Source organism: Xenopus laevis, chromosome 9_10S (genome assembly GCF_017654675.1).
Source record: "Xenopus laevis strain J_2021 chromosome 9_10S, Xenopus_laevis_v10.1, whole genome shotgun sequence".
In the NCBI taxonomy this organism is placed as follows: domain Eukaryota; kingdom Metazoa; phylum Chordata; class Amphibia; order Anura; family Pipidae; genus Xenopus; species Xenopus laevis.
This window is the reverse complement of record NC_054388.1, coordinates 41,758,579-41,902,757: the sequence shown is the minus strand read 5'-3', so window position 1 is coordinate 41,902,757 and position 144,179 is coordinate 41,758,579. Positions and strand designations below refer to the sequence as shown.

The following is a 144,179-nucleotide window of genomic DNA, read 5'->3' as shown; positions in this document are numbered from 1 at the left end:
GCGCCAAATCTGGGACTATATTAAGGAGCTCTGGGAATTCACCTGTGCCCAATTATAGGTTTTAGCTTGCTACTCCTGGGTGTGATCTTGTGAAATCCTTGTTATCCGTGTACCGACCTTTGCCTGAATTCCTCGACCTTGAACCTCTTCTGCCTGGAATGATCTTGTTGCCTGTTTGACCATTCTTTCGTCTCATCCTTATCTGTACCGCGAACTTGGACCTTGTTATCTCCTCCCTTGGTCCTCACTACCTCTGAGGCCTTTGGGCCTTACACTATTATTCTGAACACAACTGTATAAAGCATTATCATTGTTGCCTCACTCTAACCTTGTTCATCCTGGTCTATAGTCACTATCTTTCCTGACTATTGCTGTTTTAATCTGTCTTCACCTTGGCCTACTGTCACTCTCTATCTATAATGCAATCATCGTGGCCTGCTCCAATCATCTTGCCCTAATGATGGCATACAGCTTTACTGTCTTTATCTTGGCCTACTGTCACCATCTTGTCTGGCTCTTTCAATTTTGATTTCTATTGTCACCTTGTCCTACTGTCCTACTGTCTTCATATTGTCCTGCTGATGCTATCTTGCCCTAGAATTTTTTTTCTACCATGCCCAAAATGGTAATTCCTGTGGATATCCCATAATGACAGCTCTGTTTTTGTTGTTTAACTAAAACAGAAAAGCAAACATGAATGCTAATAAGCCAACAGGCATTAATCATTTCTCTGCAATTAATCTTACTCTGCAAACTATAGTCATTTAAAAGGTTTGCTTTAAACACAATGTATGTTATAATCATGGGAATTTAGTATGTCTCAGTAGGTTTGGTACATCTGGTTCAAAAATGGACAGTAACTGCCTTTGACTTTCTGTCCAGGAAACCTGAGCCCCTGGAAATATTCCTGGTTAGTGATGGGCGAATTTATTCGCCAGGCGCGAATTCGCGGCGAATTTGCGCGTTTCTCCACCAGCGAATAAATTCGCGAATCGCCCGCGAAAATTTGCGGCAAAAACTCGCCGGCGTCAAAATTTTTTTTTCGAAAAAACGGCCGCTGGCGTCGAAAAAACAGGCGCCGGCGTCAAAAACGGCCACCGGCGTCAAAAACGAGACGCTGGCGCCATTTTGTGAATTTTTCGCCGTTTCGCGAATTTCGCAAATTTTTCGGCGAAGCGAAACGGCGCAAATTCGCCCATCACTATTCCTGGTTTTTAAAACTGGCCAAATGCATACAGAAATGATTTATCAGTCTCTGTTCTCTATAGCTTATAGATATAAAAGCTGTGCTTCTAATAAATTAGATCTGTAATAATCATGCCCATTAAATGGAACATGCAAGACCCAGTGACTAAAGGCTCATTAACTAATGTATGTTTCTCAGCACCAAATTATTTTACCCACAATGCAGTGTTTGCAAACACAATTACAGTGTAATAGGGGATCCCACAAAATAGCATGCCCTCCAACTTGCATCTCATTTACCAATGCATTCATAAAATGATGGCTTTTCATATTCATTGGCAAAATAGTGTCCCTTTCAGTGCATTTGACACCAAAAAGGGGAGCTTGTGTGTACGACTCACTAGGTGAAAGTAAGTGTAAGAACAACTCCAAATGAAAACCTGCAAGTAACAACACAAAGCAGGTATTAATTTTAGAGCCTGCCCCAGTCCGTAGAAATATCACTAAATCTCTATTTGCCGCTGAAAATATTGTGCACTGCCTTATAAGCAGGGTTTTATTAGGAGTCGGTCCTGCCATAGGCGCAGCTGGGTGCCCATCCTATTTCCTTCCCACTCACTGCATGCTTAGTACAAGTTTTGGATATGCGCCAATTGGAAGTAAGGGGCTTATGCCCCTGAGGAAGCTGAATTAGTCAGCGAAACGCAATGGGCGGCATAGGTGGACGGTGGAAGCTTAGCTCCCACTTTGTCCCTACGTAGACAGGCAGTTTTTGCTGGCAAACTTGGAGCACAAATGGAAGGGTGGGAGTGGGTAGTATTTGCACTGTAACCAATGGTTAATATTACTACCGGCAAAGTGTGCTTGTTGGCTGATTAAGGCACCACCGTTTCCACCATTTGCTAGTAGTGATGGGCGAATTTGCGCCGCTTCGCTTTGCCGAAAAATTTTCGAATTTCGCGCGAAATTCGCGAAACGGCAAAAAATTCGCGAAACCGCGCCGGCGTCTCGTTTTTGACGCCGGCGCCCGGTTTTTCGACGCCGGCGCCCGTTTTTTGCGCCGGCGTCCGTTTTTTCGGAAAATTTTTTTTGACGCCGGCGAATTTTTGCCGCGAATTTTCGCTGGCGGCGAAACGAGCAAATTCGCCGCGAATTCGCGCCTGGCGAATAAATTCGCCCATCACTATTTGCTAGTTTTTAAGTGAATGTTTTTTAAGGATACTGATCCTGCACTGCGGCCAAATGGGCTTATAGCAGTGGGTCATTGTTTGTGGGCGCTTCTCTTTTTAGCTAATTTTCTATTAAAGGTTACGTTTTATATAAGGCACTTTCGTTAGCTTTACTATACAGGCGCCACACTGAACTAGTTTGCTTTGAAGTGAGTGTCTATAGACTAACAGTGTTTTGATTTCACTTCTTCTTCTTTTTTTTTCACAAGTAAGGGGCAGGGCCAGAACTAGTGGTAGGCAGAAGAGGCACGTGCCTAGGGCACAATGGTGGGGGTGGCTGGCAGGTACCTCTTCCTTAGCTTACCCCCTTTCCGAGCCCTTATCCCCTCACTGGCACTTATTGGATAACTCCAACCAGCCAGCGCCTGTCTGCAAAGTGCATGCATGGCTAAAAAGCGCATGCCCGCGTCTGCAAACATCATGTGCTCATCCGTATGCTCGTTCTCAAAGGAAGCCTGGCATGGCCTCATCCTCAGCTCTGTCACTGAATTTAGAGGCAAGTGTCCAGAGATGGCCTGGGAGAATTTTTTTAAACGCTTTCTTTTTCCACATACCACTATGGTTGCCAACTGGCCGGTATTTTACTGACCTGGCTGGTAAAAATGATGGTCGATCCAAATGTTATTAATAGGGAAAAAAGATAAATATATATGAAGGCCGCTATCTTTTTCCAGAAAAGGTGGCAACCCTACATACCAGTCATTGGCCATCCCCCTAAAGCTGCCGCTCCAGGGCTTCGGATGCCTACGTAATACATGACATATGGCCCTGCTTATAAACATCTCTGCCGAGACTAGCTAATAGAACATGGTAAAAGTAAGCAGCAGGTGCAATATATCTCAGTGCTTGTTTATCCCAGTTTTGCCTCATGAAAATTCTCCCTTGCACCCAAGAGAAGCAAAATATTGCAGTGAAACATCCAGGAAGATTTTTGTTGACAGGAGGCACTCAACCTTTGTCCCAGCAGAAACACATTAGGCATTTGTCCTAATCCCTGTTCTTACGCATTATCTGGAATCTGGATCATACAAAAAAATAAGATAAAATGTTCTGTGCTGTGTTTTAGCAGCTCTTTCATATTCAAGGTTTGTTTCAGTTCTACTGCAGTTTATTGGGGCCACCAGGTGCAGGGGCCAACCTTTAGCATCTTTAACTGCAGGAACTTTTGAATAAAACATCTCACAGTAAGGGCTGACTTGTGATTTAATCAACTACACTAGCTCTACAGCACATCTTAAAGGGCAACACTACTACTCTATTAATAGCAGTGCTGTTTGTACGTAAAAGAGCCTAGAATATTCTTGTAACTAAAGGAAAAAAAGGAAAAATTTACAGCTAGTTAGCTCTATCAATGAGGTCTGGCTTTTCCAGGATTAACAATACAATGTGAACAGGCATATATTTTGAGGGGTAGGGGCAGTAATACTCAAGGCTGGATTTCAGGAACCAGCACCAAGACAGTTTATTGCCTACAGATTAGCCACAATAGTGCAAGCTAGAATGCTATATTTATTCTGCAGAATGCTTTACCATACCTGAGTAAACAGCTCTAGACACTGTCTCTGTTTGTTTAGGATAGAAGCTGCCATTATAAGCTTGTGACATCACTTCTTGCCTGAGTCTCTCCCTGCTCACTTACAGCTCTGAGCTCAGATTACAGCAGGGACGGGAGGAGGGAGGGGGAGAGGAGCAAACTGAGCATGCTCAAGCCCTGCCCTGGAGGTTATGCTGAAAACAGGAAGTCTGATACAGAAGTTGATATGTACACAATAGAAGGAAAGAACTGTTGTGTTTATTTTGACAGAGGACTCAGAGCAGCATTACTTTGAGGGTTTACTGGTGTATTTATATAGACCTTTCTGATAAAGCTTACTTAGTTTTAGCCTTTCCTTCTCCTTTAACTTAGCCTACAGCCTTGTGCCCTAACAAGGTCACATAACTCCTCAGTGTCCGTCAACTAATACCAATAATAGTGCCACACATATATCAGACAGATATACATTATATCAATATATACTGTATATACAATAGAAAAGGAAGAAAGCACACTTTGGTTTTAAAAAACAATTAATTTCATGCTACAATAGGGAAAAGATAAAAAAAGAATTATTTTCACCATGAAGAGCAAACTCACTAGCAGCTGGCCTTAACAGTGACAGCTCCATATACAGAGTTTAAAAATGATAAAACATCCCTGAGAGACCAATAACAGGGGTGCAATATTGTTACAACTAAATATTAAAATGGACCCTCGAGACGGAAAAATGATGAAGGATATACGTTTGCTCAAAGTTCTCATCTGATCCTCTTTGCAATTCATTATGGGGCTGATCTTGTCACTATCCAAGTGGCTTTCCCAACAATGGAACACTGTGTTTACTAGTGTATCTGCATTATGCTTACAGTTATCAGTACAGAGCTGAGCTCGCCAATCCTCATGCCACTTCAGGAATCCAATGGCAACTACAACGTTCATTGAGTTACATCATTGACAGAGCTTTTCCCAATGTAACAGAGTGTAACAGATAAAATACATTCAATAATCTTTTGTGATGTCAGCTCAGCAATGCTCAATGCTCCTTGTTGCGGGAGAGATGAAAGGAAGCACCTGAAAATAACTTCAATATAGAAAAAATCATAATTTAGTGTTATGTCCTCTTTTGGGGTGAAATAAATTGAGGGATAAGCTTGTTTGTTTTTTTGCCCCTTGAAATGACAGATGTGCATACATTTAGAGAGGTGGGGCAATGGGTGAGAGTGAGGTTTATCAAGAACTATTGTATTAATTAACTCCTTGGGGGCAGGTTTAACTCAAGGGGGAGGAAAGAGTGTATTTTAACTTATGTTAATCAATATACAGTGAGAACTGCTGAGCAAGGGAAGCATGTGGTCTTGTGGGAGCTCAAAGGACATCAGAAGATCACTGGAAGAGTTGTAGAAGGTGACAGTGAGTTGGAAAGTGAATATATAAGACAAAACCAAAGGCAATGGAGTTGCAAACCGAAATTATTTATACTAAGGGACTGTTTGTTTCTGGAAAGCTGCTATAGTATACTTTTCAGACACAGGCCACATCAACAATGGACCCGAAAAGTAATTCCAAACATCTCTTGGAATTTCCAGCCTTGAAATCAGTGCCAGACATAGGATTTATTAAACTGAATGCTTAGGACGTGGGGTTTTCCAGATAAGGGATCCAATACCTGTACACTGAATCCTATTTATATGCTACCACTTTATAAATAGAACCCAAACAATATATTCTAAACCTTAAAAGAGAACCAAACCCCCTTGTACCAAAAGCCCCCCTAAACTTCCTGCCATTGACCCCTCTCCCTCCCCGGGATGTACATTATAAAAAAAAAACCCTGACCCTTAAATGCAGAGAAGCGCAGCGGAGCTTCTGGTCACCATCAAACAAATTATGTGTGCTTGCACCGGAGGGGGGTAACGGGCGAGCGCTAGGACTGCTTTAATGTTAATTCTTAACATCTTCCTTTTCTGCTCACTCAAGCTCCTTTTCTCACCATTTCCATGTAAATGAGATGGAATTGTTACTTCAATTGCATAAAAGTCTGCTGTCCAGTTAATTACTCCCAGTGCCTTTGCCTCATTTTTATTATTTATACAGAACCCAAAAATGTCATTATTTCACTGCTTTCTTCGCAGAGCCTACAGCAAAAAACCACTTGCTCATTTTTGCCAGAAAGCTGGAGTAAATGACGGTTTGTTTGTGTGTGCCGTCTGCTGTTTGGAAGCAATTCACGCAGGATCTATAATTAGTAGTGGGTGTAGATCAATAACAGATGCAATGTGTAGAGTAATTTGTGCTTCAAATACAGAAAAACAGCGAACAGGGTTTTCCTCCATGTTGTGCAGGGAAGTGGTTAGAGATGGAGAGAAATGGGCTCCACTATTTGGGGAAGAAAATACCCTTAACTCAGTTGTTGACCTATAACCAGCACCCAACTATAGGTGAAGTCAAGCTAAGTCTTAGTTACCCCTTGCTCAGAATAGAAAGGCAGAACAAAATAATACAGACCCAAATTAACCAGCCCCAGCTTTACAGCATGTTCTGTACCAAAAGTGAAATGGCACTAGAAGATTAATTTGGAACTATATTACCCAACATAAAATGGAATGCTTCACTATTTAGATCATAGAACCCTGTGGCCATGGGCAGTATGTGCTATTTATATAGTCGGGAATCAAGTCCCCAGTACAACATAGATGTGAATGATACCTCACTAAGAGCAAAGGTGTAACAGTTGGCACCCAAAACCCAGAACCGATGCCAAGCACCCTGGGCTCGGCTCGTGCTTCTGCCTGTAGCAGCCGCCTTTGGCCTCTGGAGGAGCCCTCAGCTACGCAGATGCCGCCAGGTCTTATAATGAGAAGTGCAAGGCAAGGGGGTCTGGGCAAGCAGAGGGGCACAACCAGATAGAAAAGTCTCTGGGCAGAAGGTTGCAGTACAAGGCGTGAAACAGAATCATATTCAAAACAGGCCGGGTCGGGGCAGGCTGAGTACAAACGTAATCAGGCAGGCAAAGGTCAAACCGGGTGATCAATCAGAAGGGATTTAGCAGAAGAGGTAGTTGGTATTCAGGCAAGAGTCAGGATACAAGAGTTCAGAATAGTCGATAGCCAGGCAGGGGTCAAAACAGGATACAGACCACAATACAAAATAGCTCAAAGCTCAAAACACGAGGTAACAAAACCTATAACGGCCAACCACTGAAAGCCCGAATGAGCCTTTAAAAGTTTACAATTTTGCGCTATTGCTTGCGCCTTTAATTTGCGAAGAGGCGCGTGCCCTAAGGAAGCGTCGCTGGCCCAGGACAGAAGCGGTGTGGCGGGCGTCCCCGCCGATGGCGCGGCGGGCGTCCCTGCTGCACCACTGGACCACCAGGGTGAGAAACTTTTATTACAAAAGGGATATTCTGTGCGACCAAATATTCCTGGCTCCTGCATGAACTGATTCAAATGCAATATGGTTCACAACAACTCTCCTCACCCCTAACCTGAAATTTTGCTTGAGTTTCAACTGAAAGCCAACAAGGATTGCTGGGATCAAAGACAAGCTTTGTCACTGTGATGGAATGCTCTGTTATAAAGATAGCTAGAATCTCAGTCATAAAGCAGGGCAGGACTACTGTTTAGAAAGGGTATCATATAGAACATATACTAAGGGGCCCCAACCTGAAGGCTACTTAGAAAGTGATTCGGGGTTACTGCTTTTTCGTGCCCTGGGTACCCCTTGAACCATAGTAAGGTGACTGTTGCCCCAATGTTTCTATATATCCATAACCTTGTTATGAGCTAAGGGGGTCCAGTCTAAAGGCCAGTTAGGGTGAGATTTGGGGTGAGTGCTTATTTGTGCCCTGGGTACCCCTGGAACTATAGCAGGGTGACTATTACCCCACTGTTTCTATATCTATTTCTATAACCTTGTTATGAGCTAAGGGAGCCTAATCTGATGGCAAGTTACAGTGAGATTTGGGATGAGTGATTATTTGTGCCCTGGGTACCCCTGGAACTATAGCAGGGTGAATGTTACCCCAATGTTTCTATATATCTGTAACCTTGTTATGAGCTAAGGGGACCCAGCCTGAAGGCCAGTTAGGGTGAGATTTGGGGTGAGTGCTTATTTGTGCCCTGGGTACCCCTGGAACTATAGCAGGGTGACTGTTACCCCAATGTTTCTATATATCTGTAACCTTGTTATGAGCTAAGGGGACCCAGCCTGAAGGCCAGTTAGGGTGAGATTTGGGGTGAGTGCTTATTTGTGCCCTGGGTACCTCTGGAACTATAGCAGGGTGACTGTTGCCCCGAATTTTTTCTTAATATATCTGTAACCTTGTTATGATCTAAGGGGACCGAGTTTGAGGGCCAGTAAGGGTGTTTGTTAAACACATCATAATTTAAAATGAAAAAGAAATAAACCCCAATTTAAAAAAAACAAGCTGAAAGAGATAATACTGAAAATCAGGGAGGAAAGGCCCACCACTAATATCATATATACAAAAGATTATGTTAATATTAATAACACATATTTATAGAACACCACCATTTTCCACAGCCCTGTACAATTACAACAGGACACTATTTCTCAACTTTGAATCAGAGAAACCTATTTTGTTATTTTCCAAATATCATGAACGGATCTCGGTACAAGGACAGATTATACCTATAAATCAGCATGAAGACATGAGCCCACTCCAACTGCTTAACTCCAAGCAGAGTATGTGAATTGAGCAGTCTTGCAAATACATGCGTTCAAGGCTCTCACTTGTCACCGTGTCTGTAGGAAATCTCAAGTGTGACAACAATTAAAAATACACTCTGCTTAACAGGATTAAAGTTTTAGGGGCAAATTTACTAAAGGTCGAAGTGGCTAAAGCTAGCGAAAATTCACCAGTGTGACGTCATTTTGCCACTTCGCCGATTTACTAACGGGTGCTGGCGTTAATTCGCTAGCGAAGTAGACATACTCTAGCACTACTTCGCACCCTAACGCCAGGCGCAGTTGCACTATGGCAAAACATAACTAGGCTAATTCACTAACTTGCGCATTTTACTGAACGTTACCTCTTGCGCCAGACTTGCCTTCGCCACCTCAGACCAGGCGAAGTGCAATAGAATAGGCTTTCTTCAAAAAAAGTTTAAATTTTTTCTAAGTCCCAAAAAACGCTGGCGTCTTATACTTTTTTAAGGGCGATAGGCTGAAAAAGATCGTAAATTTTTTTGGGGGTACCCTCCTTCCCTACTACATTTCCTAACATATGTCACATAAACTATACAGTGGGCACATGTATAGGGCAATATAACAACTCTATTTTATTTTATGAAGGTTTCCCAGGCTTGTGTAGTGTAATGTATTTGCTGCTACATATACGTCCATTGTACTTTAACTTGGCGCCGTATGCAAATTAGGCATCGCTAGCGTAACTTCGATTTGCTTGATGAATTAACGCTGTGCAACTTTGCTACCTTTTGCCTCCCTGAGCGCAACTTTGAATTTTAGTGAATTTGAGCATCCCTGGCGAAGTGCTGCAAAGCCGTCGCTATTGCATTTTCGGCCAATAGTGAATTTGCCCCTTAGATTCTGAAGTCAGAGGAGCCAGATAAAATGAAGAACATCTCTCTGTGAGGACAGTTTATACAACTTTGGTAAGCACCTAACTCCGTGTGCACAGAATATTGATAGATGCATTTTTAGCCAGTTACTGCATTGTCACAGAGCACATACTGAATATATGTAACATTTTACAGTAACCTTGGACTGATGCCCTGTTTAGTTGCCCGTAGATGTTACTGCTGCTGATTAGTTTGGGTAAATGTGTAATGTGCACCTCCGGAATAGACAGACACACAAAATAGCATTCCTTCTGCTGTGGAGTTATTGCTCATGTCTATTTATAGATGTTCAGAGTGTCTTTCTACTGAGATCTGTTCTCCCCATCTGGGATATTATCCATATCCTATAGTTTGATTCAGATTCAGGACTATGGCACACAGCATGAATCACTACTACACCTATACTTAGTCCAGCCCTGGACCCTGCAGCTGAATCTATTGGTCAACAGATTATAGCTTGGATATTAGCAGTGGCAGATTACTACAAGGTCTATCCTGATCACATAAAGGCAGGGCCGCCATTAGAAATCACGAGGCCCAGTACAACAACATTTTTGGGGCCACCTGGGCCCCACCCACCCTGGTTGCCCAAGCCCCACCCACCCTGGTTGCCCAAGCCCCACCCACCCTGGTTGCCCAAGCCCCACCCCAGACCCCGCCCACTCCACATCACAGTTAAAAAGACCACACAGACATCAGTGCTAAAAAAGTAACCCCCCACACACACGTTATAAAAAGCTATTGATGGTCAGGGCCCCCTTATAAGTTGAAAAAAAAAACATTGGCGCCAGGGCCGCCCATAAAAGTTTTTTTTTAAAAAAAGCATTGGTCCAGGGCCCCCCTTACAAGTAAAAAAAATTTGGGTCCAAACAAAATATTTTTTAAAAAAACTTTGGTGCTAGGTTCCCCCATACAAGTTAAAAAAAAATTGGGGACCCAAAAAATATTTTTAAAAAAAAACATTGGTGGCAGGGGCCTATAGAATATTAAAATAATGCATTGGTGGCCAGGGGATTTAAAAAAAAAAAAAACACAAATTGGTGTTCAGTAGAATTGAACTACTGGCTTCAGAACTTCACCTCCTTTCATGACTTCGGGTCTTTTCGCCGCTTCAGGACTTCGGCTCCGGCTATTTTCGTGACTTCGGGTCTTTTCGCCACTTCGGCACAAGCTGATGTGTAGCCATGAGGGCAGCCATTCAAGAACAGGATACACAGTAGATTACAGATCTGTTCTGAAGAATCCTGTTTGTATACTACAGAGCTTATCTGTTATCTGCTGTGTAACCTGTGCCTTTTCTCCTTTTTCAGCTTTGAATGGCTGCCCCAATCCAGTAACGTAACTAGAGGGGGGCGGGCTCTGGCGCGGAGCTGCCCCCCCAATAGGCCCAGAACCGCTCGGAATCAGCAGGGAACCGCCCAGAATTCATGGCACGCAAGCTGCCGGGGGGCCCTGGGGGGGTGCGGGCCCTGGAACAATCGCACCCCCTGCTCCCCCTGTAGTTACACCACTGGCCCCATGGCAACACAGCAGCTTGTTTATATAAACTATAGAAGTGTTTCTGAAGCAAACAGGTCAGTTTAATCAGTGCAGCACTACAGTACATTATTTTTTAATCAATTTAATACACTTTCATTTTTCAGTGTAACTGTTCCTTTAAAGGATAGTAATGCTAAAATATGTCTGATCTTTATTAACTAAGCATTTATAAAATAAAGCAAAAATAATTTTTGCATATAAACAGCCCTCTGAGCACGTTAAATGTCAGATAACGCCAGCTTCTAAATAAGGAATATTTTCCCTTCAAAGAGCACTTTCTTATTCATTATCATGGTAAAAAGATACTCGCAGAACAAAACAGACTTTGTCGCCACACAGAAATGGTATGAAATGATCACTCATTATCTGAGAAATGGAAATATGTACAATAGAGAACACACTTCAGTACAATGCTACAAACATACTGGAAATTGTTCCCATGATCCACTAATAAGATATTATATATAATAAAACCCTTTCTTCTCAACACAGAAAGATCTGAAAAGAGTAGCCTTATCTCTCTGCATATTTGTACTTATTATATACATAAGAACTGCCATTCTTCTTGTCTAACAAGTACATATCTAATCTCACAAAGTGTCCTCAACCTGCCAAATTATCCTGAAAAATAGAATAATGCTTATTTGTATTTACCGAGCGATAACCTTTCTAAGCTCTCAGGCACAAGAGTACCTTTGTCCAGGTCCGGACTGAGAATTAAAATAGGCCCTGGCATTTCAGGTACACAGAGTCCCAATCAGCCCACACAGAGGCCAAAACAGCCCCCACCAGCCCACTAAATACTGACTTTCTATGGGACCTTATAGCAGCCCCTCTGGCATTTGCCAGAACCCACAGATTGCCAGTCCGGCCCTGCCTTTGTCATTCTAAGTGAATAAAGTCATTCAGTACATTCATTGCTTTCTAGGGCCAGTTGAGATTAAAATGCTGGACCAAATCCATGGGGATCCATATAGAGTCTCTTTACAAACGGAAGCCTATAACCAATAGACTGTAGACCTGAGATATAGGCCAAAGTAAAAGACTCTGCTTAGAATACTTTCTGCCAGCAGAATACTAACAGTTAGCTTGGAGGTGCACTAGTCACGGTCCATTAGACGCTTTAAGATCATCCCGCGAATAATTGTCTTTCTACTCCATTCTAATTACACAGGTTTGTGTTTGCTACATGTATTCGATAATGAGCATTTTTCAGCTAATTAGCACCTTGTACTATTAGTTCAGTACTTTTCCATTCTGTATATCTTACCAGTTCGAGGTTTCGCTGTTCTGTCTGCATTTTCATCGATGAACACAAAGCGTTCCCCACCAAAATGTTGTGAGTAATCGGAGCGGTAAAGCAAGGATGTGTAGTCAAATGAACCGTAAGTCACCTGAGAGGCAGAGATGGGCAGGTCAAACCACTCAGCTTTGTTCAAATGAGTATATATCTGAACAAAGTTCAAGTACTTTTAGGAAGAACACTAGAAAGGGGCTAAAACGAATGGGGACAATCAGGGCCGCCATTAGAAATCACTGGGCCTCGTACAACAAAATTTTTGGGGCCCCCTGGGTAACCCCCCAAAACAGGCCCCACCCCAGATCCCACCCCCTTCACACCACAGTTAAAAGACCAAACAGACATCAGCGCTAAAAAAGTTAACCCCCCCACACACAAGTTATAAAAAGCTATTGATGGTCAGGGCCCCCCTACAAGTTAAAAAAAATAATTGGTGACCAGGGCCCCCCTATAAGTTAAAAAAAAAAACATTGGCGCCAGTCCCCCATAAAAGTTTTTTTTATAAAAACATTGGTGCCAGGGCCCACCTTACAAGTTAAAAAATTTGGGTCCCCAAAGAATATTTTTTTAAAAAAACCTTGGCGCCAGGGCCCCCTTACAAGTTAAAAAAAACCTTTTTTTAAAAAAAAACTTTGGCGCCAAGGCCCCCCCTTACAAGTTTAAAAAAAATTGGGGCCCCATAAAATATTTTTTTTAAAAATTGGCAGGGGCATATAGAGTATTAAAATAAAACATTGGTGGCCAGGGGATTAGTAGAACTTCAATTATAGCTGTTTTCATGACATTGGGTCTTTTTTTCCGCTTCAGGACTTCAGTTTCGGCTCCTTTCGTGACTTCGATTCTTTTCAGCGTCGCTCCTTTTGTGACTTCGGGTCTTTCCGTGGCTTCAGGACTTCGTCTTTTCGGCACTTCCGCATTCGGCTGTTCGGGACTTCGATCGAGTGGCACGGAGCTGTCAAGGGGGGCCCGGCTCTTCGAAAAGTGCATCACTGCCGGGCCCCCCTTCAAGCCCGGGACACTTGTCCCCCCCTGATGGCGGCCCTGGGGACAATGACCTCATTTAAAGGGATACAGTCATGGGAAAACATGTTTTTTTTTCAAAACGCATTAGTTAATAGTGCTGCTCCAGCAAAATTCTGCACTGAAATCCATTTCACAAAAGAGCAAACAGATTTTTTTATATTCAATTTTGAAATCTAATTTAATGGTATTTGGATTTAATCTAATTTGGATGAAACCTATGTCCATTTGCAATATCCCTCTTGTTAAGTGACTCTTACCCTTTTCCAGAATTTATTCAGGTAGAAACAATGATACTCCATTCATTCCATTACTGGTTTTTTTTTCTCCAATTGTCAGGCAAATGTTGAAGGGCATTGTCCTGACTAAGCAGCTGGTTGGAATATTTCCCCATTGTCCTCATCTCTATGGATTAAGAAATGCTGTGTAACTTTTTTTCAAACCAACCTCCCTGCTAGACCATGGAAAAAGAGAGCAGCCCAGGAAGCAAAAGAACAGAGAATCTGAATTCTTAAAGTACAACTAAAGTGATCATTTGCTTGATATACCACAGGGGTCCTCTTTGCTGGAAAAAGCACCAGTCTAAGGTACTTTTCTTGAATGCTACTTCATGGTGCATGAAAACAGCCCTCACCTGCAGCAACAGCTCCCTGGAGTGACAATGCATATAGTTCTTAGAAGAAAATAAATGTCTTACATTGAGCCACGAGGCTAACTATTTAATGTGAGGGAAGGTCAGACATCTGCTGCAGAATGAGGAAAGGTTGGCATGAAGTGGGATATTATCTTTGCAAGCCTGAAGTGCAAACTGACAGATGTGGGCACTTCAGTAAATGACGTGTGTATTAAGCCAGTGGAGGAGCGCACAGCACAGGCTGCAATAAGCAATGACTAATTCCTGCTTTTGGCAGGGATCCGTGATCTGGCAAATGGCAACATTCCAATCACCTGGAGCGGAAAAGATTTCGGCAATGCTTCAGCATACTCTTATAAATGTACAGCTGAATGCTGTGAAAGGTTACTTCCCTAGATGTGAGTAGAAGCCGTCGTATTGCCTACCAAGCTGAGTTTTTCTGCACTAAGACAGTTCAGCAATTCTCAGTAGCGTAACAAGAAGTCACTAAGCCACACAGCACAAATGTTAGGGTTCCCACAACTTCACTGCTTAAATATATTGAAATTGCACATTTGGAGGAACAGGTGCTACACACTAATGGCAGCAGCAGAAGCAGAGTGTGCTACCCTTATTTCTACACCCCTTGGTACCCTTAGTGATCAGTGGCGTTACTGCGTAACTACTGGGGGAGCAGGGGGTGCGATTGGGCTAGGGCTTGCAACCCTAAGGACTCCCCAGCAGCTCACGCGCCGTTTAAATTTAATACATATCATTATTATCAGTCCCCAGAGTAGCTTACCATCTACAGTTGGTAATCATTCACTATTGTCAGTAGGGCTGAACTAGGTTTAGGCAGCAGAGGCGCATCCCTAGAGCCCCATTACAAAAAATGTTTATTGTGATTTACTGCTGTTTAAATGTCCAAATCCAATGAACTATTAGTAACAGCCCTTTGTCTTTCCCTCTTTCTGTGTAAAGGTGACCACAGATGCACAAATATTACCAGTGTGTGTATGGCAGAAGACGTGCTGACCGATATTGGCAAAAGAATTGGATATTTATCAGCCAAGTTGCAAAGGCCCCAAACATCGGCCAGTGTTTAGTTCACTGCTGAATCGTCAGATACAGGTAGAATTATATTATTTCTACATATTTATCAGATGATTTAGCTATAAATGTCTGTATTGAAAACAAACGCAGGAAGATCGTAATGGAATAAAATGAAGCAAATTGTAACAATTCAGAATGCTCCTGGATTAGTGATGTGCAGGTCGAGAATTTCTCAACCTGCACTGACCCTAACCCGCCCGCTCCCTACCCGCATCCGACCTGGGCCCACTGCTCCCTTTTATTTATAGACCCCCGCCCGCCCCGCAGTGACGTCACAAAAGGGGCGGGGCAGGGCAGGCAGAAGTTTATAAATTCCAGCGCCGGAAGCCACGCATTTTATCCAGTGGTTAGCCCGAACTGGTCCGACCCACAGATCCCCCGGATCCCGTGGGCCTCGGGTCGGCCCACACACCACTATCCTGGATCACTGAGCTGCCAGACTGAGATTGATCCCGTGGGCCTCGGGTCGGCCCGCACACCACTATCCTGGATCACTGAGCTGCCAGACTGAGATTGATCCCGTGGGCCTCGGGTCGGCCCGCACACCACTATCCTGGATCACTGAGCTGCCAGACTGAGATTGGTGGTGTTTAAGCCTGGTAAATATCTGAAGCCCTGGAGCATGACTTGACGCCTTCCAATGCTTCCATGCCGACATGCTGGCACACTTGCGAATCAGTCTGTGGCACGGGCACAATATGTCAGTCAGTGACAGAAGCGTCACTAGAGGGGGGCGGGCCCTGGTGCATGACGCACAGTCGGGCCCCACCCTCCTCCGAACGGCCGCATTTGGCCGCATTTGTCAGCGGCGCGTGGTCAGCCGGGGGGCCCTGAAGGGGTGCGGGCCCTAGCCCGCTCGCACCCCCTGCTCCCCCATTAGTTCTGCCACTGGTCAGTGAGTCATTACAAAAGCATAGGTTGGGCAGAGAGGAGTGAACCTGCTGTGAGGGGATCAGCTGAAGAGACCTGTCTGCTCTTTCCTGCCAAGCTTTTAGCAGCTGTACCTGCCTTTTACTTCTGTCTATGAGGCTTGCTGGCACAGGTACAGATTTGGGGGCAATATTTATGGCTGGCACAGGCACAGGTACAAATGAAAAGTTTCATTAATGTGTTGTAAGGTTTGTTTATTTAAAAAAACTGTAATGGTAAGATGGGAAATGGACCCTTCTATACACTAAAGCTGGCCATACATATTCACATGAAACCCACATAAAACAAACTTTTTTGTGGTTGTTGGTACATGTAGCAATCTAGAGTCTATGCACCAGTGCATATGTACTTGCAGATGAGAAAGTGATTGAATGCTTCATCTGACATAGCCCTTAAATATCATATAGATGGGAAAGAAAGCTAAATTACCCAGTCACGAAATGTTGTTTCCCCTGAACTTCCATAAAGACAGTTATAGGAGTGTCTGTCTGGTACAGCTAACAGTGTAAGTCTCTCAGGGGCCATAAGAACTGATATGAGCTTTTATAGATATATGTGTAGGAGAGCAGTTGATCAGGGGAGACATTGCTGATGGGGCTAGCTGAGCAGATAGGGGCTTTAAGGGTGAGAAAAGAAACTGGTGAAAAAACAGAATGGTGCAGAAACATAGGGCACTCAGTGATCAGGCCTGAAATCAAAACAGGAATCTCCCTAAGACCAGGGAGAACACAGAGAAAGCAGCACAGTGCCATAAAGACTATGAATATATAAAAAGGTGCTACACAGTTCTTTAAATGTAAGAAGAATAAATGTAGAAAAGGCAGAAGTTGCACAGATAGAAAAGGAGGAGATCAGCTGAAAAGCCTGCAGTACAATTAGAACATAGTTTAACGGGTAATTATCATCATCAATGACATTCTCCCAAACCGGTGTGTGTGTGTTTAATCAATCTGTTTCACCAATAGGTTTTAATATACTTCCCCATAACATTTTTAACCCTTCAATTATTAAAGTGCCTCCTTATCATAAGATTTTTCCTGCTTCAGAAATGCAAGTCATGTTAATCAACAGTTGCACTTTCCAAATCCTGGACTTATCGTAGAATTAGTTTGTTAAGGTGGCCATACAGTGGCTGATTTTTTTTATCCCTTTATGTTTATTTGGTTTTACAATTTTACCAAGGAGCAATTTGAAATAAAAACTCTACAAAATACAATAACCGTCACCCAAAGGCGGATTGTTGGAGATCCATGAGTAATCTTCTGCAGAATGATTTGGGGTATTAAGAAAAAAAAGGTTGCTGATCCTGTAGCCATGAGTGAAATAAAGTCAGTTGAAAAGCAATAATATAACAAAATGAAAACATGAAAAAAAACGAAAAAAAAAAGGAAAAAGTCAGTAACATTAGCAAAAGCTTAACCAAAAAGAAAATTCTGTAGTATTTTCCATAGTCCACTCCATTGTAGCCTAGTCTTTGGAGGGGTTGTTTCCCCAGGTACAGCACCAAAGTTTTCCTATAATTATCAAATAAGTTCAAAACAGTCTTTTATCCTTGGGGGGGGGGGGGGGTGAGTGGCCCCTAAGGGACAGAGTATCCCAATTATACCAGATGTTATCAAATATTTCTATACCAATGTTTTTTTGTTTTTTTTTTACTTGTAGGGGGGGGGCGGCCACCAGTAGATTTTTTTTGACCAAGGGATTAAACCAAATGGCTCTTATTTGTAAATTAGAAATGCAAATTCTAAAACAAAGTGAAATTTAGGTTAGAGTAGGTACCTGCTTAAAGAGTCCACCTTGATGTGGTGCCAGGCTTAATAATCATTTGGCCAAAAATGTTTTTACTGTTTTAGCGCTCATGTCTGTTTGGCCTTTTAATGTGGGGTGTGTGAGGTCTGGGGTGGGTCCTGGGGCCAGCCTGGTGTGGGCTGGGTGCAGAATTAATTGGGCTGGATAGTTTTGTGTCATCTGCAAACACTGATACATTACTTACAACACCCTCCCCTAAGTCATTAATGAACAAGTTAAATAAAAGTGGACCCAATACTGAGCCCTGAGGGAGCCCACTAAGAACCTGACTCCAAGTAGAGAATGTACCATTAACAACCACCCTCTGTACCCGATCCTGTAGCCAGTTTCCTATTAGGGATGTAACGAACGTCGGAAAAAAAGTTCGCGAACATATTCGCGAACTTGCGCAAAAATGCGAGCGGTTCGCGAACGGTTCGCGAACCCCATAGACTTCAATGGGAAGGCGAACTTTAACATCTAGAAAAGACATTTCTGGCCAGAAAAATGATTTTAAAGTTGTTTAAAGGGTGCAACGACCTGGACAGTGGCATGCCAGAGGGGGATCAAGGGCAAAAATGTATCTGAAAAATCTGCCTGTGTGTGCTTGGAAGAGATAGTGTAGGGGGAGAGCTGTTAGTGATTTCAGGGACAGATGATAGTAAGCTTGCTGGCTAGTAATCTGCTTGATACTGCTCTGTATTGGAGGGACAGAAGTCTGCAGGGATTTGAGGGACATTTTAGCTTAGGTAGCTTTGCTGGCTAGTAATCTACTGTTCTCTTTAAACAACTGCCATACGTTGACCTTGTAGGCATTGTTTGCCCAGTTTTTTTGGACGCAGCCACTGAAGCACAGTTGCCAGAAAAAATATGCCATATAAATGCTGAAAATAGTAATTTTTCGCCATACGTTGACCTTGTAGACATTGTTTGCCCAGTTTTTTTGGACGCAGCCACTGAAGCACAGTTGCCAGAAAAATTATGCCATATAAATGCTGAAAATATAAATTTTTTTGGTTGCAGCCACTGAAGCACAGAGGCCAGAAAAATTATGCCATATAAATGCAGAAAATATGCATTTTTTTGGTCGCAGCCACTGAAGCACAGTTGCCAGAAAAATTATGCCATATAAATGCTGAAAATATAAATTTTTTTGGTTGCAGCCACTGAAGCACAGAGGCCAGAAAAATTATGCCATATAAATGCAGAAAATATGCATTTTTTTGGTCGCAGCCACTGAAGCACAGTTGCCAGAAAAAATATGCCATATAAATGCTGAAAATAGTCATTTTTTGCCATATACGTTGAGTCAACGTATGGCAAAAAATTACTATTTTCAGCATTTATATGGCATATTTTTTCTGGCCTCTGTGCTTCAGTGGCTGCGGCCAAAAAAACTGGGCAAACAATGCCTACAAGGTCAACGTATACACTACTACAGCGGTGGATACGGATTACGTAAAATATATGAATGCTGCTTGAAAAAAAGTAACTCAAGTGGTTTTTCTAGAGACGATAATATTATGGATATTTAGACAGAATGTGAACAAGGTCACACAGCTAGATGGCGGGTTGAAGAAAACAGTGTGCAAATAATGCCTACAAGGTCAACGTATACACTACTACAGCGGTGGATACGGATTACGTAAAATATATGAATGCTGCTTGAAAAAAAGTAACTCAAGTGGTTTTTCTAGAGACGGTAATATTATGGATATTTAGACAGAATGTGAACAAGGTCACACAGCTAGATGGCGGGTTGAAGAAAACAGTGTGCAAATAATGCCTACAGGGCAAATAATGCCTAAAAGGTCAACTTATACACTACTACAGCGGTAGTAAAATAAAAAAAAGTAAAATAAAAAAAAAATGAATATTAAAAAAAAAAAATTAAAGTTGGTGCTGCTGAACTACTAGGAGCAGCAGATTAGCACACCAGTCCCACTCCCCAACACTGCTAGACTAATAGCACTGGGCTCTTATAGTAGTAGTAGTAGTAGTAGTAAAACAACAAAAAAATAAATAAAAGCAGTCCTTACAAGGACTACTGTTATTGCAGCAGTCAGCAGATGAGATCAGAAGCAGGACAGCTGCCCACTGCAGCTACATACAGAGCACTGCAGTAGAAGGTAGATTACTAGCCAGCAAAGCTACCTAAGCTTAAATGTCCCTCAAACCCCTGCAGACTTCTGTCCCTCCAATAACAGAGCAGTATCAAAACGATTACTAGCCAGCAAACTTTCAACTGTCCCTGAAATCACTAACAGGCAGCAGCTCTCTCCCTACACTATCTCTTCAGCACACACAGGCAGAGTGAAAAAACGCTGCAGGGCTTCGGTTTTTATAGGGAAGGGGAGTGGTCCAGGGGAGAGCTTCCTGATTGGCTGCCATGTACCTGCTGGTCTGGGGTGAGAGGGCAAAAAAAAGCGCCAACAATGGCGAACCCAAAATGGCGAACGTCGCGCGACGTTCGCGAACTTCCGGCGAGCGCGAACACCCGAAGGTTCGCGCGAACAAGTTCGCCGGCGAACAGTTCGCGACATCTCTATTTCCTATTCATGTGCAAACGACTTCATTAAGCCCAGCAGACCTTAGTTTAGAAAGCAGTCGTTTGTGGGGCACAGTATCAAACGCTTTAGCAAAATCCAAACACATCACATCTACTGCCCCCCCACTGTCCAGCATCGTACTTACCTCATCATAAAAAGCAATCAAATTTGTCTGACATGACCTATCCTTCATAAAGCCATGCTGATTGTTGCTCATAATGCCATTCACTAGGACAAAATGTTGAATGTGATCCCTTAACAAGCCTTCAAATAATTTGCCCACCACAGATGTCAAACTTACTGGCTTATAATTGCCAGGCTGAGATCCCTTTTTAAATATTGGAAAAACATCAGCTTTTCTCTGATGCACCATACCAGATGAAAGTGAATCTGAGAAAATCAGAAATAGGGGTTGGTCTAAAATTTAACTAAGCTCGCTTAGCACTCGGGGGTGTATGCCATTAGGCCCTGGAGCCTGATACATTAATTTTTATTAAAGCTTTTTGAATCATATCCTGAGTCAGCCACTGACTAGACTGAGCTGAGCCATTAGTGCAGCTATAAAGTGAGCCTGGGAACTCAGACTCCTCTATTATATACACTGAAGAAAAGAACTGATATAACACATTTGCCTTTTCTGTATCTGCTACAACCATACTGGTAACATTGTTTAATGGAGCAACACTCTCAACCTGAATCTTTTTACTATTAATATATTTAGAAAACTTTTTAGGGTTAGTTTTCACCGCAATTAACTCTTGATTTTCTTTCTTTGCCATCCGGATTGCTGATTTACAACATTTATTACAGTGTTTATATTCATTAAATGCAGCTTCTGTCCCAACAGATTTATAGTTTTTTAATGCCTTTCTCTACTTTCCTATTAAAGGGATACCGTCAAGGGAAAAACATTTTTTTTCAAAATGAATCAGTTAATAGTGCTGCTCTAGCAGAATTCTGCACTGAAATCTGTTTCTCAAAAGAGCAAACAGATTTTTTTATATTCAATTTTGAAATTTGACATGGGGGCTAGACATATTGTCAATTTCCCAGCTGCCCCAAGTCATGTGACTTGTGCTCTGATAAACTTCAATCACTCTTTACTGCTGTACTGCAAGTTGGAGTGATATCACCCCCCTCCCTTTTCCCCCCCAGCAGCCAAACAAAAGAACAATGGGAAGGTAACCAGTAGTGATGGGCGAATTTGCGCCGTTTCGCTTCGTTGAAAAATTCGCGAATTTCGCGCGAAATTCGTGAAATGGTGAAGAATTCGCAAAACGGCACTGGCGTCTCCCGTTTTTGATGCCGGCGGCCGTTTTTCAATGACTTGCACATTTGCTATAAGTTCTGAGTCATTTGAGATCACTAGATCCAGAATAGCATTTTTCTGGTTGGCTCCTCAACAACCTGTGCCATAAAATTGTGATGCAACAAGTTTATAAACTTGTTCCCATTAACTGATCTGGCAGTACTGTTGCTCCAGTCAATATCTGGGCAATTAAAACCCCCCCATTATCATTACTTTACCCAAACCAGCAGCCTTTTCTATTTGCATCAGGAGCTTAGCCTCCTCCTTGTCACTTACATTAGGGGGGTCTATAGCATACGCCTGCAATTAATTTGCTGGACTCTTTATAATTGGTGAAGAACTCCAACCATAAGACTTCTGCCCCCTCATTTTCTAACATAACCTCCTTTATATTAGCTTTTAAATCCTGCCCAACAAACAGACATACCCCTCCTACTTTTCTATTGCCTGTGTCCCTCTGAAACAAAGTATAGCCACTGATATTTACTGCCCAGTGACTCATTCAGCCATGTTTCTGCCACACCAATCACATCATATTTTCTCTCCAGCACCAGCACCTCCAGCTCTCCCATTTTACCAGTCAGACTCCTTGCATTTGCAAACATACATTTAATACTTGTACCATATTGAACATATGACATGTGGTCCTCCCTATCCTTAACGGTACCCCCAGCCAAATCTCCTCCCCCATTTTCCCTTTCTTTGCCCACTATCTCATCTAACCTGTCTTCCACTGAATCTTTTACTGAATCCTCCCCCCCACACCTAGTTTAAAATCTCCTCCAACCATCTAGCCATCTTCTCTCCCAAAACAGCTGCACTATCATCATTGAGGTGCAGCCCATCCATAGCAAAGAGCCTGTAGCCGATTGAAAAATCAGCCCAGTTCTCCAAAAACCCAAAACCCTCCTCCCTACACCAATCTCTCAACCACTCATTAATCTCCCAATGCTCCCGCTGTCTCCTTAGCGTTGCTCGTGGCTCAGGTAATATCTCTGAGAAAATTACCTTGGAAGTCCTCACCCTCAACTTTACACCTAGTTTTTTAAAATCGTTCTTGAGGACTTCACCACCTCTTCTAACTTTGTCATTGGTACCTATGTGTACCAAGACCACTGGGTCTTCCCCAGCCCCTCCCAATAATCTGTCCACTCGTTCCACCACATGCCAAACCCTAGCACCAGACAAGCAGCCGACTGTTCGGCATGTAGGGGCCTTACGACAGATCACCCTATCTACCTTTCTAATAATTGAATCCCCTATAACTAAAACCTGATCCGATTCGGTCATCTTGCTTTCACCCAGGGATTGGTTGAATATCTGGTCATTTGGTAACTTTGCCAAAAGACCAGTGTATGACAGATTAATGCCAAGAAAATCACATACACATTAATGGTTCCCTCAACCTAAAAATTCCCCTTTGTAAATACAAATACTGCTGTTGTTGGTCTGGGACCCAAAACATGGATAAGGTATTTGAAACAAAAAAGAGAGAGAGAGCACAATTGTGTCGTTGCTCATTAAAAAAGCAATCTTAATGGCACTAAAACCCTGTTGGTTATTAAGAATAATGTTAGTTTTCCTTACTCCCCAAGGTACCCTGGTCCCTAACTCTCTGATGCATCTCAGGCTACAGACACTAATTAGATTGGCAGGTTGGCTAAAGCAGTTAATAAGTTATCACTGTTTTTTTATGTTCTCCCAGCTAAGTCTTTAGGCGCAGCCTTGATTGATCCTCTTATCTGATGGATCGTTGGGCAGAAATAGCTGAGAACATCAGGTGGTCTTTATTTATCTGATTTCTCAAAGCCTTGTTTTCCTGTGATCAGAGGCAAAAACACACCAACCTTGCCATCAAATGGGCACACGGGAGATGTTTGCCAAGGTTTCTGACCTCTTTCACAGGATAGATATTACGTTTCATCACCTCGGAACAAAGCTATTTATAAATATAACTGACACAAAGAATAAGGATGGTGACCATGCTGGGATTTGGCTGTGGTTACTCATTTTGAATTCAGAATGGGATTCATGCCTGAGTGGTTTTGATTGTTAGACTGAAGCTGCCCCCCCCATTACCCCCAACCTATAAGAAGTGAGATGCAGAGAAGGACATGATGGATTCCTGCAATTATGTGCATGGTATCACCTGGCCTTACTCAGAGAGTCATTGTGCTTGTTTAATTGATTGCTGAAGGTCAGTTTTATTTTGTGAAATCTATACAGAATCAGCACACATACAAAGGCCTAGAGCTAAAAAGGAAGCCAAGTTAATTTAGCATAATTGGAAAGGGCAATTTCCATGCAATACTAACTACCTAAATGATGCTTTTCACAACACTTTAAGCCCTACTTACTAAAACTTGACTCTTTCTTGCTGTATTAAAAAAAAGTCCCTTTCATTTACCAATAATTTTCCTCGAAAAGATCGGTGGGAGAAAAAGCAAACAAAATCAAGGGTCAATTCAAATCATGCAATTTATTTCAAATTGTCTGTCCGAAAACTCCGCTTAAGGGCAGGACTTCAAGGTCGATTTCGCAGCGATCCGACGCGCTGCGCAAAATCGCTGGCGTCGTGTCAGATGAGACGGAAACAAGGTAGGTGAATTCCTACCCTAAAACAATTAGTCATCCTGAAAACTCAAATTTATCAGCTTATTGAACGAAAAACAGCCCAAAACTATAGAGAATTCTGAAGGTAAAAAACATGTTCCAATTGTTACAGGGACCATCTGCCATTGATTTCAATTGGTTTGAGCTGGAGTATTTTCACATTAAAATTTTTAGCTATTTCAGAGCATAATAAATCTAGAAAAATTCTAGTTTTCCCCTTTAAAAACTCGACCAGAAAAATTCAAGGTTTTATAAATAAGCCTAACTGTGTATTTGTATAGAGGAACAATGATCTCGCTGAGCACTACAATTTGCATTAGTTATTTCCGCAGTCTGAACTCTACCAAACGGTTACCAGCTGCAGGTACATAGATCATGGTCAATCAATATTTCAAGATAAAAGACTCAGACTTGAGTGCAAATGCCTTATCTAGCATTACTTCCACAGGTGACCCTGGGGGTGAAATTCATGATGCACGGAATCAATTTCCCTGCAAATCTAAAATAATAAATGCTGCTACCATCGTTCTTGAGTGACACGTGTCACAGAAAGTGACATCTGTTCAACATTGGCTTGCAGCTTGAATACTGCACTGGGTCTGCTGAGGAGCAGGAATGTCTAATCAGAGGCCCTCATCTGCTGTCACCTTACATTTCTCAGTCAAGGCAATTCTGTATGTAGAAGTAATGTTTTAGATAAAGTGTTGAAAATGTCCTCTTTGGAAAAATTAAGCTTTTTAAGTCCATGTTCTCCCCAGTCCCTTTTTTGCCAGCCACATTGCCTTTCTCCCATCCAGCAACCCCACAGATGCAGTGTCAGATTTTTTCTCTCTGAATCCAGTAGGACTAGGCGAATTGTTTTCAGACGCACCCATCCGTATTGGCTTCTACAAAAACTGAACTAATAGGATGGAAAAGAAGCATTCGAATTATTATTGATATTTTTTCCTCTGCCTTCTCAGTTTTTTTCTTTGCCATTGAACACTCTAAGTGTCTGCAAAAGCTTATAAAATGCTGTAACTGCAACATAGTAAATATACGGTAGGAAAGCGGAAACCCTCAGTTTGGTTATTAATCCTATTGCGGGCTCATGATTCTTAAGTGATGTAAATAATGAGATTAGAATCTCAGCCATAAAGCAGGACAGGACTGCTGCTTACAGTGGGTATCATTATCTGTGTTACTGTGACAGAATGCTCTGTTATAAAGATAGCTAGAATCTCAGCCATAAAGCAGGGCAGGACTGCTGCTTACAATGGGTATCAGATAGGATCTGTGCCACTGTGACAGAATGCTCTCTTATAAAGAGTATCAGTATCTGTGTTACTGTGACAGAATGCTCTGTTTTAAAGATACCTAGAATGTCAGCCATAAAGCAGGACAGGACTGCTGCTTACAATGGGTATCAGTATCTGTGTCACTGTGACAGAATGCTCTGTTTTAAAGATAGCTAGAATCTCAGCCATAAAGCAGGGCAGGACTGCTGCTTGCAATGGGTATCAGCTTCACCTTCATACTGTACTTCATACTGTACTGTCTAAAGGAAATAATATGGTAGCACCCACTCATCTGTATAAATAATATTAAAATAAAAGAATGTTTTCTGCATACAGTCAGCCATACAGTAAGTTATACCATCTACTTTACCTTCTGTCCAAAACTAAACAAAAAATGTGGAATACAATCCGTACTAATAAGTAAGGTACATTTTTCCTCCGTAATGATCCTACCAGGAAACTGGGCTGTTGTTGAGCAGTATTTCCTGTGCTGCCATACTCTTTGCCCAAAACATTCCTCCAGCAGAGCCTGGCATGCCATTTTGCCAAGAAGAGTGAGTCATGAAGACACACACTGGTGTATGTTCTAAGGCCAAGCATCTGCTAAACCAGCTGCGGAAACAGAGAATCACCGCCTGCTCAACGTAGGAAATAGTATCTACGTTGGCAAGGAATCTGGAACTTTCAAAATATGAAAAACACAATTAAAGCAAAAGCTGATCTCATATATATATATATTTATTTTTTATTTTAGGAATATTAAGACTGAAATTGTATCCACCATATAAGGGGAACCAAATTCATCTGTACTCTTTTTAATATTGGTGTTGGTTCTTCAGCCATCTGGGGGCGCAGAACCTAATGACAAGTTGGAAACAGTAAAGCAAGTTGGAGACTGTAAGGCAGGTGAAGACTGTAGGACAAGATGGAGACGGCAGGCAATATTAGGTCAAGGTATAGACAGTAGGGCAAGATGGTTACAGTAAAACAAGTTGTTAGTAGTAGGACAAGATGGTGACAGTGGGCCAAAATTGTGGTAAGAGAGCAAAATGGTGCCAATAAGGCATGATGACAACTGCAATGTTACATCAAAGCTGAACACTATGCAGATCTCCCAAAATCTGTTTTGTTTCCATGCAATGTCACTGCTAAAGACATGTTGGCAGCCTGGCATTTGTACACTCTGGATTAAAAGGTTAGAGAGAGGGAAGGGGTTATTCAACTCACTTCTCTCTCTCTGCCATTCAGCATTCAGCCCCGTGAAAAGATTTTGATATCAGAAAGTTGAATAGCGACGACTCAGTGGTACAAGAAAGAAAAATAAGATGTTGCTCTCCAACCCACTTCATTTTCCCCGGAGGGCTGAATATTCAGAATGCACAAGAGTAAAAGAAATATATCCATCAGTGTTTATCATAGGGAAGGAGCTCTGCTGGGTTCACATCTGCACTGCGGCTCCCTTGGGGGGAGCTTTTTTAACAATAAGAGAGTGAATTTGATTGAGAGATGATATTTATTCAAAACCTGACTTGTTCTTCCTTGTATATACAGTACAAATAGAGATTGAGTGTTTTTGTCGGTTGCAGATTGCAGTGAGATATGGACACCAGACTAATGGAATTCTCTTTGGTTATTAAAGAAATGTGGGATATCGGAATATAAAACAGAGATCCTTACTAACATACAATGACGGGTATTACAGCATTTGCAGGAATTTATCAACAATGTTTGTGTTTTTTGACGGGGGAGCAGCTACATGCCTGATGCAATGAGGCTCACAGTCTGTTACTGGCAGGCACATTTTATGTAGCCTTAAAAAATGCACAGAGAGAGTCAAGCATTCCCTCATTATCCCATATGACCAACAGAAAGTGCACAGAGTGGGTCATTTGCGGAGTGTCGGCCCAATTATTTTGTCACAAACATGGCAAATATTGGCGACTGAAGCGTGGGTCACACAGACTTGATAGGATTTATTTGCTAGAGTACAAATGCACAGTGAGGAACAGGAAACAACTCTCTAAGTTTTTAAAGTACAAGTAAAACATAACTTGCTGGGAAAGGGCATTTGTAAGACACCCCCAATGAACACCATGGCATATTTTGTTTCCCTCTATGCTCGGTATTTTCCTTTCGTAGGCACCAGCATGTGATAGGGAAATTAGATTGTTAGCTCCTTTAGGGACTAATGACATTAACGGGCTCTGTAAAGCTTTATGTAATTTACAAATTATATTATACACCATTACAGGTGTGAATGGAACATTGTAAGTGTTTTATGAACAGTGCTCACCTCTGGCCTCCATTACTGCCAACACCTTGTGAAACATTCAAGCTCAAAGCACAGACAGAAATTTCAATTAGACTTCCCCATGGGAGCTCTCAAGAGCACAGAAGTGACTTGGCCTTTTTTCCCTACCTGCCTGGAAACTATGGATCTAATATTCTTTATTGAATAATACATTCCATTCTATCAAAGGGATGTATGTATTCCATCAGTGCTCTGCACACCCTACCTTTCCATTGTACCCTGCCACATGAACTCCAGTAGGGAAATCATAACACATGATAATATAGTCAGGTCACACTCTACCGCAAAAAATAGGTCAGCTCCTACTCATATATCTAAATATAAATATACATAGAAGGAAATGAAACAATATAGTTGCACACCCAAAATGTGTGGGAACTGATTATTACGGCTGAAATGGGAGGGGGACTATAAAATAAGACTGCATTTCAGAGAGCAGATACATTTTATAGATTAATTAGATATTCTTAGTTTAATTAAGTGCAAGTGCCTTCAGGACATAATTGCCCCGGTTTAATAATACACATTAAGGGGCAAATTCACTAAACGCTAGCGTATAGCATTTTCGTTTATTCGCCGATTCACTAACGGACACTGGAGTAAATTCGCTAGTGTTACTTCGCACCCTTACGCCTGGCGAATTTGCGCAACAGACGTAACTACGCAAATTCACTAACGTGTGGATTTTTCTGAACACTACCTTTTACGCCAGACTTCCTTTGCCACCTCAGACCAGGCGAAGTGCAATAGAGTAGATAGGGATTGCTTCAAAAAAAGTTAAAACATTTTCTAAGTCCCAAAAAACTTAATTTTTTATGGGTGATAGGCTGAAAAAGATCAAAAATTTTTTAGGGGCTACCCTCCTTCCCACCTACATTTCCTAACTCATGGCACCTTAACTATACAGTGGGCACATGTGTAGGGCAAAATAAACATTTTATTTGAAGGTTTCCCAGGCTTGTGTAGTGATGCTACATATACCTCCATTGTAACTTGAATTTGGCGCCGTATGCAAATTGAGCATCGCTAGCGTAACTTCGCTTTGCTTGTCGAATTAATGCTAGTGCAACTTCGCAACCTTACGCTTCCCCTGAGCGCAACTTCGGTTTTTAGTGAATTTGCGTAGCGCTAGCGAAAATACGCCTGGCGAAGTGCGGCGAAGCGGACGCTGGCGCAACTATGAATCTTAGTGAATTTGCTTCTAAATGTTCAGCCCACACACCAGTGCCTTAGTAGAGGAAGGGTATGTACTTACCGTGAAGTGTGCACAGTGCAGCTTTTTAAAACAGGCAAACAGTTCAGTATTGGTTGGAAGGTTTGGGAGGGGAAGCTTACTGTTCTCCCAATAATGGCACCACAATACAGAGATGATCTTGAATATCCACCAATGCATTTGTCTGTAGGGGTAACAGGGGTTGGGTGAGCTCTTTTAGTTTAGGAGAAATGTAATTCAACACAATACAATATACGTAATACAATATAATGCTGACACTACACGGTCATGTGACTCTCGTCCTATCAATATAGTGCTGACACTATACACAGGCATATAGTTCTTACCATATTAATTTGGGGCCAACGCTATATATATATATATATATATATATATATATATATATATATATATATATATATATATATATATATATATATATATATATATATATATATATATATGACTCTCGCCTTGTCTATGTGGGGGTGCCAGTATTCATCATGAGTTTTGGCTCCTGAGCTGCTCATGCGTGAGAACAAGGTGGGTTTGGTGAGGTGAAGAGAGGAGACGCTAATATTGAAGGTTCTTGCTGGATCTTCCTGTGTGGGTAAAAATGTGTAAAACAAGATGGGAGGGATTGGAATGCAACTTGGCATATGAAGGCTGAAGTAACCTCAGATTAACTCCAACATATTTGCAGGGCAGAGCAGTTTTACATATGGGTTGCTTATAAACTCATGTCCAAATTAATTCCCCCTGTCCAACCCTAATTAAACTATAACATTGAATTAAGAGTCCAGCCTCGATGTGCTAACTGCAGCTCAGACAAATATACAGACGCGTCACTCTTGTCACGATGAAAAAAAGCTTGGTCATTATACCTATTCCACACATTCTACACCAATGCACGCCTGTGATTGATCTGGCCAATTACAGACAACCACCCTGCACTCGCATGGATGGACACACTGAGACTGCAACGCTAATAAGATTCATTAAACAGGGCTTGGGCTTTTAAATGAATTTGTTTCTTCTAAGGAAATTACACAGTAAGAGTCAGTTTATTTCTTTAACATCTGAAAAGGCATTGGCAGACTCAATGAAAAAGTTATCAGTCTTTGTTGCTTTCAGGAGAAGCCAAAATACCACAAAGCCTTTTCCATATACAGTATAGTAGCTAGGGCTTAGCCTGTAATATTACATCTGATATGGAATGTAATTTAAAGGAACAGGTCAGTGTACAAATAAAAATACATAGTATGTGCAAAAAATGTTTCTAATATAGTTAGTGACTGGAGTGACTGGATGTCTAACATAATAGCCAAAACCCAACTTACTGCCTTTCAGCTCTCTAACTCTGTGTTAGTCAGTGACTTTAAGGGGGCCACATGGGACATAACTGTTCAGTAAATTTGCAATTGATCTTTAGCATGCAGCTCAGATTCAAAAGCAACAGTAATGGCCCATGTGGCCCCCCCCTCAAGTCTCTGATTGGTTACTGTCTGGTAACCAATCAGTGGAAACCAGAGAGCAGAAAAGCAGGAAGTAGTGTTCTGATCTGTTATGTTAGACATCTAGTCACCCAGCCTTTATATATTACACTAACTAATAGTGATGGGCAAATTTATTCGGCTAATTTGCGGCTAATTTCCAAGTTTCGTCGCAGGCAAATAAATTTGGCGAGTTTTCACAGGCATCAAAGTTTTCGAAGCTAGCGACAATTAAACGCACGCCCATTGACCTTGATGCAATTTGACAGAATAGGAGAGCGTCAAATTGTTGGTGGCGTCAATTTTGACTCCCACGAATTAACGCCGGCATCGCCTGTTCGCGGGACAAATTCGCCCACCACTACTAGCCAACTATATTGCAAACATGTTTTATTTTGCACAGCCTATATATTTACCCAGTGTTTATTTTTACACTTAACAATTCCTTTAACATCTGAAAAGGCATTAGCAGACTCAATGAAAAAGGTTATCAGTCTCTGGTGCTTTCAGGAGAAGTCTAAATACCACATAGCCTTTTCTATATATAGTAGCTAGGGCTTAGCCTGTAAAATTACATATGATAAGGAATGTAATTTAAAGGTCGATGGATGGGTGAACCTTTTAGGCCATTTTCATGCTGGATCCAGTGGAGCACCATGTGCCTCAGCCTTTAGCCTATCTGCTACCCTAATACTACTGGCTGAACGTTCCCTTTTGGACAGATACAGAGAGGTGAAAGCTGAACCTCAGCATCAAAACTCTTCCATGTCATTCAGTACTAGGAGCAGTGGCAGGCAGTGTCAGACTAGGATGTCTGGGGACCACTGGGGCTGCCACTAGTAGGGCCCAACACCCCAGCCATGGAGGCCACACACTCCCTGTCATACCCCCCTCTTCACCTTGCATTGGTTTGACCACCATTCTGTATGTTCTTATTACCGATAGAACGTAAAGTCTTCCTCAGACATAAAATCTTTAATTTTTTCTCCAAAGAACCTGCAAAAGTGAAAACAATAGTAATTCTCTGTTAAAGCAACATACACCTTGCAGTAATAATGTCGGTGGATCGGGGGTAGACATACCTCTTCCCTGACAGAGCACAGACATAAAGCAAGATGGTATAAGTAATGTTTTATGTCATGGCCACATAATATTTATCAACTGCACTATTAAATGATGAACACTATGGGGTGTTGTTACATTACTCTTCATGGAAAATTATCAGAATTACCTCAGATATAGAATAAGATAATAATTAGGAGGAAATATATGTAAAAAAAAAATACACAAACGTTTTCCATTTAATTCTGGTGCATTTCAGGGACCATGAATCACAAATATAAGCTATACCAATATGCTAGCCAAAAAACAACGCTAATTCTCTTATTTATACTTTTATAGTCCATGAGACCAGCAATGAAGTAAATATACCTTATGTATAAGTTGGGCTTTTATTACATTGACTCAAGCAAGAAACAGCAAACGTACCTGCGATATTAGTGTTTTAGGCTAAAAAGTACTGCATGAGACTTACTGTTTGTAATGAGAAAAATGAGTGATTTACCAGCATAGAATGTCATTTTGCAGGTTAACAGTACAATTTATCTTCCAGGACTCAGCAGAATGTATTCGTACCAAGTATAATGTAGCATAATTGGTAATAAATCACTTGAGTTCAAGGGAAACAAGTGTCCTTCGCTTTCAGGAAGCATGAAAACTGTGGGATGGACTAATAATGAGTTCTTGGGGTGCAAGAATTGGGGCCAGAGTCAATCAGTATGCCTGTCAGAAGATCAGGGACACCGCACAGAGAGGAAAGAGAGACCACTGCCAGCAGACAGAGTCAAGGAAAAAAAAAGACGAGGTGAAAACAGATTTCAAGGGAGTACCTATGGTGGCATTTTCGTTTTATGGCATCTCTCTGTACAAGCTGTGAGCAAACTTAGGGGCTGTTCTAGCAGAATTGTGCTTTGTACAGTAGAAATCCCATCTAGGTCAGTTTTATCTTTGTAAAACCTAGAAACAAGTTTAGGGAACAAAACTGCAGCTACTGTATATCTATATTATTCCTTTACCAGTTGTCTTTGATGTTGCAGACAGAGACTACAGAAAATACACCCTGCTGGCTTATAATGGTATTAAACAGCCTCTCCACATTACAACTCTAGAAGTTGGGGTCCGTAAATGAAATCAAATGCCACAGAGGAAGAGGGGCTCAATGGGGAGTTTCGGTAAGTTATTTCTTAATAAAGACTTTGTGATTTGAAAGTTTCATTTGTCTTAGTGAGGTTTTTTTTTCGATATATTCTATCTAATTTTTAAAAAACCTTTTTGATGTTGTTACTGGTCCTTTAAAGTTTGTAATGCTAACGGACCTCAAATATGGCAGCCCCCTCATACAGGAACATGGGCATCAGACAGGTAATGTAAAAGCATTGTGCAAACACATTATGGCAAAGTTATAAGTTGTTTTCAAAGCCAATATTATGATAGATGTAAAAAAGGGCTTCTCCGTATCTCTTGAAGTGCCCAATAGCACTTGCCCATGTGTGGGATAAGTTTATTCCTTTTCGAGACTTTTAGAACAGCAAATATCAACTGCCCTCTTCAGCTGAAACTGCCCAGATAATCTTTTTTTCCCTAAGCTTTATTCAGAAAAAATAATGTGCAAAGGATTGCAGGCTGTTTCCCCCCACAATACTTATAATGACATTTAAAAATAAAAAAGAATGTTGTGCTCCATTCTTCTTTTTTTCAAGTTGGGGAAATTAAATGATATTTTTAGGGCAGCATAAGCCTTGTGGAAAATAAAGAATCAAGGCGGCACTGGCAAAGGGTGCTGTGAGGCACAGAGAAATAGCGGGGCTGCGGAGCTACACAGCAGAATCTCTATTGGGAAAGGCAAGTAGCTCTGTGTTCGGCATTTGGAAATGGAAACATTTCCATTTACTATTCAGAAGGAGGAAGCTGGAAAATTAGAATAGACGGATTCACAGCTGGTTAAATCATCCAGCGCTCACCAGTTAGCCAATGGTTGGCCAAAATCTCAGCGAGGTAGGAGGGAACATTTTAATAGAAACATTAAAAAAATAAATGCTATTAAATATGCTTGTCTGTTCATAACCCTTTGTGGCTCTGAACCTTTGTGACTGATCAGATTTAGCTTCTTGAGGCCTTTGGCATAATAAATTAGAGAAGCACCCTTTAGTGCCCCAGCCTAAGTGTTACCCCAGGCAAATGCCCCTAAATCTTTACCTACCCCTCCATGCAGATTCTGTCCAGCGGAGTTCACGGGCGCTATCTTCTTCTCTTCAGTAATCTTCAGAATGAGACTGGTGGAGCAGCGCATGTGCAGTTGGAGCGATTTCCTGTTTCGCGCTGGTCTCATTATGATGACTACTGAAATGGCTGAAGATGGAGCCCGTGAACTCCGATGCCTGAAACTGCACCGAGGAGTAAGTAAAAAGTTAGGGGCATTTGCCCAGGGTAAGACTTAGGCTGGGAGGGAGGGTGGGGGTCTATGTAGGGTGGGGATTACGTTTTTTTTTAACTTTTGGGGTTGCTTCTCCTTTAAGGCACAATATAAGGTAAGCCATTTTGTTAGGTACTCCTACCCCCGAGAATTACTTTTAACCAGAACTATAGTGAGACTTTACGATAGTGTGCATGTGACAGCCCAGGAATCCCTGGGAAATTGGGACAAAATGGCAGTTCAATGGCCCTGTAAAAATAAGCAATTTTTCTCACTAGGGTGGTTCCTAAGAATTTGCCCCAGTGAATATGACTTACTTTGTCCGTCAAGTACAGTACTTGCACCCCTTTGTGATCCTGCCTCACACATCCACCCTTACAGTAGGTGCCACAATCAATATCATCATTTCATATTACCCCAAATATATTTGTAAGTTTCATAACTGATTGATATACCCTTCCCCGTTAAACCCCCTGCTAGTCACTGTAATGTTGATTAACATTCAACATTACTGTATGCACAAACCACACCTCCTGCCCAAAAGAGTAGCCCTGCAACCTGGGGGGTTAAAAATGTGCAGTAGGTATATTTTTTCTTTATTGGCACCCTGAAGCTGCCACATGAGCCAAGTGTCTTGGGTGCCTATATAGGAAAACAAATTCCTGCTGCTAGACTATATAATCCTTCCTTACTGCAGAAAACATGACATCTAAATCCTGTTATTTCTCTTTATGATCCCTTCTATTATCGCCTGCTTTCTAAGGAAAATCCTATTGCTCACACATGAATTTGTTTGCTGTTGTGAAGTCTGGTGACTGATATTATAAAGCCTGTATTAACGTCATTTAATTGTCAGAACTGTCCATAGTATAGTCTGCTCTGACTTTCATCTGTCTGCCGGAATTCGGAAAATCCTTATCACATCTGAACAGCAGTGCCGTGAGACCATCATGGAGCCTCAGCCAAGACACAAGAAAGGCATAGAAAGGCATCGCGTTATATCACAGTTGGAAAGTAAGGGTGGAAGTATAAGTTTTTCCATGGTGGATAATTCTATTGCAGACAAAAGAGCAGCATATTGGCATGCGCACCAGGCAGCTGTAAATGAATAAGAGGAGCTTTGTGATTGTCAGTTTAATTGTGGGCTTTCTCTCTATCGGATCAAAAAATGACACTAATGAAATATATTAGTAGAAGAGAAATGGTGCAGCAACACAACATGCCCCACTTTAATTTTCTCTGATGCAAAATACTCACTTCTCCATTGGACCCTCCAAGAGAGAGTCCTGCCTCAGCTAATCTGGTAGGGAGGAACATAATAATGACCCTGGCACTGGCTCTGGACACTTATTGTCACTTGAGTGCCTAACAAACTGACTTTTGACCGATTCTGTTATCAGAAAATCAATTTAGGTGCTCATTGGAAAAACAAGGTTTGTGCATTTGAGCTGCAATCGTGTACCCAGCCTCCTGGGGTGTTATAACAGAGTCTGACATGGCTCTTCCACATTTCCTCGGCATGCAAGCTGGCAAAAAAAAAAAAAAAAAAATCAGTATGCGTATCAGGTGTGCAGCTACGTTATAAAGTTGAAAAAATTTCCACACACAAGGACCCAAGAAAGGGCACAGCAAGAAAATATGATTTTAAGGGCATGTAAAGTCTAAAATAGAATTCGACTAGAAATGCTGTATTTTCTATACTTAATATAAACATGAACTTACTGCACCACAAGCCTAATCAAACAAATAATTTATGCATTCAAGGTTGGCTACAGGGGGTCAACATCTTGTAACTTTGTTAAACATCTTTGCAAGACTAAGACTGTGCACATGCTCAATGTGGTCTGGGCTGCTTAGGGATCATAAACAAAGCTGCTTGGGTTCTGCATGGCTGGGAAGTAAGGTGGGGGCTCCCCCTGCTGTTCATAAGTATGATTGTTTCCCTGCTCAGCAGTTAGGGACCGTTTGACAATTCCTATCCACAGCAGTAAATGAAGGGAGAACTTCACTGCATACAGTCAGGTTTCTTATAAAAACGGTACACATTTTTTAATTAAAGTATACCGGAGATAGGTTTCTTTTTCATTAAAGAAAGTAAAAATGGGATTTTATTTTTCTGCCTTTACATGCCCTTTAATTTCATTCGACATTCCCATGGACAGACTGGGGCTTATTGTTCCATTTATTTTATTGATTAGTTGGTATGCAGGCATATTACCCATACATATTAAAGGAATCCAAGGGGTTGGCTGAGGGGAGAGAGGGTGCAATGCAGGGCCAGGGAGGGATTTTAAGTTTATTAGCTTATATAAGAATCCCAATGAACACAATTAAACAAGCAGACCTTAATTATGAGAATTTGCGTGACTGGATTGCCACTCGAAATGTTGCATCGTGTTGCTGTTCTGCTATGCAAACAACTGCAAACATTAAAGGCGGTTTTAATGAAATTGGAGTGCTGTCAATGGATATATGTTCGTGTAATGTGGGGGAGCCCCTGTGAACAGGCTCGAGGACGTGCACCCAAAAGGAAAGTGGACTGAGAAAGTAAGTGCGGTTTAACTGGAACTGCTTATGTAAATAGAATATGCAGACACAACAGATACAGTTGTTAGAGAATTAGGGTACACTGTTCCTTGTGCACTTCCTCCTGTGTCAAAGCACAACCAATGAACAGGTATAGATTGGGGAGAAACACCAAAAATTAAAGTGTTTTAAAAGGATGACAATATAATGTACTGTTGTACTGGTAAAACAGGTGTGTTTGCTTTAGAAAGACTACGATAGTTTATATCAACAAGCTGCTGTGTAGCCATGGGGGCAGCCATTCAAGCACAGGATACACAGTAGATAACAGATATGTTCTGAAGAATCCCATTTCATAGTACAGAGCTTATCTTGCCTTTTCTTCTTTTTCAGCTTTGAATGGCTGCCCCCATGGCTACACAACAGCTTCTTTATATAAACTATAGTAGAGATTCTGCTGCAAACACACCAGTTGTACAAGTGCAGCGCAACAGTACATTATATTTTCATTACCTTAATACAATTGTATTTTTTGGTGTTACTGTTCCCTTACCAATAGGAGGTACAGGCCACGTGTGCCACTGATAATGTCTCTCCCAGGAAACTAATAGTAGGTATTCCTACACCCTCTCCAGGACTGCCACCTGAGGCACTCCGATTTGTCATTATTAGAATTTACTTCTCCGTAACATTAATGCTATAAATATGCAGTTCTTTATGCAAGATTTTAAGTGGGTGGATTTTACAGAAGGCCAATATTCCAATTTCCCAGATAAACGATAAGCCACATAACGGAGACAAGTTTTGGCTAGCAGCAGCAGTTAATTTCAATTTATAGGTAAACACAGGAGCATGGAGACAAGTAGAATGAGGAGAGACATAACTGAACACTTGCATAGGCTGTACAACAAGAAGCGGGATCCTCGCTGTCTATTTATAAAGTAATGCATCACAACTGCAAACATTCCCTGGGTTTCACAAGCTGATTGGTCCACAGAAGATACAATCTCTAAAAGCCTATTACCATTTCAGATGTTCTAGGTGAGAAATGTCTATAATCCTGCTCTCTTCTAGCACCAGGCACTGTACATGTCGATTATTTTTACTGTATATATTGGGTGCCCTGGAGTCTCTAGAGTTTTGAGACTACTCCACAGATCTGCCAGTTTGGGTTCCCAGAAGTTTTCCTATTATTCCTTCTTGCCCTACTGTTACTATCTTGTATTACCGCTACCATTTTGTCACCATGCCACCCTACTGTAGCCTACTTACCCTACTTTTGTTATCTTGTCCTAACACTGCCATCTTATCTTGTTGTAATCATCATGTCCTACTGTCTCCATTTTGCTCATTGTCCCCATCATGCCCTACTGCTGTCATATTGTCCAACTGTCACTACCTTGTCCTATTTTCTTTAAGATGCCATACTTTTACCATATTGCCCTAAGGTTCTGTCTTGCCCCGTGGCCTCTGAATTGACTTATGGTCTCTGTCTTGCCTTATATCTTCAACTTGCCAAACTTTTATCAGATTGCCCTACAATCTTCCACAAGTGGCTGCAGGTTTTTGCCAACAGGTGGCAAAGATCAAATAAGTGTGCTGAAATCTGAATATGCTAAAGAGGGTTCATTGTTCAAATAAATCTTTCTTGAAGGGTTTAGAATTCATCTGGGAAAAAAAGCAAATATACAAGGATTTTGTGCATTCCTGCACTCTTCCATGTTGGTCACATCCCCCAAATCTGCCCAGGTTGTGCACTCAATATATCAAAGAAACCTACAAATCTGTAAGTTCTGCTGGAAGTCTGTACAACAAATCGGCATCTGATAAATGCTATTTTTCCACTTTACAATTGAAAACTCTTGTCTGAGCAAATTTTCAGGCTGAAATGTGTTCGTCTTTTTTTACTTTGAAAAATCCTTTAATAATTACTATAGGAGAACACATTACATCCGGTGCCTGTTTGTTTCCAGCAGCTCAGCAAGTATAAAACACATCTCTGGACCTGTCAGTAACTTTAATGACTAATCAACAATTTGCTTCAATAGGGTTTATTTTTGTAAAACACACGTTCCAACAGTGCTACTCAGTGGTGTGAGATTTAATTACAATGTAATACGGGTATGGGAACTGTTATTCAGAATATTTGGGACCTGGGATTTTCCAGATATTGGATCTTTCTGTAATTTGGATCTTCATACCTTAAGTTTTTTTAGAAAATCATTTAAACATTAAATAAAACCAACAGCTGGTACTGTAGATCCAATATACATACCTGTATTTCAAGCACGGTGACAGAGGTAGGGGGTGCCGCTGAAGGTGGAACTGGACAGGGGCTGCTGAAAAAACCTAAATTCGTAATTTACGAAAATGTATGTTGTCCCTCCCACCCTTCTGCTTCTCATCTAACCGGGGCATTAGGCCATTCTGCCTAGTGTTGCATTAATATTGGCTCGATTCAGCGGTTTCCCATCAGCAGCTGCTAAATGAAAAAACAATTAAAGGCAATGGACTCCAGTTTATGGCACAAGTAAATAAAAGGTGACATCCAGATGTACCTGAACAGTTCCAAAGCCAAGTAGGCTGTATGAGACATGACTACCTGATAGCTGCCTGTCTTCAGCAGAACCAATTCTGAATGCCAGCAGTTATGTCCTTCTGCCATGCTATTATTTAAACATATTCCTGGCCTTGCAGCAATTCAGTACAGTGTTTGGTTCTGACCCTGGAAACAATGTAGCAGGGTCAGTTCTCCTCCAAGTCTTTACATTAGTTGGCTTCTGCTACAAAACTTCTTTATTGTCTCAGTGACTGGTCTCTGTTTCTAGTGCAGCCAACCGTATGGGCACTGTGTGATCTCTATGTACTTTCCCAAAAATGTTAAATACAAATCAATTCACAGGAACAAATAAGCCAAAACATAAAGATATATATTATAGTAGTGATTTTCTGTCAGGTGCAGTTTAAAGCTTTATCAGATGGCAAATGATTTTTCCTTTGTCGCAGTCATTTTCTGGAAGGCATACAAAGAGGGTCAAGACTGGGATTGACAAGCATGATGCTGGGGCCATGTTACTTTATAGAAATGTTGTTGGAGACCTGCCACAGCCAAAGTACAAAGAGACAGTTATCCAGGATGGTTTACTGGACTTCAACCTGCTCCTTGTGTCTTAAGGGGTGCAATTATTAGCATTGGAGGTGAACATCACCGTTGAGGTTGCCCATGTCAACCAATCAGCAATTAGATTTGAACAGTAACCTACAGCAACAGGTTAGGAAACAAAGGTCCAATATATGATCTAGAAACGTACCCCCCCCCCCAATGTATTTTATGGGCAGTATCAATTAATAACCAGCTATGGCTATGCCATCCCCAGTCAATTTGAGTTCATTAAAGTATCTGATGGGCACAGTGGTGACTCCTACTGCATACAGTCCTCTCCACATGACTCTGGAACCCCTCACATAACCTCATTTTTTCCAACTGAAAAACCATTAGATCCAAAGTAATGGGGCAAATTAGATATAAATGAGTTAAATTGCCATCCTGTCTATACTGTGTGTTGTCACTCTGCTGTATATTCAGGAATTCTGGGCAGCAACTAATAATTTCACCTCCAACCCTTTCACTGAAATAGAAGTTGGGCCCTGCACTGGTAACTTATTCTATTTTCCTGTCACTGACTATAAATAAAAGGGCATAACAAGTAAAGGTCACTGCTTCACTGATGCTGAGAAATTAAACACTGTGCCATGCACTCCACAAATATAGCCTCAGGCTGGACCACAATTCCATTGCCTTGGACCTCCCTAGGCAGGCGAGGCAGCCTGACAGTTTAGGAACCATTTAGATAAATACAAGAGTCCTCTGCACTCAACCCTCAAGGGTAAGGCATTTTTCAGTAGCAGTATGCACAAAATGTCTCTGTCTCAAATATATTGATAATGGGTCGAGAGCAGAGAACTCTTGTATTTGGCTATATGTATTTTGTGGTCACAGCCTCATTGCACCCCCGCCTAATGGTTTTAAAAATTAGTGGTGAGCACAACTTTCCCTTGGTTGTTATAGTTTAGGAACCATTACAGACAGGGTATTGTTTTATGCTCTACTGCCATCTTGTGCTGATCTTACTCACTTAAGCATAATAAGCACTCATACACCACTATAAGTCACCAGACACTGTGTTGGGCGGGAGGACATAGAAGATCCAATTAATGAACAATATTAATATATGCCAGCTAATTACAAACAATGTGAAGGGTCTTAGAATGGCTTTTCTGTTGGGTCCAGTAAACCCTGGTGGAATGCATGCCCAGCGAACTTGCAGCTTAAAACCATTATACCTTTTTCTTGTTTCCAGTGTTCTCAGTTCTCTCTCAGTTCCGGAAAATGAGATCCTCCTGTCACTGCCAACGGGGCAGATTTAAGCAAAAAACTTCTTTGCTGTTGGGGAAATTGAGTCTCCTGTAAAGAAAGTTACACCAAGATGTAGGATCAGCCTGTGGGACCAGTGCACTGGTCTGGAGACCCAAGATCGTGCAACCAAAAGGGATGATGATCAGCTGATGAAAAATATGAACAGAAGTTAAGATTTAGGGCCACCAAATTACTTGTACCTTGAAGTGTGTTTGTTGCATTTGCAAGCCAGGGTTACCCTCCCATATCACCCAACTATTTTTATTCCTCAAGATTCCAGGATATAATTAAGCAATGTATAATACCTGTCAACATTTTAGAGGGACAAAAAGATTTGCAGCAGGGATACATTTTTGACCTCGCCCTTTTTGTGGTCACACCCCCTAATTACCATGTTCATTTTACAAAATTTGGCAGGTTAAAGTTTAAACACATTTCTGTGGTTTTTCTGTGTTATCATAGTTTTGCTAATGAAGGTGAATTGCCCTTTAAGCTGCCAACCAGTTTCCCCAAAAGACCTGCTTATCTTAAATTGCTTTAATTGCTTCTTTATTTAGCTTAAATTGTTACAATTGATTCTTTGCTTATCTTAAATTGTTACAAGTGCATATTTGCTTATCTTAAATTGATTCTTGGCTTATCTTAAAATGTTACAAAAGTAACAATTTGCACAAAAGTTCACCTGCCACGTATTCTGGGCTCTCTGCCAAAAGCCAATTCATTTAGAAACATTGTATCTTTTTCTGGCTGTTCAGTGCAGCAGATCAAAGAAAAAGTCGAGACATTTTAGTAACAATCCGGGACTGCGGGCTGAACTGTCAAAATTGGGACTGTCCCATGGTTACCTTGACGTAGTATGGTGGCTTACCAATTTTATGATCATTACTTTGTAACTAAAAACCCCTGTTTTTGTAATACACTTGCATAGATACTAAATTGCTTATGAGACAGGGGGGCAGGGAATGTGCATTGATTAATTCCTTCCTCTTTCATTGTAGGCTTATAGTTAATTTGGCCAGATCAGTAGCACTTCCATTGTATTTAAATATTTTACATAGCCTTGGAGTGCTCCCAAAACCCCGCTTTTTGCATGCATCTGGACACAAGAGACATAAGAAGTCATTTATGTGGTTGAGGTCGAACTTTTTCCGCAGTCAGTGGCACGAAAAATCCCATTGAATAAAAGCACTTTGCACTTCCATATAGTTGCACTTATTAACAAGGGGGAACCCTGGAGCTAAAATTAACTCACCAGCCCCATTAGGAGCAACTCCCCCTGGCAACTGCAATTACGATGGAATCATGGGGGTGAAAGATTGTGCTCGAAATTGCAATTTGCTCACTGCTATTGCTGTAGTAAGTGACCCTTATAGTTAATCAGCACATGCATGAACAGCGAGCTTATAAACCAACAAACCTGACTTCTTAATAACCTTTTCTACTTTAACATTCAATCCTCTGTTTATAGGAAATTGGCTGCCTAATTAACACAACGAGGAGAATATGTATCAGTAACTTGTTAACGTGAAGCCCGGTGCTACGACTTGATTCAACATAAATAGACCTGCTTTTATCATATAGAGCCCATAAATGTGAATTTTGCTGCATGAGATTTCTCCTATGCCTCATAAATAAACACATAAAAAATACTGCCATGTTTCTACTTTATTCTAATAGGGGGGGTAATGACCATCATTTCATGAAAGGGACAAGAAGCTAATTCTAATCTATTTATTACTGCAATTCTGCCCAAACCAAGAATGTATTTTCTTTTTTAATGAAATGTCCAGAGATATAAGGGAAGGGGGGTTGGGAGAAAATTAAGAGACAGAGTTTCTTTCATCTTCTTTTCTTTTAAAGGCTACCGAATACTGAAATGTTTCAGCATTTGTACCAAAGACTTTTATTCTGATGATGAATTGTGTCATTTATATGTAAATCAGTCCCATTATAAACTTGCATTAATTATGTGTTGTGACTTTTATAAGGGAAAAGGGATATTTTTTTGGCAGTCGCATGTAATTTCTCCTTGAAAGGATTATTTCTAGAATACTCATTTTGGAGCGTAAAATAAGCAAACTTCCTTTCAAGGAGACATATAAGATAAATGAAACTCATCTAATTTTGTAGGCAATCATGTATAATATATGGTGTTGGTTTTACTTCTGGCAGTATATTAATTTTGTCTTCAAAAATTGCCCCTTTATTTGAGCTCCCCATAGATGTTCTCTGATCTCTGTCCGAGTTTCAAATGAGGGGTGGGCGTGTCCAAACAGTCCCTGTCAGAAGCACAGTAGGAGGGGAACAGCCAGTCACACAAGCAAAGATAGTCTTCAGTTCCCTATCAGGTCAGCTTAGCTGCTGATTGGTTCCTGTCCTACAGTGCAATGAGCTGAGTGCCGCCGGCTCCCCTCCACAGCCTGAGAATTCAGGGAACAGGAAAACAATGCAACTAGGAGAAAGGAGCATTCAGCATTAAAAAAAGCAAACATTTCCCCCACTGCTCTGTTTCATCTTTTACAGAAGCTGAAAGGTCTGTGTGTGTCATGGAGCAGAGCCAGGTGGCCCAGAAAAGACTACAAGGACTTAAGATGGCCATACATATGTAGATGTAAACTGCTGTTTAGGCCCCTTCAGACAGAGGCAGTGTATCTGCCCATGTATGGGCTCTATTGGAAAGTCAGGCAGGTACCTACAGAACAGATTTTAAAAATTCTTTTTGGGGCAAGAACTGCATTGGCACATTGATATTGTTCTTTTCTGATGGCATTTGGTGCTCTTTGTGATCAGCCTGTTATAGCCGAGCATATATGTGTGGCCATATCAGCCAGTGATCCTCTCATTTGGCAAACTTGCCAAACAAAGCAGATCTTCAGGTGTATGGCTGTTTTTTTTTTTATTCAGTCCTAGGCATGGTTACATACAACAGTTATGCAGCCTGTGCACCAATCTCTCGAAAATAATAAAATTTTAGGTTTTTTTGGTTTAGCCCATACCACAGGAGGATAAACGTAATTAGCCCTGTAATGGTGCACAAGATCCAACCAGCAACCATGAGGTAGGAACAATATCTTTTGGTCTATCTACTTATACAAGGTCTTTCAGAGAAGGCAGCACACGTGCCTGCCATTCAGTTGATTGTGAATGATCTAAAAGTATTCAAGCATCTTTCTGTCCTGCTCTCAGTAAGGCTTTTATGTACTTGGCAGCCACATGCAACGAGGCTTCACAAACAGGTTTCATAAATAATGCTTATGATATTTAACTCTTTTCATTTTCTTACTGCCTGTGTTTATACAGAGCAAGCACAGGAGAAGGTTAAAGGGTTACTAGCGCCAATTCCCCATTATTTACAATTAAAGGTAACGTATGTCATTTACATTTTGCCCTTTTTAATGAATCATTTGGCAGATGGTTTATAGTTAGGAATGTACCACCTTATTTCTTTTTGTACCTAGTCCAAGAATATCTAATTCATGGTCCCTCGTTGTTTGTTGGCAGCCTCATGTCCCACTGGCAGATAATTCCCGATACTTTGCAAAATGAGCTGCTGCCAATCTATCCATCTAGCACAGTAGGATGGAGGTGAATGTCCTGCCCTGGTACCTCCAGCTTAAAGGAGAAGGAAAGTCAAACTTAAGCTCTAATAGAGGAAGTAACGGAAAAACTATTCGCAATGTGAAAAGTTATGCCTTTGCGCAAAGTTTCCTTTAAGAAGCTGTGTGAAGATTTAAATGCTGTGCTGAAGAGCCCCCATTTTTGCGTCATAATCACATAACCCCTTGTTTCCATTTAAAACAATTTAATACTTTATTTTCTGCATACTGGGAATCCGATTGATGTGAAATCAGGAGTAAAATGGGTTGAGTCACATCATTTGTTAGGGGTTTTGTTGTATTTCAAAGTCAAAAAGCTTTATAAGTCTATAGCGTAACTTCTTGCAATAGTATGTGTAAGACGTTTTTTAATCAAGCCCTCTCTTCAGCATATGCACTTTAATTTGATGTCCCTCGTCTTTTTTTTTTTTTTTTCTTGTCAATTTTTGGATATAAATCCGCCACTATAAACTGGATCATTGGTCTTAACGATTTGCTCTGCATTATGTACAACTGGTTTATTTTTTTTTTTAAATTCTTTAATTTCCGGTATTTAGTTAGCATTCCATAAAGGACACCCTTGTGTTCATGTAATGAACTGGTGTTTTAGATGTTAAAATTTCTCTGCGGGTTGCAATATCTTATGTTTGAAGATGAATGTCTCTTTTATTTTAAACAACTGTGGAACATAAATATATTCATTTTAAGAAGCCATAAGGGAGACTCACATACATGCACAAATATCATTGGGTGCAGTATCTGATGAAGGCCTTAGAAGTGCTGGAACATGGTCACCGGAGTTTATATTACTGTTAAGTTTATGTATGATTTTTTTTTTGGTATGCTATCAAATAAAGATTTATATTTAAAATAAGACTGATACATTCAGTTAATGTTCCTTGTTTCTACAAGTTGTCAAATGGATGGCACAAAACATGGACTGATTTCTCTCACTGGTAACTATACACAATCTCATAATTTAAAGGGGCAATAGACCCCCTTGTTCAACATAAATTCAATAAATAAGGCTGGTGCCAAGCATACTTTTTGCCTATTGTTTTAATCTATGTTATCTATTGAGCTAAACAGGGAACTTGGGAGTTCCTCCATGTTTGGTAAATAGATAGTTAGGGGCTAATTTATCTAAAAAACAAGTTGGCATTTTATTCTCGTTTCCAGAAAAATTGCAGAGAAAGACAGATGCAGAAAAAAAGTATTTTTTAGACTTCGAATAATTTGTTTTTTATTAAAGTAAAAAAAAAAATCAGAAAAAACACTGCAAGTAAAAGCTGGTGAGGTTGTGTAGAAGTCAATGCTAATATTTTCCAACAACTTTATTTTTCCAGTTTATTAAAAATAAATATTTTTTCAGCCTTATTGAAAATAAGTGTTTTTTTTCACCCCAATTTTTTTCTTACATAAGCTAGCATTCCAGGAAAAAAAGTCACAAGTTTTTAAGGGATTTCTTTCCTGCAAGATCGTAATTTGATAAATCTGATCCTTAGATTACCAGTGTATAACCCTCTCCCTTCAACCTTTGTGGTCAGGCCACACAGGGCATTTTGGGGGAGATCTGGTCGCCTGCGACTAATCACCTCGTTTTTGCAGCGACCACTCTGCGCCGGCTTAAATAAAAAAAATCACACGCGGCGGTTCGTTTTCCAAAGTCGCCCGAAGTTGAAGTCGCCCGAAGTTGAAGTTGTGATTAGCGCCAGTGTTTTTTCATTTTAGCCGGCGCAGAGTCAGGGAAGGCGTTTGGGGAGATTGGTCGCCGCAAAAATGAGCCGATTAGTCGCCAGGCGACAAAATCTCCCCAAAACGCCCTGTGTGGACTTACCCTTGTTGTGCTTTGTTAGCAGGAGTCCATTATGCAGAGAGATTATCTGTACTCCAGGAATCATATCAGCCTTGCAGGAAACAAATATGGACACTTTTCCTGTTTAGCTCAAGATATAACAAAAAGCCAAGATTTTTTTGTGATTAAAACAATAGCCAACAAGTCTGTCCAGCACAAGCCCTATTCATTGCACTCATGTTAAACAAAGGAAAATGAAATTAAAGGGACAACAATGCGAGAAAAAAAAACCTTGCAAAGTAGCATTTTAAATGTTTTATTCATTGTATAAAAACAGAATATATTTCATTGCTACATTTTATATAAATAATATTTCAAGTAATGTAAAATGATGTAACAATCAACAGGCAGTTTGGTAACCCATAGCAACCAATACGCGGTATGGTTGCTCTTAGACTAGGACAGATTTTTCTCCTGTTGCTCAATATTACCCAAAGCCTTGGAAAAAGTGAATTATAAATACATATTTAAACAGTTTAAAAACATTAAAAAGGCACACACTGCAGTATACATTAGGATGATTTGGCCCTCAAAAATACTGAATCAGACAGCAGAAGCTGAGGATACACTACCCACATGGAAACACTGAATTAAGGCAAAGTGTAACAATCATAATGTTCCTATAAGTGGGAAAGAGAATTGCTAAGTGCACATTTCTTCTTTAGCATACAGTGCTAAGCCATGTGTGAGCTACAGTGTTACTCCTAGTCTTATACTCCAAGGCTAGATCTCCCAAGAACTGCATTATATATATATATATATATATATATATATATATATATATATATATATATATATATATATATATATATATATATATATATATATATATATATATATATATATATATCCAAATATAATAGATAATGAAGAAAGCAGGAAGTAAATTCCAACTTTCAGTACCATGGACTAAAGCCCTCCCAATGGGGAAGATGTGGAAAGCTGTCACACTTCTAGGATTGCAGCAACATTTTGCATTAATCCCTTCTACTGAAGGATAACCTGATTTAGCATGCATGAAGAAGAATAAATACCATTTGGGTTTTTAGAAGAGCCAGCATTAAATTCTGCTGGAACTGGTCCCTAGAGTCTCCCAGCCAAGCCAATTAATGGAAGGCTGTTATAATAAGGAACACTGCAAGTTTTGGTAAGGGACGATTGAAGAAGAGTATTGTTATTTGGAGTGCAAAGTTTCTCTCTGGCATAGAGTGCTAAGCCATCTGTGGACTACAGTGTGCCATCCTCAACTTCATTTTAAGTTCTTTTAATCTATTATTGTGTCACTGTGCATACACACAGACATATATATATATATATTACAATTTCCTTTATAGTACCAGAGTATAATAGGTAGTTCAGAAGGCAGGAATTGGATTCTAACTCTTAGTACCATGGACAGAATCTGCAAAGCTTTTCACACTTCCTGGGCTGCAGCAAAATGTTACATCCATTCCTCTTTTTGTGGCTTCTACAGGATTTAGTATACAAGAATAAGAACACTATTCTAAATAGCATTGGGTTTTAGAAAAGCCAGCACCCAATCCTTTTGTATCTGGCCCCAGAGTCAAGCAGTCAAGCCATTATAAAGACTGTGGCCAGCTCTGCTATTGACCTTATTGAATACCCTCTGTTCTTATTTTTTCGTCCTGAGTTTGTAGGATCCAGCCTGTAGCTAATAAATCTGCAAATGTGATCTACCCCTGGTCTGTATCATAAAAATACATGATTTTGTTCCACCAGAAAGCAAGGCACTAGACTACATAGACTTTGGGGGACTGCCGACTTCATATGCAGAAGTAAGCAGTCTTGCTTGGCATTTGGATCTATTCCAATTTGGCCTCCTGTGTGCTGGGTCAAATTGGATTCATCCAAATATTTGACCCTTGGATAGCGTCACAGCATTTCCAGTCACCCAGTCTTGTGACGTCATGAAAAGCAAAAGAATTTTCTAACTTGTAATGATCAATTGAATATCTTACGATGGAATAAGCTGTCTTTTGGTTAACCCCATTCTCAAAAATACACAGATCTGACAGCAAGTTTCTAAACTCCTGCAGCAGGCATGTATTGTTTGTCCAGGGCTCCATCACTTTCGCTGTCACTACTCTCTTCCACTGCTTGGGACTGGGACCCCACGAGGTCAAATTCCAAAAACTTTGTCAGTTCTTTAGCCACAGCTTCAACATCACTTAAAAATCGAAAAGAAAATATGAGCTAAAAAAATAGGAAATACTTGGTCTGTTGGGCAATTAGTTGCATGAAGTAAACATGACTAGAATGGAATTGATGCTACAGGGAATATTTGTTACTACACTCTATCAGTGCACAACCCCCAAGCTAAAGGTGGCCATACATGGGTCTCGTTGGATCGAAGACTGCATCAGTTCGTTGGTGTGGCCCTCGATCCGACCACCTATATTTTTAGCATTATGATACGATTGTTGGGCCCCTAGTCGATCGGATCAGCCTGATATCTCCCACCTCAAGGTAGGCATATCAGAGAGCAAAGTAGCCAAACAAGCGAATCTTTGCGTGTATGGCCACCTTTAGATTCAGCATCCCAGATCACACTGAACATGCTATGTGCCAATAACACACTAAAGATGTTCAAACAAGGTCCAAAATAGGGAGCAGCTGGGGGCAACTTTGATGGCCAGGATCAGTACTGTTATAGGGTTGCCGATTCTTTGGGCTGGCAGTTTCACAAATTTCACAGTCAGCACACTCACCTCCAAATTACTTTAATGCGATGCGCGTCCAACGGTTTCCAACCTCAATCCGTTCATCGAACCAAATATAGTAATAGACGGCACCAGTCAGCGGTTTGTTATCTTAAAATGCCTTTATTGGGACATAGGCTCTGACCCCAAACACCCGGGTGTTTGGGGTCAGAGCCTATGTCCCAATAAAGGCATTTTAAGATAACAAACCGCTGACTGGTGCCGTCTATTACTATATTTGATTCTTTGGGCTGGTACAATCAATTATGAACTACAGCATTTATAGTGACATTTTTAGGCTTTTTAAAGTATAATTAAACGATCATGCAGACTAAATGAACGTATATAATGCATTATGGACATTTTTTTTTATTACCGGCCCTTTAAGAGAATTAAGTCCTAAACCGACCCCATCCCATCCGCAATAATAGTTAGGTCTTTGTCTGGCACTACACCAAAATAAAAGGCATATCTGGAGTGACACTTAGAGGTAGACAACATTTTCCATTCTTCTTTGAACATTCACTCCTAAGAGGCACAGTTATGGGTCTGGGTGCGAATACTGCTCCAGAGGGAATGCTAGAATCACAATAGCTATGCATTTTGGCCATACAAGCATTAAGCTATTCTATTACCTTCTGGTCCCCAGCACAGCGCTTTGTGTCAATGGATGGGAGATTCCTGTCACAAAGCGCAGGACGATCACATAACCCTTCCCAAAGTAGCGCACTCTCTCTTCTTCAACATTGACGTCTCTGATCTCCTTCAGGAGTACCACCACTGAACAGGAAGAAATAAAAAGACAGGAAGCTAATGAATGGAAGTGGTCTATTTAATTTTATTTTTGCCTTGATCTTGCCCACACAGACTTCTGTCACCTCGAAGTACTGCTTACATCAGTGGTCCCCAACCTTTTTTTTACCCATGAGCCACATTCAAATATAAAGAGAGTTGGGGAGCAACACAAGCATGCAAAATGCTCACGGGGGTAATAAAAAGGGCTGTGATTGGCTATTTGCTACAGGTTGCTCACGAGACACTGGTTGGGGATTAGAGGCTTACATTTTTTTCGCATTTCCCCCCCTTCATCAAGTTTCATTATCATCCCTGAAGAACTTCCTAGTTTGAAGCTGACCTTGCTCCTATCCTCCTTTGCATAGTGTCAGTAGCTTCTTGTATATGCTGTACGTAGTGAGAATGGCTTTTCCGCTCTTTTTATCAAAAATGGCATCCTGCAGGCAGAGTAAAACCATGTCACACAAAAAGAAAAAAAAATCCCCCTCAGTTTCCTAAATTATAGTTATAATCTCAGCCATAATGCTGGGCAGGACTGCTGCTTACAATGGGTACCAGGTAGTAGATCAGGTGGAAATTGCTATTGGTGAAATGCCAGGGGAAGATTTACACTGGTAGTTAGACAATGAGTGCAGCCTATCACATTTACACTAAACACCACAAACTTGCTCTATGTCTGTCCAGTGTACTTTGATCTATACTAATGCAAGCTAAAGTAAACGTAAAATGTCATCACCTGTGTGGCTCTAACCTAAAATACTAGAGAAAGGCATCAGATATTTATACACCACTCACCTCCCAGTCTTCCAAATTCTGAAGAGCCACAAAGGCACAGCCAGCCACATAAAACAGCTTCCACAGCCAGGTATCTGTTGTTAGAAAATGTGGTGTTGGGTATTGCAGCCTATGTAGAAAAAGACTGAAGGGCAAGGACGACAGGAGTGTGGATTCTTACCTGTGCTGTAGTAGGCAGCAGCCAGCCCCACGGATAAGATTCCTGAAGAAGAGTAAACAGTCACTGAAAGAAAACCTTGAGCTAAAAAAAATCCCCCCTGTCCTGGTCAAAAATCATGGGGAAAGAAAGAAGGCACACACCTCCCAATGGGCATAATGCAGCCCCAAGTCATTCTGGGAACTTTTATTACCATGCTTTGTGCTGGCATGAGGAATCAGGGTAACTCACCCACAAGAAGCGACCAGGACCGTATGCTGGGATTCCTCTTGAGGTGTAAGAGGGTTCCTGTCCGGCTCTCTACCTGCATATACATGGCTTGCACTCTCCGGCTGGGGGAGGTAATTGGCACATGTACAGTAAAGAAACGTACACAAATGAGACATTAAAGGCATAGTGTCATCATATGTTTTGTTGAACAACATTAGTCACTCCTCATTGTGTGCTAGTATGCAAATCTCAGGACGCCTGTGCCTTCCTTTATTACTTCCCAACAGAGATCTTGTATTAGGGGAAAGGGTTGGAAAAGGGGAAGTTAGAATGTGAAATCTGAAAATTCAAACAGGAAATGCCAAACAGACCAGGTTAGGAAACAGCAGCGTGCTATTATAATCCTGATAATTACTGGCCCTCACACAGCCACATTTACAAAGTATCTGTCCACACAAATGTACAACAGGTTCAAGTGATGCCAGTTCCATTATACAGGATCTGTACCCCAAGAATTTCCTATACTTCCCTTCTGCAGGAATTCATCCATACCCTCTCTATTGCCCTTCTGTAGGAACCCCCAAACTGTATTGCCCTTCCGCAGGAACCCACCTGAACCCTCAAACGTATTGCCCTTCCGCAGGAACCCACCTGAACCCCCAGACTGCATTGTCCTTGCGCAGGAACCCACCTGAACCCCCAAACTGTATTGCCCTTCCGCAGGAACCCACCTGAACCCCCAAACTGTATTGCCCTTCTGCAGGAACCCACCTGAATCCCCAGACTGCATTGTACTTCTGCAGGAACCCACCTGAACCCCCAAACTGTATTGCTTTTCCACAGGAACCCACCTGAACCCCCAGACTGCATTGTCCTTCCGCAGGAACCCACCTGAACCCCCAAACTGTATTGCCCTTCCGCAGGAACCCACCTGAACCCCCAAACTGTATTGCCCTTCCGCAGGAACCCACCTGAACCCCCAAACTGTATTGCCCTTCCGCAGGAACCCACCTGAACCCCCAGACTGCATTGTCCTTCTGCAGGAACCCACCTGAATCCCCAAACTGTATTGCTCTTCCACAGGAACCCACCTGAACCCCCAGACTGCATTGTCCTTCCGCAGGAACCCACCTGAACCCCCAAACTGTATTGCCCTTCCGCAGGAACCCACGTGAACCCCCAGACTGCATCGTCCTTCTGCAAGAACCCACCTGAACCCCAGACTATCCTCTATTCCCCATCTGCAGGAACCACCCCTCGAGTGCGACCTCATTAACAGCCATAAAACTATGAATGAGCCTCTCAGTTGACCAGAGATGACTTACCTATATGTGTATTCCCGGCTTTACTCTCTGACCCGCCTGATTGGTAGGAACTACGCTTCCTGCCCAGGGAGTCTGAGCCGCGGTGCATGCTGGGACGCTGGACACAACGCAAAGGTCGCTTACTTCCATATCTCAGCACCGGAGGGCACCACTTGGTAACAATAAATTCTCTAGCGATAGCCACGCTAGCGAAACAGAGAGAGTTTGTAAAAATCATGTGATCACGTAGCCCTTGTTGTGTAACGTTGGAAGGGCGGAAGTTAAGCTATGATTGGTCCCTGCTGGAAAGCACTCCCACCCCGAGTTGTGATTGGCCAGGTGACGCGCCTATCTCTAAAGGTGGGCAGGTATGTTGACAAAGGGCTGGTGACAGAAGGATGTAGTGTGGCCTTGGTGCTTCATTGGTGGCCACCTGTTTCTCAGGTCACCCCTCATAGGCTCCTCCCAGTCTGGGCCAAAAACCAGAGGCACGGGGGAGCCCTACAGCGGAGATGAAGTGTGAAAACTGCACCAAAACGGTATTAAATGTCTATATCATGGGTCTTTCAGGTGACTTTAACCCTTGGGACTGAACTGGAGTCAAGCTATCAGACTGTTTCTGAACAGCAGTCAAGCTATCAGACCATTTATTTCAATGCACACAGTCAAGCTATCAGACTATGATGATGCCACTGTATTTTAGCTCAAGAGACGTCCCCGTATTCAAGGAGCTGTCCCTGGATCAATTTTGTCCCATAAAGTCTACCCGTTACGCCTGTGAGTCCCAATAAAACCGGGGCCGCCATTTTGTTTGTTTATGTGCATGCACCCGATCTAGGGCGCGCATGACGTCACGGCGCGCTGAAAGGAAACGTCGCCGCAATAGTAGGGAACATCCCGCTCTTGTTTTGTTTAATCTGCCTTTACCGAGGGAAAAAGTTGTGAATGAAGCAGAGCGTCAAAGAGATAGACAGAATGTATTGCGGGGTGACAGAAATGGCAGGGACTCGGAGAGTCTGACAGGGATGGCGGCTCTTGCAGGAGGGTGAGGGCGATGAGGGAGCGCGTCAGGGATCGGCACAGGTGGATCAACAAGGGAGATGCTTGAGGTGCCTGAAATATTAGTATTGGTAGGAGAGATGTCGACAAAAGGGTTGCTATTAGGGTAATTACGGTAGACAGGGATGTGAGGATAAACCTGATTAGGTTTCTTATGTTTTACATCTTAGGCATCAGCCGCCTTTACTGAGGGAAATACCGTGATTGGTGTAGAGCGGCAAAGAGCCAGAAAATGTCTGTATTGTGGAGAGATGAATATGCAGAATTGGCAGGGACGGGGAGGGTCTAAGTGCGTGTGACAGGGATGGCGGCTTTTACTGGAGGGTGAGGGAGCGCATCAGGGATCCGCACAGGTGGCTCAACAAGGGCGATGCTTGAGGTGCCTGAAATGGCAGGAGAAATGTCGTAAAATTGCTGCTATTAGGGTAATTACGGTAGACCGTGATGTATTGGACGAAGCTGATTTTGGTTACTTATATTTTATATAAATATAAATGCATTATAGATTATTTATATTATTTATATTTTTATATAAATATAAATGCATTATAGATTATTTATTAGTAAGACCACAAAAAAAAGAGTAAAATGAGGGGATGTATTTTGATGCTTGAATACAATGTTATTAGTAGGGATGAAACTGTGTATGTGGCATATAGAGACACCCAAAATAAAAGTAATGTATATGAATTATCATGGCTGTGACTTTTATTATTGGAATGATTCAATTTATTTTATACATGGTGACAACAGCAAATCGTAAGGTCACTCCAGAAAACCTACATTTTAACATTCTAATAAATGTAAAATGGGTAATTATGCTTTTCTACTCCTCACAACCAAGCTCCAAAGCTTTCCTAAACATGGAGACATATTTATTAGTGTTTGAGCAATTGGTTATAGACAGCGCAAGTGAGTTTCTGAAGTGAATCGCATTTTCTATTATTGATTACTTTGGCTGATTATTACAGAAGCAAACTTGCTGGGAAAAAAGCTTTATTTATTTTATCACTTATTTTACAATCTGTTTGCTAGTAAGCTAATGGGTTATACCTTCTATAACCGAATACTCATTTGTGCAGGCTTGAGCAATAATAAATAATATGCTCTGAGATTTTTGTAAAACATTCTGAAAATTGCCTCATATCTTGCAATTTACAGCAACTTCCACATGTGCTCCCACAAACAGACTCATTTTGGGCAACTGAAAAAGTACACTTTAGGGTAGAAAAAAAATTGAGTTGAGTTTGAAACATACAACCTTCAAGTTCATTCCTTTTATCAAATACACAATTCTCAAACTTCTGCTTGATCCTGGGGGAAAGGTGAAATACCCATCTGTAGCTCTTTCCAGCGGAAAATCTTTTCTGAAGGCAGCCAGTCCTGACAGTATCCAGCCAACAATACAAGACTACTTTTATGAGGTAGCTTGTATATTAAGGGTATTTTTGCTATTTCCACTAGGGATGCACCGAATCCAGGATTCGGTTCGGGATTCTGCCTTTTTTCAGCAGGATTCAGATTCGGCCGAATCCTTCTGGCGAACTGAATCATAATCCTAATTTGCATATGCAAATTAGGGGCGGGAAGGGAGATTGCGTAACTTTTTGTCACAAAACAAGGAAGTAAAACATGTTTTCCCCCTCCCAACCCTAATTTGCATATGCGGATTCGGTATTCGGCCGAATCTTTCACAAAGGATTCAGGGGGTTCAGCAAAATCCAAAATATTGGATTAGGTGCATCCCTAATTTCCACATTAGGAATGGTTTTAGCAGTGCTGAACTTCATCCTAGCTCTGGATACTAATAGGACATGTCACATGCAGAAACATTAGGAACCTCTTAGTCTCCTTAAGAATCATTAGTAAAGATATTCCACCAACAAGTAAGTCTCTTGGCTGCACTTACTGCTGACACCAATATGGCACTGGACAGGGTCTTCTTTACTAACAACAGGTCTTATTAGGCTACTGCTCCTACACTGAGCCTTGTGTTCTATAATAAAGACAACAGGCCAGGGTGTTGGTTATCTTTGCATGATAATTCCATTGATTCCACACGAATTACATTGTATTGCGAAATTCGAATATTTGACTATTTATTAATAAAATAGAGTATGTAAAACTTGGACGAATTTTACCGATTCGAAAACTGAAATCGAATTCAACCAAAAAAGAATCGAACATCAGGAATGCTACAAACATCACTAAATTGATTACTGGACCTTTCCCATTGACTTATACAGTAATTCGGCAGGTTTTAGGTGGGGAATCGTCAAATTCAAAGTCTTAAAGGGCCAGGGTATGATAAATCTCGAAAATCTAATTGTCGTTGTTTTAAAAACTCAAAACAAGTTTGGATAATTCCCTAGATGAATTTGAGAATTTTGATCATAAAAAATTAGAGAATTTGAATTTTCAATTCGACCCTCAATAAATCTGCCACTTAAGGGCAGATTTATCAAGGGTCGAATTTCGAAGTAATGGGAGTTTTTTTGAACTCCCAAAACAAAAATTTAGTTTTTTTCCTGCGGGTGAACAGACCATATTCAAATCGTTCGAATCGAAACATCTTATTCGATCGAAGTCGATTCAAAGTTTTTTTTAAAAAAAACTTTGATTTTTCAAAGTCCACCAATGGACTTCAGTTGGGTTCTAGGAGGTCCCCCATAGGCTTAAACAGCAATTCTGCAGATTTTAGATGGCGAATGGTCGAAGTTGAATTTTCAAAGAGACAGTAAGTACATGATACATTTCGATATTCAAATTTTTTAAAATTCAAATCAAATTTGTACTATTCCCTTGTCCAGTACACAAAGATAGCTCAGAATTCCCCCAAGTGTCCTTTGACTTTTTCAGCAGTTACAATCCATTCCAGAAACTGAACTTGTAGCTCTTGTAAAATATAATGTGTGAGATTCTTAAGGGTATTATCTTTTATCTATATAGCAGTGATCAGATACTTATCCCTTTTCATTACTACTTATATGCAATGTAGAAGTCAGCAGTTTCTGTAGGAGGGACTAGATCCATACAGAATCCCTTCATTGTATGAGAGCTGTTCTCTTCTTTTTTCATTTGGTTAGGGGATGCTATGGCATATGCACACTGAATATAGAACCACTAAGCATAAAAATATGCCAAACTTTGTGCACTTTACACCTGATTTTTCTCAAACCTAGCACTAATGCAGCCATTGCCCCTGTAATGTGAAAGAGGCAAAATGTGCGCAAGAATTCAACTGAGCCCTGTACTTTACCTGCGAGTAAGGGGACAGGGGTCAGGGAGTAGGCAGCCGTGGGGCAGGGGGGGGAGGGCCATACAGAGAACACAACTAAGAACTGAAAAAGCTAAGGGGAAGAGATGACACCATCTCAAAAACACCTTTTTATATATTATCCCATATGTCTTGAACATTTCATGCCTGTTGTTTTGTCCAGTCCATAGCCAATTCAGCCTAAATCAAACCATGCCCTGTTCCATATAGACCCCCCCTATGAGTATGAATATTGTTAGTTCCTGAAAACAACTTGCTGGATGACAGATCTATACTTATGATGTGATAAACTATCCTCGTATCCCTTTTCCTTCCACTCTCACCATAATAACCTTGCATTCTACAAATATACTTTACTTTACTGGAAACTCTTTCATTTCAAACCTTAATTATGGTACCATACATTTAGAAAAAAAATCTGTACAATGAAATAGTGAAATGTTTAATATATATATATATATATATATATATATATATATATATATATATATATATACACACACACATATATTTATATATATATATATGCATAACCATACACACACTTATGAATATGACTTTTGGCACTGTGAGTTACAGCCAAGCATTTTATCTAAAGAAGACAACCAACCAATAGCACCAACCAATATAGTATTGCCATAGTAATGTCTTCAGCTCTCAATTGCATGCTTGTTGCTCCATGGTAAACCCAATGATGCCCGCATGCCACTGCTGGTGGTCACATGACACACCTAGCTTAACTGTTACCAGCTGGTTCAGACCAACCGCCGTTTGGACAGTGAGTAGGAGAGAATAGGAGTTTTTGATCAGCGAATGCTAAATTTATCCAAACCGTGAGTAAAAATAAAAAACCGTATAGGAGGAGTAGTATAGGAGTAAAGACAAACATGGATTTGAGTGAGAGAAGGAGATGTCCGGCTGGACAGGTAGTGAAAAGCTGCATAGAAGGTAAGACCAACAAGGATTGGATCAAGGAGTCAGGAGAAAGAAAATCAGATGCAGCAAATGATAAAAAGATTTGCAGAAATGCACAGACAAGTCTGGATAGGAGCATTAAAAGGAGATGGAGAGTAGAGAAACAGACAGAAAATAAAGAGAAGACCATTAAAAGGATAAAAAATGAAAAAAGACAGATTGAAAAAGAAAGCCAGGCAGAGAAAACCAGTGAAGATGAGAAGATTAAAAGGAGAAGATTTGAAGGAGGAGATATAGAAAAGGAAAGCCAGGCAGAGAAGACCAATGAAGATAAAATGATTAAAAGGAGAAGATTTGAAGAAGGAGAGATAGAAAAGAAAAGCCAAGTAGAGAAGAAAACTAGTGAAGGTAAGAGCATTAAAAAGAGAGCAGTTGAAGAAGGACAGTTACAAAAGGAAAGACAAGCAAAGAAAAAGTCTAGTAAGCTTGAGAGAATTAAAACAAGTCAGGTTGCTAAAGACGATAAAAAAATCAAAGAAGACAACAGTAAAGAAAGAAATTTAGAGCAAAATGAAGGGAATAGCAGAAGATCAAGACCAGAAGACCTATTAGAAGGTAAGGAAAAGACATTACCCTTGTTGTATGTATTTAATAGAGGCATATACTGTAGGTACATAATCACTGAATGTGAAATTACTCAGTGCCGTTATAAGCACTTTTGCTAAGCCCCTATAAATATTACAAGCATGGGACCTGTTATCCAGAATGCTTGGGACCTGGGGTTTTTTCCGGGTAAAGGGTCTTTTGGTATTTTGGATCTCTACACCATGTCTACTAAAAAATTATTTAAACATGAATTAAACCCTATATGATTGTTTTGGGTCAAAAAAAGATTAATTACATCTTAGTTGGGTTACCTTTACCTTTATTTTTTTAAAATATAAATTATTTGATTCAAATGTCTATGGGGGATGGCCATACAGTGATTCAGAGCTTTCTGGATAATGAATTTGTGGATTACTTATCCTATACCTGTATTATCCATTAGGATGAACATACACATTTCTTTAATTCCTAGCTGAAATTGAATCTAAGTCCCCAGCACTATAACTGTTGTCCCACCATTAATAGTATATGGGCTATTGTAAATTGAAAAAGTGCTTATAATAGCAGGCTGCGCAATTTTACATTGTACTTATGTACATTTTATGTCCCCTTCAACCTATCCCCTCACTTGCTAACAAACAGCAAACTCAACTGCTAATTTCCCTATATAACTTGTGCTGGAAAATTCCCATTGATCCTTTATGCAACACTGACAAACGTAGGCACATCCATTTCTGGATAAAGAGAGAACGGCACGACTCCATTTTGGGCCCTGTGAACAAATTTGGAGAAAGTAGAAAAAACATGGCACTTTGCAGTACAGCTGTTTTCTACAATTTGCCCCTCACATTTGTAAATGAGCCGTTCGGTCATAAAATGAGGTTGCGAGTGGCCATACATATAAGTGGGTAGGTATCACCTTCTCAATTATATGTTATACTGTAAATAAGTACCTCCCAAGAAACCATTTATACATTTAAAAAATACATTTAAAATACATTTAAAAAGTTTGTTTTGATTTTCATATGTATGTTTGTTTTTTAACATATACTATTATGTACATTTTATAAGTTTTTCACTAAAAAAAATTGAAAACTGCAGCAAAATTAGCCAAATGGCGAAAAATTAGCAAAATACATTACAGTCTATGGGTCACAGCGACTTTTTGTTAGCAAAATATACTCTAGTCCAAATGGGTGTTTTTTCTCACTCCAAGTGCATTGAAGTGAATGGACATTTTTTATGATTAATTTTTTCGTGGCAGATTTTTGCTGCAGTTTCTTGAAAAATCCACCATTGGCATAATTTCATTACAAATCCATGTGTGTTTAAAAAATTGGCTTATCACTACAGTTTGTGGTGTGATCTGTTAATGGAATTTTTTTCTCTTTAACAAGGTGGAAGCATACAGAAGAGACCCCGTCTGGACATTGAAAGACCTGCTCCCCTGGATAGTAACAACTACAAGTTCCACACTGTACTGGGACAAGGAGGCTTTGGCCAGGTAAGTGAAGGATTTCCCAAGTCATGAAGCATGTTTGCATAGCAAGTTACATTGTTTCTGTCTCTATGAGAGACCCCATGATATGAATCTCTTTTCTTATTTTTATTAGGTGATGTTGGCTTCTTTTAGACCAAATAAACAACTGGTGGCAATTAAGATCTTGAAGAAACAGAAGAACGACTGCTATTCCATCGCTAAAGAAGCTCGTGTATTGAAGATCAGCAGAGAATGTGCATTTTTATGCCAATCTCATGCAACTTTTCAGTCAGAGGTAAAGCATACTGATCCTTATGCACAATAACAGGTTAAAACAGCACTTTGTATGTGTCTCTGAGATTTAATTCTTGGAACTCGCAGTCCTTATTTTCATCTAGTACTAACAGCATAATCTACTTGGTCATTGTCAATATATTCTTGTTGGTATAGAGTGGTGGTACCTTCATGGGGTGTATTACAGGGGTACTTATTTAACATTTAAATATGTTAAACAAAACCTATTGATTGACTCACTTCCTGAAATGCACCCACACAGCTCCCAATACTGCCCTATTTGCCCTGTTAATGTTGATGCAGTTGGGGAGGGGGTATGAGATCATTGCAGGGGGCCCAAGTTACATAGATGGTTTTGTTCCCCTTAAACAAGTCCCTTTAGCCCTTCTTTTAACCAGCTCTATTTTTGTATAGTAATGTCTCATGTCTCACATTCTTCTAACCTGCACTTACCAGCTTGAAGCCTTCTTTGTCCTGGAGTATGCCAGTGGGAAATCTTTATGGCAAATGATTATGCGTGAAGGAGGTCTGCCAATGTCGACAATCATGTTCTACACAGCAGAGATGGTGGTTGCCCTCCAGTTCCTGCATTCTAAGGGAATCATTCATCGGTCAGTAAAATCTCAGTGTATTGTGTTTGTGTTCTTTAACACTTGTAAAGTTCTTTGAGGTCAGCTAATAAAATACAGTTTGTCTGGGGGGGATTAGATGCGGCTACTTATCAACTATAAGTTGCAATCGTGTAGAACACTCTATTATGCCCTCAATGAATCAAGAGCAGTGGCACACAGTGGGCTTTGTTGTACGCTTAATTTAAATTAGTTTATCACCTTCTTTTGTGGTAATTTTTAACAACAATTAACTTTCTTAAATAGAAGGGAATGAAATATGTGATCGCATTTAACTTACAAAGACTTCACTTATGTGATAAAGCTTGACCTCTTTCCCAGAATTCTTTCTATATTTTTCTGAAAGTAAATTGTTCTTATGTTTAACCTACAGTGATCTGAAGCCAGACAACATATTAGTGGATAAAGACGGCCACATAAAGATCTGCGACTTTGGCATTGCAGAAGAGAACATCTTTGGCCAGAGGAAGACCTACGGCTTAGCAGGAACCCCTGGATATCGGGCACCAGAGGTAACATAATTTGTTGTAAAATATTTACAATATATGCATAGTAGCATATATAATAGAAAGGTGTGTATCAAAAAAAAATGAGAGAATAGTATCAACATCTTTGATGATCCCATTCCCATCTATCCCAATCTATCACCTAACAAATGCTGGCACAATGCCAATTCAAGCAATTTAGTTTCTTAGAATCTATTAGGGTCCAGTTTAGATGTTAGAATTTTCACTGATCTGAACCCAATGTGACCTTTCCATGATTACAGGTATGGGATCCGTTATCGGAAAACCCTGTATCCAGAAAGGTCCAAATTACGGAAAGGCAGTGTCTCCCATACACTCCATTGTATCCAATTAATCCAGATTTTTAAAAATGTCCTTTTTCTCTGTAATTATAAATCAGTACCTTGTATTTGATCCAAAATAAGATTTAATTGATCCTTATTGGAAGAAAAACCAGCCTATTGGGTTTATTTCATGTTTATATGATTTTCTAGTAGACCTAAGATATGAAGATCCAAATTAAGGAAAGATACATTTTGCCAGAAAACCCCAGGTCCTGAGAATTCTGGATAACAGGTCATATACCTGTATTGAAATGAAAGTGAAACTGTCAGTCCCAATGTTATAACCTTTAAACTTGTATCAGAAAATAGACCAAATTTGTACTATTAACATTTAAACATGCCATACTTCAATATATTTATTAAACAACAGGTTAACAGTACTTCCCACCTTAAAATCACTGGTGGCTAATATAAGGCACCCCTCCTGATGCAATTAAACCTTAATTAACACAAAGCATTCTAAATGGCATTTAATACATTTTATACAGCACAGAAATGTTAGTTATAGCTACAAAGTCTTATATGGGATCTTAGTATTAATATGTACTTTGTAACTGCAGAACTGTAACTCATCCAGCTGCACAGGCTCCTACTGTGGAAACACATTAATCCACTAGTAATTCCTGTTGTACATCCAAAACTCCAGTGCAAATATATCCAAAGCTTGTGTGATTCAGTTTGTTAGTTGTCATAGAATGTTAAATTGCAAATTAAATTAAATGCGACACCCCTGGCGTCTTTTTCCCATTCTCATGTGTTCCTCCTAATTACCCGCCAGTGATTTAAGAGGTGGATTAAATTTTTAGGCCTGTTGCTTAATAAATATATTTGTTTTAATATTGAAGTAAGGCGTGTTTAATTGTTAATATTACATGTAGTTAAAATAAAATAATAGTTAAAATAGTCCATCCCTTTTCTGATGTAGTTTAGACGTTCCAATATGTTGCAAACAGACATGTCAATGTACCCTTGTAATTAACTTTCAATGCTTGGATCTCTTTACTACCACAAATATAAGGCATAAAGTTGTTTGTTGCTATAATTCATTTTATTTTTTTTCTTTTCAAAGATTCTATTAAATGAAGACTACAATACAGCCGTGGATTGGTGGTCTTTCGGGGTGACAATGTATGAAATGGCCACAGGTGAATTGCCATATTCATCATCTCGCAGCATTTTAAGGCAGCGATATATGATTTTGAACAAAACACCAAAATATCCATGTTATATGAGCGAGGAAATGCTGGACCTCCTGCCTAAGGTAAATAGATATACTGGCATACTGCTTATGTGCCTGCCAATAATGCAGGGAGTTACCTAGTATAACATCTGCAAAACTCTAACATATGACCATGTTTCTCTTTAGCTTTTGGAGATTGATAACACCAAACGAATTGGACAGAATGGGAACATCAGGGAGCATCCTTTCTACAGCACTATCAACTGGGATGATCTGGAAAATCGAAGACTGAAGACACCTTTTCAGCCAGAAATGGTAAATAAATGTGATGGAGCAATCAATGTCTTATCAATACTATTTCATGAAACAGTAGGGCAGAGGTCTTCTGACTTATTATACATGTATGATTTGTATGAAAACATAGTCATAAGCATCACTCTCCCTTTGCATAAGACCCCTGTTATTATTGGGATGGAGGACATGTCAGTTGCATAATAACACCAGGCAACTGAGTTCATCCTTTTGTTCCTTGTAGTTAGGAAGCCCTCAGTGACTAATAAGATGTGATAACAAATTACATTTAACCACTAGTGAAATTAATACAAAATTCTGCCGTGTGAAATGTTGTATAAAAGGTTAAGTTCTTTTTCTTTGTTCACAGCCATCTGCGGACGACTTAGATGAATATCCGCTAACATTCTCCCCTCATAGTTGCAATGAAAAGAATTTGAAAGATTTCTCGGAAGTTGATCCCAACTGGAATTGGCAGGAGTAAGGCATTACCTCTGTTCTAACATGGGATACCATCATTAGTTGCTGCCTGTAACAACCTGAGGCCTTTAACATCTGTGGCAAGCTGCACCCCTAAACAACCAATCCACCTGTTGTACCAAACCTAAACCATCTCCTGTGAATGTCACCTGGTTCTACCATCAAAGCCAGCACCAGACGGGATCTCTGACTGTAGCTTCTAAAGGATGGAAAATAGGAAGGTACTATGGTAAGGTTACATCTTGAATGAAAATTGCTAAATAAAAACAGGTTAACCCCACCCTCCCCCAAACATCTGCCTCCCTCCTATTCCCTTACCTGTGATTAACCCCTATCCTAAGTGGCCCACTCCAGTGGCATAACTATAAAGGAAGCAGACCCCATGGCCGCGGGGGGCCCGGATCTACTTCCTTTATACTGTCTCCCTCCTACTCCCTACTCCCTTATCCCTGATTTGCCTCTTTTTTAATCACTAAACCACATCCCAAACTTCAGTCTCTCTCTTATTCTCTTACCCATGATTGACCCCTTTCCTAAGTGGGTCACACCAACAGCATAACTATAAAGGAAGCAGACCCTCTGGCCGCGGGGGGCCCGGATCTGCTTCCTTTATACTGTCTCCCTCCTACTCCCTTATCCCTGATTTGCCTCTTTTTTAATCACTAAACCACACCCCAAACTTTAGTCTCTCTCTTATTCTCTTACCCATGATTGACCCCTTTCCTAAGTGGCCCACTCCAGTGGCATAACTATAAAGGAAGCAGACCCCATGGCCGCGGGGGGCCCAGGTCTACTTCCTTTATACTGTCTCCCTCCTACTCCCTACTCCCTTATCCCTGATTTGCCTCTTTTTTAATCACTAAACCACACCCCAAACTTCAGTCTCTCTCTTATTCTCTTACCCATGATTGACCCCTTTCCTAAGTGGGTCACACCAGCAGCATAACTATAAAGGAAGCAGACCCTCTGGCCGCGGGGGGCCCGGGTCTACTTCCTCTATATTGTCTCCTCCTACTCCCTTTCCTCTGATTTCCTTCATTCATAATCACTTCACAATACCCCAAACATCTGCCTTCCTCTTATTCCCTTACCTGTGTAACCCCTTTTCTAAGCAGTGGTGTAACTATGAAGGAAGCAGACCCCCTGGCCGCGGGGGGCCCAGGTCTACTTCCTCTGTACTTTCTCCCTTCTGCTCCCTTACCCTTGATTTCCCTTCTTCCTAATCTCTAAACAACACCCCAAACTTCTTTTTCTCCCTTATTTCCTTACATGGCATAACTATAAAGAAAGCAGACCCTGCGGCCGCGGGGGGCACAGGTCTACTTCCTCTATACTGTGTCCTCCTTTTCCCTTTCCCCTGATTTCCTTATTTACATTTCTCTCAATCCCTTTCCCTATTCCCAGCTTCTTTACCATCCACTTTTAATCCCTCCAGGTTTTCTTCCATACCTTAAACCTAGCACTTCCCATACCCATGCCCTCTTTGTCCTCTCCCCAACTTCTCTCCCAACTCTTCTCTGTGAGTGTGTGTGCTCTATGTATTTGTGTGTGTGATTGAGTGTAAGTCAGTTTAGTCATTTGAAATGCTCACCCATTTGTTGAACAGGAGAACACTGAGATATATTTCTTACTATTATCCACTAGTATTTCTAGGTGCGTCTAGAGTCATTTTACTTGCAGTCCATAGCCAGTTCAGAGGTCACTGTATTTGTAGAGCTTGCATTAATAGCGCAGCAGCTGCTGACTGTACTGCAGGTGAAATTGGATTAGAAGCACCTTCACATGCCCCTGTGTGTATCATCCTTACTGTTCTCCTGTTCAATGAATCAGTTACCAGTGCCAGGATATTTTTATAACCTGGTACTTTCCCAAATGTATGCTAATACTGAACCAACCCATATGCCCTGAAGGTAGCATTGTACTTACTGTACAAAGCTACTGGTTTTAGTAGAATTAGGAAACCATTGATCCAGGGATTATACCGATTGCCATTTTGGAGTCAGGAAGGAATTTTTTCCCCCTTCTGAAGCAAATTAGAAGCTGCTTCAGACGGGGTTTTTTTGCCTTCCTCTGGATCATCTAAAAATTAGGTAGGATTTGTTTCAGCAAAAGGTTGAATTTGGACACCTTTTTTCAACCAAAAGATCAGTGCCACACCTGGCTGAGAAAGCTCCCATTCACTCCATGGTATAAGTGCACTGACAGTCATGGAACAGATTTTGGTGTGAAAATGTATATTTATGCTTCTCTGCACCAAAATCCACTCCGTGTGTATCAATGCACTTACACCATGGAGCAAATGGGAGCGGATCTGCTTTTTCACAGCCTGGTGTGGCATTAGCCTCACTACTAAGTAACTGTGTCAGTGCACATAAGATAATTAAAATCACCATTAGAATATAAATTAAACCAACTAAAACAAAATCTCCTAAAAACAAAAGGGGTACTAAACTGAATCAAACAGGAGGGGGTTCAGTGCTGGCTTTTTCAAGCCGGCAATTGGCTACATATGAATCTAGGATTAGGGACTATTCCAGCAAACCACAGCAATTATATTAACTTTAATATACCAATAGCTCACTATGTGATTTGCTTTAATATGCATGTATGTTGTATGGCTTTGTGAGACGTATGAGCATTGTAAAAACAAACCCAAGATATTGAGGGCTGTGTCTGGCATAAAATGCAGGGAAGAGCTTGATTAACCAAAACGCTGCCTAGTCACCACCTGTTTTGTACCCCCAAGTTTGAATAATTTGATCAGCTAAATAGGGACATCATTAGTCATTCACCAGTATTTAAAATCTAAAATCCTTACTTGTTAGGGGAGTATTGCAGCAAACCATATGGTTAGCCAAACAGCAGAGGTATAAATCCCACGTGCTCTATGCGTCTGAATGTGATTTTACAAAATAGTCAATGTATGTGTGATGAAAGTCAGTTTTGTGTCTGAATGTGAACTTAAAAAATCCCAGTGAAGAGCTTTAGGGACTAAATAGGGAATCATTGCAGCAAGTCATATGGTCAGCAAATCAGTGAGGATTTCATCCTCCTTATGCCTATGATCGCCAGCTGATTTTCTCCAACAAATAAAATTAGCTAGCGTATGTTTGAATGAAATCCAATATGTGTATGTGGGAATATTTAGCTTGTGCCTCTCAGTCATTACTGAGCAGGAAAGGTCCCATGACGGTTTGTCACTCAGTGCTGGACCAGCTAGGGAACTATTGCAGCAAATTATAGGGTGAGCCATTTGCTGCAATAAATGGACAGTAACAAGAGTTGAAGCCTTGACGTGGCGTTACTGCTCACATGGGTAACCATGTGCCAATTCAACCATTTATGAGGCTGTGATAGTGATTGTGGAGTATATTTAGTATTTAGACTATTGAACAATTCTTCATTTTACTGAAAAACTAATCTTACGCTTACATTTTGTTTTCTAAGCTATTTTTATTTTAACTGAATCTATGTAGAAAAAAAGGAAATATACAGTTTGCAAAATTATTCAGTTCCCACACTTTAATATAATGTAAAGTTGTCTTTTGGCGCAATAACAGATTGAAGCACTTAAGTAAGCATATACCAGCAGGAGACTTGGACTGCCAACAAAAGGGACTGGGCTTCCTACATAAGGTGGGAGGCTGGTTAGGGTCAGAGTTTTGGAGGATGAGGGGATAGGATTGAAGGATCAAGGTATTTCCAGGTGGGATTGAACCCTAATTGTAGGGCAATTATTACAGGAAAATTAAACCTAAACTCATTAGGAGTGGCAAAACTTGAAGTACCCCTGTTTTATGACAATCTGTAAGTTTTTCTCTGAATTGACAAGTTTAACTTTCTATATATGCCGCAACCTTTTTCCCAGATTTAGACTTCTGCCTGCACAGTAGAGTAAAATCAGTCTTTCCTGATGAAAAGCAGCTCTTTAGGAAGGACCAATTCCGTCATTGCTGCACTCTGCTTATAGGGAGTGGAACCAAATAGAGCATTTCTGATTGGTTTGTCATTGATAGCATGTGCCGTGGATAGAGTGTTTCCTACTCTATTTTTGGGACATTTTTACTACCTGTTTTCTTAGTATTTCATTGAGCCAGTTAAACAGAATCAATTTCTAGGCAACTACAAGAAACAGCTGCTAATCTGCAGGTTTAATATAAAAGCCTTCATGAACTTCTTCCTCTGATTCTACCAAAATATTTATACAACCATTCACTATTAAATTCAAGTTATATAAATTAATTGAAATCAATCTGGACCAATCTGTGTTTGGAGCTTATTAATGGTATTCACAACAAATATGTATAAAAATAATTTGCTGACCTCAAAGCAAGTGTCAAATTGTGATAATGAACGGTCAAAACACAGCACTCTACTTTTCTTGCCTCTCTTTCATTACTAGCTTCATATTAGGGGTGGGTTGATTATTACAGTAGTTAAAGGGGTTTTTCACCTTTAACTTTTAGTATGATTTAGAGAGTGATATTCTGAGACAATCTGCAATTGGTTTTGAGTTTTTAGTATTTCTTGTTTCTTGAGTTATTTAGCTTTTTATTTAGCTTTTTATTTAGCAACCTCCAGTTTGCAATTTCAGTAATCTGGTTGCTAGGGTCAAAACTACCATAGCAACCATGCACTGATTTGAATAAGACACTGGAATATGAACAGGAGATGGCCTGAATGGAAACATGAGTAATAAAAAGCAGCAATAACAACTAGAAAGGGAACTTCAGGTTGGTTTGAAAAACATGCAAAGTTTGCATTAATATTTAAAGAATGGTAGGAGTTTAAATTTAAACCAATGAAAGTCTATAGGTTAGATCTGATTGGCAGTTGTTGGCTCCGCCCACTTTTCTAACCTTGAAACCGTAGTCACCCAGTGAGTGACTGTGCAAAGTTTTGGAACCCAGGCACAAATAATGTGAGAATGGGAGTGTTTTAAATGTAAAACAAGGAAATTCAATGGATGAAATCTGATTGGCTGTTAGTGGCTTTGTCCACTTTTACTAACCTTGACCTGCAGTCCACCAGTGACCAACCGTGAATAGTTTGGGGACCCTGGTGTTAATACTGTAAAAATGGCAGCAGGTTCAATTCCCCCATTGAAAGTTAATGGGTGAAATCTGAATTGCTGTTTATAGCTCCACCCACTTTGGGGCATCCAACAAAAATAATCTTTTCATTCAGGTTGACCCCATGACTATGTGATTCCAGTTTTGCGAGTGTAGCTTCAAAGATGTAACACTGGCAGCAGTTTAAATTTCTCCATTAAAGTTAATGGGTGAAATTGGATTGGCTGTTGTTGGCTCCTCCCACTTTGGGTCACTGTTTCTTTCGAGGGGAGACCCCATGATTATGTGATTGAAGTTTGGTGAGTTCAGCGTCAAAGCGGTAAGAGTGGCAGCAGCAAATCGGGGTGTTCTAAGTGGCTGAAAATATACAAAATAAACAAATTGTTTAACCAGTATCTACTGCATTTCAGAAGGTTTTATATGAGCTTACGGCTGTAACCGTTGGGCCCGGCTGCGCATGCCCCAGACCTTCAGCAAGAGGAGTCAAACACCAGAAAAACTTCAAAAGAGACTGGCACAAGCCTGGACCCACGAAGTAGTAAAGCTGGAGTCAAGTTGTAAAAGAGTTAAAAAAGCTTATATTTTATTTTCCATAATTAAGAAAACAGCCCTGACACGTTTCGTGTCTACCAGGGACACTTACTCATAGGCTAAACATGAAACAATTCATTATTCTCTATAGACTGATAGACAGCTGTACACAGCTGATAGACACATACATAGAGAATAATGAATGTGGCAGAAGCAGGAATGAGGTGAGTGTAGCGCAAGACTTGGAGTCCAGGCCCTTGGGCAGGATAATATTATGGGATGTGTATTTCATGGGGACCTGACAGAACGCTGTGGAAGGCAGTGCAGGCTGCAGTGACACATACACAGAGAATTAGGGATTCCTGGGTAGGAGAGAGCAGAATGCGAGACATTTGAAGTCATTTTCCCCTTCTTTGTGCACGGACAGTAATTTCCAGCTGGGGCAGCTCAGAGCCAGACACTGACAGTGGGAAATGATTTAACAGGCGCGGGTGGGATTAGAGCGGAGACTCTTTCTCCTCACACAGTCCTTCTCTTTCCCCTGTCACGGGAGAGGGTGGGCCGGAGCGGTTTATGTTGCTCACCCGGGGACCCAACTACCTGCGGCAGATCACAGTGCCTGGGGGCCCCATTATCTATATTATAGACTAGAACGATATGGAGTAGTGACCCGGAGCCCACAGAAGACACACACTTTTAGTGTCACAATCACACTGTGTATAGTGTCACACTCCCTGGCACAGATGTGATAGTAACACAGAGTGAAACACAGATGCGCCTCTAATACAGCAGCAGCTTTTAGCAGTGTGAGAGTGGAGCGGGCGCAATACAGTGTGGAAGAAGACTCTGGGGAAGCGAGGTTTGTCTCCCCCGGCTCCGGAGCTCTTCCCTGGTATGTGGCAGTGCAGGAGTGGGAGGCAACGGTGAAGTTGGCCCCGTGCTGTGGGGGTGAGGGCCCTGCACTCAGGCTTGGGGCACATCGGGGAAAACTTTGCCAGTTTGGAGCATCAGTCAGTGGCCAGCAGGATCAAGCAGCAGAGAGCCAGGGAGGAGAAATCGAGCGCCACTGGATGGATGGTCGCCCTGTCCCCTTTTCCAAAGAGGAGCGGAAGCTGAGTTATTTCTTAATAAAGACTTTGCAATTTTAAAGTATAATTTGTCTTTGTGTTATTTATTCATTGTGTACTAAGGAAATCTTTTTTTTCAAAAAATTTGATGTTACTGGTCCTTTAACAACATCAATTATGACCTTTAATATAACATCATCAAAAGTGCCAATATTCCTTCCTTAGGTAATGTGTGATTAGCTTAAGACAGGAAGAATCTATATTGAATATTTCTCATGTGTTTGACTTGCAGACTATAAATGGAGGACAATTCTACTATCAATTTTGTGTAAACATGAACTTATAGTTTTAGTCATAAGCTTAATTGTATTTTATTAGCAGTGAGCAGTGTCAGCCACAAGTGGGAGACATTTATGTTTCTGCACAAACACAACATACATCCAGCTATAGATGCAATATACATTTTTAGCTGCTTTTTTTAAGAAATTGGGAGAGCGTATTAAAAGGGAAAAAAAATCAAAGCATTCAACCCTGAGTCAAAATAATGATTAATCCAATAGTGATGCAGTATTGGAAATAACGAAATGCTAAGGGGTTCTATGTAGGGTAGGGGGGTAGAGTTTGTTTTTAAAGTTTAAATAATTCTTTTAGTAGACTTAAGGTATGGAGATCCACAGAAAGAACCCTTATCTGGAAAACCCCAGGTCCTGAGCATTCTGGATAGCAGGTCCCATACTTGCACTATATATTGGGTGGTCAGCTGGTATTGTCTTTGGAAGTACTAGCCTCCATTCTCTGCCTGCCAATAAAGCTTAATAATATTCCTTGTCATTTGTACATTTTTAATAGCATAGTTTTGCTTTTATAATGCCTTTACTTGAAAAGTTTCAACCAGGTTTTTTAAGGTTCAGCAAATAAATTCATAAAGGTTATTCTGTCTATCATTTTTCAACACGGCAATCTACAATTTCCCTATAACAAAAATCACAGTTAATGTAGAATGTTCAGGGGCGCTCAGGCAAGTTGAGAAACTTGTCTCAGGCGGCAACACCCACTGGTTGCCAGGGGCAGCAAATTAGCTTCTCCTGGTAAGTTTAAGAGCCAAATTCCCATTTTTCAACCAGGAAATTCTGCTCCTTTAGTGCAGCGAGTGCAACTGCGCTCTTTGCACTAGTGACATGGACCCCCCGACCCCCTCCGCTGCTGAAAAGGTGAGTGCCGTGGGGAGGGGCGGCAGAACAAAATGGCCTGGATCACCCCTGAGAATGTTGATCTAGAGTTACATGTAGTTTAGCTCTTACGGAGAGACACTACATTAGCAGTGGAATGGGGACCCAAATAACTACCGTGTCTAGGGATATTCTGTTGTCTTATGAATTAAATTGACAATTTCACTGATTAAGACCAGTAATTAAGAATACAATTTCAGGTTCCACTGTAATTCAGTAAAATTCCCATGGTTGAAGTGCTCAGTGTAGAATTAAACAATACCTCATACCTCATTAGTGAATGCAATGTCACTTGCAATTTTCAAACCTGCTTTATAAGAAAAGACGTTTCTGGGCACCCGATAGATTGCTCAGTACTTAAAAGGAAGAAATGCAGGAAATGTACATAAGATGTGAAATATGTTTTATACATTTTGTTATGAAACCTTATAATGTGGACCAGGTGTTGTAAGAACCCCATCAATCATCAAAAATGCACCTAATGGTTCACCATATTGCAGGACATGTAAGTATATAAAAATCCAAATTTATTCAGAATTTTCCAATAAAATCATTGCATGAGGACAGACAAATAAAGCAGGCAGTGGAGATCAAGGCTTAATGCGTTTCGTGACTGTGCTAGTCACTTCCTCAGAAGCCAGTGCGCCCTCTGCCGAAATAACACCTTTATAGTCACATATATAAAAGGATTGGTCTAAAGGCTGTTATACACAGTCACATAAAGCGATAGTAGTCATGATAAATACTGTGGATATCGTAAAATTAATTATTATCGTTGTACCATACCCTAATTAATATGTAATAAAACAGCAATATTTATTGCGGCAGTGAACAATTTTAAACATACTAAATGGAGTTATAAATATTGCTATAAATACAATATAAATACATATAGGTAAGAAATCCAGGCAAGCCAGAAAAAATATAAATATATATGTACATGACAATATACAGTATCCTCAATGTGGATTGAAAGTAATGGGCAAACATGGAAAGAGCATGTATAAAGAGGAGAATATAAGGAAAAACATCAAGTTAATGCATAAATGGCCACTTTCATAAAATAAGCCTAAAAAAAAAAAACGTTGATAAATTCATTATTATATTATAAATACAAAGGGTACCCCCAAATTAATCAATAATGCAATTAATTTCCCAATCTCCATGAAGCCCTCCCAGGGTAACTGTGCCAAGCGTGTACATCCAAAATGCTTCCCTCTTCAAGAGGGATTTTCAAGGTTTCCTTTCCTAACCCCAGGGGGGTTTTTCTATCAAATGTTTGGCAACTGCTGAGCTCTTATCCCCCCTAGAGACACAGCTCATGTGCTCAGAAATACGTTTTCTCACCGGTCTGATCGTTTTACCCACATATTGGATCCCACAAACACAAGTAATTAGATATATTACCCATTTTGTACTGCAAATGGCATAAAATTTCATCTTATATGTACGAGAGCTATCCCTAGAGCCAAATTCCTTAGAAGATTTCATGAGGTTACACGCATGACAGTGCGACCTACCACATCTGTAGCATTACATTTAACCAGTAAGAGTTCCTAGTTTCTTTACAATCCAAAAATAAACTAGGGGATAGTTGTGAACCCAGGCTTTTACCCTTCTCAGCAGTGTTCCTAGAGGGGGGCAGGCCCTGGTGCGTGATGCGCCGCTGGGCCCCGCCCCCCTCAGTACGGGTTGATCTCAGTGGCGTGCGGCGCTGCCGGGGGGGCCTGAGGGGGTGCGGGCCCTGCTCCCCCGGTAGTTTCGCCACGGACCCTTCTTAAAAGTAAAGCACGGTCGAGGGGATAATATTGTTTTCAAAGCCAGGTCATGTCTCAAAACACCCCAATGTTATTGTATTATTCTTTGTAAAAGGGGGGTGTCCTTTGAGTATGTAGTAATTATACGGGGGCAAACTGGATTGGCCTTGCGGGTAAATGTCATCCTACAATGCAACATAATCCCACAAGGTTATTTCTTAAACAAATACAAATAGCTAAAATATAGCTCTTTGTAGTTGATGCCTATATGCTTGATAGAAATTTCAAATGCCTCAGACCAAGTTTCTGGAAGTTTTGGTTTAGTCCCCAGCCATGCCCTGTTCTGCCAAACCCCATACAATTATGGCCAAAACACAACTCCGTATACCCCATCAAAGCCCCTTTGCTCCACCCAAGTACATAAATATAGGAGATTAATGAAAAATACAGGAGGCTTGACGAGTAGTTTTAACTAAAATTTATAGAGGGATTAAGTAAAAGAATTAAGAAACAGTCAATGTTCCTTTGATAAGGTTGTTCACCTTAAAATTTACTTTTAGTATGCTCTACTACCTTTTATTATAACCATTTTATGGCCTTGGGATACTTGTTCTTGTGCCGTACATTAGACGGCCAATATTTTCATCAAGGTAGAGCTCCTGATGGGGCCAGGTGTCGAGAGTAGATCCCAGGGTAACAAAGTCTGGGCACCCCTGCCATAGCCCCATAAAGAGATTCGCATACGAGGGTGCAAATCGTGCTCCCATTGCGGCTGCCTTCTTCTCTAAATAATATACATTATTAAACATGAAATAAATAGTACTAGATAAAGTAAAGCCTGGATCAAAAATTCATTTTGTATATCCACATATAACCCGAAATGTTTTAACCAAAATCTGACTGCTAATATGCCCCTATCCTGCTTAATAGACTATTAGATCTATAGACTATAGCATAGATCTATGCTATCCCTCAGATAACTTAATAAACTTAACACCATGGACAGCAACAGACAATCAACATATTCAGATAAAGGTTCATTTAGGGAGCCAATGCCAGATACAATTGGTCTGCCCCGCACCTCATCTAGACTTTTATGAACCTTAGGTAACCAGTGAATAATTGGAACGTGGGGATTCACTCTGTTCAGATAGGTACACTCTTTATCATTCAGAATCAAATGGAATTGAGCCCGATCAAATAAACTTAACAACCGGGTACGAAACTCAGTAGTGGGTTCTAGTTCTACAACCCGGTAGGTAATATTATCCTGAAGCTGTCGAAGAGACTTGGAAAAATAATATTCTGCATCCAATATCACTAAAGAGCCTCCCCTGTCTGCATTTTTTATAACAATGGATTTATTAGAGGTGAGGTCTAGTAATGCCTTGATTATTCAAATTCCCAATAGTAACAAGGGGGTTACCTTTTCTATCAAGTTTACATAAGTCTAACGTGACCAGTTTCTGAAACAAATCAATATACGAACCCCTACTCTCTATTGGGTAAAACTCGGACCTCTCTCTTAATCCTCTATGTATAATGGGAAGAAACACATTATCCTACAGTTTAGAGTCGGACTGAAGATCCTGCATCATGTTAATCGCGCGTACATCCTCAAAAGTAAAATTTGACCAATCTACACAATTAACGAAGTGGGCCTCATTATCAATACTAGATGACATGTCCTGATTCCCATCAGTGTCAACGGGGCTCCCCGACTCCTTTGTTATAGAATTATAGTGTCTTACTACGGTAAGTTTACGAACAAACTTGTTGATGTTCAAAATAATGTCATGTAGGTCTTTATCAGAGACAAAGTTCAATCCTAGACTCAATACTTTTAGTTCAGCATCAGTTAGAACATGTTTGGATAAATTGATGACATTGCATGTGGGGTCATATATTTTACCCCTACTCTCTCCATTATTGCCAGATTTCAATAGTGCCTGCTGTATCCCCGGTCTCTGCTCCCCCTCCAAGTCCATTCCTGGTCTCCTGAATACATGGCTTCCGCCTGGCTTCGTGTTTTGACCCGATCTCTGTGGAATGGTGTTCACCTGTAAGGCCTTTCTCTCATGTAGTCTTCTATTTGACCTCTGGAAAAATCCCCCTCTGTATGTAAAAAAGAGGGAGAGGAGGCCGAGCTGCCTGATGCTTGGTTATCTGTATCCTTAAATCGTACTCTCTTCTCAGGTTTCCTGTTAACCTTAAAGGGTTTCCTTGAAAATATTTATTCTGAGTCATAAAGGTCTTGTTACGAAAATTCCAGTCGTATACTCGGTTAAGCTCATAATCCTTCTTATCTCTGAGAAATTTATCTATCTTTGGGGCAAATTTACTAAAGGGCGAAGTAACTAAAACGGGAGAAAATTCGACAGCTAGCGAAGGAGATAGACTCTAGCGGTACTTTGCTTCCTAACGCCTATCGAATTTGCGCTCTGGCAAATGGACGTAACTATGCAAATCCACTAAGATACAAATTTTATTGAACGTTACCTCTTGTGCCAGACTTGCCTTCACCACCTCAGACCAGGCAAAGTGCAATAGAGTAGATAGGACTTCCTAAAAAATGCTAGTGTCTTTTCCTTTTTCAGGGTAATGGGCTGAAAAAGAGCGTAATTTTTTTTGGGGGGTAACTGGCTTCCCCCCTACATTTCCTAACATATGGCACATAAACTAAACACTGGGATCATGTGTAAAGCAATATAACAACTTTATTTTATTAAGGTTTCCCGGGTAATGTATTTGCTGCAACATATACCTCCATTGAACTTTAACTTCCTGCGGTATGCAAATTAGGCAACGCTAGTGAAACTTTGCTTTGCTTGGCGCAGTAATGCTAGTGCAACTTTGCCAGCGTTCGGGCCCGGAAGCAATTTCGGATTTTAGTGAATTAGCGTTGTCCTAGCAAATCTACGCCTGTCGAAGTATTGCGCTGTGAGCAAAGCCGTCCCTGGCGAATTTTCGGAGGTTAGTGAATTTGCCCCTTTGTGTGTTTGAGCTGTGTCTCTAATTTGTTAACACGATGTTTGATGTTATCCAGCCGTTCAGCTATATCCACGTCAGCTTCCCGTTCAGCCAATTGGACTGTAAAGGTGGCCATTCACGCAGAGATCCGCTAGTTTGGCAATGTCGCCAAATGAGCCAATCTCTCCCTGATATGCCCACATTGAAGTGGGCATTATCGGGCAGATCCGATCGTTGGGCCCACATTCCAAACGGGCGGGAGGATCGCGGGACCGCATACACGTGGCTGCGCTCCAGCGGGATTTTTACCCTGCCCGATTCAGATCTGCCCGACTTTCAGCAAGATATCGATCAGGGAAGCCCGTCAGATAGCCTAATACACGGACTCGGCATGTCGGCAGCCTTTATCGGCCCGTGTATGGGGACCTTTAGTCCTTAATGTTCGCCTGTAAGAACCCAAACAGTCTAAAAACCTGTTTAAAATTAAATGACCCAAACACTCTAAAGTATGTTCTTATAGTAAAATGATTGCTGTATGTAGGTAATTATAAAATACTAAAATGAGCTAACTCACAGACCTAAAAACTGCACGTAGTTTAAGCACTCCATTGCATAACATGGAATGTCTTTACTTATACAAAACCAGTGGTCTTTCAGTTGGACTGCTGTAAACAAGAGGTTTGCACATTTAAAAGGACAAATAAATATGAGAAGGTATATGTATCTTATGTGGACCTACAGATAACTCTTCTTTTTATTACATTAGTTATCCTATAGTGAATTGTAGACTGTCCATTTATGAGTATCCTCCAGCTGAGTTCTTCCCCCTGCCCTTAAATACATAAATAGATAAACAGTTAAAGCAATGTTCCCTCTAAGTGAGCGCTCGTGCACGAACAGGGCCAGCACACACAACAAATTGTGGTGTGCACAAAAACACTTGTGTGAAAACACAAAAGGTTGGTTTAATATCAATAAACTGAGCACACTGGTTGTAAAAACTGTGCACACTTGTTTAAAATGTGTGCACAAAATACATTTTTAGCCAAGTTAGGAATTAGAAAGAACATTGCATTTAAGGTATATATAACACATGCACACTAGCCTAGAACAGTGGTTTTCAGACTTTTATTGTGTCTAGCACAACTCTGAGACCATAATTAACCCTGAAGTTGGACTTTCAGCTGTATCTAAAAAGACAATCGCATACTTCCCAAATTTCTCTCAACTCTCTTTATTCTGCCCCATCTCCATTAAAGGCTTTGAGGCCAACCCCACACCAGAATCACTAGAATGAAGACTCTAGATCACTGATCCCCAATCAGTGGCTCATGATCAACATGTTGCTCACCAAATCCTGGTTTGGGGACAAGTTTTGGTTGCATAAAAACTAGGTGTAGTGCCAGAGTCTCCTGTAGGCTACCATTCCATATAGGGGCTACCAAATAGCCAATCACAATCCTTAATTGGCAATCATAGGAACCTTTTGCATACTTGTGTTGCTCCCCAACTCTATTTATATTTGAATGTGGCTCATAGGTAAAACGTTTGGACCCCTTCTCTAGATTTAATTGAATGGAATTAAAACGTTGCCGTTTTCTCTTGAAAAGAGAGCCAGATGTAGTGGAAGCTGCACCAGACTCCTGAAGATGTAGTGTTTCTATGACTGATAAGATCAGGGCATCTATCATCTCTGCGGAACGTGGAACCAGGTCATCTTCCTCTTCGTCACTGAGGGATAGTTCCCCTTCTTAGAGAGTGTTCTCAGGCTGTCGAAGCATGCACCTTAAAGGCGGATGACCTAGAGAATAGGCTCCTCCGTAACAATCTCTTGTTTATTGGTTTCCCTGAGAGAACGGAGGGAGAGAACCCGGAGCGCTTCATAGAGACTTGGCTAATAGATCGATTCAGCCGTGAGGCTTTTTCACAAGTTTTCGTGCTCACAGAATAGCAACGAGACCACTTATACCCGCAGCTCCACCACATCCATTAATTGTCCAACTACTGAGCGCCAGAGATAGAGATCGCGTGTTGGCCCTAGCTAGGAGATGGATACCCTTAACCTTCAGGATGCCCGGATCTCGATATTCAGTGATTTCTCATCTGAGGTACAAGACAAAAAGCGGCACCTTCGGGGCCTGGGATTACAATCCGCTATTCTATATCTGGCAAGGCTGCGTGTGGTGGCAGATGGATGGCCAGACCCGATTCTTCACGGAGCTGCAAGATCTCAGCCGCTGGCTGGACACGGAGGGCAGATCACCAGCTAACCCCTAACCGGATGGAAGGAGACCGCAACGTTACCCTGTGACCGTTCGCGGTCCTAGGCCCCAGATCTGCATTAACTGGTAAACCTGGCCTGAGTTACTCCCCCCCACCACCTTGCTGGGCCCAATACCTGTTGACTAGTCAAGACAAAATCTGAGCCACTGGGAGGCCTCACCACGCAAGACGCGTGGATGGCGAGTGCCTCACCCGGTGTAGCTTGGCACACAGGGAAAACATGCACCCTTTGACTTTAAGTTTTAGCCCCCTGAAACTGACATCACCTATGCACGAAACCCAGACCAGGGACGGTGGGTCCAGGTTGGGCTCCTGTCTAAGACACCCTCGTCCACCACAGGACAAGTGGCCTAGCGCTCGTTGGCACCCCCATAGTTTATTATGTGTTACGGGTTGAATTCTGCCAAAAGTTGGGGATCCGGGCAGAAAGGGAGGGTTATGAAGCTTAAGTTGGGGGAAGCTCTAAGTTTAAATGTTATGTGTTCATCCTCAAGCAAAATGTTTATACAAAATGTTATGCAAATTTTAGTTAGTTATGGCACAATTTCAGGTACAATACATATGAAGAATGCTACAGATCCAAAGCCCAAGGCAAAAGCAGTAACATATCTGACATTGTATTTACTACTGTGTATAATAAGAGATTCACAGCCGCCAGCTGGTAAAGGTAAAATGCGCATGATGAAGGGTTTATCTCCAAAATCCAGTACCTGTCATTTTATTCATAAATGTATGCAATATGGGACTTAAGGTTGTAACCTGGAATGCTAGGGTTCTAAATGATTGTATAAAGCGCAAGCTAGTTCTGGAATTTCTTAGGAAAACAGGGGTAAATGTTATCATGCTCCAAGAAACCCACCTAGCGGGATGCAAAACGCTGGCCATAAAACGCCCCTGGATAGGATGGTATTACCACGCACCGTACTCATCTCACTCCTCAGGAGTAGTGGTGTTAATAACTAGAAACATCCCCTTTAGAATGGACTCAATAAAAACGGACAGTAGGGGCAGATTTATCTTTATTCATGGCTACATTCAAGCGCAAGAGGTTGTACTGGCTACTATATACATACCCCCTCCATTTAAAGATGATTGTCTGGTGCAACTAATCAGCTTCATGGCTCAGTATGAACATGCAGTGGTTTATGCACTAGGGGACTGTAATACAATCCTAGATGCCACACTGGATAGGAGCCCCCTACCAATATAAATGAAATTACATAAGTGGCTGGGTTAACTGAGGCATGGAGGCACTTCAACCCCGCCCACAAACAGTATAAATGCTTCTCCAGCTCACACACTGTGTTATCTAGGATAGACCACTGCTTTGTTAACCAAAAGGCTCTGACGCAAATCAATAGTATAAGATACCTTCCCAGAGGGATATCGGACCACGCCCCCATTGAGCTTATTCTCACATTAGAGGAGAAGCAGAATAGGCCCAGGTGGTCCCTTAACCCAACTTGGCTGAACCTACTAGAGAACTATGATACCCTGGAAGCTGAGATCTTAGAATTCACTAGAATGATTGAAGACACAGCAGATCAGTGTACATTTTGGGATGCCATGAAGGCTTACTTGAGGCGGGTGTTGCACGCACAAATCTATATATATAAGAAACAGGCTTCAATGGAGGTAAAAGGAGTAGAGAACCAAATTACATCCCTAGAAAGTGGCAGTCCTGAACCCTCAATCGCAAAAGTTTGAGGAGCTTAAATGAAATGGTCCAAATATAAGCACTTATTTGGGAAAATTAATGTACTGGAGTACGGAGAGAAAGCTGGTAGAATGATAGCCCATCTCACTAGAATACACTCATCCCCCTCCACAATTATCCTTTTAAGAGGTGCACAGGGATCACTCACCACAGATCCACAAGAAATCCAAGAGAGCCTAACTAAATTTTATGAGAAACTATACTCCTCTACACTCCAGGGTACTTCGCTAAATACTATAGACGATTTCCTAGAGAACCTAGACTTGCAACAACTACCGGAGGACTATCAATCATACCTAGACTCAGAATTAACACTATTGGAGGTGCAGGAAGCCATTGACTAATTTCCCAACGATAAGGAGGCAGGGGCTGACGGGCTTCATATTGAGCTATACAAAAGACATAACTGTAAGGAGTTCTTACCTGGCGTCCCAAGATGGCGGAGTCCAAGATGGCGGCGTCCTCCATGTGCTTCCTTCTGGTCGCAGTTCTGTGACATCACACCAGCGTCAGAATATCCACCAGCATCGGATTGGTCGCCGACGCCTAAGCGCCAGCGTCAAAACGCCTGCGTGAAGACGCCAGCGTCATGACGCCACTGCGTCCGTTTTGGCGCCAAAGGAGGCCTATAAAAGATGCTGAAGCACTGCAGACTGTGCCCTACTATAGGTTCTTCCTCGTGAGTTCCTGGGTGTGCTTCCTGTGATTATCATTCCTGATCCTGTGTATTGACCTTTGCCTGATTTCGTATTCTGAACCTTTGCTGTCTGAACCGACCTTATTGCCTGGACTTCGACCACTCTCTTTCTATACCCTTGCCTGTACCTCGAACTATTGGACTGTGCTTCCTCCTTGGTCCGCTACTCCTGGCTGAGCCTTCGGGCCCCTTACAATAACAAAACAATGGGGCCCATGCTTCTTAAAGTGTATAAACATACTATACTAGCCACAGCCCTCCCAGGCTCCATGTACGAAGCTGCAATAGCCTTAATAGCAAAACCTGGCAAGGACCCCACAGAGCCAGAATCATATCGTCCCACATCGCTCCTCACAGCTGATGTTAAAATATTCGCCAAAGTAATAGCAAACAGATTAAGAAAGGGAATACACAAACTGGTTAAGGACGACCAACTGGGGTTTATGCCGGGGAAAACAGAACCCAGAATAAAGGGCTGGAAATCTAAATCAGGGGTTGATAAGCTATACACAGATGATACCCTGGTGTACTTGGGTGACAGAGGAGGCTCGCTTCGGGAGCTTGTTGCCATGACCAGTCAGTTTGGTACCCTATCAGGCCTAAAGGTTAACCCCTCAAAATCCATGCTATTCCTAGTAGATCAACAACTACCTGCTAAGGACTTGGGGAGCTGCACTATGCAGATCTTGTCTTTGTATATTTAGGAGTTAAAATTGCACTTCCAATCTCAATTTATTACTCATTAAATGTGGCCCCATTACTAGAGTGGGTCAAAAATAAAGTTGAGGCTTGGACCTCGTTACCACTGGGACCGGTGGGCAGAATAACTCTAATGAAAATGTTTATTCAACCAAAAGTCGCATATACCCTATGGCATGCCCCCGCTACTCATACCAAAATCTTTCTTTAAGAAACAAGAGGGTCTGTTTAGAAGTTTTATATGGGGTAACAGTTGACCTAGACTAGCTTTCTGCACCTTGATCAGACAGCAAGGCAAAGGTGGTTTGGCTGTACCAGACTTCCACATACTTTACATTGTATTACAACTATCCCATGTGGCTGCACTGCTGGGTGGAATGACTAGCTCTGCTGTGTTACAGTGCTGGACCTCTATACTCCCCAAAGATCATAATACAGCCCAATCATTGCTCACTCCCTATAAAAAGGGTTTGTGAGGAACTAATTCTATCCTGTTGGCTACAGCAGAAATCTTCCTCAAAGCAACTACGCAAGTGTTAGTTGACACACTGGACACCTCCACACCCCTATGGAGGAGTGGCGGCTCAAGCGACGTGACTGATCTTGTCCCCCCCCCTAGTGGGCGGAAGCAAAAGGGCATCCTTACATTAGGGCATGTTTGGCAAGATGGAAATATCATCTCCTTCTCAGCCCCATTAATAAAATTTGGCCTACAAGAAACTCACTGGTTGAGCTACAGGATGTTGCACCATCATTGGCACAGACGTGTACCAATTAAAATGGAGACCCATCCACTCCTCCCTATACTAAGCCCCAGGTCCCCAAAGGGTATAATATCTAACCTGTATAAAAAGAGATAAGTGCTCGCCACCTCAAGGAAATTCCGAACAAATCTAGAACTGCATGGGAGATAGATGTGGGAGATATAGCGGATGAGCAATGGGCGGAATTTCTTAAATCCCCCAATAGAGTCTCGGTGAATCCTAGACATAAAATCTTACAGCTCTACTTGGTACATAGAGCATACTTTATTCCTTCCCGTCTCCACAAGTTCAACTCACCCCTATGTCTGAGGTGTAGGAAGGCAGGAAGGCACCTTGTTGCATACCACCTGGTCCTGTAGGGTGATACAACCATACTGGAAAGATATAACAAATGTGGTATCATCAGTCCTAAAACAAACGATACCTGTTGACCCACTCATCTGTATCTTGGGCATATTCACAGGTCTTACTTAACAAATTCTCCAAAGCATGCTAGTAAGTAAAAAAAAACAAGATCATTGAAAGAACGTATTAGGGAACATATCAATCAAGTAAGCAATACTAAACTAAGCAGCAAAACCAATGTCACTAGACATTTTCAAGAATGCAATAATAGTAATTTACAGTATTTTTCCATACAGGGAATTGAACAAATTAAGACAAGCATTAGAGGGGGAGATCTCCTGACGAAACGAAAGAAAAGAGAGGTTTATTGGATTTTTCACCTACAAACTAGGTTGCCACTCGGTCTCAATTATATGTTTGATGTGACTTGCTATATTTAACTATATGTATACTATTTTTTATATTGTATAATTATACTTTTATAAATGCCCTGTAACATGAATTATCTAACACATAGATCATTGTATTTGAACAAAGCCATTAGCCCTATGGATGATATATGGCAGTTGTAACACATGTTTTGGATTGTAATTGGTTTTATTGAGGGCCCAGGGAAGTGCATTGTAAGTAGCACTTCCATTATATTTGAATATATTTTGATTTAGCCTTGAGTGCTTCCACAATTCCCCTCTATTATTGAGGGGAGGGACTATGAGAGCTAGTATTTAAGGAACAAAGGAAAAGAAACTAGTTAGATTCTGCCTATGACTAAGTGCTGGGTAAGCATGAAACGCGTTAGGCGCTAGAGGGGTTATTTCCTATGTATTTTAATAACTGATGTAAATAAAGTATATTTTTTTACTTACTAGCATCCTTTGGAGAATTTGTTAAGTATATGGTTATACCTCTGTTTGGTCACTAGAGGTCTCCAGCATGCTTATAATGAATGTTTACTGGCTTCTACCTCCAATTTGACTAAAATATTCACAGGTCTGCCAACTACCCCACAGATTAAGGCCTTCCTTAGCAAAGCCATGTTTCAAGCTTGTAACGCTTAATTGGAGATCAAACAGCCCATCTGACCAGGGCCAGTGGATTAGGTCAATGACCAACCTAGCCTCAGTGGAGAATCTTCTCTCCAAAAAGAAGGGTTTATTATCTAAGTATTACAGAGAGTGGTCCCCTTGGATCAGTAAATTTCCCTGCCCCACCATTCATCACTCTAGTGACCACCCACCCAATTAAAGTGGGGACACCTTCCTAAAAACCACCTCAGATTTGTGCACTATAGTAGCCTTCTGGTAACTAGCTGTAAAGCCGTTTTTCATATATACACCTGTAGATACAGACTGCTTAAATATATAAATAAGTTGAAGTGGATGAATCGTCTGTTAACTCATATGCGACTCTTTATTGCCAATTGCATACTGTGCACGCTTGTATATACTATTTTAAAGGGATTGAATAAAGTTGAACTTTTAATTTATTCTTCGGCTCCACCGCTGATTATATTCATCCGGATGCTACCCCCTACGTGAAGCGCTTGTGAAGACTAAAAACAGCATGTCTGTAATAAGTGGCAACAATTCTTCATTGATGTATGTTTCAATACATTTACCTGAAACAAAAAAAAAAATTAATTGTGCACAGCAATGAACAATACATACATACATACATAACATTTCAGGACTGGTGGCAGGACCCCAAATTTGGAGGGACACAGCAACTTAACCCCTGAAATAATACCTAAACTCTGAGCAAACAGGGATTGAGGAGCAGCAACTTAAAGGTTCTAAAAAATCTTTATCTAAAGGTGGCCATACATGTAGAAATATGCACGTTTGGTGATCTCTTCCCAACATTGAGGTGGGCCATATCGGGCTGATCCGACCGTGGGCCCTAGAGCCCAACGATCAGATCATAAGGGTTGTAGCACACGGCCAGATTCGGGAAGATTTAGTCGCCTGGTGACTAATCGCCTCTTCTGCGGGGCAACAATCTCCACGAACAGCCTTCCCCCTGCTATAATGTGAAAACGCCAGCGCCAATGCACTTGCGGCATTTCGATTTCTGAAGTCGCTTCAAGTTGCCTCACGAGGAAACTTGGGCCACTTCTGAAATCTAAGTATAGTGTGTGCATTGGCGCTTTCGCATTATAGCAGTCTGAAGGCAGTTCGGGGAGTTTGTTGCCCCGCAGAAGAGGCGATTAGTCGCCAGGCGACTAAATCTCCCTGAATCTGCCCTTCTGCTAGCTCCATAATGCATCCGATACGGGCGGTTGGATCATGGGAGCGCATATACCCACAGATGCGGCCTCAATCCAACAGGATTTTTTAACCTGCCCGATATCGATCGGGGAAGCCCGTCGTATGGCCCCACACACGGGCCAATAAGATGCTTACTCGTTCTGTCAGAAGCAGTATCAATAGAATTATCAAATAATCTGTTGCTCCTTGGCAATTTGCTTTGCCATTTGTCACTTACCTTGCTAAATTCCTTTCACATTGTAGTTCAGCCACATTTGTGTTCTCCTTTGCTTGTCTGTAGTGTTTCAGCTATTCAGCAAAATCTTCTTCTTCTTCCTCATTGTAGTTACCATCACTGTAGTTACTATTACCATCATAATCATTTGCATTTTTCTTATGCTTTGGGGATGTAATATAGCTCCCTGGTCCATGCTGAAATGAAGTAGAGAAATAGCTTTGCAATTGCTGAAAACTCCTAAAACGGTTATTTTAAAGAGCTTAATAATCTAAACTATACATTGAAAAGGTCTCTGTGCTTTTTTATATAATTCATGGCAAACATACCTGTGAATATTGAACATCATAATCTCTGTACATAGTATCTTTGTGTGACCTTTCTCCATGCTCTGTATCAGAATCACCACTGTACTCTTGAGCTGTTATCACTTTCAGGAACTTTATGCTGCAAAAAATACGAGGCATTATACCAGTTAAAATAAAATAATAACAGATTGCAGCTAGCTTAAGGTGGATGGTACTGGAACATATAGAAAGACCTTTACAAGGTGGTGATAAAAAAAACTTTAATATGAAGCTAAATGGATAGACAGGCTGAACAGTGTTCAACCACTTGGGATGAACGAAGCCTGAAGCCTTAAATGTTTTCTATGAGTAATAATAAGGTGGTTAAAAGAATGAATAACTTCTGCTGCTTACACTATATATATATATATATTCTTTACAGAGAAAAAATTCTGGAGGACCATTGAGATGTGTGGACTCTATTACTGACTTGATTTGGTGAAAAACAATTACTGATACTATTGACTTATAACACTACTGAAAAAAATCACTGGTGTGGGCTTTGGATAGATGGCAACATAGTATCCCTTTGTTTATTATGGAGCTGAGGAAACACTTGGAGGCAAATTTACTAAAGGGCGAAGTGGCTAACCTTGCAGATTTACTCTAGTGCTACTTCGCAAAGTTGTGCTATGGCGAAGGCACGTAACTACGCCAATTCACTAACTTGCGGATTTTACTGAACGTTACCTCTAGCGCCAGACTTCCCTTCGCCACCTCAGACCAGGCGAAGTGCAATAGAGTATATACGGCTTTCTTCAAAAAAAGTCCCAAAAACGCTGGCGTCTTACTTTTTTAAGGGTGATAGGCTGAAAAAGATTGTAAATTTTATTGGGGGTACCCTCCTACCCCCCTACATTTCCTAACATATGGCACCTAAACTATACAGTGGGCACATGTATAGGGCAAAATAACAACTCTATTTTATTTTATGAAACTTTCCCAGGCTTGTGTAGTTTAATGTATTTGCTGCTACATATACGTCCATTGTACTTAGACTGCGTTGTATGCAAATTAGGCATCACTAGCGTAACTTCGCTTTGCTTGACGAATTAACGGTAGCACAACTTCGCTACCCTTCGCCTCCCTGAGTGCAACTTCGGATTTTAGTTAATTAGCGGCGTCGCGGAACCAACGCTGGCGCAACTTCAAAGGTAATTAAGTTTGCCCCTTGGGGCTTATGGGTAAAAAAATGTTTAAACGGTCATCGTGTTAACAATGTTTGTAACTTGCACCAGAGGAAGGACCTTTGAGGTTCAAAACATGTAGTGCTGTAATAAAAACGTAATTTCTTCACACTGGAAGGCTCTCCAGTTCCCTTCATCTTTCATGATACTGCTGTGGAGATGGCTACTCTACTGTTGAAGAACTTGGGTCATTTGGAGGATCGGTTGGGAAATAATTGATTATACATTTAAAATAAAAAAAATCAACACGGTACTCAAAATCTCCATAAGCACTCTGTGTGCAAATTTATGTGAACATACAGCACATATACAGAAAAAGGGCATTCCTCCTCTTTCTGAAAACAAATGAATTAACAAGCTGAAAAACATTGAGTTGTAGTGAACAAATCAAAGGGAAAATGCATCTTACCCTGTGTTTCTCTTGTCTGTGATGTTTTCCTTCCTTTTTTGGCCTTTCTTTTCTCTTTGTGGACTTCCCGTTGGTCTTCTATTTCCTTATTTCTCGAGGCTTCTCTTCTACACCTAAATCTTGTACTTCACCCTCTTCCAATTCCCCGTCTTCTCTGTAAGATAAACATATAATTCATAACAAGAATTAACATCTACTCAAGTGACTATTGGTGTGGGCATATTTTCTGGTGTAACCTTGATTTAAAGAAATTCTACTGTGTGTAAGTATTATTGATAGAACAGGCAGATACAAAGATACAGGGTGGCCTACTGAGTTTTTTATAGCACCCAGTCTGGACAAAAGTCACTATGATTTAAAGCAGTATTTAAGGGGTTCAACTAGGGAAACTGCCTACAACTCTACCCACAGAATAAATAGAGCAAAGACTAGCATTTCTAGAATGCCAGGATGATAACTATTTATACCTATGCTCTAAAATATTGCCCTTCAGCTGCTGTTAAATTACAACTCACAGCACCCACCTACAGTCTTTGAAGTGCTAAGAGCTGCCATTCTACAAATTATGAAAGACCACAGATTTGATAATTTTACTATATATAACGGGGGCACTGGTGGACTGGATTATCCGCCCAGAGAGATTGGTATCTCTGAGAATTTATGCCAGGCCAGGGGTAGGTTATCCAACTAACAGATCAGTATAAAGTGGCCATTAATATGAACAATTCTTATTTAAGAGATTTGGAGCTCAGATTTGCCTGAGCAAACAATACATGTGCCACTAGCCTAACATAAATAATGAGCTCAGTATAAGCAAACAACTCCCTTCTCACAGCTGCAAATCAGGCTCTGAGATAAGGAGATGCTCATTATACAGAGGACTTATTTGAGGCCTGGGTCATTTATTGGATGTGGGCTTAAAGGAACAGTAACCGCAAACAAATGAACTGTTCTAATGATTAAAATATAATATACAGTTGCTCTTCACTGGTACAACTGGTGTATTTGCTTCAGAAATTCTGCTATAGTTACATAAACAAGCTGCTGTGTAGCCATGGGGGCAGCCACGGAGAGCTGAAAAAGGAGAAAAGACAGAGGATACACAGTAGATAACAGATAAGCTCTGTAGTATACAATGGGATTCTTCACAATTTATCTGTTACCTACTATGTATCATGTGCTTGAAAAGCTGCCCCCATGGCTACACAGCAGCTTGTTTATACAAACTATATTAGGGTTTCTGAAGCAAATACACCAGTCTTACCAGAGCAGAGCAACAGTACATTTTGCTGTCGTTTCTTTATAATACTTTAATTTTTAGATGTTACTGTTCCTTTAAATGAAGTTAACAATAAAAAGGTGGCCACACCTTGTATGGTATCCATCCTTTTATACAGTCAGCCAATTGGTTATATACCAAAGAGTATCAGCCAATGTATCGCTACCTTTAGTACAAAACATAGAAATTTCATTGAATTTGTGCTGAACAAGAGAGTATATTGCCCCTTTAAGTCTGCATTCAGTAGCACAATGGAAAGGCTCCTACAATGAATGATACGTGGGAAGTGTTATTTTGTTCTATTTCTGAAAAACTTGTCGTCATGTTTTTTCACTCATTATCTAGATTAAATGTAATTTATCTAGTATGATCACAAATACCAGAAACTTAAAGATCTCAACCATTGGGTTTACAGTCAAACGCTTGTCAGCTCAGGTAAAGGCAGTTTTTGGCCTGAAAATTTGACCATTTTTGAGCCAAACACCAGCTAAATAATTAAATAAATAAATGTAATATAAAATTAGTTAAATTATCTATTTAAGTGGATTTAGGTGTTTGTGCAGCAGCAAAAAAAACCTGCTATGCCTAAGGTTAAGGTTATAATTTGCGCTTTCTCTGCTGACTCGTTAATGCCAATAACATCAAATATGGCTCTGCGTCTGTAGGGAGTGTCACTGATGGGATTCTCCTATCGCTGCACATAGGGTGCATTTTGGCAGGAAAAGTGTTCATTTGTGCAGTTATGCCACTGTCCACTGACACAGTTAGGCACTTGGTGTTCTCTGCCAGAGAAGTCCGACATTGACTACTTTATGAATTTAAGACTTATGGGACTTGTAGACTTTAGTTGCCATTTTTTCTCAGAGTGAATAAAGAGACATGATGCCAGGAATTCATTTAAACCACTTCTCATCATAGGTAATAGGACACAACTGGGGTTATATACATACCTCCCAACTGTCCTGTTTTTAGAGGTCCCTCTTTTGACAGCTCAACCTGCAGTCCCTCGTTTGTACTGGAAAGTCCCGTTTTTGTCTGCAGTGAACAGTCAGAAAAGAAACAGTTTCTTACTTAATTGGCTTTTGGCAGAGAGCCCAGAACAGCCACAACAGAAGATACATTTGTAACAATTCAAATGTATCTAGATAAGCAAATAAGTAATTGTAACAAGATAAGATAACTTGTCCCTTGGGAAAAGTTAGACTCACAGCTTAGGGTAAGGCCAGACGAGGAGATTCGGGGAGGTTTTGTCGCCTGGCGACGAATCTCCTCGTCTGGCCTTACCCTTAAAGTGCAATTCACCTTCATTAGCAAAACTGTAATAACTAGAAAAAAAACACAGTATGTTCAAACTTTTACAACCTGCGAAATTTTGTAAAATGAACATGGTAATTAGGGGGGGTGATGTCAAAAATGGGTGTGGCAAAAAAAAATTTCGCCAGGCTACACGCGGCAACTTTTTTTGTCCCTCTTTTTATTTCCAAAATGTTGGGAGGTATGTATATAATTAATGGCACTAAGTTTGCCCAGGGGCAGTTACCCATAGCAACCAATAAGCAGGTAGAATTTATTAGTCACCTGTTTAAATGCAAGAATTTTATTGGTTGCCATGGGTTACTGCTCATGGGCAAACAGTGCCATTTATTATATAACCCCTTAGTGGCTTATATTACATATGAGGGATATGATTATAATGTAGCTACAGTTCCACCCGCACTACAATCGTTATTATCTAAAATGGGAAGCTATATGAGACAATTCCTACGTGGATTTTCAAAAGTATTTTTTTTTTTTTACAATTACACAATTCCATTGATTTGATTAGTGATAACATGGAACAATAGATGGTGAAGATACAATGCTAAACAGCCTCTGGTAAGATTTGCAAACACCTACAGATGCATTCAGATATGTTATTAACTTGATTTTCATACTGAATCAATGATTTTTGTGACCTTTTAAACACTGGTGGGTAAGTAAGGGAAGTGGCAAAGCTACACTTCAATAAAGGGTTAAACTATTTGATTACACTTTACAAGTACATTAGAGGACATTATAGACAAATGGCAGGGGACCTTTTTACCCATAAAGTGGATCACCGTACCAGAGGCCACCCCTTTAGACTAGAAGAAAAGAACTTTCATTTGAAGCAACGTAGGGGGTTCTTCACAGTGAGGACAGTGAGGTTGTGGAATGCACTGACGGGTGATGTTGTGATGGCTGATTCAGTTAATGCCTTTAAGAATGGCTTGGATGATTTTTTGGACAGACATAATATCAAAGGCTATTGTGATACTAAACTCTATAGTTAGTATAGGTATGGGTATATAGAATTTAATTAAAAGTAGGGAGGGGTGTGTGTATGGATGCTGGGTTTTCATTTGGAGGGGTTGAACTTGATGGACTTTGTCTTTTTTCAACTCAATTTAACTATGTAACTATGTAACTATTTGCATCTATTAATCACAGGGAGGAGTATGGGAGAGACTCGTATCACTACTTGCCACCAAAATGAATGTGAGCAGCTCTGCAGCTCTGTGCTGTCCCACAAACACACATGCATTTTCTTATAGATAAACACGAGTGCTTGCAGTGTACAAATTCCCCACTACTTAGAAACAGTCAAAAGCCCCCCTAACATTTCTCCCCTACAAGTCGTTTTGTTTTACACTGAGGCGCACACACTGCACCAAAAAGAAAAGGCTGCACCCCCCACACAACTTCCAACAATTTCCAAGACATGAGAGAGAACATTACTGGACCTTTCATCCCCTGCATGCTCACAGTCTGTCATGTTTTTGTCAAGGGCTGGGTTTGGGGGTCTGGAGAAGAAGCTTTCAAAAGCCATGTCTGATGGATAATGACAGGCCCTTGTTTCGTACTTACTTCTTGTGCAGCCTATATAATGATACTGGAGTCAAGCTATCAGACTGTTTCTGAACAGCAGTCAAGCTATCAGACCATTTATTTCAATGCACACAGTCAAGCTATCAGACTATGCTTTTAGCAACAGCAAATCACATTTTCCATGCATTCCACCACTACTGCCACGAAGTACAACACCACCTTACTCAGTCCACTTAGTTTCGTGAAATTTCACTGTCGAAATTTACCGCAACGCTTCGCCAAATATTGCAAATCGCACTAATTTCTAGTCCTGATATGCAAAGTTCTGTTACCCGTAGCAACAGCAAAACATATTTCCAGTGCATTCCACCACTAGTGCCATGAAGTACAACACAAACTTACTCACTATATTAAAATACTAAAAATATTAACATGGCTTGTTAACAGTGAAAATATTATTTTCTGATGAAGATTTAATGACATATACATTTATCTGTAACAGGTATATGCTTTGAAATCGATTTAACACAATTGATGATTATTAACCTTATATATGGTTTGCCTGTGGAATAAAGCACAATTCAAGAAATTTCCTCATGAAATTTGAGCAAAATGCTTGTATTTTATTTGTACTGTGGTATTATAATGTTAGTATTTTTTTTTTTTAATTATAGGTTTTTTTTGCGTATATTTTTTCTTAAATAACGTTCGGAAAATCCTTTTCTTGTATGCCCAAACTGTCAGTGCAGACATCAGTGTTTTGTCTTTATTCACATCTAGAGGCAGGACAGAAAATTGATTTCTCCATGTCTCTCCCTCTGGTTATATCAGCTGGTCCTCTCAGTTCTATTGGGAAGCTGGAAGGCCAAGAGACAATAGGTAGAGTATATAGCGAGAAGAGGTCCCAATGCCCATACTAAAATCAGCCTGGGTGGGACTAACTGCACTGACAACTAAAAAATGATTTTCCAGGGAGTCCAAAATCCGCTTTTCTCTAAAGGCCCTCCTGTCAGTGCAGACGCCAGGGGACGTACAAAAGCTGTCCCTCTGTAAGGGTGGGTATACCTGAACGGTGCGAAGCGTAATTTACATAATTATGCTACGGCAGCCTGTAAAACTTTTCGCCAAACATGGCAGACTGTGAAGCAAAAACATTTAACTTGTAAAACTTAATGAAAGTATTTGGTGAGGCCCAGTTTGCTGCTCTGTAGATTTGCTCTGCTGTTGCCATGTTTTGCAGCGCCCAGGAAGTACTTTGTGCTCTAGTGGAATGAGCCTTCACTACGAATGGTCTGGACCTTTTTTTTTATGGTCGTAGGCCATATTAATGGTCTCTACCAACCAACATGCAATAGTTCTCTTAGAAATAACTCTACCCTTGTGTGTAAAGGAGTAGGAGAAAAAAAGATTGTCAGAGCGGCGGTAGGCCACTTATCGCTTTAGGTAAAAAGCTCTAACTACATCCAATTTGTGTATTAGTTTTTCTTTTGCATTTGTCGGTGTTGGGCAAAATGATGGTAAAATAATGTCTTGGTTCATATGAAGTTCTGACACCACTTTAGGGAGGAACCCAGAAATGGTTCTGAGTACAGCCTTTTCCTGGTGGATGGTGAGCCATGGTTGCTTAAAGGAGAGGGTGGCAATCTCTAACACTCATTTGCTTGTTATAGCTATGAGGAAAGTTACCTTGAGAGATTGCCATTTGAGGTTGCATGTCGGGAGTGGATCAAATGGGGGCTGTTGCAAGGCAGCTAACACTAGTGGCAAGTCCCAGGTTGGTAATGGTTCTCTCTCAGGGGTGGTCTCTTACAGGCCAACCCCTTGAAGAATTGTTGGATTGCAGTGTCGTCTGCCCAGTGAGTGTGAGAGTCGAAAGGCGGAGACCTGGGTCTTCCGCATGTGTAGACTAAGTCATTTTTGGAAACCTTCAGTGAGAAATTTTTATTACAGAATGGTTGGATGCAGTCTGCAAATGTATGTGGTGTAGGTCACACCAGGTAAGAAAGGTGCGCCACTCTGTAGTATGCTTTACCCATGGGCGACTTACGTGCCTGAAGTAATATATCTGTTGCGTTCTGCGAAAAACCTGTGTTGGGTCCACCAGCTGGCCTCGAGAGCCAGGCTGTCAAATGGAGCATGGGTAGATTTGGATGATTGAGGGGGCCCTGAGAAGGTTGGGTCTCTACCAGGGTCTTGCTACTGATAACTGAATGAAGTCTGTTTACGATACTCTGTTGGGCCAGTCTGGTGCTATTAGGATCGTGCTGGTGCTGCTGAATTTCATCTTTCTGATTATTCTGGGTAGTTTGGGGAGTGGAGGGAATGCATATACCATCTTTAAGTTCCAAGGCGGGACAAGCATAACTATGAACACTGCCTTGAGGTCCTTCATCTTTGCGCAATAGCGTGGGACCTTGCAATTGAGTTTGGACGCTAGCATTTCCACCTCTGGCATTCCCCACTTGCGCCTTACTTGTAGGAACACTTTGTTGTTTAACGACCATTCTTCTTAGTCAATCTGCTTAAGTTGTCCGCTTGCCAGTTCTGTACTCCACCGATGGATATTGCAGATATTGCCGGTACCATCTGCTCCACCCACCTGAGGATTCGGGACAGTTCCTTCATGGCCAATTTACTATGTGTCCCTCCCTGCTTGTTGATATATGCCACGGCTGTGGTATTGTCCGATTGCACTCTGATTTTATGGGTTCTCAACAACGTGGACCATCCCTCCAGCGCCAGGGCGATTGCCATGAGTTCTTAGATATTAATGGGTAATATGTAGGGATGCACCGAATCCACTATTTTGGATTCGGCCGAACCTCCGAATCCTTCGCAAAAGATTAGGGGTGGGAAGGGGAACATTTTTTTACTTTGTTTTGTGACAAAAAGTCACGCGATTTGCCTCCCCGCCCCTAATTATGTAAATACGGATTTGGTTCAGCTGCGCAGAAGGATTCGGTTGAATCCGAATCCTGCTGAAAAAGGCCGAATCGCAAACCGAATCCTGGATTTGGTGCATCCCAAGTAATATGCTCTCCTCTGGGGACCATAGTCCCTGTATTGTGTGGTTTACTGCGATTACTGTCTGGACTAATTGCATTTTGAATTATTGGTTGGCTGCTATTGGGTTGAGCGGTTTCAGGTTGAGTACTGGCCTGAATCTTCCCTCTTTTTTCGCACCAGGAAGAGGTTTAAGTAAAAACCGTTTAAGCTTTGAGTGTCTGGGACTTTTTTTATGGGATCTACTCTCGACACCTGGCCCCCATCAGGAGATCTACCTTGATGGTTTAATAAGGCCCCGGACACATATGCGGTTTTTGGCGGGGGTGGGATGAAACGTCAGTGGCTCTCAGCAAAGTCCCGGATGCATTTGCAGGCAAAGCTACTGTGACATACCCATGACCACCACATTGAAAAAGGAAGCAAAATAACAAACACTACTGTTTTTCCAGTTTCCTAAAAGGCACTGCCAGGAAGCTTTGGTGAAAGTCCTCCAGAGCTGGCAAAGTCGTCATGGCGACTGAACTTTCCATACCCGGATATTTGTGTGTGCATTGCTGGCGAGTCCACCGAGGAGCCGTGGGGAGAGAGCAGTCCAGGCTTGTAACAGCGACAGAGGCAGTTGTTATGCGGCGGTCAGTCCAATCACAAGGACATGTCGCGGTCTACCAGGAACATTAATGGGATCTACTGGTAGACCGTGATTGACATCCTGGGCACCGCTGGTGTAGGGGGTGAAGTTGCTAGTAATTTATTAGCTTGGAGGTAGTGTCTCATTCGTAGGTATATACTGTATATAGTTGGTTGTTGGGGAGCCCATAATTGCTTTGGATTGTTGTGAAGGTTTTAATGCCTTCTTGGTTGTATAGGTCCCCCATTGTTTGTAATCCTGCTTGAGTCCACGTGGTCAGGGTTAAGTCCTGTATAGCCCCTTCTAATGTTATTAATGGGGCTAAGACCTCTGGGAACTGGACCAGAGTTGCTGTTGATTTTGTGGTTTGCGATACTTGTAGTGTTGCTTTCATTGGTAGTGGCAGTGGGTCCTTGCTTGACTGTGGTCTTTTGTCTTGTGACCATAAATGTGTTGTTATGGCTTATTTAGTTTGATTTTTGTAAATCCAGTGTTCTAGGTCCACCTAGCTTTTTGTGTTTGGGAGAAGTTCCCAGTCTGCTAGTTGGTTCAACAGTGTTGCTCTGTAGTAGTTTTGTAGGTTTGGGCACGCCAGGCCCACTTTTTTCTTGTTTGTATACATAATGTCTTTAGCGATCCTTGGCTTAATTGGGCCCCAGATGAATGACATGAGGAGTCTCAGCAGTGGTTGGAAGAAGGCATTTCCTAATGGTATTGGGAGTGCTTGGAGCTTATATAATATCTTGGGGAGCATCAGCATTTTTATTGCATTTATCCTTTCTAGCCAGGACACAAAGGTAGTTTTCCAGGCTTGCAGTTCATTCAGTCTTGCAATATTGATGCAAAATTCTGTTGGTATGGAGCAGGGATCCCCAACCTTTTTCAACATTTCATTCAAATGTAAGAAGGGTTGGGGAGCAACATAAGCATGAAAATAGTTCCCGAAGATGCCAATGAAGGGCTGTGAACTATGTGAACTGGCAGTTTACAGAAAGCTCTATTTGGCAAAACTACAGTTTTTTATGCAACCAAAAGTTTCCTCCAAGCCTGGGATTAAAAAATAAGCACCTGCTTTGAAGCCACTAGGAGCAACATCCAAGGGGTTGGGGAGCAACATATTGCTCACAAGCTACTGGTTGGGGATCACTGGGGTTAGCTGTGATGTTGATTCCTAGATACTTAATCAGGCATGTTTCAGGGGCTGCTGCCACCTGAGACAGCAGCCCCGATGCCGCCCCCTCCCCACTCGGTGCTTCTAACTTCTATTGTTGGAGCGGGTGGAGGAGGGGGGGCATAGCTATTGTAGAGAGCGCTATTGCGCTTGCTGCACTAGAAGAGCTGAATTTCCGTTTTAAAAAATGGAAATTCGGCTCTTAAAGTTACCAGAGGTGGCTTTTTTCCGACCCTGGTAACTGGCCGCTCTGTGCCGCCTGAGGCAAAATTCTCACCTTGCCTCATGGCTGGAGTGGCCCTGTACTTAATAGAGGTATCTTGCCAGTCCATGTTGTAGTCTCCTTTCAATCTCTGCAGTTCAGTATGCGCCATGTGGATGGGGAGTGCCTGGGTTTTGGACATAATGAGCTTATAGTGGGATAGTCTTTTGAAGTTGAATAGTATGTAGTGCCGTACATGGGTTTGTAAGGATTAGGGCCACATCATCGGAAAATAGCTGAATGTTGTATTCAGTAGGTCCAATTTTGAGGCCTTGTATATGTTGGGCTTGCCGTGTTTGTTGGCCTAGGGGATCAATGCTTGGGCAGGCCGAGGTCAATACTAGGAGATCCAATTAAGGAATGGTAAAAGGAGTAGAGGAACCACAGGCATGGCGCAGGAACAGGGAACCAGGAGGGACTCAGTAACTATGGCAGGAATCAGGAAACTCCAGCAGGAATCAGGAATAAAGGAACACAGGAACAGACCACCGCTAGAACTGGCGAAAGGGCTTCAATAATCAAGCAACCAGGGGTTGCTCCCAATGGGCTTATAAAGTCCCTTAATTGAATAATTGGTAACACATGATGAAAATGAGTTGGGCGGAGGGAGAGACCAGCAGGCAGAGAGAGACCCATGACCAACAGGATAGTTAACCCACATCCACACTGAAAACCCCCAGTGACTGAGTAGGTTAATGCAGATACGGTTCATCAATCAGACCAGGGTTTGAGAACAGGTAAGTCCTGAAAGATGGTGGCTAGGATTTCCGTTTGTAGGATTAAAGCTGTTGCTTCCTGTCGGATAGCAGGGAGTTGCAATGTATCTAGGAATGACCGAATATCTCTGGTAAAGGGTAGTGCTAGGTCTTTCAGGTTGTATAGGTGAGAATAAAATTGGGCAAAGGTATTAACTATTTTAATTTCCTGATTTGTTGCTTTGTTGCTTGTATTTTGGCTATATTATTTTGGGCGGCCTGCCTGATCAGTTGCTTCTTTAGGGCTGCATGTGCTGTATTGTCCATAGCTTAGGTATGGCTTTGAAATTTGAGTAGCTGGTTCTGACATCTCTGGAGGACTAGGATGTTGAATTCCTCTATAAGTTTAGATAATTGTGTTGCGTGGTGGGAGAAGGAGAACTGTAGGTTTCTTGTTCTAGTTCATTGATGTGGAGTAGTAGTTGTTTCTGCTTGGCCTTAGCTTAGTTGTAGCTATGCTTATGAGTTGCCCTTTGACAGTCACCTTATATGCACAACTCAGGGAGAAATTGCTTATTCCTTGGGTGTGTTTTTTTATCAAGTAGTGGTCAATTTCTTTGGGTATTTGGTCAGTTAGTGTGGGGTCATTTAGGAGTGAGTTGTTTAATCTGCAAGTTGTCCTGGTGGAAAATTGATGTTTTTCTTCTAGAGTGAAATTTACTGCTGAGTGATGTGTCCAGGTTGCAGATTTGATGGAGCTGTGTGTTATTTGGTTTAATGTCTGAGGTTGTACTAAGGATAAGTCTATTCTTGTGTGTTATTTATGGTGTGGAGAGTAATAAGTATAGTCCTTTATAATATGGTTTTGGACTCTCCAGACATCATATAGATTGTGCTGAATCAGTAATCTTGTTCCTAGCCTCTTTGATAACTTTGCATCTGTACACTTTGGGTAGGTTGGAAGCCTGGGGGGTACTGTCCATTTCAGGGTCTAGTATAGTGTTGAAATCTCCTCCAATTACTAGTGTACCTTGCTGTATGGGTGATAGTTTTTCTAGTAATTGTCTAAAGAAATAGGTTTGGCTGTTGTTGGGAGCATAGAGGTTTACCAGCGTATATTGTTGTTGGTTTAAGGTACATATTATTGCAAGGCATCTATCTTTGGGATATGCCAGTTGCATTGTACTTTGTATATTCAAGTTAGGTTTTGCCAGTATTGTTATGCCTCTATTCTTGTTAGAGGCTATAGCTGCTGCAATCATGTTTATTTTTCACAGTTACAGTATCTGGTCCTTGTGATGTGTTGTGATGATTTTGTGTTTCTTGCCATTGTATTATTAGATTCATTGGGTAGCCCCATTTATATGGTACTCCATGGGCTTGCAGGGCTTGTGTTATTGAGTTCACGCTGCTTTGCAAGCGTGGTTGGAGAGAGGTCTGCAAAGATTTGTATTTTCTCATAAGGTTGGGGGAGAGATTTCTGTTTCCTCATGAATTGCAGCAATTCTTCTTTAGTGTGGTAGAAGTGAATTCTCAGTATGACATATTTGGTGCGGTTTTTGGCTTAGGGAGTCTATCGATCCTGTCAATAAGGAGGTGATCTGCAAGTCTTTCTAGCAGTGCTGACAGTATGAAGTTTTGTGCGTATTGGCAGAGCAGTAGCTGTGTAATGTCCTCTGGTACTCCTCTCAGACTGATATTATTCCTTCTGGAGCGATCCTCCAGATCCCCTATTTTGAATTGCAATGCTGAGATAAGGGAGTCTTGTGCATCTACTTGGTCTATTGTTCTCTATGTGGTCAGTGCATGTAGCTAAGGCCTGTATGTCTGCCTTTAACTCACGTACGGTAGTTTTGGAGTCCGTTATATCCACTCTAAGCTGTGCCAGCATTGTTTTGAGGTGCGAGCACTGCAGTTTGTTTCTTACAATTATCTGCATTCGGCTCTGTGTCCGAATAAGGAATCCCCGGTAAATTAAAAGCAGTCTCAACTTTGAGACTGCATCACCCGACCAGTGTTGGAGCCAAAGGGCGCACCTCGCTACCGCGGTGTTGGCTGCTGTTTTAGCTGCTAGTTTGAACACTTCGATAGCTGCGTCAGCTAAGAAAATTAATGTGGTGGTTAGCCTTTGTACTTCTGTGTGGAATTGTTGTCGAGATGATGGCGGCTGGCATGCCAGTTCTTGTGCCCAGGTTTTTTGCCGTTCCGGCTAAACCTGCTGATGCTGCTGCTGGGCAAAGTATTGCTGCTGCTTGAATATAAGACCTCTTCAAAGTTGACTCCATGTGTCAGTCCAATGGGTCTTTGAATGCTGCTTCCTCTGCAGGCAATGCAGTCTGTCTGGATAGCTGGGCAACTACAGAGTCCGCCCTGAGTGCTTTATCCCATTTTTTTTGATGGTCCTCTGGCACCGGGTAGGTTTTGAAAAAGTGAGGGCAATGAAGCCTGAAATCAGGCTGAGACCATTCAGTTTCAATTGTTTGGGTAATATCCGCTTTTGATAAAGCTACTGTTTCATATCTTATCTCTAGAGTTTTAGCATTTCTCTGAGTATTTTTTTGGCTACCTCAGGATTTGCTGAGGAAGAGTTATCATTCTCTGAGTCAGTATCCGACAATTAGAGTCTGAAGCTAATCCTTCTTCTGACTCAGAGAAGGCAGGCTGTGGAATTGGTGCTTTTCACTTTTTGTTGTATTGCGTGTTTGTTTGAGTTGAACCGTATTCATTATACATTAAAAACATTCCCTCACTTGGTTAGGTACTGGTGCAGAACCTGAGGCTACAGCTGAGTTCTGATCCCAAGGTAAGGGAATGGGGTTATCTACTATGCTCTGTGGAGGAGTATGCGAAATAGGAGTATTTGGAATGGCTATTGGGGGTGTAGTGGAAATTGAGCCAGGTCCCTCTGATATCTGAGGCTGGGTGGGTTGTGGTAATAGTACAGGTGCCTCCAGCATCTTCTCAATGTTTGTGTGGTGTTTGCAATCGGAACAGTAGTTTCTCTCTGATTTCCAGAGAAAATGTTTAAATTTTTTACATTTAGGTAATTTTTCAATTCTTTTTGTCTTTTTAGTAGATTGTAAATCATCTCTGAGTTCCTCAAGGGAGTCAGTTTTTTTCATGGTGAAGTTAGGTATGGTAAAACCTAGTAGGGTATAGGGTATGCAATTAGTGTGGTATACATAGGTTAACAGGATCGCATTCAAAGCACCCTTGAGTCAAATGCGTGTATTGTGGTAACAATGACACACTCACGGACTGTAGTGATGTCACCTATACTGACACTGGTCCCAGTAACTGCGCAGTCATGCCTGGGAAAGTGTGTCCCGTCTTGAAGCTCCGGCAAAGTGCGCAGTTACAGCCTTGTCAGCTCAAGAGTGGACTGTGGAGGCGACCGCTAATGACTTTGGCACACCAAGAGTTAGGAATAGGCGTGGAGATACGGCGCGAATCGTCACATAGCAAACGGATGGTTCTTTTGGGTGCAAAGTGGAAGTTCAGTCTTTGTAAGCTATAGCTGCACCTGATGGTTACCAATTATCATAGTCCACAGTCAATAGTTACCCCAGACTGTGACTCCTCTGCTTGAAAACAGAATGGCTGGCTAAGGTTGTGATATAAGTCAGTGGCTAGCTAAGTGTGAAGCAGCTCTGCATGCCCCATGCTCACTTAAGCTCAGAACAGCTCTGTGTTCAGTTAGAGCCCCATTATTTCTGACCCTAAGGGCTATTCCACACGGGGAGATAGCCTTGCGTTTGCGGTCGCGGCGACAAAGCGCCGCGCCAGTCGCCGCGACCGGCGCAGGCGACAGTTTTGTATGGGCGCCTATGTAAAAACGCCTGTGCTAACCACACGAGGCGATGCGCTTTTCAACAGTCGCCTGAAAATGCCTCGCCAGGCTTTTTCAGGCGACTGTTGAAAAGCGCATCGCCTCGTGTGGCTAGCACAGGCGTTTTTACATAGGCGCCCATACAAAACTGTCGCCTGCGCCGGTCGCGGCGACTGGCGCGGCGCTTTGTCGCCGCGACCGCAAACGCAGGGCTATCTCCCCGTGTGGACTAGCCCTTAAGCAACAGCTCTGTGTGTTGTCTGGGAAATATGACGTACAGCTCGGTGTGTCTTTCAGGAGACGTATTCAAGGATTCCCTTGTGATGCAATTGCACCTAAGGACAGCTCTGTGTGTCCCTTTTGTGCCGCTGTGTTTTAGCATATGCCTGTAGAGTTGGATTAGAGTATGTAAGAGATAAAAGAAAATTATAAATAAACAAAAAGAAGAATTGCTATCTGTCCTTCATTCACCTCAGAGGCAGGACAAAGAACTGAGAGGAAAAGGTGGAGCCAGCTGATATAATCAATCCAAAGGTGAATGAAGACAAACCCGACATCTTCACTGACAGGTGGGCCGCTAGAGAAATACTGAATACTTTATTAAACTATTTCTAGATTTGCATTTACAGTAGATGATATTTTTTTGTATTTCTAACAAAATATTTATCTACACTTTCTATGAAGCATTTTATTAAAATGTACTATTATAAAATAAAGGATTATAGTTAAAATATTTAATTTATTAAAGTTAACTTGGTGTTGCCCCCATTTGCCTCCTTTATTATCTACTTTTGTCGACCAACTGTCAAGACATTTTTGAATTTTACCAAGTAGTCTTTGTAGTTATTGTTTACTACATAACTTGTTCAGCAACGTATGGGTATTTTGAGCTTACTGTGTTTAGGACAAGGGCACACCATCTTGCATACTGGATGTCCCACTTCTCTCCACTGGAGAGAAAGGGGTCCGTCCTTTATATTATGTAATCATGTTTAGGCTCCATAGGCTCATCTGTGCAAGAATGGTGGGCCGCAGTTTCTGACTGATTTCCATGAACTATGGAGTCTAAACTTCTCTTTTCACCTTGTTATTCTGATGCATTTTGCATCATTGAGCAGAACAATAAGAAGCTGGCCATACCATATGTCATGCCTCTCAACTGTCCCATTTTTTGTGGGTCAGTCCGGATTTTGACAGCAAAGCCCACAGTCCCAGATTCTTATTAAAATGTCCCACATTGATCTCTTGCACAGATGCCAGAATTTTCACCGATCTAAGTGGAGTGAGTAAGGTGATGATGTACTTCATAGCACAAGTGGTGGAATGCATGGGAAATATGTTTTGCTGTTGCTATGGGTAACAAAACCTTGCATTTGAGGAGAAATTAGTGTCACTTGCAATATTTGGCGCATCATTGCGGAAAATTTCGACAGTGAAGTTTCACCAAACTAAGTGGACTGAGTAAGGTGTTGTTGTACTTCGTGGCACTAGTGGTGGAATGCACGAAAAGCGTGATTTGCTGTTGCTATGGATAACAGAACATTGCATATGAGGATTAGAAATTAGTGCGATTTTCAATATTTGGCGAAGCGTTGCGGTAAATTCCGACAGTAAAATTTCACGAAACTAAGTGGACTGAGTAAGGTGGTGTTGTACTTCGTGGCATTAGTGGTGGAATGCACGGAAAATGTGATTTGCTGTTTCTATGGCTAACAGAACTTTGCATATGAGGATTAGAAATTAGTGCGAAATGCAATATTTGGCGAAGCGTTGCGGTAAATTCCGACAGTAAAATTTCACGAAACTAAGTGGACTGAGTAAGATGGTGTTGTACTTTGTGGCAGTAGTGGTGGAATGCACGGAAAATGTGATTTGCTGTTTCTATGGATAACAGAACTTTGCAAATGAGGATTAGAAATTAGTGCGAATTGCAATAGTTGGTGAAGCATTGCGATAAATTTCGACAGTGAAATTTCACCAAACTAAGTGGACTGAGTAAGGTGGTGTGGTTCTTCGTGGCATTAGTGGTGGAATGTACGGAAAATGTGATTTGCTGTTGCTATGGGTAACAGAAATAGGCACATGAGGACTAGAATTTAGTGTGAATTGCAATATTTGGCGGTGTTGCGAAAAATTTTCGACAGTGAAATTTCACCAAACTAAGTGGACTGAGTAAGGTGGTGTTGTATTTCATGGCACTAGTGGTGGAATGCACGAAAAATGTGATTTGCTGTTGCTATGGATAACAGAACATTGCATATGAGGATTAGAAATTAGTGCGATTTTCAATATTTGGCGAAGCATTGCGATAAATTTCGACAGTGAAATTTCACCAAACTAAGTGGACTGAGTAAGGTGGTGTTGTACTTCGTGGCACTAGTGGTGGAATGCACGGAAAATGTGATTTGCTGTTGCTATGGATAACAGAACTTTGCAAATGAGGATTAGAAATTAGTGTGAATTGCAATATTTGGTGAAGCATTGCGATAAATTTCGACAGTGAAATTTCACCAAACTAAGTGGACTGAGTAAGGTGGTGTTGTACTTCGTGGCATTAGTGGTGGAATGCACGGAAAATGTGATTTGCTGTTGCTATGGGTAACAGAAATCGGCACATGAGGACTAGAATTTAGTGTGAATTGCAATATTTGGCGGTGTTGCGAAAAATTTCGACAGTGAAATTTCACCAAACTAAGTGGACTGAGTAAGGTGGTGTTGTACTTCATGGCACTAGTGGCGGAATGCACGGAAAATGTGATTTGCTGTTGCTATGGATAACAGAACTTTGCATATGAGGATTAGAAATTAGTGCGAAATGCAATACTTGGCGAAGCATTGCGATAAATTTCGACAGTGAAATTTCACCAAACTAAGTGGACTGAGTAAGGTGGTGTTGTATTTCATGGCACTAGTGGTGGAATGCACGGAAAATGTGATTTGCTGTTGCTATGGATAACAGAACTTTGCATATGAGGATTAGAAATTAGTGCGAAATGCAATATTTGGCGAAGCATTGCGATAAATTTTGACAGTGAAATTTCACCAAACTAAGTGGACTGAGTAAGGTGTTGTTGTACTTTGTGGCACTAGTGGCGGAATGCACGAAAAATGTGATTTGCTGTTGCTATGGATAACAGAACATTGCATATGAGGATTAGAAATTAGTGCGATTTTCAATATTTGGCGAAGCGTTGCGGTAAATTCCGACAGTAAAATTTCACGAAACTAAGTGGACTGAGTAAGGTGGTGTTGTACTTTGCTGCAGTAGTGGTGGAATGCACGGAAAATGTGATTTGCTGTTTCTATGGATAACAGAACTTTGCAAATGAGGATTAGAAATTAGTGCGAATTGCAATAGTTGGTGAAGCATTGCGATAAATTTCGACAGTGAAATTTCACCAAACTAAGTGGACTGAGTAAGGTGGTGTTGTTCTTCGTGGCATTAGTGGTGGAATGCACGGAAAATGTGATTTGCTGTTGCTATGGGTAACAGAAATAGGCACATGAGGACTAGAATTTAGTGTGAATTGCAATATTTGGCGGTGTTGCGAAAAATTTCGACAGTGAAATTTCACCAAACTAAGTGGACTGAGTAAGGTGGTGTTGTATTTCATGGCACTAGTGGTGGAATGCACGAAAAATGTGATTTGCTGTTGCTATGGATAACAGAACATTGCATATGAGGATTAGAAATTAGTGCGATTTTCAATATTTGGCGAAGCATTGCGATAAATTTCGACAGTGAAATTTCACCAAACTAAGTGGACTGAGTAAGGTGGTGTTGTACTTCGTGGCATTAGTGGTGGAATGCACGGAAAATGTGATTTGCTGTTGCTATGGGTAACAGAAATCGGCACATGAGGACTAGAATTTAGTGTGAATTGCAATATTTGGCGGTGTTGCGAAAAATTTCGACAGTGAAATTTCACCAAACTAAGTGGACTGAGTAAGGTGGTGTTGTACTTCATGGCACTAGTGGCGGAATGCACGGAAAATGTGATTTGCTGTTGCTATGGATAACAGAACTTTGCATATGAGGATTAGAAATTAGTGCGAAATGCAATATTTGGCGAAGCATTGCGATAAATTTTGACAGTGAAATTTCACCAAACTAAGTGGACTGAGTAAGGTGTTGTTGTACTTTGTGGCACTAGTGGCGGAATGCACGAAAAATGTGATTTGCTGTTGCTATGGATAACAGAACATTGCATATGAGGATTAGAAATTAGTACGATTTTCAATATTTGGCGAAGCGTTGCGGTAAATTCCGACAGTAAAATTTCACGAAACTAAGTGGACTGAGTAAGGTGGTGTTGTACTTTGCGGCAGTAGTGGTGGAATGCACGGAAAATGTGATTTGCTGTTTCTATGGATAACAGAACTTTGCAAATGAGGATTAGAAATTAGTGCGAATTGCAATATTTGGTGAAGCATTGCGATAAATTTTGACAGTGAAATTTCTCCAAACTAAGTGGACTGAGCAAGGTGGTGTTGTACTTCGTGGCATTAGTGGTGGAATGAACGGAAAATGTGATTTGCTGTTGCTATGGGTAACAGAAATCGGCACATGAGGACTAGAATTTAGTGTGAATTGCAATATTTGGCGGTGTTGCGAAAAATTTCGACAGTGAAATTTCACCAAACTAAGTGGACTGAGTAAGGTGGTGTTGTACTTCATGGCACTAGTGGCGGAATGCACGGAAAATGTGATTTGCTGTTGCTAAAAGCATAGTCTGATAGCTTGACTGTGTGCATTGAAATAAATGGTCTGATAGCTTGACTGCTGTTCAGAAACAGTCTGATAGCTTGACTCCAGTGGGACTGAGGGGGTGGGGGTACAATTTTGAAAATGGATTTACTAGTTTTTATATGTTGTTATTGTTGTTCGTTCTCTGTTGCTTTCAACCAGGCTTTTATCAAGGACATCCCTCCATATGTGACTGAACTGATCCTCTCAACACACACACTCTCCAACGCTGGGAGTTGTAGTTCAGCCTCATCTGGACTAGTGCTGCTAGCTATAACCACTTGTTATTCACTTACAACTACAGAATAGGTTTTCATTTTTTATTATTCGTGGTTTTTGAGTTATTTAGCTTTTTATTCAGCAGCCCTTCAATTTGCATTTTAAGCAATCTGGTAACTAGGGTCCAAATTACCCTAGCAACCATGCACTGATCTGAACAAGAGACTGGAATATGAATAGAAGAGGCCTGAAATGAAATATGAGTAATAAAAATAAGCAATAACAATACATTTGTTGCCTTACAGAGCATTCGTTTTTTAGAAAGGGGTCAGCGACGCCTGTTTGAAATCTACAAAGAGTCAGAAGAAAAAGGCAAATAATGAATTAAAAAAACGACAAAAAGTAAATGATGAAAACCAATTAAAAAGTTGTTTAGAATCGGCCATTCCATAACATACTAAATTTTATGTTAAAGATTAACCACCCCTTTAAAGGAGAAAGAAAGACTTGGGGCACTTGTGGTACCTGGTATTAAAGGAGAAGGAAAGTCTTCATGCACTTGGGGGAGGGCAAATGTTAGGCACCCCCAAGTAATTGTATTGATTTACTTGAAACCCTGGGCCGGTGCTCCTATCAGCAGAAAACTGCACCGGCCCGGGGGGTTTTCTAGTGAGCACCAAGGAGCGATCCTCTTCTTTCTTCAAATTTCCCTTGGCAGACACACGCGCAGTTGAACGAAATAGCCGACTTCTAAGTTAAAGTTCATCTTTTCTTTCTACTGTGCACGAAGAAAAAGGAAGCAGGAAGAAGATGTCTCCATGGTGCTCCCTGGTATAACTCCGGGCCGGTACAGTTTTCTGCTGATAGAAGCATTGGCCCGGGGTTTCTGGTAAGTCAATACAATTACTTGGGGTGCCTAACATTGCCCCAAGTGCAAACAGACTTCCCTTCTCCTTTAATACCAGTCAGTCGGTAAAGTCAGGAGGCAAATGTTTCAGTACCTGAAAAGTAAATAGAGCAACAAGGTATTAGCTCAAAATGTGGCAGTTTCAGTGGTTTGATAGTGGAGAGGTATTTGGGGTATGGATGTGTCTCTCTGGGGAGATGGTAAACTGATCAGAACTGATCCCAGGCTCTTTGAGACAGGCATGAACAGTTCCAAGCCAAATTGGAGAAACCGCACACCTCACAAAACCAAAACAGCGTGTCCTGGTGCCCGGTGATAGAGGAATCGGCAACCTCTGAGCCAAGGTACGTAGAAATTCACCGGCACACAGGAATTAAGTTAGCAGGGCAAGCCCTTGCAATTTTATGATTGCAGTGCAATGTTGTCGGCGTGCCCTGAAACATTTCACTGCATTAATAAAATTGCAAGGGCTTGCCCTGCTAACTTAATTCCTGTGTGCCGGTGAATTTCTACATACACAGGCACGAACAGCACATACACAACTGCCACAAGGTGCTCCTCTTCAATTCCTCAGCTTTCAATAGACTATGTACTGGCTGGCATGGTCACTTTTCAAACCTGCCTAATGCCCAAACTAACCAAAACCCATAGTACATAGATATCCGATATTGCATCAGCCAGTCCCCTTAAAAACAGGGATAATTGTACAAGATCTTAACGTGTATGGTCACCTTTACACCTGATTGTAGCTAGCAGTGGATTAAATTGGGTCTATATTCCAAAGAGCAACAAGAAAATGGATTGTAAACTCTTTTATTTGCCTGGAAAGTAGAACTTGCAGCCCTGTTGCAAAAATACAGGTGTGGGACCTTTCATTCAGAGTGCTTGGGATTTTCTAGGTAAACTGATATTTTTGGATAACAGGTATCCGGATAACAGATCCCATACCTGTACCAGCATGCCAAGTGCCATAGATGTAAAATTTCTGAGTTTGTTTCTGCTCTGTGCCACATTGGCTGGCATTGGACTAGAGACAGCTCAGGAACATCAGTGAGAATTGCCATGTTTACTAAGGTGTGATATTGCCTGTCATAAAAAAAGAAAAAACACTGAATATGTTATACTGGGCTGGTAATACTACAGGTATGGTATCCCTTATCCAGAGACCTGATATCCAGAAAGTGCAGAATTGGGGGGGGGTTCTGTCTCTCCATTTTAAGCAAATAACTATTTTTTTTATAAAATATTCTTTTTCTCTGTAATAATAAAACAGTAGTTTATACTTGATAGTAACTGAGCTGCATGAATCCATATAAATGTTTGTTGGTAGCTTTACAGGCAACTCTTATCCAGAAAAACCCTAAGCATTCTGGATAATAGGTCCTGTACATATATACACACATGTTGTGTAGCTGAGACTTTCCTTGAGACAAATCTATGAATTGTCCCATTAATTTGATGCTAGACCAGCATGAATCATTGGTTCACAGTTGCAGCCCATAGCAGTTCCTTTTTACTCCTTTACAAAAACTAGTTTTTGTTGTTGGGACATTTATTAAGCAAAACACTTCTTCTTTTTTTTATTATTGGCTATATATCAATGTTTAAGGCTAAATTGCTCACATAGAGGGGACCACCATCTAGGTGCTTCTGTCCATTTTTTTTTATGTTTTGTTGTCACACAAGGGATTCCCTGGGTCACTATGTTAGACAAGTGGAGAAAATTTTTTAATTGTTTATTGTAAAGCTTGTATTACTGTATATACAGGTATGGGACCTGTTATCCAGAATGCTCGGCACCTGGGGGTTTTCTTCATTATTTCTCCATACTTTAAAGGGGTTGTTCACCTTCCAAACACTTTTTCAGTTGTAATGTTTTCAGATTGTTCTCCAGAAATAAAGACTATTTTCAATCACGCTCCATTTTTTACCGTTTACCCAAAATTTAAGTTTAAAGTTTTTCAGTTTGGCAGCTCAGTAATTCATATGCAGATTCTGTACTGTTACAATTTTGCAACATTTAGTTGATCCATATCTCAGCAGCATCTGTGGAATATTAGCAACTGTTGTATCAATTCTAACAGCTGCCTTTAATAAAACTCAGGGATTCTGCTCAGCAGGGACACCATTACGAAATATATCAATTAAATGTATCAATTTAGAACAGTTTACAGGGTCGTGGACCCCCTCCCAGAGCTGCTTTAGAAGGTGAAAACTTACACTTCAATATTAGAAAAACGGTCACACATAGAGAATAGAAAGTCATTGGAAAAAGTCTTTATTTCAAGTTCAGTATCTGTAACCAACTCAACTGAAAAAAGTTTTGAAAGGTGCACAACCCCTTTAAGTCTGCTAGAAAATACTTTAAACATTAAATAAACCCAATAGGTTGTTTTTTCTTCAAATAAACATTAACATCTTTGTTTGGATCAAGTACAAGGTACTGTTTTATTATTACAGAGAAATAGGAAATCCCTTCTAAAAATGTGTATTATTTTGATAACATGGAGTTTATGAGAGACGTCATTTCCAGAATTTGGAACCTTCTGGATAACTGGTTCTAGTGCTTGGTTGTGCAATGTACAGCACATTCTACTGCAAACAGCTGTTCTTTGAAGAGGTCTCCTTGTAACTAACATTAACTATGATCTACTCACTTACTGACCTATTAAGCTGCTTTGAAATAAATATATTTATTATAGTAAGTTTCTGGCTGGCTGCTGGGGGTCACTAAATCTATATCTTTCTTGATGACCAAAAGCAATGAGGCTGCTTCTAATTAGCATATATAAAGCTCAATAGTAAGGTGGATGAAATAGTGTGATACTACTAGAAAGAACAGCAAAGGGCTTTTTAATCTACAGTACAACCCCAGTTTTATTTTTTTTTTTAGGGGACCAGAAAAATGGTGTAAAATCAGGGACATGTATTATGCATTTTTTATTGATGGACCCACAAAAAAAAGTGTCAAATGAGAGGAACTGTAGAGCATGTTAAATTGAGGTTTCTCTTTATTATGTATAGTTTTTTGAACAAACTCGATTTGCCTTTTTTTTCTCTCTCTCTCTCTCTCTCTGGTATTTAGTTACTATGTATAATGCTGGGTCAATTGTTTGAGATATTGTGTGTGCATGTGTGAGCAGTGCAGAGATTATAAGCAGCCAGGCAGATTCTGTTTACAATAGTAGTTAAACATGTAAATACATTTAAACCAATTGAAAATGCAGTGTTATCCCCAGAAAAAAATTTTACCCAGTGGGGGGGGAAAACAGCAAGGGAACTAAAACAGCACTGAAATCTTTCTAATGAATGTATATTGGAAAGTTGCTGAGAATTTTCTTTTCTTTCTTTCATTCGCCAAAACCAGTTTTTAGGTGGAGTTCCCCTTGTTTAAATCCTCATTTAAACAATGGGAATGTGAAAGTTGAAAAATTACTGTTATTTTTCGATTTCTCTGTTTTTGACTTTCCAAAAGGACATTATTCCAGAATGTTGCTTTTAGTTTGCTCTGTGACACCATTATTTTATTTATAGATATTTGATTGATATTTATTTTACTCAGCATTCCCTATATAACTCAGCCTGCAGCCTTGTGCCTTTATATGGTCACAGAACCTCTCAGTGACTTCTAATATCCTTATAATTTACAGTATGGGTTCATTATCCCTTATAATACATGAGTGATAATTCACCTTCCCTGTATAACTCAGCCTGCAGCCTTGTGCCTTTATATGGTCATTAGGGATGCACCGAATCCAGGATTCGGTTCGGGATTCGGCCTTTTTCAGCAGAATTCGGCCGAATCCTTCTTCCCAGCCAAACTGAATCCTAATTTGCATATGCAAATTAGGGGTGGGGAGGGAGACTGCATGACTTTTTGTCAGAAAACAAGGAATTAAAAAATGTTTTCCCATTTCCACCCCTAATTTGCATATGCAAATTAGGATTCTGTTCGGTATACGGCCGAATCTTTCGCAAAGGATTCGGGGGTTCGGCCGAATCCAAAATAGTGGATTTGGTGCATCCCTAATAGACCCCTCAGTGACTTCTATATTTCCTTATTTATGGTTGGGGGTACATTATTTCTGATATAAATAAACATGTTTTTACTAAATATTTGGGATCCCTAAGTCTCCTGAGGATAGAAAGGCTGGGGGTTCTGGTGTTTTCAGGAGATAGTGGGATAATGCACTTAGGGCTCTCTGATATCTGTTGCAGGAATGTAGTAAGAAGAAGAAGACTGAGGAGAATGGAGAAATCCTTGATGCCCCGGCTCTGGCAGATGGAGAGGAGGTGAGTGGCTGGGTTAGAGTCCTATCAGGCGATAGCTCTTTATCTGTGTCCTTCCAGAAGGCTCATGCCTTTACACACCCACCCCAACTTTATCTGCCCCTCTTACTGTCTGCCTCCTCTGACACTCTCCCAGCTTATAATATGCAATGTCCCTGCATTCCCTAGCAAATTCTACAGTCAGCTGTTTGATGTTGGCAGCCCTCCCATCTGGTATATGCTATACAGCCCTTTTATATATTAATACCAAAAACAGCTGAATAAAATTATACAGTTATGTCTTGTGCCACCCAATACTTTCATAATAGGAAGTGGGAACATGTACTCTTTTGTTTATAGCCAATCATTTCTCTACCTCCTTGTTCTCTGGAGCCTTCCTCATCTATTTGCATATAGTAGATTTGTGTGGGGGCTGTTATATGGTTAAGTACTTCTATAGAGGTGTGTTAGCATTCACCTTTAGAGAGACTTATAAATTATATACCTACAATGGGATTCCACTTAGCCCTGCAGAATCTTTGCATGTATCTGTCTTATGTTCGAGGGCAACAGCAGCATCTGTTTATATAACTAGAGGTCAGAATTCTGTTGCAAACCATGCAGAATGCATAAAAAGGGGAACTATCGCCAACATGAAAATTCAATATAAGCTTCTTCATACTGAAGTAAGAAACTTTCTAAAAACAATCAATAAAAATTCTGTTTAGTTTCTGACATAATCAATTCACTATTCCTCTCTTAGCTTCTGTTTCTCTTCATTCTGTCTTCATGCAGCAGTTGGGTGTCAGATGAATGATGCAATATATCTTATAGGGCAGCTTCCTTTCCTAGCAGATGTATTAGAGCTCATTCAAAAAATTGATTCCAGTACAAACAAAATCTAACAAAATAATTGCCTTTTGTACAAATTCTGCATGTACAGAGGCAGGATTTCTGGTGATTTTAATAAAGTGAGCTCAAATACATATTCTAGGTAAAAGGAGCCCTCCTTTAAGATATATTGGATCATTCATCTGACACCCAACTCTTGAATGAAGACAGAATGAAGAGAAACAGATGCTGAGGGAGTAATAGTGACGATAAACTTGATTATTTCAGAAACGGTTAATTGATTATATTTAGAAAGTTTCTTATTTCAGTATGAGGAAGCTAATATAAAATTTTCATTTTCGCGATAGTTCCCCTAAGAAGGCAATATGGCTGCTCCCACACAAATAAGCAAGCAAGGATGGATTGTTTTGTTCCATGATATGATCCACCCATAAGTATAAATACAAATATGCAGACATGGAGTGTAGACCCTCATATTATTCAATTTCAATAACAGAAAAGCGAGTTCCACCGGCTGGCTGACGCTAAAATCTTCTTGAGTGACTGCCTAGCGTGTGGCAACTGTGTGACATCAGAGGAAGGGGCTAAAATCTTTGCCCAGAACCAGAAAGAACTTTTCAAAGTTCTCAACCTTAACAAGGTGAGTGGGTGGGCTGTTTTTATTGTGTCTCTCTTCTTCAGTGACTAAAGTCAGCGGGTGTCTTGTGTCCCTTCAGAAATGTGACTCATCGCTGCACAAGTTGGTGGTGGCATCCGTCAGTCCGCAGTCAGTGCCTTATTTTGCCGTGAAGTTTCATCTGTCTGTCTGCGAGGCAGCGAAGAAGCTCTGTGGTTTTCTGAAGAGCCTCGGTGAGCTATTGGTTTATATGACTTACCTGCCAAACAGCTTTTCTTAAAGGAATTGTTCAGTAGAAAAATATAAACAGAGTAAATAGATAGGCTCTGCAAAATAAAACATGTTTTCAATATAGTTAGCCAAAAATATAATGTATAAAGGCCGGAGTGACTGGATGTGTAACATAATAGCCAGAACACTACTTCCTGCTTTGCAGCTCTCTTGGTTTCCACTGATTGGTTACCAGGCAGTAACCGATCAGTGACTTGAGGGGTAGGGCAACATCGGTCATAACTGTTTGCTTTTGAATCTGATCTTCATGCTAAGGATCAATTGCAAACTCACTGAACAGTTATGTCCCATGTGGACCTCCTTCAAGTCGCTCACTGACTCATAGTTAGAGAGCTGCAAAGCAGGAAGTATGTTCTGTTATGTTAGACATCCAGTCACTCCAGCCTTTATACATTGCATTTTTGGCTAACTTTGCGCAGCCTATCTATTTACCCAATTTATATTTTTACACTGAACTGTTCCTTTAAGGCAAGGTATTGGGACAATGCAAGCTTACAGTGGCCACAGCCCTAAAGGTTAAGTTTTCTAGTCACCTTCTAATAGGGCTTTCTATGGACAGGGTTGCTCCTGGGCTGCCAGCACTGCAGACCTCTGCAGGGAGGAGTTTTTATATCCCTTTTATTGTTGAAAATGTGGAAATGCACACATTTACTGTTTTTATTGTATTTCCAGGAGTGCACCATGTGTTGGACACAACCATTGCCGCTGACTTCAGTATCTTGGAGACTCAGAAAGATTTCATCCAGAGGTTTAGGAGACAAACCCAGGATGAGCATGCCTTCCCCATTTTTGCCTCTGCTTGCCCAGGTGAGAAATTCCCAGTCTGAAGGCCAGTTAGGGTGAGATTTGGGCCCTGGGTACCCCTGGAACTATAGCAGGGTGACTGTTACCCCAATGTTTCTATATAACCGTAACCTTGTTATGAGATAATGGAGCCCAGCCAGATGGTAGTTAGGGTGAGATTTGGGATGAGGGCTTGTTTGTGCTGTTAAATAACTCCAACATCCCACTGTTAGCACACCAACTTAGGGAGAGCTTGGAAGTTGTGGTTGTTTATCTATAAGGTTCAGTAATGCTACCTATTTTAAAAGGCGCCTAAACCTTTTTAAAACTTTTTAAACTATTAGGCAGGGGGACGGAGTATATTGTGGAAGGACTGTAGTGGAAGGGTGGCTTGTGGGGGGCTCTTGCGTCGATTGATGTTATTAGGTAGAAGCAGCCAGAAGCAGGAAATAGCAATTCCTAACAGTGACACTTAAAGAAGTTACGTTTATTAAGGGAGCTGTGAGGGGGAAACAGCGGGCTGACTCTTTAGACGCTGTCAGACGCATTACTGCCAGCCCTAAGAGCCAAGTGATATGTGGCCTCATTAATCGATCCAGCAGGATTAACCCCTTCGCATCTCTGTTTCGTTCCTACCTTTAAATATAGCATTAACACTGCAGCCGTATCCTGCTAACATCTGCTCTCCCCGCAACCATTCTGTCAGTCAAGTTCTCTTTATTAGAGGTAGTTGATATATTGTATAGCATAAGGAAATCTGGAGAGTCTTCGAAAGTATGAAAAAATGTCGTTTTTATTACCGCTCTGCATGTTTCGGACCCAACTGGTCCTTCCTCTGGTGCATGGAAGGACCAGTTGGGTCCGAAACATGTAGTGCGGTAATAAAAACTAATTTTTTTCATACTTTCGAAGACTCTCCAGATTTCCTTATGCTATATGATACCGTTGTGGAGATGGCTACTCCATGTGTCTGTTGAAGAGTCTGACTAACCAAGTCAATTGGTGGATTACTGAGGAATAATTTCCAGTTTTCATAGTTGATATATTGACTGAGGTTAAGTCAATTGTCCATTAATTTAATCCTCTGCATTCCGTCCTTGAGCTAATGACCCGGAGTTGAATTAGCTCTCCCTCCTGATCTGGTTTATATGTTGTTAATTTCTGGGCACAATTTTAACTATAAATTATTAAATGTTAAGTTTTAATTACACTCATATGGTGGGAACCTCATACATATATTGTGGGGTGGTGCAACTACAAGGGTCATTCTTTTTCTCCTTTTGTTCTCTATTTTAAAATCATGTTGGTTTGGTTGATATAATGGAGCACCGTGATTAATTCATATCCTGCCTTATTATCTTTTTGAACTTTTGAATTTAGTACAGTGATTAAAAATTGTGCTTAGGTTATATCTCATAATTAATGTATCACTACTAATTAGTAGCACTTTATTAACAATGGGGAGGGGCTCCTCCTTTTATCCTCCTGTTCTTGTTTTCATAGAAAAGGGAAGTACTTTTTTTAAAGATGTTCACATAAAACATCCTATGTGGTTCTATCTTCAGGATTTTTGTATGCAATGTTTGATGGCTGCCTTACAACTACCAGGGGAATGCTTTAATTGGTTTCATAAATATTATACAATTTGGTTCATTATTTATTGGGAAACCAAGTTTCCTGGCAGTCAGGGTATTGTTTTTACTTTCTGCAGTGTGTTTAAGTGGTAGTTCTAGAACAGCTAGGGCTTTTAAGGTTGTATATGTTTTCTCACCATTGCTTTATATTTGATGCATTTAACTTGTGACCATCCAGTTTGTCGGCTATCAGTATTCTCTGCCAGCTAATAGATAGAAGTACATATCACAGCCAAAAACCTATACATAGTCGACCATTATTCCATAAAGCTTTTTTGTAAGATCGCACACTGAGTTCTTTCACGTAGGGTTCTTAGTTCAGCAATGGCTTTCAAGTTTAGTAACAGAACATTCCCTGCCTGTTTTTTCCATCTGTGTGTCATAAACTAGAGCCACACGCATGCATTTCAGGAAGAGAAACTGCAGATGCACAGCTTGATCTGCTGGTTTTGTGTACATACACTTTCCTCTGTTTATCCTCTGGGCTCATCCTTGAACTGTGTTTGAGGACAACAATCACGCTGTGATATCAGGCTACGAATACCAGCTGTGAGAATGCAATGAGGCAAAATAATGTAACTAAAAAGGATAGATTTCGTACTCTTAGATCAAGGGGTTTGGTTCAGAAACACAAAATAAATTAGCTAGATATTAAAGGACAACTATACCCCCAAAATGAATACTTGAGCAGCAGTTAGTTTATATCAAATGAAGTGGCATATTAAATCATTTTATCAAACTGGAATATATATTTAAGTAAATATTGCCCTTTTACATCTCTTGCCTTGAACCACCATTTAGTAATTGTCTCTGTGCTGCCTCCGAGATACTTTAACTGTAACAGGAAGAAGTGTGGAAGCAAAAGACAGAACTCTGTCTGTTAATTGGCTCATGTGATCTAACATGTATGTTTGTGGGCACCATGAATCATAAGATCCTAGGGGGCGGCCCTTATTTCTAAAATGGCAGTTTTCTTTTTAGAATTACCCAATGGCACATACTACTAAAAGGTATATTATTATGAAAATGGTTTATTTACAAAAAGAAGGGTTTTACATATGAGCTGTTTTATGCAATGTATTTTTATAGAGACCTGCGTTGTTTGGGGGTTTAGTTTTCCTTTGATGCAGATTTGCTACATGTATGGATTCCCTACTTGCAGTGGTAATATTTACTCATCAACCTATTGTTTGAATTGTTGTTGTTTCAAGTACTGTATTGACCACCATACACGTTAGTGATGTGCGGGTCTGGTTTTACCCGCCCACGCCCGACTTCCGGTTTCCTTTTATAGACCCGCGCCACCCCGCTGATGAGGTCACAAGATGGGCGAGGCGAGCAGGCGCACGGCTATAAAACCGGAAGTCGGAAGCTGGCAGTGTAAGGTGGCGGGTGGGGAGAGCAGGAAGAAGAGCTCGACCAGGACCAGCCTGCCACCCACAAATGGGGGTGCAAGGTCGGCCTGGACCTGTCCCACCAGCAGGTATCAAGCCAGGCTGCACATCACTAATACACATGTAAAGTTATATTGTCTGTTGACACAATATATTCTGTTTTAGTCAGTGAGCTGTGAGTGAGTGTGACCATAAGCCTTATGGGCTTGATGGGGGGCATGTGCATCATTGAATGAAACAGAAATCTGTGAAATAAATATGTGTGACTTAATATGCCCAGATTTGGTTGGCATCTGGGCAGGCTTTGGCCTTACTGTTTGACAGTCTGGTCATGTATGGCACTGCAGAGTGTGGGGCAGTTCTACAAGACCCTTTATGGACCACTCCATAGAATACAGCAGGAAAACAAAGTTTTGAACATGTTTTTCTCAGTACATCTATTTCTAATGGGGCTATTGACATGAATTTTACACCAGATGTTGGTAACAACCCAAGTAATCCATACATACAAAGAACTTAAAACAAAAAAGTCCATAAATGAAGTTATGTGTAGTAAAGTGGAATGGATACACTTACTAAAATGTATTTAATAATTAGTAGAAAAGCCATTGTTGGTAATGACAGCTTTAAGACGCCTCCTGTTTGAAAAAAATAGTCGCAAGCATTGCTCAGTTATGATTTCGGACCATTCTTCCACACAAACTCACTTCAAATCTCAAAGGTTCCGGGGGCCTTTTCTATGAACTCTGATCTTCAGTTCTTTCCATAGATTTTTCAATTGTATTCAAGTCGGATGATTGACTGGGCCATTCTAGCAGCTTTATTTTCTTTCTCTGAAACCAGTTGAGAGTTTCCTTGGCTGTGAGTTTGGGATTATTGTCTTGCTGAAATGTCCACCCTTGTTTCATCCTCAACATCCTGGTAGATGGCAGCAGATTCTTATCCAGAATGTCCCGGGACATTTCTCTATTCATCTTTCCTTCAACTATATGAAGTCTGCCAGTACCATATGCTGAAAAACAGCCCCACATCATGATGTTCCCATCTCCAAATTTCACTGTTGGTGCTTTTGGAATGATGTACAGTGCCATTTCTCCTCCAAACATGGCGTAGAGTTTAATTTTAGTCTCATCTGACCAGACTACATTTTCTTAGAATTTCATTGGCTTGTCCAAATGTTGTTCAGCAAACTTTAAACGAGCTTTAACATGCTTTTTCATCAGCAATGGAGTCTTGCACGTGAGCGTACATAGGCCATGTCGGTTGAGTGCATTACTTGTTGTAACTGTACCTGCTAATTTAAGGTCTTTCTGAAGCTCTCCATGAGTGACCCTTGGCTCATTCTTCTCAATTCTTCTCATTATTCTTTTGACTCCTCTGTCAGAAATCTTGCGAGGAGCACCTGGTTGTGGCCGGTTTAGGGTGAAATGATGTGCTCACTAGAACATTCAGAAGCATAGCACTACATCTGTAACCAATGCCATCAGTATATTTTGCAACAATAAGGTTGCAACGGTCTTGAGAGAGCTCATTGCTTTTACCCATCATGAGATGCGGATTACTTGGGTTGTTACCGACATCTGGTGTAAATATCATGGCAATAGCCCCGTTAGAGTTGACATGCTCAATACTTATTTTCACTGCTGTAACTTTGTGGCAGTTGAAAGTTAGTATGGACCTCAGATTTCATTGTTGATTTTTTTTCATTGCTAATACCCATTCATTTCTTACCCTTCTCTCTCACCTTAGGGTGGGTGCAGTACGCAGAAAGAGTTTTGGGGGGCTCTGTAACACCCCACATCTGCACAGCCAAATCCCCACAGCAGATCATGGGATCACTTGTGAAAGGATATTTTGCCTCCAGCAAGGTAAGACCTTCCCACGTAACTGTGCTGACTGTTTAATTCACTTGATTTTAGACCTTCTTAGGTTCACTAAGAGTAAAAGCTCACTCTGTGTTTTCTCCACCCAGAACGTCTCTCCTGACAAAATCTTCCACTTGATGGTGGCTCCTTGTTATGACCGAAAATTGGAGGCCTTACGGGAAGATTATTATACTGAGCTGTATAACTGTCGGGATGTTGACTGCGTTCTGACCTCAGGTGATTCTTTCTTCTTTGTTAGTAATGTTGTGGCTCTTCGATGATGGGAATGTTTCCTGTTTGCTTAGTCCATTAGTCACCGACCACACCAATTAAAGCTGTATGCTCCAGGGAAGGCCATACACCTAAGTAAGAACATTGTTTAAAAACTGCTTTCTTATCTCGTTGCCTACTGACTCCTAGGGGAGGTGATGCAAATTATGGAACAGAAGAATATTTCTGTCAAAGAGGTGGAGGAATTCTCACTAGGAAATGTGTAAGTTCAATTTTTACCATGTAAGAAATCTCATTTTTGTCTCTTGTGGTTGTTTTTTGATGGCATATCTTCTTTAATGCCAAAGGTAACCTAACATTTTGGGCAGCTTAATTACACGGTTAAGTTCTGTCTCCTGGGTGGCCGTATCTGTTGGCCAAAAGACCTTGTCTCTTAACAAGCCTGACTGTCTGTGGCAATACCTCACAATGTGCCCTGGGAATCCTTGCTCAGTGTTTGTGTGGGGAGATCTTGTGTCTAAAAACCATTGAGAATCCGCATCTTAGGCAGACAAGGCTGTATATGGGAGCTAAAGGTGAAAGCATTTAAGAGTAAAGGGTATGTTTTTACATCCCCTTTTAAACTCTTGGCTGTAATTTGGAAATGTAGCAGGTGCTATGTTTTTTCTTCTGGGTATAGAATAGTAAATAATAGGGATGCACCGAATCCAGGATTGGTTCGGGATTCGGCCAGAATTCAGCTTTTTTCAGCAGGATTCGGCCGAATCCTTCTCCCTGGCCGAACTGAAACCTAATTTGCATATGCATATTAGGGGTGGGAAATCTCGTGACTTTTTGTCACAAAACAAAGAAGTAAACAATGTTTTCCCCTTCCCAGCCCCAATTTGCATATGCAAATTAGGATTTGGTTAGGTATTCGGCCGAATCTTTTGCGAAGGATTCGGGGGTTCTGCCGAATCCAAAATAGTGGAATTGGTGCATCCCTAGTAAATAAAGTAGTTGGTAAATAGCATTGTGATCTAACTAGACTGGCTGGAGTCATTCACCCTGATTAGATTGTTAGCTAGACAGAGTGCACAGAGCCTGTGCTGGGTTGGGAAAGCCTTAATGGTTAAATTGATTCTGTCATGATTTTTATGATGTAGTTTTTATTTCTAAATTACACTGTTTACACTGCAAATAATTCACTCTACAACATAAATAGTCATCCCTGAACCAGCAAGTGTATTTTTTTTTAATTTATAATATTAGTGTGCAGGCGCCATCTCAGGTCATTTTGCCTGGTCATGTGCTTTCAGAAAGAGCCAGCACTTTAGAATGGAGCTGCTTTCTGGCAGGCTGTTGTTTCTCTTACGTAATGTAATTAAATGTTCTTAGATCTACCAGGGAACTGTTATCTCCTGTTAGGGAGCTGCTATCTGGTTTCCTTCCCATTGTTCTTTTGTTTGGCTGCTGGGGGGGAGGGGGTGATATCACTCCAACTTGCAGTACAGCAGTAAAGAGTGACTGAAGTAGCACATGTCACATGACTTGGGGCAGCTAGGAAATTGACAATATGTCTAGCCCCATGTCATATTTCAAAATTGAATATAAAAAAATCTGTTTGCTCTTTTGAGAAATTGATGTCAGTGCAGAAGTCTGCAGGAGCAGCACTATTAACTGATGCGTTTTGGAAAAAAAAATGTTTTTCCCTTTAAAGGCAAATTAAAATGTTTCTTTAGGAAACCATAGACTCCTAAAGAGACAAATCAAGTCTTACTCGGTTGTTGACCATTAACCGATTCTGCAGAACATGATTTAGGCAAGACAAAAGGAATTTTTTTCCATAGAAAAGATGTGTAAGAACAACTAGATGTATATAGATACATTGGTACAGATACTTCCTGCTCTTGAGTAACTGCCTTTCTTTCTCTGACAGGTTTGGGGAAACAAGCTGTGAATTTGTACGCCATGAAGGTACCAGTTCTGACGGGTATCTAACATACGTGTTCCGGCATGCAGCAAAGGAGCTGTTTGACATGGATGTGCAAGAGATCACTTACAAGGCACTAAAGTGAGGTTCCAGCTATTAACTTGTGGTTTTGACCTTTAAGTATGCAGTATTTAGGCAACAGATATTCATAGCATAGTCATGAAAAACCTTGTCAATCTGGCAACATATAAGGATGGAATTCACTTTACTCATATAGCAGCTAGTTGGAACCAAATTCACTTTGTTGTTACAGCAGATAGTAGGGACTGAATTCCCTTTGCTTGTATAGCAGCTAGTAGGAACCAAATTCTCTTTGCTGGTACAGCAGCTAGTAGGGACTGAATTTCCTTTGCTGGTACAGCAGCTAGTAGGGACTGAATTCCCTTTGCTTGTATAGCAGCTAGTAGGAACCAAATTTTCTTTGCTGGTACAGCAGCTAGTAGGGACTGAATTTCCTTTTCTGGTACGGCAGCTAGTAGGAACTGAACTCCCTTTGCTTGTATAGCAGTTAGTAGGGACTGAATTCCCTTTGCTTGTAGAGCAGCTAGTTGGGACTGAATTCCCTTTGCTTGTACAGCAGCTAGTAGGGACTGAATTCCCTTTGCTTATATAGCAGCTAGTAGGGACTGAATTCCCTTTGCTTATATAGCAGCTAGTAGGAACTGAATTCCCTTTGCTTGTATAGCAGCTAGTAGGGACTGAATTCCCTTTTCTGGTACAGCAGCTAGTAGGGACTGAATTCCCTTTGCTTGTATAGCAGCTAGTAGGGACTGAATTCCCTTTTCTGGTACAGCAGCTAGTAGGGACTGAATTCCATTTGCTGGTATAGCAGCAAGTAGGAACCAAATTCCCTTTTCTGGTACAGCAGCTAGAAGGAACTGAATTCCATTTGCTGGTATGGCAGCTAGTAGAGGCTGAATTCCATTTGCTTGTATAGCAGCTAGTAGGAACCAAATTCCCTTTGCTTATATAGCAGCTAGTAGGAACCAGATTCTATTTGCTGGTACAGCAGCTAGTAGGAACTGAATTCCCTTTGCTTGTACAGCAGCTAGTAGGAACCATGTTCTCTTTGCAGGTACAGCAGCTAGTAGGGACTGAATTCCCTTTGCTGGTACAGCAAACCGCAGCAATTAGTAGCTCCAAATTCGGGAAAGTGGGCTTTTATCACTTAATCTGTAGTCTGTGTAAGACATAAGGATCCAGCTCACTGCTTTTTGCCTTTACAGTGTGTCACATCCAGTCACGTGTCCCTTTTAAGTACATTTTTTCACTTCTGCATCTTATCCATATAAACCGACAGCACATTTATATCTTTAAAATGTTGTGTTTAACAATATACATTTAGTCTAATAGATTAATGCCCAGGCTAAGGTATTTTTAAGCACTAATGTGGGACTGCTATCATTTCTAGGAACAAAGACTTCCTGGAGGTATCCTTAGAGAAGGATGGTGAGACTGTTCTGCGTTTTGCTGCTGCGTACGGCTTCCGTAACATCCAGAATATGGTGCTTAAACTACGCAAGGGGAAATTCCATTATCACTTCGTCGAAGTGTTGGCCTGCCCAGGAGGTAATGCATGAAGGGAAACCATATGGTAGCTAGTGATAAGCGAAGCTGTCCTGTTTCGGTTCGGTGAAAAATGTGTGAAACTGCGAAAAAATTAGCGAATCTGCAAAAAAATTGCAAAACACATTGAAGTCAATGGCCATTTTTACGCGCAACTTTTTTTTATGTGAGCGACAATTTTAATCACTCCAAATGCATTAAAGTCAATGGGCGTTTTTTCATATGATGACTTTTTAGTCCAAATGCATTAGCCAATGGGCGTTTTTTCATATGATGGCTTTTTAGTCCAAATGCATTAGCCAATGGGCGTTTTTTCATATGATGGCTTTTTAGTCCAAATGCATTAGCCAATGGGCGTTTTTTCATATGATGGCTTTTTAGTCCAAATGCATTAGCCAATGGGCGTTTTTTCATATGATGGCTTTTTAGTCCAAATGCATTAGCCAATGGGCGTTTTTTCTAATGGATGTTTTTTCTTATGGCGACTTTTTTTGTCCTAGTGCATTAAAGTCAATGGGTGTTTTTTCATATGGTGACTTTTTTTTTGTCCAAATGCATTAAATTCAATGGGTGTTTTTTTTATGGCCATTTTATATTATGGTGACTTTTTTGTCCAAATGCATTAAAGTCAATGGGCTATTTTTTTTATGGGAGTTTTTTCTTATGGCGACTTTTTTGTCCAAATGCATTAAAGTCAATGGGCGTTTTTTTCTTATGGGCATTTTTTCTCTGCAAATTTTCGCGAAAAAAATTGCACATGGCAAAATGCATAATTTTACCGCCAATCTATGGCTGGTGAATAAATTCGCTAATCGCTAAAGGTAGCTCCTTCACATGTATCTAAATATAAATATATTAAGATATATGGGAAGGGAAATGTTTTCGGCATGCAGTGAATTATAACCTCATACTGTACTGAGCCAGTAGTGAAACCCTTTCCAATCCCCTGCCCAGTATAGCTTTCATAGCCCTTGTAATTTCTTTGCTAAATAATCCTAATAATTAATATGAAATTAATAATGTTTGTTTTAATGTCAGGATGCCTGAATGGGAAGGGGCAAGCACAGCCGATGGATGGAAAGGTAGAGAGGGCTCTACTGCACGAGATGGAGGAAGTGTATACACGTGTCCCAGTCCAGAACCCAGATTCCAACCCTCACATACAAGCTCTATATGAGAACTGGCTCCAGGGAGCTGAATCCCAGAAATCCAAGCAGACCCTACACACCAAAATAGCAGCCAGCACCCAGAGTGCAGCCCGCTTGGATATGAAATGGTGATGGTATCTGGGTGCTAGTGCTCGCCCCAGACTGTTACTGTTTTCTATGCAACGGTAAAGTGAATTCAGCTGTCTCCTAGTGGCCGATGGGAGACTCTTAGCCACTCCCTGTCTTCTTCAGCTGCCTTGAATTACTCCTGTGGAACTGTAGCCGGTAGCCTTGAATCACTATGGATTCCTTTCCAGCCGAGGGAAATGCATTATGAGAACCATGTTGTTGTCCTGTCTGTGTTACAATAACTGTCCTGTACGTGGTGTGGTTGGGGTCAAACCGAAAGCTGAATTTTTCCAGACCCCGGAGGGCAACTCGTCTGTTAATATCTATCGTCTGTAGATATTAAGTACATGAAATCAATTTGACAAACTATAGTCCTGGATAAGCCTGATGCGTTAAAGGTACAACAACCCTAATACACGGTTTGGACCAAAGAACTTGTTTAAAGCTTTAGCCACTTACCTGCTGTAGGTCATAGCCCAGGGTACGGCAGCCTCATATGATTTTGTTTCTGCTTGCCCATTAGAATGGGGGATCCACTCCTATTTCATTTATTGCCTGCCAGACTTTTTTTGAACAGGAGGTTAATAGTACAGAGGAAATTTACATCCCCTGGTACCACATGCAATAAAATTCTGGGTGTTAAAAAAGTGCTTTTCTGATGATTTGGTAACAATTGCTCTATATCATTTTCTGTCCAGGGTAACTGTGGGCTTCTCCATGCTGGGCTAATAGTCCTGGTTCTGAGAACCTGCTGTCTTTGCTTGGAAACTATTTTGCCCATCTTAAACCGCTTTGCACAGCCACATCAGAACATCCAGAACAGTTGCAGGTTTATGCCTGTACAAGCAACTGGTGCTGTCTCTGTAATGGCAAACCACTTTTCTTGTCTCTATGGGGTATATTTATCAAAGAGTGAAGGTGAGGTCGCTACAGTCAGCTAGAGTGAAATTCCGCCACTCTCCATTCATTTCTATGTCATGCACATGGAAATAGCTGCTTCTGATTGTGGCACTGTTCTACTCATCGTGATAAGCTGAAGCCCATGTAGTGACCTCTACCATTCCCACTGCATACCAATTGTGGGTATGAATACATGGCATTTGGATAACTCAACTAGAAGTTGTCCAGTATGCTGATATTTAAAGGTGCTCACTCTGTCACCTTTTGGGTTACGGAGCGTCTGTTTTTCTCTGGGTGCTGACATTTTTTTTTTGCTGCCAAGAGACTTGGCAAATGTCTCTTTTTTGATTTTTAAAAGCAACTGATGTTGGAACTTAAAGGGATACTGTCATTGGAAAACATGCTTTTTCAAAATGAATCAGTTAATAGTGCTGCTCCAGCAGAATTCTGCACTGAAATCCATTTTTCAAAAGAGAAAACAGATTTTGTTATATACAATTTTGAAATCTGACATGGGGCTAGGCATATTATCAATTTCCCAGCTGCCCCCAGTCATGTGACTTGTGCTCTGGTAAACTTCAATCACTCTTTACTGCTGTACTGCAAGTTAGAGTGATATCACCCCCCTCCCTTTCCCCCCAGCAGCCAAACAAAAGAACAATGGGAAATTAACCAGATAGCAGCTCCCTAACACAAGATAGCAGCTGCCTGGAAGATCTAAGAACAGCACTTAATAGTAAAAGCCAAGTGCCACGGAGACTAAAGCTCCCCATAGACGCGACGATTCTTCTTGCCGAACGACCGATTTTAGGGAAGCCCGACCAATTATCGTGTGGTTAGTGGTATTCGAACGATCGTACATCTTACGATTTTTCGGCCGACATCTGTTGGGAAATTGATCGGCCAGGTCAAAAAATCTTTGTCGGTCCCAGTGCAATCTCTCTATGTTTGCAGGGCCAAGCAGGCAGCTCCCCTTTGTTTTCCTGGTAAATTGGTCTTTTTAGTTGATGGTAAATTCGTACGATTGTTCTGAGAAGATCGTGGTCTCACGATCAGGATCTGATCTTTTAAAAATCTCAACATCTATGGCCAGCTTAATTCAGTTACATTAAGTCACATGACTGGGGCAGCTGGGAAACTGACAAAATGTCTAGCCTCATGTCAGATGTCAAAACTGAATATAAAAAAATCTGTTTGCTCCTTTGAAAAATGGATTTCAGTGGAGAATTCTGCTGGAGCAGCACTATTAACTGATGTGTTTTCGAAGAAAACATGTTTTTAAAAGTCCTTTTCAAATTAAACATGAAATCCACTAAATGCTGAGCTAATGTTTTATACAAGATTTTGGAATATTGAAAATGCAGTTCAATAGAATTATATTTATATGCAAAGTACCTCCTGCAAATAAAAAAAAAACAAACATGAAATCCAATTTCTATTTTTTATTAAAGCATTCATAGCTGTTGTAAGCTTATTTAAACATCTCAGCTGTCAATCAAATATTGCCTGCCCCTCCTCTATGCCTTAGGCATAGAGGCGGGGCAGACAATTACTTTCACTTTCCATTCAGCACTTCCTAGATGTCACTGCTCTCCACACACTCCCCTCTTCTCTACCCCGTTTAATTGTGTAGCCAGGGCATGGGGATGGACATCAGGTCCCCCATTCTGGTGCACAAACAAGATTCTGAGATGATACAAGGTTTGCCTTAATAACAGTGTCAAAAAATGGCTCCTGCCTGCTTGCTATAATTATTAGTTCCCAGACTGAAGGAAACAAGATTAAAATTATTTATATAGTGTAATTAAAGTTCATTTTGCCTGACTAATGTGATAAAATAGGATTTTGAATAATTATTTTTGGGTGACGGGTCCCCTTTAAGGCAAAGAATGAAAAAGGCTGACACTGTAATAGGCCATGGTATTAGTTTCTATTTTAAATCGAAAAATCTGTAGTATTTGATGCTTCATCGCTGCTCTTTTATCCCCAGCAAATATCATGTCAAATTGGTTTCTGAATTCATTACATCCTGCTGCATGTCCAGTGTGCTTGCCCTAGGCCTCAACCTTGTTTTTACTTGGCCATAGCAAATTGTGATGAGGATGTGGTGGATTAGCACCTACAAGCCTCCGATCAGGCTTTTTTTCTTTTTTTATTACTGATGGCCCAGAATCCCTAGCACTTGGGTATCCAATAAAAAAAACCATTGTGCCATCAATTACACAGAACCCTTAGCTTCGAGATCTTTCAGTCCGTATTGCTGCTGTATTAATACACAATATAGTGTGTGACTTTGCTACGGCGTTAAGGCTAATGCATCTCTTCAGGGGCAACGGCCCTCTTTGTGACCTCTCTGTCACAATCCCACCTTTGTTTTACCTCCACTTTTAAAGTTGTGTCTGTTTTTTTGTTGTGTCTGTGTTTTCGTTGTGTGTGTGTCCGTCTGTGTTTTGTTCCTCTGTATTAAAAGTTATCCATGAAAATGTGATCTTCCTCCGCCTCCTGTTACTTCTAGTTAGGTTCCACTGGCACTAAAACCATTTCTTTAATTGGATGAACCCTTGACATACTCCAATTATATGATTAAAGGGATACTGTAATGGGAAAAAAAAATTTTTTACAAAATGAATCAGTTAATAGTGCTGCTCCAGCAGAATTCTGCACTGAAATCCATTTCTCAAAAGAGCAAACAGATTTTTTTATATTCAATTTTGAAATCTGACATGGGGCTAGACATATTGTCAGTTTCCCAGCTGCCCCCAGTCATGTGACTTGTGCTCTGGTAAACTTCAATCACTCTTTACTGCTGTACTGCAAGTTAGAGTGATATCACCCCCCTCCCTTTTTCCCCCCAGCAGCCAAACAAAAGAGCAATGGGAAGGTAACCAGATAGCAGTTCCCTAACACAAGATAACAGCTGCCTGGTAGATCTAAGAACAACACTCAATAGTAAAAACCCATGTCCCACTGAGACACATTCAGTTACATTGAGAAGGAAAAACAGCAGCCTGCCAGAAAGTATTTCTCTCCTTTTGAGAAATGGATTTCAGTGCAGAATTCTGCTGGAGCAGCACTATTAACTGATTCATTTTGAAAAAATGTTTTTTTTCCCATGACAGTATCCCTTTAAGCACTTGTCTGTATTCTATATAGATACAACAGCATAAGTATTCCCCTGTACTTAGCACAATTCAGCAGGAAAAACCCCTAAATTTGCTCATAGCCATCTGATAGAGAGACCCCCAAATTATGGCAGCATAGGTATTCCCTTTGTACTAAGCACAATTCAACAGGAACAGCCCCTAAGTTTGCTCATAGTCTGTACAGAGAGATACCATGAAACCATGGCAACATTCCCTTCTACTAAGCACTATTCAGCAGGATAATGTGAATGGCCCTTTAAACAGAAGCTTCAAAATAACTCATTGGTCAGTATTATAACCCAATTGAACCAGTTGTACAAGTGGAACGAGCAAATGCAATATCACGGGTACAGGGAAAAAGCACATTCTCTTATTAACTTTGTGACCTCTGAACACTTTACCATGAGCAATGATTTGTCTATCCCCATCCCCTGCTGTAGGGTTGGACTTAGATGTCTCAGACCAAACCAATTGGACTTAACTTTTTTTTTTCACCTGAAGGTGTCTTTTGGAGGTTAAAAATATTTCAAAATCATTATTGACTATATTCGACTATGAATATTTTCATTTCAGCGATTACTCAGCAAGTCTAGCTGTTTTAGATTTACCTATACTGGATAGATTGAATATATTAAATGACCTCACCCACTTCTAATGAATCACAGATCTCAAAATCTTCTACCCCTTGGACTTTAGAGTGTTAATAGAAGTGAATTTGGGTATAGTAAAAAGTAAAGGAGGAGGTGACCTAAATTAGATCAGTAACAGTCACCCTGCTATAGTTCCAGGGGTACCCAGGGCACAAATAAGCACTCACCCCAAATCTCCCCCTAACTGGCCTTCAGACTGGGCCCATAGCTCATAACAAGGTTACAGATATATAGAAACATTGGGGTAACAGTCACCCTGCTATAGTTCCAGGGGTACCCAGGGCACAAATAACACTCACCCCAAATCTCACCCTAACCGGCCTTCAGGCTGGGCCCCCTTAGCTCATAACAAGGTTACAGATATATAGACACATTGGGGTAACAGTTACCCTGCTATAGTACCCAGGGCACAAATAAGCACTCACCCCAAATCTCACCCTAACTAGCCCTTAGGCTGGGCTCCTTTAGCTCATAACAAGGTTACAGATATATAGAAACATTGGGGTAACAGTCACTCTGCACTATAGTTTCACATGCATCAAATTCTCACCCAGAAATAAAAAAATAGAAAGTAATTGGAAAAAGTTTTTATTTCTGGTGAACTAAAACCAACTAAACGGAAAAAAGTGTTTGAAGGTGAACAATCCCTTTAAAGTAGGGATGCACCGAATCCAGGATTCAGTTCGGAATTCGGCCAGGATTCGGCCTTTTTCAGCAGGATTCAGATTCGCCCGAATCCTTCTGCCCGGCCGAACCGGGGAGGGAAATCGCGTGACTTTTTGTCAAAAAACAAGAAAGTAAAAAATATTTTCCCCTTCCCATCCCTAATTTGCATATGGATTCGATTCGGTATTCGCCTAATCTTTTGCAAAGGATTCGGGGGGTTCGCCCGAATCCAAAATAGTGGATTCGGTGTATTCCTACTTTAAAGCATATCTCTCTGCCTCACAGTGCCTAGAAATATTTAACATGTCAAGGAAGGTGAAAGTTAGTCTGCTGGCGGTTATTGTGAGAGTTGTGTAGCTATTATACCACAAAAGTAAATGTATTCATTCCCCTGTACTAGCACAATTCAGCAGGAACACTTGCCCAACTGTGTTCAGATTCTCTAGACACACCATTACCTTCATGTCCTGCAATCAAGGCTCTGTGCATTATTATATTGAAACACTGCATTTCTTGCTGTTACCTCAATGCAAATTAAGCCACTAGCTTGAAGGTTTCCATGTACCTGACACAGGACTTAGGTAATAGTGTGAGTTTTTACATTATAATAAATTTTAAACCACAGCACCACCTGCTGTTCATTTTTCTGACTGGACTAAATACATTTAGGGTAATATGTTTATTTTATTAGATTTTGGAGGGGGGTAGGGATACAGAAAGGAAAATAGGGTTAAAGGCTGATAAAATACATTAAATTAAAATTAATTTAGTGAGAACGGAAAAAGAAAATGGAAATAAAATGTAATTAGCAAGTAGAGAAGAGGCATCCAACGTTTTTCCGGTCAGTTCTATAGAGCAACATCACATGACTTACCTTTTTTAAAATATCTTTTTTTCTGCTGTGTACTGTTGGCCAAAATGAACAGCAGGTGGTGCTGTTGTATATATTCTTATTTATAACATTATAAAAGATCATGTTCAGGAAAGCACTCTGAACAACATTTTATTCATTTCTTACCATGATAGTACTTCTCATTTAAAGGCTGGCTCTAGTGCTACCCACGCAGCCCTGTAGGCTTCTTTAGGAATTCTATAAAGAGAAAATATATATATATATATATATATATATATATATATATATATATATATATATATATAAAACCACGTATTCAAGGAACCAGCACTCCCATAAACAACTTCAATTATTTATTGTGTTGTACCAATGTCCAACGTTTCGGCCCTTGTTAGGACCTTTCTTCTTCTCCTTGAGAAAAGGTCCTAACAAGGCCTGAAACGTTGGACATTGGTACAACACAATCAATAATTGAAGTTTTATATGGGAGTGCTGCTTCCTTGAATACGTGGTTATATATATTTTAACCGTGCACCCCGGCTATATATGCCAAAATAACGGATGCCTTGGATTGCGGATACTCACTGGACTGTGATATATATATAATATATAATTTTTATATATATATTTATATATATATTTATATATTTCTTTTTATTGTTATATTTAAAAAAGTGCAAAAATTATTTTTTAAATACGCTATTTTATTATGTTTTACAAAGAATGCTGGGGTTTTTTTTTTTTGCAGTATTTGAGCCATTTACAGTGCATTCGGGCAAGCAGGGTCAGACTGGAGCATTGGGGACCCACCGGGACTGCAACCCGCAGATGAGCATCTGGAATATGCGTAAAGAACACCGAGCTTTTTTCCCGGTGTTCCATTGGCCCAGTCCGACCCTGCGGGCAAATACTTTAAGGGGGTGGGGTGGATGCTTGTGTGTTCTTCAATCTAACATTGAAAGAAGAAGGCATTACTTGATATCTAAAACATGACTTTCCCTTTTACTTGTTACTATTAGGATCTGGATCGAGACTAATGGACACTGCAATGTATCTTTGCAAATCTGAATTTACTTTTTGGGGGAATTCACAAAAGTGTCGGGAACGAAAAAATGTCTTTTAAATGTCGTAGAAAGTGTCGTAGTAACAGCCGACAAATTCACATTTACCCGCCAATTTTCCGCCGTGTGCGACACTTTTGAAATAGTGTTGTTAAAAGTGGGCGTGTTTTTTTTCCGCGCCACTTTTCCCGACATTTTTAGGAGTTGCTTGTAAACTCATTTGTTTTGCCGAACAATTTTTCCGACACATTTGGCTCTCCAAAATGAAAATGTCGGTAAAATTGTCTTTAGAAAACACTCGGTAAAATGTCGTCTGACGAAAAGATATACGTCAAATTGTCGGAATTACGAGACATTCAGAGACGGTAACATCTGCCTTTGTCAATTTACCGTTCGTACGACATTTTACAAATTTTTCGACCGCCACTTCTGGGTTACTTATTTTACCGAAGAACAAAGATACCGGCACACAAGGCTTATTTGCAGGGAAACCTTTGATTTAATCCAGTGCGTATGTGCAACGTTTCGGGGCCACGCCCCGTTCTCAAGCATGCTTGACGTTGCACATCCACACTTTGAATTAAAGCAAGGGTTTCCCTGCAAATAAGCCTTGTGTGCCGGTATATTTGTTCTTCGGCTCAATTTGGAGGTTGCCGTATCCTCTATCACTGAGCACCAGGCTGTTATCTCCAGGAGGTTGTCGTGGGTGTGCGCTTGCTCTACCTTGTTCCAGTATTACTTATTTTACCGACACTTTTGTGAATTCCCCCCATTGAGTTGGTTCTTTGCATGGTCACCTGTAATTCGCCTGACTGAATCGTTAACAACCAAATTGTTCCTGATGTCATTCCTGGAGTCACAGCACGTTTGTCCTGTTTGCAGCAGGATGAAAAGCTGTAAGGCAAGCAAAGCATTATCCCAAAAGCTAAAAGAAGAAACTATGAAACTGGTTTACTGAAACATCAACAGTTTGTCTGATTTCTTTTTTGCCTGTGTTATATTAACTGATGGAAGCGACCCTCCCACTGGGCACTGCAAGGGAGCAAAGTAGAGCTGTGTAGAACAAATGCATTTTTGTTGCCGATGTGTTTGGTGTCCAACCGCGTGACTTTGATTATGTGTCTGGGGAACAGATTAGGCTGTTTGGTACTAACCTGGATAATCTGAAAAGGACATTATTAATAAGCATCTAACAATCGCCGCCTGCCACCGTGTTTTGTTCTAATGGCATTTTAAAAATCCAATATCTGGAACTGTTTGTCAGAAGCAAATGCAGACAGTTAATTATGCCAAATTGTCAGTGCTAAGAATAGGATTTCTATTGGACAAAACCAAATACATTAAAATAATCAACAAATACATTAAGGGGCCGATTCACTAAGGGTTGAATATCGAGGGTTAATTAACCCTCGATATTCGACTAGGAATTAAAATCCTTCGACTTCGAATATCGAAGTCGAAGGATTTAGTGCAGATAGTTCGATCGAACGATTGAAGGATAATTCCTTCGATCTAACGATAAAATCCTTCGAATCGAACGATTCGAAGGATTTTAATCCGACGATCGAAGGAAAATCCTTCGATCAAAAAAAGTTAGCCAAGCCTATGGGGACCTTCCCCATAGGCTAACATTGACTTCGGTAGCTTTTAGATGGCGAACTAGGGGGTCAAAGTTTTTTTTAAAGAGACAGTACTTCGACTATCGAATGGTCGAACGATTTTTACTACGAATCCTTCGATTCGAAGTCGTAGTCGAAGGTCGAAGTAGCCCATTTGATGGTCGAAATTCGACGTTTTTTACCTTCGAATCCTTCACTCAAAGTTAGTGAATCGGCCCCTAAAAGTTTCCATCATTGTAGGGGAACCAATTTCTTTTACACACACATGTGCTACGGCTGTAACCTACAGGAAACGAGCAAGTGCAGGCAGATGTTAGCCACAATTTGCACATTCATTTGGATGTTCCTTCAGTCTGGCCAAAATGGGGAGATTAAACTTGGCATAAATATCAGGAAGGAATATAAGGTAAATGTCGGTTTATATTTTAGTATTGGTCTTACTTTTCAAGGTTAAGTGGATGATCTGTTTTTAGTTTGCAGTTAGTGCCTCACAAATAGTTTCCTGCACTAACAACCAAAAATAATGGCACCAGTTCTGCCAGAAAATTGTTGGAATAAGAAGGCTACAGTATTCAAATATATATTTCTTTCATTTGCAGTGGAACAACACAAAAAGTTGGCCAAAATGACTTGATAATATCACACGGAAATCCAGAAATGGACTGGACCAAATGAGTGTCACCTTTTAGAGGTTAGTCTAAAATAAACTTCTGCTATATGACTTTGGGTTTCTACAGTTCCTTGTTTTAGTGTTTAGATCACAGAACTTTTTTTTCCCACTCGGAATGTAACATAGCCTTTGGGGCAGATTAACTAAAGACGAAGTGGCTAGCGACTTTTTGCCGTCGTTGCCACCTGCATCACCAATTCACTAACAGGCTCAGGCGCCAATTGTCTAGTGAACGGGACCGTCGCTAGGGGTCATTTGCACTATATCAGCAGGCGACTTTTCGCTCTGACGAACGGACGGTACTCCGCAAATTCACCAAAATGCAGATTTTACTGAACGTTAGCTCTTTCGCCAGAGTTGCCTTCGCCACGTCAGACCAGGCAAAGTGCTGTGAAACAGCTAGATCTTCCTCAATCTGCTGTCACTTACATTATATTCTATATGCTGAAAATGCATTAAAGTTCGAAAAACTCTGGCGACTTTTACTTTTTTGGGTATGCCGTTTTCTCCATGCATTTTATAACATATGGAACATTAATTTTACAGTGGGCTCATGAGTAGGGCATTTTATTAACGCTCTTGCCTTTATTAATGTTCCCTGGACATGTGTAATATAAACCAGTAACTTAAACCATTTGCAGCAACATTAATAATAGATGTCCATACAACTTTAAATTTCCCACCCTATGCAAATTGACCTAAGCGCAAGATCACTAACGAAGTTTTGTTAGGCACAAATGAAAGATATTGCATCTTCGCTATTAAACGCTCGCACAGCCGAAGTAACGCTATTGAAAAGTCGACAGCGTTTGATGCGCGGGACAAAACTTTACACGACAGTTAATTAGAGTATTAGTAGCGTACAGTATTTGCACCTGGCTAAGTGGTGCGATGGGTGCGAAGCTGACGCTGGCGAAAATTCGTCCGTTTGTGAATCTGCCCCTTAAAGTTCTTAAAGAAATGATATTGACAACATAGGCTGAATACTTTGGAGCACCCTTGGAAATAACTACAATCAAGCACTTCCTATAGTCTTGAGTGAGCTTTCTACAACTCTCTATTGACATATTGGACCATTCTTCTTCATCTGTTCCACTTGTCCGTGACAAGAAGGATTGCTTCTCCTAAACACAGGTTTCAGATCTACAATTGTTCATTGGGATTAAGATATGGCTACTTCATAACAGACAAGTGTCTTTTACCATTCTTGGGTGCTTTAAATGTACCTTGGGTAACTGTCCTGTTAGATCATCCAGTGATTTTTGATGGAGACCCAGTTTTCTGACACTGGGTTTAGCACTGCGCTTAAAAATGTCCTGGAGATTTCATGATGCTATTCAGGAGACTCAAGGCACCCAGTTTCAGGGGCATTAAAGCAACCTTACAACATCAGTGAACATCATCGATGTTAAATTGTAGGGATGGGGTTCTTTTCTATGAATGTTTTTTTTATGGTTTACAAAAAGGTTTTGTGTTTCACCAAAGAAACCTCTACTTTCATCTTATCTATCTACAGGACATTTTCAGTGAAGGGTTTTGACTTGTTCATATGTGTTTTGTCAAGCTCTAGTCAGGATTTTATATGTTTTTCATCAATGGAGTATTCCTGGGTCTGCTACCATAGAATGCAGTGTCCTTTCATTGAGTTGTAACTGTCATACCTTGTGCTTGAAGGTAGCATTGGGGGTGGCGCAGTGATGTTGGGATGAGCATGATGACATCAGAGATGAGCATAATGATGGTGGAGTTATGAAGCCTGTTTGGGGATATTGCATCACTTAAGCTGGTCATAGACTCAAAGATATAGTCGTATGATTCAATGTTAAGTAAGATTTTCGGACTTAGTGTGAATTGTCCTGACATTTTTCGTACCATGGTGATTGATAGTTTAATCAATCGGACAGGTGAAAAGATTTCTGTCGGTTATCAATAATTTCTCTGTATTACCTAATTCCCATATCAATGGGTGACTTTCATTGCTACTTGTCGGACATAACTTTCGTACCATTGCTGTCACAGGCAGAACATTGTCTGGTTTGTTTGAATTTGTCGGATACAAAGGTAAAATCCAGCTTTTCCAAGTATTCTCCAGTATTCTTTATAATATTTAAAACCAGACAGAAAATCTTGAACAACTGAGATATCCAGTTCAAAGTGGCAACCCTATCTCTATCTATAGTCTGCCTGATGAGTAAGCCCAATTCATTAATTACAGACATGGGATCTATTATACAAAATCGGCTATCCAGAAATCTAACAAAAATCTAGGGGGCGTGGTGGAAGCACTCTTAAGGCTAATACAAAATATATTTAAGTATAATGGAAGTGCTACTTACAATGCACTTCCCTGGGCCCCTATCTCATAAGTAATTCAATATAAATGCAAATGCATATGTTTACAAAACAGGGGTTTTTAGTTACAAAGTTATGATCATAAAGTTGAAAAGCCACCATACCACGTCAAGGTAAACCCCATATGGCAGTCCCTAACTTACTTAACTCAGGTCACAATATAAAAAGATACTTCTCTGCATAATAGCATTACCTGTACACAATGTGTGTTGTGCATTGGTTTCAATCTGAAAGCTAAATCCTCCCCCGCCAGCAAGGGCTTTTAAGAGAGAGCGATTGCTCAAACCAACGCCCATATTTAAAAGCATAGGACCACCATTAGTATAAAGGGGTGGGTATGGGGTGCTATTAAAAAACCACACTGAGCTGAGCCACAGCTTCAGGCGAACATACAAAAATCTAGGGGGGTGGTGGAAGCACTCTTAAGGTTAATACAAATATATTTAAGTATAATGGAAGTACACATTGTGTACAGGTAATGCTATTATGCAGAGAAGTATCTTTTTATATTGTGACCTGAGTTAAGTAAGTTAGGGACCGCCATATGGGGTTTACCTTGATGTGGTATGGTGGCTTTTCAACTTTATGATCATAACTTTGTAACTAAAAACCCCTGTTTTGTAAACATATGCACTTGCATTTATATTGAATTACTTATGAGACAGGGGCCCAGGGAAGTGCATTGTAAGTAGCACTTCCATTATACTTAAATATATTTTGTATTAGCCTTAAGAGTGCTTCCACCACCCCCCCTAGATTTTTATCCAGAAATCTATCATACAGCAATGCTAGTTAGAAAATCCATTTCTTGTTTTTGATTGATTTGCTTTTTTTCTTTCTGAATTAATAAGAAAACAACTTGATAATAACTAAGCCATGTTGAGGGGAGTATCTTTTATGTTTTCTATTTATTGGCCAGATTATTGGGGCTGAAATCCAAACAAAAAGTTGAAAGCTGAACAGGCTTTTGAAAAACCGTACTGTTCGGGTCAAAACAGGTGGCAACCCTAGTCGGCATGAATCTGTCTTGTAGTTGGAAAAAGTTGGAACAATCTTTCCTTGCAATCCATGTCTGGGAGATTGACTACAGAGCCATGGGCTTTAAACTTCTTGATAACATATGGAACATTTAGGTCTCTGGAGATGGACTTGAAACCTTGAGCTTGCCCACATTTTCGTACAATTTTTTTTCTTGGCTCCTCAGACAGTTCTCGTCTTTATTTCTTTTCTTCAAGATCCTTATGGTGCACCCAGGCAATTTAAGCTGTATTTGTACAGTCCATTTTAGGATTTCAGCGTGGAAGACGATGGTTCCTTGCTCCACCTCAATTGTAAGAAATGCATATGTAAATATTGTTGAAATATTTTCTCAACAATTTTCTGGAAAAAAAATCTGCTGTATTATTTAAACAAAAGAAGAATTTGGCCAGAACTGTCAAAGTCAAAAGCCATTGAAAAGTATGTGACTCCATTGAAACACTTTTATGTCAGGAAACTGTTAATAAATGTGATAAAATCCAAACTTGTGAGAACCGAGAACCCTTTAAGATTTCCCATCTTAAATTTTGATAAATCAGTCTCCATAACAAAGTTAGTTTAAGGGGCAGATTTATCAAGGGTCGAAGTGAATTCGAGGGAATTTTCAAATAGGATTCTACGACTTCGAATTTACTTCGATTCAAAGTTAAATCGTTTGAATATTCGACCATTCGATAATTGAAGTACTATCTCTTTAAAAAAACCTCGACTTCAATACTTCGCCAACTTAAACCTGCCGAAGTGCTATGTTAGCCTATGGGGACCTTCCAGAGCAATTTTCTACGTTTTTTGTATTTGAAGGAAAATCGTACGATCGTACGATAAAATCGTTCAAATCGTGCGATTCAAAGTACAATCAGAGTACGATCATACGATCGTACTACGATCATACGATGTATAAAATCCTCCGACTTCGAATTCGAATGTCGGAGGATTCTATTAGATGGTCAAATTTCTAAGTTATTTCTACGTTGAAATTCGACCCTTGATATATCTGCCCCTATGTGTATATATGTTTCTATATCGCTTGTCGTCCTGCCACTAAATGCCCTTAAAGGAGATTTCTTAGCCCAAAATAATAGCATTGTTTATATGTTACATTAATAATTAAATTAATATTATTAGCCTCAAAACTTAACCTTTGTTCAACTCAACTTGTCTGTTTATCCATGCCAAAATCATTGAACTACCATTGTAACATTTTTGATTCTTTAATGTATATCCGGCAACAGCTCCCAAGCTTTGAAAGCTAAGAAAATAGTATTGCAATGTTAATATTTGTCTAATCAGCCTCTCCTTTAAAGTGCTGCCACTTATGGCAGTGGAAGAAATAATCCTGGATGCACACGACGTTTCTTTAACCATTTAGCCATGAGTGGCGAGTGATCTCTGCTTTCAGTTTTACAGATGATCTCAGATAAGGAAATGATGTATGGAACTACAGTTGGTTCCAATACTCGAATCATATGGTTTCCATCCCAGGAGCATGCCAGAAATCCACAACAAAGCACAATAGGCTTCTGTTACATAAGAAAGCACAGGAATGTATTAATCTTTGGATTTCCTTTTTTTTTTTTTTTTTTTAAAAATAAAGCTTTGTTGTTTATGAAATTATGTTAAAATTTTATATTTATTTTTAAATTCTTATTTAACAAAGAACTGCATATATTCGTTACAAAAAACATGACCTGAATATTTTAAAAAATATTTCTCCGTTTTTTTTGTTTTACATATTTTTTTCCTAATGCAGTCATCCGTAAACAATTGTAACACGTGACTAATGTAAGACTGTTCCGTTGCGGCATCGGTACACACTGAACCCATTAACATATTTGCAACACTTTTTTTTTTTTTTTTGGAAAGTCAAAGACTAAAACCCAGCACAAAAAAAGTGTTTGTCAAAGAAATCAAGATTTAATGATTTGATTAATGAAGTGATGGAATAATTTGTTCAGCCTGCACAGCACTTCATTTAATGGGATCTTTTTTTTTTTTCTTTCTTTAATAAGTCGAGTAAATCCAGTGCAGTTTTGACCAGACTGGGGAGTTCACTAAGGCTGCTGACGGTTTCAGGAGCAAGTAGTGTTGATACAACTGGAAGTACAGGAGGATAACCCTAGAAATGTGGTGGATATTTTACAATGCTTGGATGTGGGTCCTGCTCACCATTCCATTCCAAAGTGAGGCCATGCCTCCAATGAGATATTCTCATGCAGGAATCTGTCCTAATGATATGAACCCAAATCTTTGGGTAGATGCGCAGAGCACTTGCAGGAGAGAATGCGAAGATGACCAGGTAAGAGTAAATTCATAATAAATCTCTGCAGAACCCTAGAGAATCTAGCACTTATTTTTTTTTTCTTTAAAATCTACAGATACCATGATAAACATGGGAAGCCTGGCTAATGCCAAACCTTGTAAAACTTTAGAAACAGTTTTACTGTTCTCTCTTATTATATTGAATAATATAATTATGTTTGATAACAGACTTACATTTAAGAAAAAATTTACATCTGTAAAACAAATTGTTTGTAATATAACTGAGATATTGAGATATTTATTAAAAATGGTATAATCTTAGAGACAGTTTAACTATTTCCTCTTGTTATTGTATTGTTTATTTTTCTAATTAAAGTTTGAAAAATAAAATGCATTTAATATTATAATAAGGTTCAAAGTGAAAAAATCGAAATTTACAAAGAAAAATATCTAGCAAATAACGGCTCAATAAATGTCTGAATAATTCTGATTTTTTAATATCATTTTATATAATAAATATGTTTGAATTATGGTTTAAATTATAGACTACAATTTTTAAGCAACATATAACTAACTGATCTGTCGATATATTTTGTAAAATATTTTATAATTTGAGAGAGAGGTTTCTTTTTAACGTATATATAATATTAAGATGACCTTGTATATTTTTCCTGGGGCTGAAAAACAAATCACTTTTGTATTGCATATCCAACCTGTAGAATTTCAAACATATAAACTATACTTTATGTCTGCAATGGGGAATAGAAGCATATAGAAAGTTGCCTTTGCTGATGGTGTATATTGCAATTGCAAGTTTAGAATTTCTATAAATTTTTTTATTGTTTTTATTATTCTGTCTCCCCCCAAATGAACAGAACAATATGAAGGTGGCTGTACACAAGAATGAACTCTTGTCTGTTCTGTTGGACCATGGGCTGATAAAACTATAATAAACATTTTGTTGTGATGGTTTATGCTTCATGATGGTTTATGCTCCCTACTTGACCGCAGGGAAATATCAAACCTGCCCAATCGATATCTGGCCGATAACTGGCGGCCCATCGGAAGGCCCCAAACACAGGTAGATACGTTTAAATCTGCCCATGTATGGCCATTTTAAGTTGGATTCCGATGGGAAGAGCTGCCTGTTCAGTCCAACAGCCAAATGGCAGCAGTACGAAAAATATATTCTAGAAATATATAGTCAAGAAATAGCATTATTATTTAGTCTTTCAAAAAATTGTCTTCAGAACAGGAAATTGGATCTAGAAACAAAATGGTGCATGATTTAAGGTTAAGATGGATTTGTTTGGCTAATGAGTTCTTGCTGCTAATTCAGTGATAAAATCTTATATTTTAATGATAATATTTCTCTTTCCTGGGGGTCACTGAGTAAATGCTTTATTTTTACTTGTCAGGAATGTGAAACGTATGAAAAATGCTGCCCAAATGTCTGTGGGTCTAAGAGCTGCGTGGCGGCACGGTACTTGGATGTCAAAGGAAAGAGCGGCCCGGTAGGAATGCCGAAGGAGGCCACGTGTGATCTCTTCATGTGTACACAGCAAGGCTCTGAGTGTGACATTTGGGATGGACAGCCAATCTGTAAATGCAAAGACAGGTGCGAGAAAGAGCCAAGTTTTACCTGTGCATCTGATGGCCTTACGTACTACAATAGGTGCTTCATGGATGCAGAGGCTTGCACCAAGGGAATCACGCTGACTGTAGTCACCTGCAAGTACCATCTGTCTTGGCCTAATACTAGCCCAGCTCCTTTCCAAACAACTTCAAATCCAACCATAGCGTCTGTGGAAACTTCTTTTAAAAATGGCATCCCTCCTACCTTGGTGAACAACCCTGTTGAGAAAGTGGTCGATGTAGGGGATACAGTGAGCTTTCATTGTGACGTCACAGGCAAGCCTATGCCAGAGATCACCTGGGAGAAAGATGTTGATGGAAAGGAAAATGTTATTATGCGCCCTAACCATGTTGTGGCAAATATAGTGGTGACCAACATTGCCCAACTGGTGATATATAACACACAACTGCAAGATGCTGGCATATATACATGTACTGCCAGGAATACAGGAGGGGTAATCAAGGTTAACTTTCCCTTATCTGTGATGGAGCCACCAGCCAAAGAAAAGTCCACCAACAAGACATTTTTTCCAACAGACGAGTGCCTAAAACCTCCAGACAGTGATGATTGTGGGGAAGAACAAACTCAGTGGTATTTTGATGCCAAGAAAAACAATTGCTTTATATTTATATATGGCAACTGTAACAGCAATTTGAACCATTTTGACACATATGAATCGTGCATGTTGACCTGCATGAATGGGCCCGTCAACGTCTGTAATTTTCCAGCTCTTCAAGGTCCGTGTAAAGCATACAAGCCAAGATGGGCCTACAACAAACAGTTAAAACAGTGCCAGTCCTTTATTTACGGCGGATGTGGAGGGAATGACAACAACTTTGAAACAAAAGAGATCTGCGAAGACATGTGCCCTTTCCCTAAAAACCAAAAGTGCAAGATCTGCAAACCCCGACAAAAGCTGGTGACAAGCTTCTGTAAAAGTGATTTTACCATCCTCGGCCGCATAACAGAACTGACTGAGGAATTTGATTCTGGACATGCTCTTGTCTCCGTTGAAGAAGTTCTGAAAGATGAGAAAATGGGACTCAAATTTCTGGGCAAAGAAGCCCTTGAAATCACTTTGATTAACATGGACTGGAGCTGCCCATGTCCCAATGTGACTCTGGTTAACAGCCAGTTGATCATTATGGGTGATGTGCACAATGGAATGGCTATGTTACAGCCTCACAGTTTTGTTGGTATGTCAAGTGCCCGACGCATAAGAAAGCTGCGTGAAGTCATTCACAACAAAACTTGTGACCTTCTCAAGGAGATTTTAGGACAACCTTAACAGCTGTTAGCACAGCGTGTTAGACCAGTTACATACCTAAACCTGATGATGTAAATTGTATTGTTCATACCATACCAAGATTCTTGTGTGTAGACATCAAATATTTAGTTCTGCAAACTGTGTCATATCTTTGAATGTAGGCCTTCAACACTCATTGTCCAAGACCTGCAGCAATCAAACAACACTAATAGGCTGGAGTACTTATATATTTATATTCCATCCTATTATTGCACCTCTCCCTTTGCCCAGAGTCATGGAGGAACTTGAGGCACAGGCACTAGGATATAGTAAGAGGACCGGAAGCCCAAATACAATGACGACCATTAAGTTGTGGTGTCAGTAGAGAGATTTCTGAACAAAAATGTATCTCTTTCAGGCAGTTCAACAGTTTAACTTGTTGCAGTCAGTAGTAGACAGGGAGAAACTGGCCAGGGGTACAATTGCAGGAAATTTTGTGTTTTGATGCAATGCAGGCCCAAAATATAATTAATTTCATACTCTCTCAACCATTGCACTAGACTCTAGTGAAATGATTTATGGCATTCCTCTAGATGAATTAGTACAATTTGTGTATCAATCAATTGCCCCAAAGCATCTGATGATAATTCCAGTTATTACACCTTGGTTTCAGTGCTGAGAGCTATGGCTCATGGTGGTTATTTCTAAATTTTAAACCAAGAGAGGGTACAATAACTTGTGTTTTTTCTAGCTGCTGCACATGCTCATGCTCATGAGTCGCTGACAGCTTTCACCTGCTCTTATTGGCCGATTCCAGTAGGATGTAGAAAAAAAAAAATAAGTTAGGTTGAACAATCTCAAAAGCTATAAATAAAAGTTCAGTGACAGTTCCTCTTTAATGAATGCAATCATCTAATTAGATGCCCACATAATCTCTGCCATTAGGTTCATCATCAGGTTGCTGTTAATATTGGTTGCACCTTGTAGGCAAGAATTAAAAAATGACCTGGATATGGATTATGTTTTACAGATTGAAAACGTTTAGTGGGAAGTGACATGTCATTGTTCTGCTTGTCTGTAGACTCTGTATTGATTATATTTATCTCTCTGTTTCTCTTATGGTTTCTCTTATGCATCATCTACCTATCCACCTCTCTCTCTCCTTCTTTCTTGTCTTTGTTTTGTTTGTCTGATTTTAACTATCATTCTATCTGTATTAATTCATTTACGGTATTATCTATCAGTCTGTTTATCATCTGTCTGTCTTCTTGCATTCTGGAAAATCGATTGATACCAACATGTTGATATACTTGTGTACTATTTATTGAAATAACTAATCTATTGACATACTATGTGTATGTGTTTGTGTCTATATATTTCTATATTTTCTATTTAGGATTCGGTAAAAAATATATATAATCTTACTATTAAATGTTCTGAGCAAAGGTAGTAGGCTAATGAGGAGGTTTATAATGGGGGTTTATTAAGTTTTGATGACTATATCACCCTATCGGTAACCAGTAGAGATATGAATTATGGGTGCCACTGTGTGCGATACAATATCATTCTCCAAGTTCTACCTTAATGCTTTCTTTGCGCCCATTCAGACGACCTCTCCTGGCCTCCAGTTCACCACTCTACTAACCAGCTCACTTACACTTTTTAATAGCTGTTGAAATTACATATTTTTGTTTTTAATTCCATTTGCTGATAGTGTTTTGACTTGTTTGACATTCAATAGCCTAAACTTTTTTACTAAAGTTATCTGTGTTACATTGTTTATTTACACAATCAGCTTGAAAAGATAATAAAATCTTGATTTTAAAAATTATTTTGAAAGAGTGTTATTATTGTAGACACATATATAGCTACAGTATATGGAATTTAATGATTATTGCATTCAGAACAGAATATCACTGTACTTTGACTTTCTGCTATGTTTGCTGCCAGGTGTCACCACCTGACAACAAAATGTAGTACATGGGGTTATCATTTGTATGTTACCACTTTATGGCAACACATATGTGCAATACAGAAGCAATAGTCACACAGAAGCAATAGTCAAAAGGAGCTCTCTGTTTGACTATATTATCATCATTTCTTAAAGGAAAACTATACCCCCAAAATGAACACTTAAGCAACAGATAGTTCATATCATATTAAGTGGCATATTAAAGAATCTTACCAAACTGGAATATATATTTAAGTAAATATTGCCCTTTTACATCTCTTGCATTGAGCCACCATTTCGTGATGGTCTGTGTGCTGCCTCTGAGATCACCTGACCAGAAATACTACAACTCTAACTGTAACAGGAAGAAGTGTGGAAGCAAAAGACACAACTCTGTCTGTTAATTGGCTCATGTGACCCAACATGTATGGTTTGTTGGTATGTTTGTGAGTACAGTGAATCCTATGATCCCAGGGGGCGGCCCTTATTTTTTAAAATGGCAATTCTCTATTTACCGTATATACTCGCGTATAAGCCGAGTTTTTCAGCACCCAAAATGTGCTGAAAAACTCAACCTCGGCTTATACACGGGTCATACCGTAGATATGCCCAGCAGTGCGACCCCCTGTGACCCGGCCCCAGCAGGACTGTCTGTGACGCCGCCCGGAGCAGGTCCAGGAGCTCCGGGCGGCGCGTCCTTCCCTGCCGGCGTT

At 40.6% G+C, this 144,179-nt stretch overlaps 3 protein-coding genes, 1 long non-coding RNA gene and 1 pseudogene across 4 annotated transcripts; 3 read left to right on the top strand and 2 right to left on the bottom strand.

Annotated features, from left to right (window-relative positions):
- Positions 1–48,522: 48,522 nt before the first annotated feature.
- LOC108702832 lies at positions 48,523–52,625 on the bottom strand (annotated as a pseudogene).
- A 207-nt stretch (positions 52,626–52,832) lies between these two features.
- narf.S (nuclear prelamin A recognition factor S homeolog) lies at positions 52,833–124,748 on the top strand. Its single transcript, XM_018238548.2, has 11 exons — positions 52,833–53,005; positions 110,891–110,965; positions 112,290–112,433; positions 112,510–112,642; positions 113,373–113,507; positions 118,261–118,379; positions 118,484–118,613; positions 118,797–118,869; positions 120,526–120,660; positions 121,991–122,148; positions 123,184–124,748. The coding sequence occupies exons 1-11, from the start codon at positions 52,979–52,981 to the stop codon at positions 123,423–123,425; spliced, it is 1,371 nt and encodes a 456-aa protein (XP_018094037.1). The 5' UTR covers positions 52,833–52,978; the 3' UTR covers positions 123,426–124,748.
- On the top strand, positions 57,670–64,002 carry LOC121398767 (protein kinase C delta type-like). Its single transcript, XM_041578021.1, has 8 exons — positions 57,670–58,332; positions 59,721–59,827; positions 59,937–60,098; positions 60,554–60,708; positions 61,100–61,238; positions 62,646–62,837; positions 62,943–63,071; positions 63,418–64,002. The coding sequence occupies exons 1-8, from the start codon at positions 57,690–57,692 to the stop codon at positions 63,529–63,531; spliced, it is 1,641 nt and encodes a 546-aa protein (XP_041433955.1). The 5' UTR covers positions 57,670–57,689; the 3' UTR covers positions 63,532–64,002.
- Positions 84,050–85,580, bottom strand: LOC121398768. Its single transcript, XR_005964518.1, has 3 exons — positions 85,469–85,580; positions 85,143–85,336; positions 84,050–84,276 (listed from the first exon to the last, which is right to left on the bottom strand). It is a non-coding gene; the product is annotated as an uncharacterized LOC121398768 (long non-coding RNA).
- A 13,563-nt stretch (positions 124,749–138,311) lies between the features above and the next one.
- Positions 138,312–143,346, top strand: wfikkn2.S (WAP, follistatin/kazal, immunoglobulin, kunitz and netrin domain containing 2 S homeolog). The gene is made up of 2 exons (XM_018237855.2): positions 138,312–138,670; positions 140,052–143,346. The coding sequence occupies exons 1-2, from the start codon at positions 138,497–138,499 to the stop codon at positions 141,555–141,557; spliced, it is 1,680 nt and encodes a 559-aa protein (XP_018093344.1). The 5' UTR covers positions 138,312–138,496; the 3' UTR covers positions 141,558–143,346.
- Positions 143,347–144,179: the final 833 nt, after the last annotated feature.

What these genes read in the sequence shown, in the direction of transcription:
- narf.S (XM_018238548.2), top strand. Translation starts at nt 52,979, where the DNA reads ATGAAGTGTGAAAACTGCACCAAAACG. An exon ending in TGACTGCGTTCTGACCTCAG is followed by an intron (nt 118,614 to 118,796) that starts GTGATTCTTTCT and finishes ACTGACTCCTAG; the next exon opens with GGGAGGTGATGCAAATTATG. An exon ending in AGTGTTGGCCTGCCCAGGAG is followed by an intron (nt 122,149 to 123,183) that starts GTAATGCATGAA and finishes TTTTAATGTCAG; the next exon opens with GATGCCTGAATGGGAAGGGG.
- LOC121398767 (XM_041578021.1), top strand. Translation starts at nt 57,690, where the DNA reads ATGGATTTGAGTGAGAGAAGGAGATGTCCGGCTGGACAGGTAGTGAAA. An exon ending in TCTAAGGGAATCATTCATCG is followed by an intron (nt 60,709 to 61,099) that starts GTCAGTAAAATC and finishes TTTAACCTACAG; the next exon opens with TGATCTGAAGCCAGACAACA. An exon ending in CTGGATATCGGGCACCAGAG is followed by an intron (nt 61,239 to 62,645) that starts GTAACATAATTT and finishes TTCTTTTCAAAG; the next exon opens with ATTCTATTAAATGAAGACTA.
- wfikkn2.S (XM_018237855.2), top strand. Translation starts at nt 138,497, where the DNA reads ATGTGGTGGATATTTTACAATGCTTGGATGTGGGTCCTGCTCACCATT. An exon ending in GAGAATGCGAAGATGACCAG is followed by an intron (nt 138,671 to 140,051) that starts GTAAGAGTAAAT and finishes TTTACTTGTCAG; the next exon opens with GAATGTGAAACGTATGAAAA.